The following is a 103522-nucleotide window of genomic DNA, read 5'->3' on the forward strand; positions in this document are numbered from 1 at the left end:
AGCTACACAGCCCCAGCTCCGCAGGGCCTATGCTGCATGCCAGGTACGACGGTGTCACGCCATCTTAGACATGTCTTGTCTCAAAGCGGAGAGTCACACTGGAGCAGCTCTCCTGGCTGCTCTTAAGAAACAGGTGGATGAGTGGCTGACCCCGCACCACCTGGAGATAGGCAACGTGGTGTGCGACAACGGCAGCAATCTGCTTGCCGCTTTGCATATGGGGAAGCTGACACACATACCCTGCATGGCACATGTCATGAATCTAGTTGTTCAAAGATTTGTGGCAAAGTACCCTGGCTTAGCGGATGTCCTGAAGCAGGCCAGGAAGGTCTGTGGGCATTTGAGGCGGTCTTACACAGCCATGGCACGCTTTGCGGAAATTCAGCGGAAAAACAACATGCCGGTGAGACGCCTCATTTGCGATAGCCTGACTCGCTGGAATTCGACCCTGCTCATGTTCTCCCGCCTGCTAGAACAGAAGAAAGCCGTCACCCACTACCTCTACAACTACAGTAGAATGAAACAGTCTGGGAAGATGGGGATGTTCTGGCCCGACAACTGGACACTGATGGAAAATGCATGCAGGCTCATGCGGCCGTTTGAGGAGGTGACCAACCTGGTGAGCCGCAGTGAGGGCACCATCAGCGACTTAATTCCCTACGCTTACTTCTTGGAGCGTGCTGTGCGTAGAGTGGCGGATGAAGCTGCGAATGAGCGTGACCAGGAACCGTTACGGCAGGAACAGGCATGGGACCAATTTTCATCAGACCCAGCTGTTTCCTCAACACCTGCGGCAGCACAGAGGGGGGAGGAGGAGGAAGAAGAGAAGTCGTGTGCAGAAGACGAGTCAGACTCAGAGGATGATGAGCAAGGTGTTTCTTTGGGGGAGGAGGAGGAGGGGACGGCGGCAGGAGAACACATGCAGCAGGCGTCGCAGGGGGCTTGTGCTGTTCAACCTTCCCGTGGTATTGTTTGCGGCTGGGGGGAGGAGGTTGACTTACGTGACGTCACTGAGGAAGAGCAAGAGGAGATGGAGGGTACTGGATCCGATTTTGTGCAGATGTCATCTTATATGCTGTCCTGCCTGTTGAGGGACCCCCGTATAAAAAACCTCAAGGGGAATGAGCTGTACTGGGTGGCCACACTACTAGACCCTCGGTACAGGCACAAAGTGGCGGACCTGTTACCAACTCACCGGAAGGTGGAAAGGATGCAGCACATGCAGAACCAGCTGTCAACTATGCTTTACAATGCCTTTAAGGGTGATGTGACAGCACAACGCCAGCAAGGTACCACTGCCACTAATCCTCCTCCCGTGTCCACGCAGTCAAAGACAGGACGCTCCAGCGATCTCATGGTGATGTCGGACATGCGGACGTTCTTTAGTCCAACGCCTCCGCCGTAGCCCTTCCGGATCCACCCTCCACCAACGTCTGGAACGGCAGGTAGCCGACTACCTGGCCTTAAGTGTGGATGTAGACACTGCTGTGAACAGCGATGAGGAACCCTTGAACTACTGGGTGCGCAGGCTTGACCTGTGGCCAGAGCTGTCCCAATTTGCCATCCAACTTCTCTCCTGCCCTGCCGCAAGCGTCCTGTCAGAAAGGACCTTCAGCGCAGCTGGAGGCATTGTCACTGAGAAGAGAAGTCGCCTAAGTCACAAAAGTGTTAAGTACCTCACCTTTATCAAAATGAATGAGGCATGGATCCCGGAGGGCTGCTGCTCGCCCCAAGACTAAGTCAGTCCCCGCACACACAGCATCTCTGCCTGCACGCCGTGTGACTGGCTGCCTGGGCTGCCCCAAGAAGACTAAGTCGCTCCCAGTCCCTCCACACAGCATGTCTGCCTGCAGGCCGCTTGACTACCTTCTCCGCCACCACCAACAGGGTCCGGGACTCCAGGCGGATTGCTGAATTTTTTAGGCCGCTGCTAGCAGCGGCCGCTGTAATAATTTTTCTGGTGCGTGTACATGCCTGCCTAATTTTTCTGGCTGCACTGCGGGCAGCTGCAACAACAAAAGAAAAGGCATGTACATGTGCCCATTACCCTTCGTGATCATTACCTTGCCGTGGTGAAGGGGCTTGCGTATCACAATGAAGCAATGACCGGCGCCTAGATGAGTGTCTCGGGGGCACACAAAAGATAATAAGGTCGTTGCTTCATTGTGGTCAGACCAAATTTGATCAGCTGGACAGTCACTGTTCTGTCATTTAGCTACATCAGCCAGGCGACCATATTGGCTGTAAAGCCACCAAAACCTGCAATCTCGCCATGGTGCGCACCAGTCCAGCACGGCCGTCACTACACAAACAGCTGTTTGCGGTGCGTTACACGGTGAGTTTGGTGTGTCAGTGTGAAGCAGTACCTTAATTACACTACCTGATTGATGTATACACATGCAAGATGTTTTAAAGCACTTTAGGCCTGTCATTTAGCATTCAATGTGATTTCTGCCCTTAAAACGCTGCTTTGCGTCAAATCCAGATTTTTCCCGGGGACTTTTGGCGTGTATCCCACTCCGCCATGCCCCCCTCCAGGTGTTAGACCCCTTGAAACATCTTTTCCATCACTTTTGTGGCCAGCATAATTATTTTTTTTTTCAAAGTTCGCATCCCCGTTGAAGTCTATTGCAGTTCGCGAACTTTAACGCGAACCGAACCTTTCGCGAAAGTTCGCGAACCCGGTTCGCGAACCTAAAATCGGAGGTTCGGCCCAACTCTAGTGTGGACATCATAAACTTCGCACCCATAGTCACAAAAACACCTGATCTGGAGGATGGACTCCTCTATCGGAGTAAGTGAAGTAGTGGTTGGGGCCCCCTTACAGCTCTGCCCCCCCCCCCCCCTGCGGTCGTAAGGGCTGTTCCCCTGTAGTTATGTCCCTGCAATGATTCCTGTTGGAATACGAGTAGTGCACACACACTGGGACCTCAGCGTTACCTCCAATGACTTTTGAGTAAAACGGCCAATGTATGAGGAACAACGCACTGTAAACATGATTACTGACCACATCACATTTATATTGGGCTTTTCACTGGAAGCACGACTTCAGACATAGCAGAACAGAATATGCTGTGTTTGAAAAACAGTGATGTCACATGGGAAAAAAAGACAGATACCTATAGAGAGGGAAGACTCTGCATCCCATAGAGCCTCCCTGGTCCTCTCCCCGTGCTCCTGGTCCACCGCAGTCCTCCCTGTTGTAATTATTTGACCAGCTGGTTGAACATGGCTTTAGGAGGAGTCCTCGGAAGGCTTTGGAAGCACTCGGCCCCTTTTAGGTATGCTTTGAATTTGCATCAAGCCAGAATTACATAATTTTTGAAAATGGAACAACAGAAACCAGCCAGCTAGGTACTTTTAGTATATAAATCAGTACATTTACAGAAGTGAAATGCATGAGACGTTGTGCATTGCACATATATGCATGTTTAATATCATATGCAGTAAAAACTTGGAAGGCTGAACATTAAAATTACATTTTTTTTCATCTTTTAGAAGTTGTCAGAGGAAAAGTTGTCTCATTGCTCTGCTTCCCTCTCTAGTGTCAACTGACTTGTGTGGAAGGATAACTACAAAAGCAAATTATTTGATAAAAGCTCCAAAAGTCAGGGAATCCGAGTTGAGAGACATATGGAGCCTGAAATTATATATTTATTTCCTCTTAAACAATGCGGATTGTCTGGCTGTCCTCCTGCTCCACCTTTAGCCATAGCATGCAGATCAGGTGCTCTGACTGCAGTCTGACTAAATTAGCCACATGCTTGTTTCAGGTGTGTGATTCACACACTAGTGATGACTGAAAGATCAACAGGACAGCCAGGCAACAAGTATTGTTTAAAAGGAAATAAATGTAACAGCCTCCAAATCCAAGGTGACCCTGAAGTAAATATGGGTAGCATAAACTAAACTACGGCTGTACCTCACTGCCCAATCCAATTACATTTCATGGCGTTTGATGTTCAGTAGCAGTGTCGGACTGGGAGGTCAAAAAACAGGAAATCCACCTGCTGGCCAAGCAGCAGTAGCCCTGTGTTATCACTCCCAATACAAACCTGCAGCAAGTCTTCACTGTGAGCAGCAACACCTGATCACTGCTGCTTGGCCAGACTCCGCGCTGTCTGTGTCAAGCCCACTGAAGGACCCCATGTAGTCGGCCACCATCCGGGTCATGCGCTGGCTGTGACTCTCAGAGAAGGTGGCTGCTTCATGCACCTCCTCTCTCGGCTGCTCTACCGTCATGTAGAACGCCTGCGTCAATGACAGCAGGTCTCCTGGGCGCCTGACGCTGCTGCTGGCCGGAGGCACCGGCGGCTGTGCTGGCTGCTGGACAGGGACAGAGGGGGTGGAAGGCGGGGGGAAGGCTACCTCCAGTTGCCGAACAAGGATCTCCCACCTCCCCCTCAGCCGTGGGTTCAGGATCATGCTGATGCAGGCGTCCTACCTCACTCGCATCCGCTTGGCGGCGGGAGCTGCTGCTTCTCCCCTCACCTCGCGCGGCGGCACCACATAGTGGGCGACTGGTGCCGCTGCAGCGCCCGAGGGTGGACCTACTGCTTCCTCGCTCGGGCTTTCCACCAAACTGACCCAGTGGGCCGTAAAGGACAGATAGCGTTCTGTCCCAAAACGGTTGCTCCATGAATCCATGGTGACGTGGATCCATGCACTCACGGCGTGATCGAGCACGCGGCCCATGTTGGCTATGGCAAAGCGGTGTAGTGCTGGGATCGCCCTGCAGGAGAAGTAGTGGCGGCTGGGGACTTGCCACTCCGGGATCCCAACCTGTAGCAGCGCTCTCATGTCACTCCCCTCCTGCACAAAGGAATATGGCAGGAGCTGGGAGCACATGGCCCGGGCAAGCAACCCGTTCAGCACCCGGATGCGTCTGTGGGCGGGAGGCAGCACCTTGGTCACACTGGGGAATGACTCGCTGAGCAGGGTCTGGCGGCATTTGCCTGCACGGGAGGATGAGGAGGCCAGTTGTGAGTTGTTGCTGCTGCTGTGCTCCTGCTGCTGCTGGATAGACAGGAGGGTCAGATGCTGCTGCTGAAATCTGTGCAGTGGCTCTCTGGTTTTACCACTGCCTGCGCCACTCTCCGTCAGCTTCTCCAACTCACTAAACTCCTCAAAATGTTTGCTCTCTAAGTGGGTCTGCAGGCACGAGGTACCCAACTTGAGCAGATCGCGACCTTTGCTGAGACTGACACCGCAACTGTTGCAAATTGCACGGGTCGCATCCACTGGGCACTTGGTGAAGTACCGCCAGACAGGGGACTTCAACCTGCTGTTTGAGCTTGAGGGCTGGGTTTTTCTGGTGCCCTTGGATGATTGTGCCTTTTTTGTTTTGGTTGGAGGTTTGCTGCGGGTGGTGGTAGCGGCTGAAGCAGCAGGCTGGGGCTCCTGCCTTCCACGCCCTGTGCTGGCTGCCTTGCTGCTGCCACGCCTCTGTGCAAGAGACGCCTCCTCCTCCGATGACCAACTGTGCTGGTGGTACTGGTGGCACATAGGAAGGATCCAGCAAGTCATCATCATCATCATCCACAAACATCTCCTGTGAGCCCGCCTCAACCAAATCCTCTACCCCAACATCCCCTGCATCACGCCCCTCCTCCTCAGCACCAACAACAAACTGCTGCACCTCTAACTCCTCCTCCTCCTTGCATGGCCCCGTCATCTCCACCTCAAAGTGCTCCAAAACATCCCTGTACATGCTCGCAGTCTCTGGGGAGAAGAGCGTGCTCAGTGAGGGCAGGCTGGTCGATGGGGTCACCGTGACCATGGCCTCAAGCAGTGGTGGAGGCCTGCTGTGGACCGGAGTGCTGGTGGTGGCGGCACTGGTCTTGCTGGTGCTGAAGGCCTGGCTGGAAACGGTGGCTTCCTGCTCCGCCATCATTTCCACCACAGCCTGCGTCTGACTCTCCAGACTGGGCCGGGGGCGACGACCCGTCTCAAAGATGGGCGCAACGTGCTGCTGTTGCACCTCGGCTCCCACCTCCACAACTCTGCGGTCAATGGCTGACAGTGGACCAGTCCCAGACCTGCTGCTGCTTGCAGTGGCTCCTGCAATGGCGCTGCCTCTCCTGGTGGTGCCTCGCCCTCTACCTCTGCCAGTCATTGTGCAATTTACAAACACAGTACCAAACAAAATGTAGAAGAGGGCGGGAAAGGGTGTAAACTTTAATAAACTCTGTGTTGGTGGTGACTTGGTGGTGTGACTGCTGGTGGTGGTGACTGATGTTGAGTGACAACAAAAAATGAAAGTTTTTTTAATTTTTATTTAAATAGTAGTATTAAATAGTAGTAGTACTACTACTAACAGCAGTAGTGTAGTCTACTACAGTACTAACTAACTCGTGTGACGGACAGTGACAATTAAAGTCGGACACAATCAGTCAATACGGTCGGGCAGGTGACAGTCACAAGTCACTCACAACGGATGCTGGCATGTGATGTAACTAACTATTATTTATTACACACAGTACAGAAGCTAATAAAATCGCTCACTAACAGTACAAAAAATTAACTGAACGGGTAGTAGTAGTAGTAGTAGTAGTAGTAGTACGCAGGTAACTATTAAATCCCTAGCGTACTACAATAACTAAGTCGTGTGGCAGGCAGTTAGTGACAATTAAAGTCGGTCACACACGGTGAGACACAATCAATCAATAGGGTCGGGCAGGTGACAGTCACAGGTCACTCACAACGGATGCTGGCCTGTGATGTGTGATGATTTGCTCAGCTGCCTGTGCAGGCAGGCAGCTTTTTGACCATTGTGTAGGTTTGCATGCTGCAGGACTCTGGAAAGAAGAGCTTCTGTCAGTTTTGCAGCTTGTGCTTGCTGAGGAATTTGCATACGTTGTCATGCAAATTGCCTGGCCACATTCATTGGAGGCGTGTACTATAAGTACTATAAGTACTATGTGTGTCCCACAATGCTTGGCTGTTCATAAGGATTTCGTCCTATGTAACACTCCTGGTGGGGTGTCAGCCTTACTCTCTGTTTGAAGATCAGCTTAGAGTAATTCCTGAATCTGCGCTAGGCAGGTTTTCCCTAGTGCAGTTAGGATTGTTTATCTGTTTGTTTGTTCTGTTGCCATTGTCCTGTCCCAACGGTGGTCGACAGGAAATGGTTCTGATCTCTGTTCTTGGAGTATAGCTGGTGCAGCGGTTGCTACCAGCTATCTCTTCTGTTCTGTCTCCTGGGATCGCCCTAGCCACTTTTCGCTAGCGCTGTGGATCCTTCTGTTCTGTCTCCTGGGATCGCGCTAGCCACTTTTCGATAGCGCGGTGGATCCTTCTGTTCTGTCTTCCTGGATCACGCTAGCCACTTTCGCTAGTGCTGTGGATCCTATCTCTCGCTTGTCCCTGTTTTCGTGTGTCTGTCTTGTCTGCTACGATCGCTTGCTGGAGGCTCGGTGAGGTAACCGTTAAGCAAGCGCTCGCGTCCTCTGTTTCATGTTTGTCTGTTAATGGTTAGTTAGGCGTGCTTGTCTCTATTGTGCTTATCACGTGGAGACCGCGCATAACCGCGTGCACTGTTGCGAATGAGTGCGGTGTTCGCGCTTAGCTAGCGTTTGTTATTTTCCGTATCTCCTCATTGTATTATTTGCTGTGCCTTTGCTAACCTCGTATTCTGTTCTGATCTGCCTTGTGTCACGTCTGGCGATCGCGATCTGCTGTTGTGTGTGCACTGTCGCGGGGTGGCGACTAGGTTGGCGCACACACATACAACCTGTCCCTTTGCTCATTCTCATTCGCAATCGCCTCTCTTGCGATTGCGTTCTGCGCTTCGTACAAATTCCTGTCTGGCATTTGTGGAGGTACAGAGGATTGGTTCCTCTGCACTCCCCAGCGCCATCTGCCGACAGGAATTTTCCCTCTACGGGTGCGTAGCACCTTTTGCTGGGTGCCTGCAAATATACGCTTGTGGAGGATTTCCGCCGTATCAGCGTTGTGCGCTGATCACGGAGAAAGTTCCACAATCGTTACAGTATGACCAGCCCAACCCAAAACCCCAGTGTAGACGGAATTTCTGATTTGTACGATTTTGTCGAGTTTGGGTCCTGCGTCTTTAAGAGCTTTAAAAGGCTAAATTCAGAGACCAAGGCGGAATTTCTTTCTGAATGTGTGAGGTTTTGCCTGAATCCCACCTTTCAGATTTCTGATCCGTCCACGTCGGCTCTTCTGTTTGCCTATGTGCTCTTAAAAAACGATTTGTTCACCTGGGCATATGATGTGCTAAAAACCAATTCTTGGAATGATAATCTGTATCAGTTTCTTGCAGTGATATTCTCTCACTGGTTTAAACTGCCTGGCTTACCACCTGCTCTGATTGATTGTGTAGCTGCTGATAAGTCAGCTGATCTTTCCCTACCATGCAAAACCTTTCAGTGTGACAATCAGTTCAATGTGTCAGTTGCCACTTCAGGTTTTAAAAAGCAGCCATCCAAAGCCTCTAAGTCTAAGCGTAAAAGATCTAGGAAGGCTTCCCAGCGGAAAGATCCGTTGCCCATAGCAACCACAAATAAAGAGGTTATTTCTGTCAAGTCTGAAATGTGCAAAACCATTCAGTATAACAATGATGTTTTGTCTCCTGGTTTTTTGTCTCAATCCAGAGCTTATGTGGATCCTGCTATAGGTAGGATCGCACACTATATTAAAGCAGTTAAAAAAATCTGTTCTTGTTTCTGAACTCCACCCATATGGAGATTATCTAGATACTGGCCTGTTTGAACCCCCATTTGCTTCCTGGGATGTTGGGGCCTTGCTGGAAGAATTCGATTTTGATTGGAAAGCCTTTCGCGATTTTTACATCGCAAAAAGCGAAAATGTCTTGAATGCTTGTCTCGATTCAATGTACCTTCTGATTGATTCCGATGAATGTGACAAGGATGATGTGAATCTGGTGATTTATGTGTGGCAGACGATTTTGGATGAGTTGCACACACACCAACCAATTGATTCCAATAAAGAGACATCGTTGTCGGATGATTGTTCCTGCCTTTCTGGGGTTAAGCATGAGAGTCTTGACTTTGTGCAATCTGAAATGAATGAGTGTGCCGCTGTGGTTGATTCCTGTGCGAATCCTGAAGGATTCTCTCCTGACAGTGTGCAGTTTGAATCTGTGCGATCTGATGCCTGTTTCTCGGATGTTCCTGCAGATTGTGATCGGCATTAGTCTGCCGGTTTCCTCAAGGATGTGTGGGATCCTTTGTCATTTAGAAACAGATCTTTGAGATCTTCTGTCTGTGACCCTGCTATGGGGAAAATTTCTCGACTATGCAGCGTCAAAAGTAAAATTATTATGCCTAATAAAGTTTATCCTGTTGATGTCGCTAATCGCTATTTCTTCTGCAAATAAGTCTCTGTCTCACCCTGTTTACACCTGTAAGGACCCGTTGCCTGATGACAGTTGCTCCAGTGTTTCGGTCCTAGATGCCTTGCAGTCTGCTCCGCAGATCGCGGAGGTTTGCGCTATGGAAGCATCAGTTTCACAACCTAAAGTGAAATTTGATTTGCAGGTTTTGCGTTTTGATTCCTCGGATTCGACATTGTTAGCCGAATCTAAGAGTGAGACAGCGCTTCAGTTTTGCGAATCTGGTGCTGAACCTTCTTTGCCTTATTCAGAGACGCTTTCTCTGAGCCTGCCCTGTACCATGAATAACAAAATGATGTCCAATCACACTGACATTTGGGAGTCCCTTTCTTGCTTTGAAGAAAGTTCTGACTCTCCACCCTGTACTCTGGATGAGTCAATATTGCCTTGTACAATATCTCCTGCCCTGCCCCTAGAGGCTCGTCTAGGTATTGCTGCTATTTTTACCTGTCTTTCTGCAGTTTTGGAGTTGCAAGCTAGTTTGACTGCTACGCAGAATTCTGGGTGCAGCGAGATTAAAGTTAGGGAGTCAGTGTGTGGTCCAGTGAATATTGCTGTACGTTCCACTCATGATGATGAAATTCAGTCTCAGTTTATGGTGGAACCTTCCCTGGGACATCTGCCCTGTTCACAAAATAAAGTTCCAGTTTTGCCCTGTAACATGGATAGTACAGAATCCTTCTTAGAAAACTTGAAAAATGATGTTCCTGAGGTCTTGTTTGATGTTCTTTCGTGCTTTGTAAAGCTTCCTTACATGCTACATACCATACAAATTTGCAGGGTATGTGCACCTTGGGAGTGGGTACAAGAGGAAAAAAAATATTTGAAAAAGAGCTTAAAGTTTTTGAGAAAATTGATTGTAAAGTTTCAAAGGAAAAACTGTCTTTTAAATGTGGAAAATGTCATGTTTCTTTGCACAGGTAACATGCTTTTTGTCGCCATGCAGTCATAAATGTAATACAGAGAAGAGGTTCCAGGAAAAGGGACCGGTAACGCTAACCCAGTAGCAGCAGCAGCACACGTGATGGAACAGGAGGAGGAGGCGCAGGAGGAGAAGGCCACGCTTTTTGAGACACAACAACCCACGCCTTGCATGAGGACAAGAAGCGTGCGGATAGCATGCTTTTTACCGCCATGCAGTCATAAATGTAATAAAGATGAGAGGTTCCATAAACAGGAACCGGCAACGCTAACCCAGCAGCAGCAGCAGCACACGTGATGGAACAGGAGGAGGCGCAGGAGGAGAAGGCCACGCTTTGAGACACAACAACCCAGGCCTTGCATGAGGACAAGAAGCGTGCGGATAGCATGCTTTTTACCGCCATGCAGTCATAAATGTAATAAAGATAAGAGGTTCAATAAACAGGGACCGGGCGGCAACGCTAACCCAGCAGCAGCAGACGTGATGGAACAGGAGGAGGCGCAGGAGGAGAAGGCCACGCTTTCAGGCGCAACTCAGGCCTTGCATGAGGACAAAAAAATGCGTGCGCAAAGCAATGCAATGAGTAGTTTTCAGGACACAATGGGCTATTCGGAGGAGCTATTCCCACCCCCACAATCTTCTACCTGTGAAAGGTCAATGGAACAGCCACAAATGTTGTGCCCGGATTCACAACCTTTTTCTGTGGAAAATGAACCTCGCACTGAAATGCAAGGTGAGGCCGAGGATGAACATGACGTCAACAACTCAACATGACGCAAAATGGGGGCGGAACAGAAAGCTGCTTTCAATGTTTTGAAGGCCTTAATTGCCTCCGGTGGCCAGTTAGATGCATCATTCATCACACCCAAATCCCAGAGCAATGTGTGCAGGAATTTGAATCGCAGGAGGTGTACCGAGATCATCTGGACAAGTGACCAAGTGACCAAGTGACCAAGTGACAAGTGACCAAGTGACAAGTGACAAAGTGAAAAGTGACAAAGTGACCAGTGACAAAGTGACAAAGTGACTGACAAAGTGACAAAATGACAAAGTGACAAAATGACAAAGTGACAAGTGACCAGTGACAAAGTGACAAGTGACAAAGTGACAAAGTGACCAGTGACAAAGTGACAAGTGAGAGGTTGTTCTGGGGAGCTGTACTCCACTGCACACAGTCACATATGAGGAGAGGTCTCGTCGGGACTGCTGATCCTCCTCAGCTTGCTCAAAGCCTTGAGGGTTCCTGAAGAGCCTCTGCTTGGAGTTCGCCGGGGTTCAGCTTGGTGTCGGGGTCGGCGGCGTCCTCCTCACTCCAACGTGGCAGATCTTCTGTTGAAGGAAAAAAAAAAAAACATTTTTTAACCACTTGAGGACCCACCCTTTACCCCCCCTTAAGGACCAGCGCTGTGTTGAGTGATCTGTGCTGGGTGGGCTCTGCAGCCCCCAGCACAGATCATGTAGCAGGCAGAGAGATCAGATCACCCCCCTTTTTTCCCCACTAGGGGGATGATGTGCTGGGGGGGTCCGATCTCTCCTGCCTGCATGTGGCTGGCAGGGGGGGGGCACCTCAAAGCCCCCCTCCGCGGCGAAATTCCCCCTCCCTCTCCTACCTGCTCCCCCCCGGAGATCAGGGCTGCACAGGACGCTATCCGTCCTGTGCAGCCAGTGACAGGATGTCCCCTGTCACATGGCGGCGATCCCCGGCCGCTGATTGGCCGGGGATCGCCGATCTGCCTTACGGCGCTGCTGCGCAGCAGCGCCGTACAATGTAAACAAAGCGGATTATTTCCGCTTGTGTTTACATTTAGCCTGCGAGCCGCCATCGGCGGCCCGCAGGCTATTCACGGAGCCCCCCGCCGTGAATTGACAGGAAGCAGCCGCTCGCGCGAGCGGCTGCTTCCTGATTAATCAGCCTGCAGCTGGCGACGCAATACTGCGTCGCTGGTCCTGCAGCTGCCACTTTGCCGACGCGCGGTATGAGTGCGCGGTCGGCAAGTGGTTAAAGTCCAGTACCGCTTCTGAAGGACTCACCAAGAGATGCAGGAGCGCTTCAATCTAGCGCACCATCGCTCGCTGGGTGATGTCCCTCCCTACGCGCTGGAATTCTACACTGCACATGCTAGCACGCTTTTGCGCAGTGCCGAGGCGCATTCCAGCAGCTAGCTACCAAGCTTCTGTGGATCTGATTGGGCCACCATGTTGGATCTCTGCCAAGTCCTCCAAAATTTTGAGCAATCCACGTTGCTTGTGACTGAGCAGTGACAACTCTACAGTCAGCATTACAATACCACTGCTGTGTTTACTGAAGAAATCAATGTTGAAGATGGAAACCGCTGGCATGATGCAAGTGGGGGAATCTGAAGATGAAAACGATCAGCGTGATGATACCAACATCAGGCAACCTGCCTCAGGAAACGCTGGTCCCAGCTATGACAAAGAACAGGACGAGGAACAGCTGGAGTTGGAGCAGGAATTGGATGCCCCCACTGCCGAGGGACAGAGCGGTGCACGTTGGACTTCCACAATTTAGCAGGAATGGACAGCAGAAGAGGAAGAAAGTGATGCTGGTGACGAATATGGTGCATCACAACAATCACAACGCTCACAAGAACATGAAGACAGAGGAGTCTGGCAGGATTCTCTGGCACACATGGCTCAATTCATGCTAGACTGCATTGAACGCGGCCCGCGCATTATTCACTATTCATTATTATTCATTATTCTGGACAACACCAATTACTGGGTTTATACCCAGTTTATACAAACACAATGTTAAAAAACTGATTGAAGAAAGTGTCAGACAGGTCAAAAATGGAACAATTCCAGCAGGCCCTTGAGGATGGAGACTTTAGAGAGGAGATTGACATCCTCCTCCTTCTCTAGCCAGTTGTACGCCGACAGACTGACTTCAGCAAACCCAGGAGGACCAGGAGGGCAGCAAAGAACACAAGCTGCTGCTAGTGCCCAAAAGGGAATGGTATTGGCAGTGTCCTTGGAGTGGGAACATTTTCTGACACCCATGCAGCAGCCCACAGAACAGCAATCGGCAGTTCCACGTCCTCCAACACCAATCGCCTGGAGAAGATGGTCAAGGACTACATGTCAGATGGCGTAGCGGTGTTGAACAATCCATCTGCAGACAGACGGTGAGTGTGACAGCACAGAAGGACCATGGCAACTCGCTCATAGTACCACAGTTTAATAGTGCTGCCCAAAAAATGATATGGATCCGTGGACCCGGGCAGTACTGGGAAGTGGGAACGCAGATTTTAGTACCTAAACACACGATACAACATGTTTTCCGGGGTCGGACTCTGAGGCACATACAGATGGTCCCGATCATCATCCTCATCATACAACTCTTCTCCTGAGTCTGACCCACCCACCACCTCTGCCACCCCAACATCCCCAGACACAGACCCCTCATCGTCCTCAACATTAACTTGGGATGCTGGCCTGAGCCCGACCTCCTCCTCCACATCAGGCCCCATCATCTCCTCAATGGCAGCCCTCAATAATCGCTCTGGCGCCGGACCGATGGACACAACGTTCTCCTCCGGGGAGGGCTGCTGCTGACCACTGGCTGCTGGGGTGGATGTTATAGCTTGCGTGGGGCGTTGGCTGTTGCTGTTGTTGGGAGTGCTGCTCACAGCGGAGGTCTCTGAGGAACTCATGGTGAGCTCATATAGTGGTTGACGTTGAGTGGAGTATTACTGATCCCAGCAATATACACACTGACTGGCAGAGTACGCAATGCTATATAGTGGTTGACGGTGAGTGAAGTACTACAGATCCCAGCAATATACACAGTGACTGGCAGTACAATGGTATGGGTGGGTGAGCAGAGTACTACAGATCCCAGCAATGCTATATAGTAATGGGGTGACTGAGTGAGCGGCAGTGTACTACTGTTCCCAGCAGACACAGAGTGGCAGTAAACACAATGCTATATAGTGTGGCTGAGCGAGGTACACAGAGTGGCAGTAAACACAATGCTATATAGTGTGGCTGAGCGAGCGGTGTACTACTTTTCCCAGCAGACACAGAGTGGCAGTAAACAGAATGCTATATAGTGAGGCTGAGCGAGGTACACAGAGTGGCAGTAAACACAATGCTATATAGTGTGGCTGAGCGAGCGGTGTACTACTATTCCAAGCAGACACAGAGTGGCAGTAAACGGAATGCTATATAGTGTGGCTGAGCGAGGTACACAGAGTGGCAGTAAACACAATGCTATATAGTGTGGCTGAGCGAGCGGTGTACTACTATTCCCAGCAGACACAGAGTGGCAGTAAACAGAATGCTATATAGTGTGGCTGAGCGAGCGGTGTAGTACTGTTCCCAGCAGACACAGAGTGGCAGTAAACACAATGCTATATAGTGTGGCTGAGCGAGGTACACAGAGTGGCAGTAAACACAATGCTATATAGTGTGGCTGAGCGAGCAGTGTACTACTATTCCCAGCAGACACAGAGTGGCAGTAAACAGAATGCTATATAGTGTGGCTGAGCGAGGTACACAGAGTGGCAGTAAACACAATGCTATATAGTGTAGCTGAGCGAGCGGTGTACTACTATTCCCAGCAGACACAGAGTGGCAGTAAACAGAATGCTATATAGTGTGGCTGAGCGAGGTACACAGAGTGGCAGTAAACACAATGCTATATAGTGTGGCTGAGCGAGCGGTGTACTACTATTCCCAGCAGACACAAAGTGGCAGTAAACACAATGCTATATAGTGTGGCTGAGCGAGCGGTGTAGTACTGTTCCTAGCAGACACAGAGTGGCAGGAAACACAATGCTATATAGTGTGGCTGAGCGAGGTACACAGAGTGACAGTAAACACAATGCTATATAGTGTGGCTGAGCGAGCGGTGTACTACTATTCCCAGCAGACACAGAGTGGCAGTAAACAGAATGCTATATAGTGTGGCTGAGCGAGGTACACAGAGTGGCAGTAAACACAATGCTATATAGTGTGGCTGAGCGAGCTGTGTACTACTATTCCCAGCAGACACAGAGTGGCAGTAAACAGAATGCTATATAGTGTGGCTGAGCGAGCGGTGTAGTACTGTTCCCAGCAGACACAGAGTGGCAGTAAACACAATGCTATATAGTGTGGCTGAGCGAGGTACACAGTGGCAGTAAACACAATGCTATATAGTGTGGCTGAGCGAGTGGTGTACTTCTATTCCCAGCAGACACAGAGTGGCAGTAAACAGAATGCTATATAGTGTGGCTGAGCGAGCGGTGTAGTACTGTTCCCAGCAGACACAGAGTGGCAGTAAACACAATGCTATATAGTGTGGCTGAGCGAGGTACACAGAGTGGCAGTAAACACAATGCTATATAGTGTGGCTGAGCGAGCGGTGTACTACTATTCCCAGCAGACACAGAGTGGCAGTAAACAGAATGCTATATAGTTTGGCTGAGCGAGGTACACAGAGTGGCAGTAAACACAATGCTATACAGTGTGGCTGAGCGAGCGGTGTACTACTATTCCCAGCAGACACAAAGTGGCAGTAAACACAATGCTATATAGTGTGGCTGAGCGAGCGGTGTAGTACTGTTCCCAGCAGACACAGAGTGGCAGTAAACACAATGCTATATAGTGTGGCTGAGCGAGGTACACAGAGTGGCAGTAAACACAATGCTATATAGTGTGGCTGAGCGAGCGGTGTACTACTATTCCCAGCAGACACAGAGTGGCAGTAAACAGAATGCTATATAGTGTGGCTGAGCGAGGTACACAGAGTGGCAGTAAACACAATGATATATAGTGTGGCTGAGCGAGCGGTGTACTACTATTCCCAGCAGACACAGAGTGGCAGTAAACAGAATGCTATATAGTGTGGCTGAGCGAGCGGTGTAGTACTGTTCCCAGCAGACACAGAGTGGCAGTAAACACAATGCTATATAGTGTGGCTGAGCGAGGTACACAGAGTGGCAGTAAACACAATGCTATATAGTGTGGCTGAGCGAGCGGTGTACTACTATTCCCAGCAGACACAGAGTGGCAGTAAACAGAATGCTATATAGTGTGGCTGAGCGAGGTACACAGAGTGGCAGTAAACACAATGCTATATAGTGTAGCTGAGCGAGCGGTGTACTACTATTCCCAGCAGACACAGAGTGGCAGTAAACAGAATGCTATATAGTGTGGCTGAGCGAGGTACACAGAGTGGCAGTAAACACAATGCTATATAGTGTGGCTGAGCGAGCGGTGTACTACTATTCCCAGCAGACACAAAGTGGCAGTAAACACAATGCTATATAGTGTGGCTGAGCGAGCGGTGTAGTACTGTTCCCAGCAGACACAGAGTGGCAGTAAACACAATGCTATATAGTGTGGCTGAGTGAGGTACACAGAGTGACAGTAAACACAATGCTATATAGTGTGGCTGAGCGAGCGGTGTACTACTATTCCCAGCAGACACAGAGTGGCAGTAAACAGAATGCTATATAGTGTGGCTGAGCGAGGTACACAGAGTGGCAGTAAACACAATGCTATATAGTGTGGCTGAGCGAGCGGTGTACTACTATTCCCAGCAGACACAGAGTGGCAGTAAACAGAATGCTATATAGTGTGGCTGAGCGAGGTACACAGAGTGGAAGTAAACACAATGCTATATAGTGTGGCTGAGCGAGCGGTGTACTACTATTCTCAGCAGCGACACAATGACTGGGGGGACCCTGGCTAGCGTGGCTGGAGCGCGAACTACCCTGCCTGCCTACCCAAAGCTAAACCCACAGACAAATGGCGGAGATATGACGTGGTTCGGGTATTTATTTACCCGAACCATGTGACAGTTGGGCCAATCAGAGCGCGTTCGGGTCTGAACCACGTGACCCGTTCGGCCAATCACAGCGCTAGCTGAACGTTCGGGGAACGTTCGGCCATGCTCTCTTAGTTCGGCCATGTGGCCGAACGGTTTGGCCGAACACCATCAGGTGTTCGGCCGAACTCGAACATCACCCGAACAGGGTGATGTTCTGCAGAACCCGAACAGTGGCGAACACTGTTCGCCCAACACTATGCAGAACTTGTAGCAGATGTCTCCTGCCCCCCAAGTCCTTCTGAGGTGTTGCCCTCTTCCGTAGGCATTGCTGCCTTGCTGGCTACCTTTTCAGCTCTGGTGGAACTTCAGTCATATGTAGTCATTGATGATATTGCAGTCACAGAAATTTCCGAATTTAGATCCGAGTCTTCTTTGAAAGTCCAGTGCTTGAGACCATTGCTCGTGATGATTCTCTGCCCGGTCCTGGTTTTGGTTTCCTCGTGTCGGACTCTGAGGTTGGCAGTTCCCCAACATGTCCTGAGGTTTCTCCTGTGCTGGTGTACCCCAATGTGCTCTGTGACCCAGAAAGCCCAAGTGTGCCTCGGTTACCAGCATACTCAGATGCTTCCTCGGTGGAGACATGTTCTGATTTAGCCTGCCTGCTTGCATGCCCAGAAGTGGTCCCTGAAAGTCTTGATCTTGATGGGTGTCCTCGTAATTCTGAGACTGGAATTGTCATTGGTTTCATAGGGGTTCTTGATAGTTCTCCATGTGAGCCTGGTGATTGTTCTGCCCTCTTGGGATCTCTGTGGTGCTTCAAAAGGTTCTGGGAGATTCCGGGAGAAATTTTGCTTGGTACCCTGGATAAGATCAACGGTGGCTTTTGTGTTGTAAGGGACACTTCGAACAGGTTTTGTGGCAGATTTGGTATTTTCGGACGCTCCTTGGAAGGCGGTGGGTATTGTCTGGAGGTTTTCGGTGGCTTCTTCTCTGGTATCCACAGTCCTGATGGGTGTTACGCTGAGACTTGTATTGCTGATGGGCATGTTTCGGTGGCTTCTGTTTCCGATGAGGTCGGTTTCGGGTGGACTGACTCTGGAATTGGACTTTGTCGGGCTGTCCCGACCTTCATGAGTCTTCAGTTTGAGTCTGTTGCTAATAGCACTTTTGAGGGTAGTCTGGAATTCGACCCTGGAGGGGGGGGGGGGGTACTGTGATGATTTGCTCAGCTGCCTGTGCAGGCAGGCAGCTTTTTGACCATTGTGTAGGTTTGCATGCTGCAGGACTCTGGAAAGAAGAGCTTCTGTCAGTTTTGCAGCTTGTGCTTGCTGAGGAATTTGCATATGTTGTCATGCAAATTGCCTGGCCACATTCATTGGAGGCGTGTACTATAAGTACTATGTGTGTCCCACAATGCTTGGCTGTTCATAAGGATTTCGTCCTATGTAACACTCCTGGTGGGGTGTCAGCCTTACTCTCTGTTTGAAGATCAGCTTAGAGTAATTCCTGAATCTGCGCTAGGCAGGTTTTCCCTAGTGCAGTTAGGATTGTTTATCTGTTTGTTTGTTCTGTTGCCATTGTCCTGTCCCAACGGTGGTCGACAGGAAATGGTTCTGATCTCTGTTCTTGGAGTATAGCTGGTGCAGCGGTTGCTACCAGCTATCTCTTCTGTTCTGTCTCCTGGGATCGCCCTAGCCACTTTTCGCTAGCGCTGTGGATCCTTCTGTTCTGTCTCCTGGGATCGCGCTAGCCACTTTTCGATAGCGCGGTGGATCCTTCTGTTCTGTCTTCCTGGATCACGCTAGCCACTTTCGCTAGTGCTGTGGATCCTATCTCTCGCTTGTCCCTGTTTTCGTGTGTCTGTCTTGTCTGCTACGATCGCTTGCTGGAGGCTCGGTGAGGTAACCGTTAAGCAAGCGCTCGCGTCCTCTGTTTCATGTTTGTCTGTTAATGGTTAGTTAGGCGTGCTTGTCTCTATTGTGCTTATCACGTGGAGACCGCGCATAACCGCGTGCACTGTTGCGAATGAGTGCGGTGTTCGCGCTTAGCTAGCGTTTGTTATTTTCCGTATCTCCTCATTGTATTATTTGCTGTGCCTTTGCTAACCTCGTATTCTGTTCTGATCTGCCTTGTGTCACGTCTGGCGATCGCACCTCTCGCGATCGCGTTCCTGTTTCATATCTGCTGTTGTGTGTGCACTGTCGCTGGGTGGCGACTAGGTTGGCGCACACACATACAACCTGTCCCTTTGCTCATTCTCATTCGCAATCGCCTCTCTTGCGATTGCGTTCTGCGCTTCGTACAAATTCCTGTCTGGCATTTGTGGAGGTACAGAGGATTGGTTCCTTTGCACTCCCCAGCGCCATCTGCCGACAGGAATTTTCCCTCTACGGGTGCGTAGCACCTTTTGCTGGGTGCCTGCAAATATACGCTTGTGGAGGATTTCCATCGTATCAGCGCACACGTTGTGCGCTGATCACGGAGAAAGTTCCACAATCGTTACATGATGTAACTATTATTTATTACACAGTACAGAAGCTAATAAAATCACACACTAACAGTACAAAAAATTAACTGAACGATAAGTAGTAGTAGTAGTAGAAGTAGTAGTAGTAGTAGTAGTAGTAGTAGTAGAAGTAGTAGTAGTAGTACAAAGGTAACTATTACATCCCTAGCGTACTACACTAACTAAGTCGTGCGGCAGACAGTTAGTGACAATTAAAGTCGGTCACAGATGGTCAGACGCAATCAATCAATAGGGTCGGGCAGGTGACAGTCACAGGTCACTCACAACGGATGTTGGCCTTTGATGTAACTATTATTTATTACACAGTACAGAAGCTAATAAAATCACACACTAACAGTACAAAAAATTAACTGAACGGGTAGTAGTAGTAGTAGTAGTAGGAGTAGTAGTAGTAGTACGCAGGTAACTATTAAATCCCTAGCGTACTACAATACCTAAGTTGTGCGGCAGACAGTTAGTGACAATTAAAGTCGGTCACACACGGTCAAACACAATCAATCAATAGGGTCGGGCAGGGGACAGTCACAAGTCACTCACAACGGATGCTGGCCTGTGATGTAACTATTATTTATTACACAGTACAGAAGCTAATAAAATCACATACTAACAGTACAAAAAATTAACTGAACGGGTACTAGTAGTCGTACGCAGGTAACTAATAAATCCCTAGCGTACTTCAAATAACTAAGTTGTGCGACGCAGACAGTTGGTGACAATTAAAGTCGGTCACACACGGTCAGACGCAATCAGTCAATTCAGTCGTGCAGGTGACAGTCACAGGTCACTCACAACAGATGCTGGCCTGTGATGTAACTAACTATTATTTATTACACACAGTACAGAAGCTAATAAAATCACACACTAACAGTACAAAAAAATTAACTGAACGGGTACTAGTAGTACGCAGGTAACTAATAAATCCCTAGCGTCAGGGCCGGTTTAAGCAACAATGGGGCCCCAGGGCAAAATAAACCTGGGGCCCCCCCCCAACATATACCCCGGAACAAAAATCGGCATTAGGGGACCTTTTTTCCAGCTGGTATAGTCAGGGTGTGAAGTCCCAATCGGTCGGAGCTCCACATTCTGGCTATCCCAGCCTGCATGGGGGACAAGGGGTTAAAAAGTTTCAGGAGGGGGGACCCCACATAATTTAAAAAAAAAAAAAATTCACACACTCTAAACATAAAAAAAAAATTGGGAAAATAGAAAAAAATGCCAGGGATCTTCATACAGCCATATTGCGGCTGTATAGCGATCCCTGGCCAAAGCGCTGCGGCTGCGTATAGACCCCCTGGAAACCCCGTCAGGAAATTTATTGCGCTTTTGTTTGATGCATGTAAAATTACACTACTGTGAGGTTTGCTACTAAAAGTGACATTTACCGCATTTAAAAGTATACTTTTTTCCTTCGAAACTTTAAAATCGATTTTCTCAAAAACTATAAGGTCTTTTTTGAAAAAATTGTTTTTTCCTCTTATTCCTAATGATCTCCTTAACATATCCTGCAAATTTAGGGTTTCTAGCATTTAAGGTGGATTTGCTATTAACCATTAAAGTCGGCAGGTTTTTAAATGTGTATTTTTTTTTTCCTTTGAAACTTTAAAATCGATTTTCTCAAAAACTATAAGGCCGATTTGAAAAAAAAATGTTTCCTCTTGTAGCCACTGGGGACCTCGACAAGCTCTGGGGCCCTGGGGCAGCTGCCTCCTTTGCCTTAATGGTAGCGCCGGCCCTGCCTAGCGTACTACAAATAACTAAGTTGTGCGGCGCAGACAGTTGGTGACAATTAAAGTCGGTCACACACGGTCAGACGCAATCAATCAATAGGGTCGGGCTGATGACTGTCACAGATCACAACAGATGTTTGCTGGCCTGTACACAGTCAGTAACTAACTAACACAATACTGAAGCTAATAAACTAACAGACTACAGCAGTACTAAATAATTAACTAAACTAGTACTAGACTAGTAAGCACACAACTAACTAGAATCCCTAACCTACCTAAGCTAGAAGTAGGCTAAGGCTGCCCCTGCCCTAGGCTAGCAGGCCTAGCCTGCACACAGACTAACACTAGTCTAGCACAGTATACACTATACACTAGCTGACTACAAACAATCAAATTACTATCTAACTATATAACAGTACAATCAATGTTTTTAGGAGGTGTTTAGGAAGCAAAACGCTAGGTTTAGCAGGTAAAATGCACTTGATCAGACGCAACACAGCACTGGAGATACTCTCAGTACCAGCAGTCACACAAGTACGTGGCTCCGCAAGATGGCCCCACCTTATATAGAGGAGGGGAGGGCCAGGCTCCCCTCCTCTGATTGGTTGCTAGGGTTACCAGGTCCTCGACTGGAGGACTTCTGATTGGCCCAATGACGTCATCCCCGAATCCCGAAGCCGAACCCCGAACCCACCGCGTCATCTGGCTGAATTCGAGTGCGCACATTCGGGAACCTTCGAATTCGGATTCGGCATGGTTTGTAACATTCGGGTTCGGCTTTGCCTTCGGCAACACTGGAAAAACACCTGAATTTTCGGGTTAAATTTGCATTCGGGTGACCCGAAGAGCAACCCTGACCACATCACGGCAAGGCTGGGACATCAGCAAGAAGGAGTCATGGTCTGGGTCGGAATCATGGGGAGAGAACTGGTCGGCCCCTTTACAGCCTATAAAAGGTTTTAAAACTCTGTTGTGCTTGATAGGTTTTTTTTTATTTTTGAAAAAATCCCGTTTTTATGAGCAGGTTTATTCAGTAACATTTGAATTATTCTCTAAGTTGCTTGATGACTAAAAGATGATGCTGACTGCCACTTGCATCCACTATTTAGGAAAATCAGAGGGAAATATCATTTTTCATAATAATTTTGAACACGGTGTATTAAAAAATAAAATAAAAATAGAAGGGTATGCGAAAAAAGCATTGTTGTGTACTAGAGGTTTAGGTATCTGGTATACTTTTGGTATAGGTGGCCTTTATTTATTCATTTACAGATTTATTTATTCTTTTACTGTTTGCCTAGACTTTGTCTTTTTAAATTTTTTCTAGCAGTAACATATAACACAGTCACCAGAGCTAAAAGAGAGGTGACTTATTTGGATGAAACATTCAGAGCTAGCTGCCGGACTTGTGGATTTCAGTATCTCACTATGATTGAGTTTGGGGAAACCCTGAAGAATATTGGGGAGTTTGGACGATTCCAAAAGCTTTTGACGTTTATGCTGTGCTTTCTTGGATTCATTAATGCCTTCAACATGTTTTCTCAAGTATTCACTGGCATATCTGTGCCTCATCACTGCAATACCAGCTGGATCCTGAAGAAGAACCCAAACCTGACTGAGGAGCATCAGTTGAATTTAACCATCCCTCGCAATACACAGGGCTTCTATGAGAGATGCCTCATGTACACTCCAGTGGACTGGGATATTGAATCCATTGAGAGGTATGGGCTGAACGACACACAGGAGTGCCAGGATGGATGGGTGTATGACACGTCACAGCAAAAGTCAACCCTGGTCACCGAGGTCTGTACGCATGCAACGTGTTTATTCAAACTGACCTCCTCTATTTACCCAAGAAAATTAAAACCACTAAATACTTCCAATAATAATGATTGTAATGTTTATGTGATTCTGTATATAGAGGTTAAATCTGATTGGAAATGTAATCATTAAACTTAAAATGGACCCAGCAGCAGCATTGTAGAAATATATTCTCTTTTACCTTTTGGTGTTACCTTTTGGTGTTATTTTTCTTCGACAAAGATAAATGTAGTTGTTTCTGATTCTGGTCATTTGGCCATCTCTAGAGAGGGCCTTATCTAACCTTATCTTGCATTAGATATCATCAGATCAGATGCCAGTTAATGGATTAAGGAAAATTGGGCCCTAGGCAAGATAGCAGTTTTTTGCCTACCGCTGATGGTCACCTGCCCTTTTTTTAGTAAGATCTGGTCGGGGCTAGCAACCACCAGGCCCCTAGACTCTCTCTGGGTCACTCCAGTTAGGAGGGCCCAATTATTTCAAGAAAAGAATGAAACTTGTTTGAGGTGTAACCAAGGGAGATGTGATGAGGTCCACATGTAAAGGGGGGGGGGGGGGGGGGAGCACATTGTGGTTGCAAAATTTTAGAAACACACAGAAATTCTTCAGCCACTCACTGCTTATAGAGAGATCTTTGGCCTATCTAATGACAATATGGAGGAAATGTCTAAATGGCTGGAAGGATTTGTAAAAACAAAGACCCGTTACTGATGAGAAGGGGGTTAGAGAGAGTGGACAGTTTTTGGGAAGAAACGGATATTGAGATGGATGTGTTAGTTAGAATCTCAAAAGAGCGATGACTTGCCTGTGCTAAAGAATATGTGGTGTGATTTACTGAACGGTAGGGGTACATGCACCCACCCTCCTGCGCACACACACACTACCTCCCTAATGCCTAAACCTAGCCCCCCCCCTCACACACTACATGCCGAATGCCCAAAACAATCCCCCCCCCCCTCTTCACGCATTACCTGCCTAATGCCTAAAAGTAGCCGTCCCTGCACACACTACCTGCCTGATGCCTAAAACAAACCCTCCTGCATACACTACCTGCCTAATGCCTAAACCTACCCCCCCCCCCCCCCCCCACACACACACACACTAACTTCCTAATACCTAAACCCAACCCCCCCCCCCCCCCCCCCCCACACACACACACACTGACTACCTAATGCTGAAACCTAACCCCCCGCACACAAACACACTACTTGCCACGGTGCAATGCAATGATCGCATCTGCGGCAAAAAACCCTGAAAAATCCTGTACGCCGCAAAGTATCGTCATTTGAGTGCCTGCGGTGCCTACCTCCTGCTACTTCCATCTCAAAAATATTTCCAGAATCCGTCCCTTCCTCTCCACAGGGCAGGAGCTACCATATGAAAAAATGGGCAATTGCCCCAGGGTCCCAGAGCCTGTAGGGGCCCCCAAGGTGTCCCTCCCCCCTCTTAACTGTTGCTCCCCAGGGACTCTGCAGAGTCTGTTAAGTTGGGAGGTGATTGGGGGAGGGTCAGCAGCCAGCTCAGGGGCCCAGGAGGGAAATCTGGCTGCAACAAAGAGCCTCTAATGAGGCTTTTTGGTCTGGGATGTCTGTTGGGGGCCCCCAGGCTAATTTTGCCCTAGGGCCCAATTGTTACTTGAACCGACAAATGCTTGTGCATGCACTAATCATTTCCCGTCTTGACTACTGTAACACCCTACTCTGTGGTCTACCAAAAAGCAGACGGGCACCTCTCCAATCCCTACTAAACTCCGCTGCCCAGAGCCGGCCTTTGGGGGTGGCAAGTGGGGCAATCGCCCCAGGCCCCGCGCCTGAGGAGGCCCCGCACCCCTCTGCAGTGCTGGGGAGAGCGGGCAGTAGTTGTTAAAACTCACGTGTCTTCACGGATGCCACAGCCACCATCCTCTCCCAGCATCTGTGTATTGGTAACAGCGCCCCCTGGGATGACGTGACCACATGTCACCACAGGAGGGCACTGTTACCAATACACAGATGCTGGGAGAGGAACTAGATGGTAGCTGTGAGCATTAGCATCGGTGAAGACACGTGAGTTTTAACAAACTATGCCCGCTCTCCCCCAGCACTGCAAGCCCACATTATCTAACCTGTACTGCGGGGCACTTACCCTATCTAATCTATACTGCAGGGCTTCTACCTATATAATCTATACTGCGGGGCACCTACCTATCTAACTTATACTGCAGGCTGGCACCTATATAATCTATACTGCGGGGCACCTACCTATCTAACCTATACTGCAGGCTGGCACCTATCCAGGGCCGGCCTTAGGTTTCACAGCGCCCTGAGCGAAAACTGATTTTTGTGCCCCCCCCCCCCTTCATCCTCTTCCCACGTGCATATACACACGCACTCACACACAGGCACTGAGGCCCATATGCAATTCCCCTTTTCTCCTGAGATGTCTCCTAGAACAGCGGTTCCCAACCTTTTTGACATTGTGACACATCACACATCACATATGTATAAAAGAAAAAATACTATTAATGACCACGAATGGATGGAGGGAGTGCATTATCCTGAATACACTTAAAAATGAAGGCTAGAACCTTTCAGGTGTATTATTAAAAACAATCAGTGGGACAGTTAGCTCCCCCCCCCCCCCCCCCGATTTAGAATTATAGCACAGCACCGACAATTTGCACCACGCGTTATAGCCGCAGTGCAGCTACCCCCCCCAAATGCCCTCAGACTCAGTATAGATAGGTAGCCAGGTATAGGTGACCCCGTATAGGATCTCAAGTGTAGGTGCTCTCAATATAGGTTGCCAAGCATAGGTGCCCCCAGTATAGGAAGTCAGTTGAAGGTCTCCATCCCCCCCCATAGGTAGCCAGGCGTAGGTGCCTCCAGTATAGGTAGCCAGGTGTTGGAGCCCTCAGTAAAGGTAGCCAGCTATAGGCGCCCCCTTGGAAGCTGGCGCCCCTGAGCGACCGCTCCAGTCGCTCATTATCAAAGGCCGGCTATGCACCTATCTAATCTATACTGCAGGCACCTATCTAACCTATGCTGCAGGCTGGCACCTATCTAATAATCTATACTGCATGCACCTATCTAACCTACTGCAGGCTGGCACCTTCCTATCTAATATATACTGCAGGCTGGCACCTATCTAATCTATACTGCAGGCTGGCACCTATCTAATCTATACTGCAGGCTGGCACCTATCTAATCTATACTGCAGGCACCTATCTAATCTATACTGCAGGGCTTCTACCTATATAATCTATACTGCGGGGCACCTACCTATCTAACCTATACTGCAGGCTGGCACCTATCTAATCTATACTGCAGGCACCTATCTAACCTATGCTGCAGGCTGGCACCTATCTAATAATCTATACTGCATGCACCTATCTAACCTACTGCAGGCTGGCACCTTCCTATCTAATCTATACTGCAGGCTGGCACCTATCTAATCTATACTGCAGGCTGGCACCTATCTAATCTATACTGCAGGGCACCCACCCTACCTAATCAATACTGCAGGCTGGCACCTATCTAATTATATACTGTGGGGTACCTACCTATCTAATCTATACTGCAGGCACCTTCCTATCTAATCTGTACTGCAGGGCACCTACCTACCTATCTAATCTGCATTGCAGGGCATCTACCTGTCTAATCTAAACTGCAGGCAACCTATCTAATCTATACTGCAGTGCACCTATCTAATCTGTACTGCAGGGCACCAACCTATCTAATCTATTCTGCAGGCACCTATCTAATATATACTGCGGGCACCTACCTGACTAATCTATACTGCAGGCACCTATCTAATCTATACTGCAGGGTATCTACCTACCTATCTAATCTGTACTGCAGAGCACCTACCTGTCTAATCTATACTGCAGGCACCTATCTAATCTATACTGCAGGGTACCTACCTACCTATCTAATCTGTACTGCAGGGCACCTACCTGTCTAATCTATACTGCAGGGCACCTACCTATCTAATCTATACTGCGGGGCACCTACCTATCTAACCTATACTGGAGGCACCTACCTATCTAACCTATACAGTGTGTGCTTCCACAACGTGTATCCACAGCATAGGCTCTAGGCTCCGCATATGACACTCGCCCCAGGCCCCGCGTACTCTAAGGCCGCCTCTGCCGCTGCCCGTCTCATCCACTTCTCTTCTAGATCCTTTGAGGCAGCCCCTCTCTGCCAATCCCTCCATTGGTTATTAGTTGTCCAAAGGATCCAGTTTAAACTTCTCACGCTTGCATACAAAGCTCTACACAAGCTATCACCTCCATACATTTCCTCTTTAATCTCCAGATACCTTCCCGCCCGGACCCTCCGGACACCAAAACAGCAGAATGAGAACAACAACATCAGAAATCCCATCATGCTTTGCACAGCATTAGGGGAAAAATGCCTGGGCAGTTATCTTCTGTGCAGCTAAAAATTAGGCTTGGATAAGAAAAACAAAGTTCTGATGTTGTGAAACTGTTAAAGAAACACCAAGCTTTTTCAGTGCTGCTGAGTAGATTTTTAGTCTGCAGGTTCACTTTAAGGAACTACAAGTCCCACAATGCATTGCAGGAGTCTTACAGCCACAGTCATGACTCATAAAGGCAAATGCATTGTGGGACTTGTAGTTCCTTAACATCTGGAGGGCAGAGTTCGCCCATGCCTGCTCTAGATTGTAAGCTTGCAAGGGCAGGGACCTCCTCCTAGTGTTTCTCATACTGCTGTAATTTTAACATATGCACATGTACCAACTACACATCAACTATGTATGTATTTTTATTTCTAATATTCAATGTCATGACTGTACAGTGTCTTGTAGTTCTTATTTATATTTGTTTCCCTTTATTTGTTTGTACTATGTACAGCGCTACGGAAGATGTTGGCGCTATATGAATAAAAAAAAAATAATAATATATAGTGGGCGCTGTATCAGCTCCCGACATTTACCGGGTACCCAAATTTCCACTCCAGCACCCTAATACCGCTATTTTCTTTTGGCACCTATGGTGGCGCCCAATTACTCCACTTGCCGCATGCGCCCTTTTTTACTGCTTCTGGGGTGCATAGGAGTGTAGGAGGAGTATAAGATTTAAGAAAAGGGCAGTATGATGTTTGACTGATTTAATGATTTAATGAATGTAAGGTGAGTAAGAGAGTAAATACTGTATACTGTACATACTCGTGTATAAGCCTAATTTTTTTGGCATAAAAAATGTGCTGAAAAGTTACCCCTAGGCTTATACGTGAGTCAGTGGAGCAGAACAGATGGTGGTGCAGGTTTAGTTACTGGCAGAGGAGTGTAAGAATGGTGCATGAGTGATCCTATTCCTGCCAGCTGCCTCCCTGCTGTGTCCGTGTCCCCCCTTCCCCTGCAACTGGGGGGCCGCAATCCCCCAGCAATTGCTGTGTCTCATATCTATGACGCCATCTAGTGGCATCTTGAGACACAGCTGTATCATCCTTGGTGCACATCTGGCTATGGGTAGAGGGGATGACTTGTACTGGGGGCAGATATGGCTACTGGGGGAGGGGGCTTATACACGAGTCAATCACCTTTTCCTGGTTTCTGAGGGAAAAGTGGGTACCATGGCTTATATGCGGGTCGGCTTATATGCGAGTATATACGGTAATTGAAGAACTCAAATTATTATTATAATAATAAAGAATAATTGAACATATATATATATATATATATATATATATATATATATATATATATATATATACAGTATATACTAGTTGACCTAAGCCCGTTTAAAAATGGGCTCTAGGTCTGTGACCGCCTCCACCACTGCAAGTCAGCGTGCATGCGCATGCGTCCGCCCGCCCACCAGACTCCCTGGCTCGCCCTCATCCTGTCCAAACGGCTGTCCGTGCGGCTCATGCGCAGTACCGGACAGGAGGACGCATCGAAACAGGGAAATTATAATAGAGGATATCCAGTGGGATGCGAATGTTTGGGCAACCTTAATAATCGTCATGATTTTCCTGTATAAATCGTTGGTTGTTACGATAAAAAATGTCAGTTAAATATTTCATATAGGAGACACTCACAGTGATATTTGAGAAGTGAAATGAAGTTTATTGGATTTACAGAAAGTGTGCAATAATTGTTAAAACCAAATTAGGCAGGTGCATAAATTTGGGCACCACGAAAAAGAAATTAAATCAATATTTAGTAGATCCTCCTTTTGAAGAAATTACAGCCTCTAAACGCTTCCTGTAGGTTGCAATAAGAGTCTGGATTCTGGTTGAAGGTATTTTGGACTATTCCTCTTTACAAAACATCTCTAGTTTATTAAGGTTTGATGGCTTCCGAGCATGAACTGCTCTCTTTAACTCACACCACAGATTTTCAGTTATATTCAGGTCTGGGGACTGAGATTGCCATTCCAGAACATTGTACTTGTTCCTCTGCATGAATGCATTGGTGGATTTTGAGTAGTGTTTAGGGTTGTTGTCTTGTTGAAAGATCCAGCCCTGACACAGCTTCAGCTTTGTCACTGAATCCTGAACATTGCTCTCAAGAATCTGCTGATACTGAGTGGAATCCATGCGTCCCTCAACTTTGACAAGATTCCCAGTCCCTGCACTGGTCACACAGCCCCACAGCATGATGCAACCACCACCATATTTTACTGTAGGTAGCAGGTGTTTTTCTTGGAATGCTGTGTTATTTTTCCTCAACGCATAACACCCCTTATTATGCCCAAATAACTCAATTTTAGTTTCATCAGTCCACAGCACCTTATTCCAAAATGAACCTGGCTTGTCCAAATGTGCTTTAGCACACCTCAAGCGGCCCTGTTTGTGCTGTAGGCGGAGAAAAGGCTTCCCTGTGTAAAGTGCGCCAAATGGTTGAACGATGCACAGTGACTCCATCTGCAGCAAGATGATGTTGTAGGTCTTTAGTGCTGGTCTGTGGGTTGACTCTGACTGTTCTTACCATTCGTTGCTTCTGTCTATCCAAGATTTTTCTCGTTCTGTCACTTTGAGCCTTAACTTGAACTGAGCCTGTGGTCTTCCATTTCCTCAATATGTTCCTAACTGTGGAAACAGACAGCTGACACCTCTGAGACAGCTTTTTGTATCCTTCCCCTAAACCATGATATGAACAAACTTTGTCTTCAGGTCATTTGAGAGTTGTTTTGAGACCCCCATGTTGCTATTCTTCAGAGAAAATTAAATGAGGAGGGAAACTTACAATTGACCCCCTTAAATACTCTTTCTCATATTTGGATTCACCTGTGTATGTAGGTCAGGGGTCACTGAGCTTGCCAAGCCAATTTGAGTTCCAATAATTATTTCTAAAGGTTTTGCGCACTTTCTGTAAATCCAATAAACGTCATTTCACTTCTCAAATATCACTGTGTGTCTCCTATATGATATATTTAACTGACATTTTTTATTGTAACAACCAATGATTTATACAGGAAAATCATGACAATTAACGAGGATGCCCAAACATATATATATATATATATATATATATATATATATATATATATATATATATATATATATATATATACTCTGTATATATAGATAGACAGATATACATTTTTTTGTCTTTTTTTTCCACCGCATATGGTATTATGAAATGAACACATTTGTCATTAAATCTAGTACAATAAAAAAACAAATCAAAATCAATATATCTTCTCGCTTAGTTTGATCTGGTGTGTCACAGAAAGGAGCAGACAGATATCTCTCATGCTGTTTATATGGCGGGACTGCTGGTAGGAGCCATCACTTTTGGACCACTAGGAGATTGGTAAGAACATGCTGAAATGTGTTATCACTTTTCTAAATATTTAGGTTGTGTTTTTAAAGTCTCCAACCCCCCCCCCCCCCCCCAAAAAAAAAATGACTGTGACTGAGAAAAATACAGGTGACAGGTGGTTCAGTAGTTCAAGGTTTGTCTGTATAGGAGCTGAATAATGTTAAACTGCAGTCATGTATCTTAGTCTTAGACAGTCAAGTGTTTATATGTAGGTTTATAGCCTTTAAATACAAAATAAGACTATGAGATTCCAGGAAAGTCATATTCAAATTGTACCTGAAATTGCTTTGAGGTTATAATATACAATAGGTGCAGTGTTAGACAAGACTGCCTAACACTGCAGGATGGCCCATTGAGCTCACCATTACTGGCTGCAGCTCCCAAGCGCTTTGAGTCCAACAAGCGAAACACGCTATACAAATCAATTATTATTACTACATCCCCACCAACCCTTCTACTCTCACCTCTGTTAAACCTCCAGCCATACCCTAACAACACACCTTCAATCCCACCTTACTATACCCTTAGTCTGCAGAAGCAAATTTTTTTTTTTTGGTCAATTTTTTCTTTTTTAAATCTCAGAAAGTTGGGCATACAGCACATGGGCACAGACGTAAAATCATGAAGTGGAAGAAATTTAAAAGGGCACTGAACACATTAAAGTCCACCTGTGACATTCTCTGCACCAGGGTCCCAACGCAACTGCTTTGGCTTTCATTACGGCCCTGGTTTAATACATGGTACATATTAAGTTACTTGAATGTACACACATCCAATTTTAATGCCTAATGATTATTTTAACACTTCCATATAGCATGAGGGGTAACATTTTGAATAATATGACCAGATTCCATACTAGATGGAAGTAGTGAAATTGGCCAATGATTGGCCCCCAAGTGGTTTCTGCACTATAGCATTGAACAGATTCCATACTAGATGGAAGTGGTGAAATTGGCCAATGATTGGCCCCCAAGTGGTTTCTGCCCTATAGCATTACTGCTAGATTACTGCGACATTCGGCGCTACTCGACACTTGGCAGACGCCGAAAAGACCTGCCTCGTGCTTGCAAGTTTACACGAACCCCACCCACAGAGCCCTTTCTCCCAATAATACAGAGCAGTGTGTAGTGGAAGACACTTACTAGTAGCTGGACAGTGTACTGGTGGCTGGTTAAGGGCGGTGCCTCTGACACAGGAGACCAGGGTTTGAATCTTGGCACTTCCTGGCAAGACTCCCAAACACTGCTACTGCCTACCGAGCATGACCTACTAGATGCGGCTCTGGTGCTTTGAATCCTTCAGGAGAAACATGCAATATTAATGCTATGTGTCTTGACCTACCAGAGCTCTGGGCACATCTCCTCTGCACTTCTTACAGGTGCTGAGTGTTCTACTGCATCCTCAGTTCCACTCCCGATGCATCAGAGCCGGATTAAGGCTAAATGGGGCCCTAAGCAAAGTAACTGATTTGGGCCCCCCATCATATTGCATTGTGCTGAATCGAGCTGCCAACTTTGGAGAAAAGTCGTCCTGTGGCCGTGATTTCGATCGTGAAAATTGCGAAAACTAAAAGGCATAGGGTGGCCGTTTACATATCATTGGAAAGAGGAGAAAGAGAGCTTTAAAATGATATGCATCTTTCCATAGTTACTGCACTGCTCAGAGTCCCTTTAACCATTATACCATAAAGCCACCGCTGACAGGATGGCGAGGGCTGGTTTATGTGCTGATGGGGCCCCTTTGACTCTGAATGGGGGCCCCAAGCGACTGCTTTTGTTGCCTGGTCGATAATCCGGTCCTGCGATGCATGCATGTGACCCGATACAAGTCAGGTGACAAACATCAGAAGTCTACGGAGGAGGCGGCAGAGCAGCCAGCGGCTGTAAGAACACAAGACAACGGCGTTTGTGAAAGAGAGTCACACCCCCATAACCCCCATCCCCGAGTGTCAGTTGGTTGAGACGGCAAGTCCCAATTAACCAGAACTCTGCTGTAGTGTATTTACTTGATTGTCGGTGTAGGGCAGTGTTTCTCAAACCTGTCCTTGTGACTCCCCAAGGTTGCATGTTTTGCAGGCAGCCTCACCTATGCACAGGTGGGATAATTAGCGTCTCAGCTAGGTGGATTCCATGTACATGATACACTAATTACCCCACCTGTGCATAGGTGAGGCTGCCTGCAAAACATGCACCGTTGGGGAATCACGAGGAAAGGTTTGAGAAACACTGATGTTGTGGTGGGAGCTGTTCTATATCAAATGTATTGCTATTATTAAAGGGACTCCGAGCAGTGCAGAAACTATGGAAAGATGCATATCATTTTAAAGCTCTCTTTCTCCTCTTTCCAATGATATATAAACCGCAACCCTACGCCTTTTCGTTTTCGCTATTTTCGCGATTGAAATTGCAGCGGCCGCGATTTCAATCGCGAAAATAGAGAAAACTAAAAGGCGTAGGGAGATGATTTAGGTGTCGCCTGAAAGAGGAGAAAGATAGCTTTAAAATGATATCCATATTTCCATAGTTACATTGTATTACACAGGACGACTTTTTCCTAAAGTCAGCAGCTCCATTCTGCTGAATAGAGCTGCTGACACTGGGGAAAGTGTCGTCCTGTGTAATACAAGTAACTATGGAAAGATGGATATCATTTTAAAGCTCTCTTTCTCCTCTTTCTGGTGACACCTAAATCGTCTCCCTACGCCTTTTAGTTTTCTCTATTTTCGCGATTGAAATCGCGGCCGTGGCAATTTCAATCGCAAAAATAGCGAAAACTAAAAGGCATAGGGCGGCGTTTTATATATCATTGGAAAGAGGAGAAAGAGAGCTTTAAAACGATATGCATCTTTCCATAGTTTCTGCACTGCTCGGAGTCCCTTTAACTAATTTGTCTTAGGCACCCTGTTTTCTTTGTAATTGAAACTACATTTAGAACTTGTTCAGAATATGTAATACTTTGTTTTAAAGGATTGGGAGGCGTCCGATCATCTTAATCTCACTGCTCATGAATAAGTCATTTGGTGTTGGAGCAGCTTTTGCGTCCCATATTTACATCTACGTGGCCTTGCGTTTTCTTGTGGGAGCTTCTGCATCCGGAGTCATAAACAACAGGCTTGTGTTAGGTAAATGCTTTGAGTCTATTTAAAGCTATTTTAGTTACCTTTTAACTGAAATCAGGGCTGAATTTACCATAAGGCACTGTAGGCACGTGCTTACAGGCGTCTGATGATGGAAAGGCGGCTCTTCTCCCCGAGTGCCTTCCTCCCTCCTTCGCTATGCAGATTCCTGGTGAGAATGTAAATGAGTGGTTACTCGCCTAGCTCTCAGCATTCCACTGACCAGATCTCCCCTCAGTCAGAGCCACCTCTAGCTACCTGATACTTGGGGGCAGCCGTAGCTACTTAATATTGAGAGTACTTCTGGCAACCTAATACTAAGGAGCACCTGTAACTATGACAGGCAAGGGAAGTAAGGGAGGAGTGACAGCTGGGCCAGCCAGCACATTTGCAGTGCAGTTCAGCAGGTGTTTATAGGTTCATGGAGGGCAAAGTCTAGGATGCCACGACATCTGTGCCTATAGGCTCCTGTGAAGTAAATCCGGGCCTGACTGAAATCTTTCATATGAAGTAGAGGGGAAGGCTTATGTGAAATAGCCTACAGAAGAGTTAACATTTCTTTCAGACCTGTATTGTTCTTAATGATGCAGAGATGTAACCAGTGTCGTAGCTAAGGAGCTTTGGGCCTCAGTGCAAGTTTTACATTGACCCCCCCCCCCCCAAGCACTCTATACAGAACAAATAATACGGCGCCCCAAAACCTGCCAAGGACAACCACAGTGTCAGAGGTGCAAGAAGGGGATGGGGAACAACTTGTTAATGATGACTATTATTCAAATCATCTAGAAAAGTGATTATTACCAGGAAAAGACCACTAACGTGGTAATACTGCAGTTGAGAAAAAAACCCTCAGGCCCCTCTGGCTCAAGGGCCCCAGTGCGGCCACAACCTCTCCACTCCCTGTTGCTACACCACTGGGTTTAACATACTGCAAAGTAAATTTAAAAATGTTATGACTGTCATTGGAGAAGTTCCCCCATCCATGTTATGCAACCCTTGTTCTACATACCCAAGAGTCCCCTCTCCCATGTGGTGCTGCCCTTCCTCTGTGTATGCAGGGCTTCCCTCTCCCATGTGGTGCTGCCCTTCCTCTGTGTATGCAGGGCTTCCCTCTCCCATGTGGTGCTGCCCTTCTTTTACGTATGCAGCATTCCCCTCTCCCATGTGGTGCTTCCCTTCCTCTACATATGCAGCATGCCCCTCTCCCATGTGGTGCTTCCCTTCCTCTACATATGCAGCATGCCCCTCTCCCATGTGGTGCTTCCCCTCTTTTATGTATGCAGCATGCCCCTCTCCCATGTGGTGCTTCCCTTCCTCTACATATGCAGCATGCGCCTCTCCCATGTGGTGCTTCCCTTCTTTTATGTATGCAGCATGCCCGTCTCCCATGTGGTGCTTCCCTTCTTTTACGTATGCAGCATGCCCCTCTCCCATGTGGTGCTTCCCTTCTTTTATGTATGCAGCATGCCCCTCTCCTATGTGGTGCTTCCCTTCTTTTACATATGCAGCATGCCCCTCTCCCATGTGGTGCTTCCCTTACTCTACATATGCAGCATGCCCCTCTCCCATGTGGTGCTTCCCTTCTTTTATGTATGCAGCATGCCCCTCTCCCATGTGGTGCTTCCCTTCTTTTACGTATGCAGCATGCCCCTCTCCCATGTGGTGCTTCCATTCCTCTACATATGCAGCATGCCCCTCTCCCATGTGGTGCTTCCCTTCTTTTACGTATGCAGCATGCCCCTCTCCCATGTGGTGCTTCCATTCCTCTACATATGCAGCATGCCCCTCTCCCATGTGGTGCTTCCCTTATTTTACGTATGCAGCATGCCCCTCTCCCATGTGGTGCTTCCCTTCTTTTACATATGCAGCATGCCCCTCTCCCACGTGGTGCTTCCCTTCTTTTACATATGCAGCATGCCCCTCTCCCATGTGGTGTTTCCATTCCTCTACGTATGCAGCATGCGCCTCTCCCATGTGGTGCTTCCCTTCTTTTATGTATGCAGCATGCCCCTCTCCCATGTGGTGCTGCCCTTCTTTTATGTATGCAGCATGCGCCTCTCCCATGTGGTGCTTCCATTCCTCTACGTATGCAGCATGCGCCTCTCCCATGTGGTGCTTCCCTTCTTTTATGTATGCAGCATGCCCCTCTCCCATGTGGTGCTGCCCTTCTTTTATGTATGCAGCATGCCCCTCTCCCACGTGGTGCTTCCCTTCTTTTACGTATGCAGCATGCCCCTCTCCCATGTGGTGCTTCCCTTCTTTTATGTATGCAACATGCCCCTTTCCCATATGGTGCTTCCATTCCTCTACATATGCAGCATGCCCCTCTCCCATGTGGTGCTGCCCTTCTTTTATGTATGCAACATGCCCCTTTCCCTTGTGGTGTTGCTCTTCATCTACGTATGCAGCATGTTTTTCTCCCATGTGGTGCTGCCCTTCCTTTTCATATGCAGCATGCCCCTCTCCCATATGGTGCTACCCTTCCTCTGCGTATGCAGGAATTACCTTTCCCATTTGGTGCTGCCCTTCCTCTACATATGAAGGAGTTACCTCTCCCATGTGATGCTGCTCTTCCTCTATGTATGCAGGACTTCACTTTCCCATGTGGTGCTGCTCTACCTCTACATATGCAGCATGCCCCTCTCCCATGTGGTGTTTCCCTTCCTCTATGTATGCAGCATGCCCCTCTCCCATGTGGTGTTTCCCTTCCTCTATGTATGCAGCATGCCCCTCTCCCATGTGGTGTTTCCCTTCCTCTACGTATGCAGCATGCCCCTCTCCCATGTGGTATTTCCCTTCCTCTATGTATGCAGCATGCCCCTCTCCCATGTGGTGCTGCCCTTCTTTTATGTATGCAACATGCCCCTTTCCCTTGTGGTGTTGCTCTTCATCTACGTATGCAGCATGTTTTTCTCCCATGTGGTGCTGCCCTTCCTTTTCGTATGCAGCATGCCCCTCTCCCATATGGTGCTGCCCTTCCTCTGCGTATGCAGGAATTACCTTTCCCATTTGGTGCTGCCCCTCCTCTACATATAAAGGAGTTATCTCTCCCATTTGATGCTTCTCTTCCTCTATGTGTGCAGGACTTCACTTTCCCATGTGGTGCTGCTCTACCTCTACAAATGCAGCATGCCCCTCTCCCATGTGGTGTTGCCCTTCCTCTACGTATGCAGCATGCCCCTCTCCCATGTGGTATTTCCCTTCCTCTATGTATGCAGCATGCCCCTCTCCCATGTGGTGCTTCCCTTCCTCTATGTATGCAGCGTGCCCCTCTGCCATGTGGTGCTTCCCTTCCTCTATGTATGCAGCTTGCACTTCTCCCATGTTGTGCTTCCCTTCTTTTACGTATGCAGCATGTCCCTCTCCCATTTGGTGCTGCCCTTCCTTTTCGTATGCAGGAGTCCCCTGTCCCATGTGGTGCTGCCCTTCCTCTACTTATGCAGCATGCCCCTCTCCCATGTGGTGTTTCCCTTCCTTTACATATGCAGCATGCCCCTCTCCCATGTGGTTCTTCCCTTCCTCTACGTATGCGGCATGCCCCTCTCCCATGTGGTGCTTCCCTTTCTCTACGTATGCAGCATGCCCCTCTCCCATGTGGTGCTTCCCTTCCTCTACGTATGCAGCATGCCCCTCTCCCTAATGGTGTTTCCCTTCCTCTACGTATGCAGCATGCCCCTCTCCCATGTGGTGTTTCCCTTCCTTTACATATGCAGCATGCCCCTCTCCCATGTGGTGCTTCCCTTCCTCTACGTATGCAGCATGCCCCTCTCCCATGTGGTGTTTCCCTTCCTTTCTCCCATGTGGTCCTTCCGTTCCTCTACGTATGCAGCATGACACTCTCCCATGTGGTCCTTCCCTTCCTCTACGTATGCAGCATGCCCCTCTCCAATGTGGTCCTTCCCTTCCTCTACGTATGCATCATGCCCCTCTCCCATGAGGTGCTTCCCTTCCTCTACATATGCAGCATGCCCCTCTCCCATGTGGGGTTTCCCTTCCTCTACATGTGCAGCATGCCCCTCTCCCATGTGGTCCTTCCCTTCCTCTACGTATGCAGCATGTCCCTCTCCCATGTGGTCCTTCCCTTCCTCTACGTATGCAGCATGCCCCTCTCCCATGTGGTCCTTCCCTTCCTCTACGTATGCGGCATGCCCCTCTCCCATGTGGTCCTTCCCTTCCTCTACGCATGCAGCATGCCCCTCTCCCATGTGGTCCTTCCCTTCCTCTACGTATGCGGCATGCCCCTCTCCCATGTGGTCCTTCCCTTCCTCTACGTATGCAGCATGCCCCTCTCCCATGTGGTCCTTCCCTTCCTCTACGTATGCGGCATGTCCCTCTCCCATGTGGTGCTGCCCTTCCTCTACGTGTGCAGCATGCCCCTCTCCCATTTGGTGCTGCCCTTCCTCTACATATGAAAGAGTTACCTCTTTCATGTGATGCTGCTCTTCCTCTTTTTATGCAGGACTTCGCTTTCCTCTACATATGAAGCATTCCCCTCTCCCTAGTGGTGTTTCCCTTCCTCTAAGTATGCGGCATGCCCCTTTCCCATGTTGTGCTTCCCCTCCTTTACATATGCAGCATGCCCCTCTCCCATGTGGGGTTTCCCTTCCTCTACATATGCAGCATGCCCCTCTCCAATGTGGTGATTCCCTTCCTTTACATATGCAGCATGCCCCTCTCCCATGTGGTGCTTACCTTCCTCTATGTATGCAGCATGACCCTCTCCCATATGGTGCTGCCCTTCCTCTGCGTATGTAGGAAATACCTTTCCCATTTGATGCTGCCCTCCCTCTACATATGAAGGAATAACCTCTCCTATGTGATGCTGCTCTTCCTCTATGTATGTAGGACTTCACTTTCCCATGTGGTGATGCTCTTCCGCTACGTATGCAGCATGTCCCTCTCCCATGTGGTGTTTCCCTTCCTCTACGTATGCAGCATGCCCCTCTCCCATGTGGTGTTTCCCTTCCTCTACGTTTGCAGCATACCCCTCTCCCATGTGGTCTTTCCCTTCCTCTACGTATGCAGCATGCCCCTCTCCCATGTGGTCCTTCCCTTCCTCTATGTATGCAGCATGCCCCTCTCCCATGTGGTCCTTCCGTTCCTCTACGTATGCAGCATGACACTCTCCCATGTGGTCCTTCCCTTCCTCTACGTATGCAGCATGCCCCTCTCCAATGTGGTCCTTCCCTTCCTCTACGTATGCATCATGCCCCTCTCCCATGAGGTGCTTCCCTTCCTCTACATATGCAGCATGCCCCTCTCCCATGTGGGGTTTCCCTTCCTCTACATGTGCAGCATGCCCCTCTCCCATGTGGTCCTTCCCTTCCTCTACGTATGCAGCATGTCCCTCTCCCATGTGGTCCTTCCCTTCCTCTACGTATGCAGCATGCCCCTCTCCCATGTGGTCCTTCCCTTCCTCTACGTATGCGGCATGCCCCTCTCCCATGTGGTCCTTCCCTTCCTCTACGCATGCAGCATGCCCCTCTCCCATGTGGTCCTTCCCTTCCTCTACGTATGCGGCATGCCCCTCTCCCATGTGGTCCTTCCCTTCCTCTACGTATGCAGCATGCCCCTCTCCCATGTGGTCCTTCCCTTCCTCTACGTATGCGGCATGTCCCTCTCCCATGTGGTCCTTCCCTTCCTCTACGTATGCAGCATGCCCCTCTCCCATGTGGTCCTTCCCTTCCTCTACGTATGCGGCATGCCCCTCTCCCATGTGGTCCTTCCCTTCCTCTACGTATGCAGCATGCCCCTCTCCCATGAGGTGCTTCCCTTCCTCTACATATGCAGCACGCCCCTCTCCCATGTGCGGTTTCCCTTCCTCTACATGTGCAGCATGCCCCTCTCCCATGTGGTCCTTCCCTTCCTCTACGTATGCAGCTTGCCTCTCTCCCATGTGGTCCTTCCCTTCCTCTACGTATGCAGCATGCCCCTCTCCCATGTGGTCCTTCCCTTCCTCTACGTATGCGGCATGCCCCTCTCCCATGTGGTCCTTCCCTTCCTCTACGCATGCAGCATGCCCCTCTCCCATGTGGGGTTTCCCTTCCTCTACATATGCAGCATGCCCCTCTCCCATGTGGTCCTTCCCTTCCTTTACATATGCAGCATGCCCCTCTCCCATGTGGGGTTTCCCTTCCTCTACATATGCAGCATGCCCCTCTCCCATGTGGTCCTTCCCTTCCTTTACATATGCAGCATGCCCCTCTCCCATGTGGGGTTTCCCTTCCTCTACATATGCAGCATGCCCCTCTCCCATGTTGTCCTTCCCTTCCTTTACATATGCAGCATGCCCCTCTCCCATGTGAGGTTTCCCTTTCTCTACATATGCAGCATGCCCCTCTCCCATGTGGTCCTTCCCTTCCTTTACATATGCAGCATGCCCCTCTCCCATGTGGTTCTGCCCTTCTTTTACGTATGCAGCATGCCCCTCTCCCATGTGGTCCTTCCCTTCCTCTACGTATGCAGCATGACCCTCTCCCATGTGGTCCTTCCCTTCCTCTACGTATGCAGAATGCCCCTCTCCCATGTGGTCCTTCCCTTCCTCTACGTATGCAGCATGCCCCTCTCCCATGTGGTGCTTCCCTTCCTCTATGTATGCAGCATGCCCCTCTCCCATGTGGTGTTGCCCTTCTTTTATGTATGCAGCATGTCCCTCTCCCATGTGGTGTTGCCTTTCTTTTATGTATGCAGCATGCCCCTCTCCCATGTGGTCCTTCCCTTCCTCTACGTATGCAGCATGCCCCTCTACCATGTGGTGCTTCCCTTCCTCTATGTATGCAGCATGCTCCTCTCCCATGTGGTCCTTTCATTCCTCTATGTATGCAGCATGCCCCTCTCCCATGTGGGGTTTCCCTTCCTCTACATATGCAGCATGCCCCTCTCCCATGTGGTGTTTCCCTTCCTCTGTGTATGCAGCATGCCCCTCTCCCATGTGCTCCTTCCCTTCCTTTACATATGCAACATGCCCCTCTCCTATGTGGTGCTTCCCTTCCTCTATGTATGCAGCATGACCCTCTCCCATGTGGTGTTTCCCTTCCTCTACGCATGCAGCATGCCCCTCTCCCATGTGGTGCTTCCCTTACTTTACATATGCAGCATGCCCCTCTCCTATGTGGTCCTTCCCTTGCTCTACGTATGCAGCATGCCCCTCTACCATGCGGTGCTTCCCTTCATCCACGTATGCAGCATGCCCCTCTCCCATGTGGTCCTTCCCTTCCTCTATGTATGCAGCATGCCCCTCTCCCATGTGGTCCTTCCCTTCCTCTATGTATGCAGCATGCCCCTCTCCCATGTGGTGCTTCCCTTCATCTACGTATGCAGCATGCCCCTCTCCCATGTGGTGCTGCCCTTCCTCTATGTATGCATTATGCCCCTCTTCCATGTGGTGCTTCCCTTCCTTTACATATGCAGCATGCCCCTCTCCCATGTGGTGTTTCCCTTCCTCTATGTATGCAGCATGACCCTCTCCCATGTGGTGTTTCCCTTCCTCTACGCATGCAGCATGCCCCTCTCCCATGTGGTGCTTCCCTTACTTTACATATGCAGCATGCCCCTCTCCTATGTGGTCCTTCCCTTGCTCTACGTATGCAGCATGCCCCTCTACCATGTGGTGCTTCCCTTCATCTACGTATGCAGCATGCCCCTCTCCCATGTGGTCCTTCCCTTCCTCTATGTATGCAGCATGCCCCTCTCCCATGTGGTCCTTCCCTTCCTCTATGTATGCAGCATGCCCCTCTCCCATGTGGTGCTTCCCTTCATCTACGTATGCAGCATGCCCCTCTCCCGTGTGGTGCTGCCCTTCCTCTATGTATGCAGTATGCCCCTCTTCCATGTGGTGCTTCCCTTCCTTTACATATGCAGCATGCCCCTCTCCCATGTGGTGCTTCCCTTCCTTTACATATGCAGCATGCCCCTCCACCATGTGGTGCGTCCCTTCCTTTACATATGCAGCATGCCTCTCTCCCATGTGGTTCTGCCCTTCTTTTACGTATGCAGCATGCCCCTCTCCTTCTGTGGTCCTTCCCTTGCTCTACGTATGCAGCATGCCCCTCTCCCATGTGGTGCTTCCCTTCATCTACATATGCAGCATGCCCGTCTCCCATGTGGTGCTGCCCTTCCTCTATGTATGCAGTATGCCCCTCTTCCATGTGGTGCTTCCCTTCCTTTACATATGCAGCATGCTTCTCTCCCATATGGTGCTGCCCTTCCTCTATGTATGCAGCATGCTCCTCTCCCATGTGGTCCTTCCCTTACATATGCAGCATGCCCCTCTCCCATATGGTGCTGCTGTTCCTCTACGTATGCTGGAGTCCTCTCTGCAATTATGTGATTACAGGGGCACTGTTTGCAGTTTGCCTCTCACGCCCCATCCTACCACTGCTATGTGAACTGGGAGCTACAGCTATGGTATACTCAAAATTACAAACAGAGGTGAGCAGTACAGCCAGCATCAGGGTTCAATGCTATACTACAGGCATGCTATACTACAGGGGGCATACCAGGTAGCCCTCCAGTGCTTTCACTGTCAGGGAGACTACCCAGAACTACTACCCAAAAGAAATACATACACAAGAAAAGCCAAATGCTCACTCCTAAACAACACCGTGCTATTTTTAAAAAATCAGCAGATTAAAACCTGTCAGCAAATGTAACCACTTCTTGCAATGTAGACATTTATAAACGTCCTATTTGTGCACGATAAGTGCAAATAGGACATTTAGATAAACACCCTATCCACTGAAATGCAAGTTAAAACAGAGAAACTGAGAGCCCAATATAGTGTAGTATGTATTGGATCAGGGAGAATTAATGTGGAGTAAGTATTATACTTACAAACATGGGTTACCGTTTAGGCAACCACTATATAGGCAGGGGGGGAGATTAGACCTGTCCCCACTCAGGATTAAGATGTCGCTCTCTGAAGAAGGAAAGGAGGGTTTGTCACCCTTCCAACCACCAAGGGTGGATATCTTGACAAGTAGATGTACAGAGGCGCCAAAAGGATAAAATATGCTAAAATGTTTAAAATATTCGGGTGGCAGCGGTGGACCGGCCACTCAGAAATAGACTCGATGCTGTCGCTTAAGATAAAGACAATTTATTCACATACTCCATGAACAGAACCGCAACGCGTTTCACGGGTATGTTTCCGCTTCCTCAGGCAATAAACAGATAGGAGTACACAGTACAGTCTCAAGGTCACGAATAGCGCCTCAGAGGCCGCCGCCGCCACCCGAATATTTTAAACATTTTAGCATATTGTATCCTTTTGGCGCCTCTGTACATCTAACTGAAATGCAAGTGTACACAAGGTGGCTGGAAATAGTGTTGGGCGAACAGTGTTCGCCACTGTTCGGGTTCTGCAGAACATCACCCTGTTCGGGTGATGTTCGGGTTCGGCCGAACACCTGATGGTGTTCGGCCAAACTGTTCGGCCATATGGCCGAACTAAGAGCGCATGGCCGAACGTTCCCCGAACGTTCGGCTAGCGCTGTGATTGGCCGAACGGGTCACGTGTAGTGTTGGGCGAACATCTAGATGTTCGGGTTCGGGCCGAACATGGCCGCGATGTTCGGGTGTTCGACCCGAACTCCGAACATAATGGAAGTCAATGGGGACCCGAACTTTTGTGCTTTGTAAAGCCTCCTTACATGCTACATACCCCAAATTTACAGGGTATGTGCACCTTGGGAGTGGGTACAAGAGGGAAATTTTTTTTTTAGCAAAAAGAGCTTATAGTTTTTGAGAAAATCGATTTTAAAGTTTCAAAGGGAAAACTATCTTTTAAATGCGGGAAATGTCTGTTTTCTTTGCACAGGTAACATGCTTTTTGTCGGCATGCAGTCATAAATGTAATACATATAAGAGGTTCCAGGAAAAGGGACCGGTAACGCTAACCCAGCAGCAGCACACGTGATGGAACAGGAGGAGGGTGGCGCAGGAGGAGAAGGCCACGCTTTGAGACACAACAACCCAGGCCTTGCATGAGGACAAGAAGCGTGCGGATAGCAATTTGCATTTTGTCGCCATGCAGTCATAAATGTAATACAGATGAGAGGTTCAATAAACAGGGACCGGAAACGCTAACCCATCACAGATGTTCATTGTTCATGTTACTTGGTTGGGGTCCGGGAGTGTTGCGTAGTCGTTTCCAATCCAGGATTGATTCATTTTAATTTGAGTCAGACGGTCTGCATTTTCTGTGGAGAGGCGGATACGCCGATCTGTGACGATGCCTCCGGCAGCACTGAAACAGCGTTCCGACATAACGCTGGCTGCCGGGCAAGCCAGCACCTCTATTGCGTACATTGCCAGTTTGTGCCAGGTGTCTAGCTTCGATACCCAATAGTTGAAGGGTGCAGATGGATTGTTCAACACAGCTATGCCATCTGACATGTAGTCCTTGACCATCTTCTCCAGGTGATCGGTGTTGGAGGTGGATCTGCACGCTTGCTGTTCTGTGTGCTGCTGCATGGGTGTCAGAAAATGTTCCCACTCCAAGGACACTGCCGATACCATTCCCTTTTGGGCACTAGCTGCGGCTTGTGTTGTTTGCTGCCCTCCTGGTCGTCCTGGGTTTGCGGAAGTCAGTCTGTCGGCGAACAACTGGCTAGAGGAGGGGGAGGATGTCAATCTCCTCTTTAAAGTCTCCACAAGGGCCTGCTGGTATTCTTCCATTTTGACCTGTCGGACTCTTTCTTCAAGCAGTTTTGGAACATTGTGTTTGTACCGTGGATCCAGAAGGGTATAAACCCAGTAATTGGTGTTGTCCAGAATGCGCACAATGCGTGGGTCGCGTTCAATGCAGTCCTAGGCCGAAGAGGTCATAGCCTAGGGTCACAAAAACCTGTTTATTTGGGCTATTTCAATGGTAGTGATGGTGACGTACATAAATCTCAGCCATGGCCGTTAGCAACGTCTGAATTTCACGAAATTTCTCATGCAGGTAGAAGACATATTGTTAGACTTGGATTCCAAAGATGGGGTCCCTACATCTCTGCAAACCAGAGTTACAGGGGTCCAAAATTGGTAAAATCCCCCATAGGCTTTCATTGGGCCTCCTATTTACAGTTCCAAAATCTCACATCTTTTCAAAGGGCAATTCATCAGCAGTGGCAAATTTTCTAGCATTGTAGGGACCCTTAAGGGGCAACATGACTGGTGAGTTTCGGGCCCCTAGGCCAAAGAGGTCATAGCCTAGGGTCACAAAAACCTGTTTATTTGGGTTATTTCAATGGTAGTGATGGTGACGTACATAAATCTCAGCCATGGCCGTTAGCAACATCTGAATTTCACGAAATGTCTCATGCAGGTAGAAGACATATTGTTAGACTTGGATTCCAAAGATGGGGTCCCTACATCTCTGCAAACCAGAGTTACAGGGGTCCAAAATTGGTAAAATCCCCCATAGACTTTCATTGCCTCCCTATTTCACTTTCCAAAATCTCACATCTTTTCAAAGGGCAATGGCTCAGCAGTACCAAATTTTCTAGCATTGTAGGGACCCTTAGGGGGAACATGACTGGTGAGTTTCGGGCCCCTAGGCCAAAGAGGTCATAGCCTAGGGTCACAAAAACCTGTTTATTTGGGCTATTTCAATGGTAGTGATGGTGACGTACATAAATCTCAGCTATGGCCGTTAGCAACGTCTGAATTTCACGAAATGTCTCATGCAGGTAGAAGACATATTGTTAGACTTGGATTCCAAAGATGGGGTCCCTACATCTCTGCAAACTAGAGTTACAGGGGTCCAAAATTGGTAAAATCCCCAATAGACTTTCATTGCCTCCCTATTTCACTTTCCAAAATCTCACATCTTTTCAAAGGGCAATGGCTCAGCAGTACCAAATTTTCTAGCATTGTAGGGACCCTTAGGGGGAACATGACTGGTGAGTTTCGGGCCCCTAGGCCAAAGAGGTCATAGCCTAGGGTCACAAAAACCTGTTTATTTGGGCTATTTCAATGGTAGTGATGGTGACGTACATAAATCTCAGCTATGGCCGTTAGCAACGTCTGAATTTCACGAAATGTCTCATGCAGGTAGAAGACATATTGTTAGACTTGGATTCCAAAGATGGGGTCCCTACATCTCTGCAAACCAGAGTTACAGGGGTCCAAAATTGGTAAAATCCCCCATAGACTTTCATTGCCTCCCTATTTCACTTTCCAAAATCTCACATCTTTTCAAAGGGCAATGGCTCAACAGTACCAAATTTTCTAGCATTGTAGGGACCCTTAGGGGGAACATGACTGGTGAGTTTCGGGCCCCTAGGCCAAAGAGGTCATAGCCTAGGGTCACAAAAACCTGTTTATTTGGGCTATTTCAATGGTAGTGATGGTGACGTACATAAATCTCAGCTATGGCCGTTAGCAACGTCTGAATTTCACGAAATGTCTCATGCAGGTAGAAGACATATTGTTAGACTTGGATTCCAAAGATGGGGTCCCTACATCTCTGCAAACCAGAGTTACAGGGGTCCAAAATTGGTAAAATCCCCCATAGACTTTCATTGCCTCCCTATTTCACTTTCCAAAATCTCACATCTTTTCAAAGGGCAATGGCTCAGCAGTACCAAATTTTCTAGCATTGTAGGGACCCTTAGGGGGAACATGACTGGTGAGTTTCGGGCCCCTAGGCCAAAGAGGTCATAGCCTAGGGTCACAAAAACCTGTTTATTTGGGCTATTTCAATGGTAGTGATGGTGACGTACATAAATCTCAGCTATGGCCGTTAGCAACGTCTGAATTTCACGAAATGTCTCATGCAGGTAGAAGACATATTGTTAGACTTGGATTCCAAAGATGGGGTCCCTACATCTCTGCAAACTAGAGTTACAGGGGTCCAAAATTGGTAAAATCCCCAATAGACTTTTATTGCCTCCCTATTTCACTTTCCAAAATCTCACATCTTTTCAAAGGGCAATGGCTCAGCAGTACCAAATTTTCTAGCATTGTAGGGACCCTTAGGGGGAACATGACTGGTGAGTTTCGGGCCCCTAGGCCAAAGAGGTCATAGCCTAGGGTCACAAAAACCTGTTTATTTGGGCTATTTCAATGGTAGTGATGGTGACGTACATAAATCTCAGCTATGGCCGTTAGCAACGTCTGAATTTCACGAAATGTCTCATGCAGGTAGAAGACATATTGTTAGACTTGGATTCCAAAGATGGGGTCCCTACATCTCTGCAAACCAGAGTTACAGGGGTCCAAAATTGGTAAAATCCCCCATAGACTTTCATTGCCTCCCTATTTCACTTTCCAAAATCTCACATCTTTTTAAAGGGCAATGGCTCAGCAGTACCAAATTTTCTAGCATTGTAGGGACCCTTAGGGGGAACATGACTGGTGAGTTTCGGGCCCCTAGGCCAAAGAGGTCATAGCCTAGGGTCACAAAAACCTGTTTATTTGGGCTATTTCAATGGTAGTGATGGTGACGTACATAAATCTCAGCTATGGCCGTTAGCAACGTCTGAATTTCACGAAATGTCTCATGCAGGTAGAAGACATATTGTTAGACTTGGATTCCAAAGATGGGGTCCCTACATCTCTGCAAACTAGAGTTACAGGGGTCCAAAATTGGTAAAATCCCCCATAGACTTTCATTGCCTCCCTATTTCACTTTCCAAAATCTCACATCTTTTCAAAGGGCAATGGCTCAGCAGTACCAAATTTTCTAGCATTGTAGGGACCCTTAGGGGGAACATGACTGGTGAGTTTCGGGCCCCTAGGCCAAAGAGGTCATAGCCTAGGGTCACAAAAACCTGTTTATTTGGGCTATTTCAATGGTAGTGATGGTGACGTACATAAATCTCAGCTATGGCCGTTAGCAACGTCTGAATTTCACGAAATGTCTCATGCAGGTAGAAGACATATTGTTAGACTTGGATTCCAAAGATGGGGTCCCTACATCTCTGCAAACCAGAGTTACAGGGGTCCAAAATTGGTAAAATCCCCCATAGGCTTTCATTGGGCCTACTATTTACCGTTCCAAAATCTCACACCATTTCAAAGGGCAATGGCTCAGCAGTGGCAAAACTCACCAGTCAGGATCCCCCTAAGGGACCCTACAATGCTAGAAAATTTGGTACTGCTGAGCCATTGCCCTTTGAAAAGATGTGAGATTTTGAAAAGTGAAATAGGGAGGCAATGAAAGTCTATGGGGGATTTTACCAATTTTGGACCCCTGTAACTCTGGTTTGCAGAGATGTAGGGACCCCATCTTTGGAATCCAAGTCTAACAATATGTCTTCTACCTGCATGAGACATTTCGTGAAATTCAGACGTTGCTAACGGCCATAGCTGAGATTTATGTACGTCACCATCACTACCATTGAAATAGCCTAAATAAACAGGTTTTTGTGACCCTAGGCTATGACCTCTTTGGCCTAGGGGCCCGAAACTCACCAGTCATGTTCCCCCTAAGGGTCCCTACAATGCTAGAAAATTTGGTACTGCTGAGCCATTGCCCTTTGAAAAGATGTGAGATTTTGGAAAGTGAAATAGGGAGGCAATGAAAGTCTATGGGGGATTTTACCAATTTTGGACCCCTGTAACTCTAGTTTGCAGAGATGTAGGGACCCCATCTTTGGAATCCAAGTCTAACAATATGTCTTCTACCTGCATGAGACATTTCGTGAAATTCAGACGTTGCTAACGGCCATAGCTGAGATTTATGTACGTCACTATCACTACCATTGAAATAGCCCAAATAAACAGGTTTTTGTTACCCTAGGCTATGACCTCTTTGGCCTAGGGGCCCGAAACTCACCAGTCATGTTCCCCCTAAGGGTCCCTACAATGCTAGAAAATTTGGTACTGCTGAGCCATTGCCCTTTGAAAAGATGTGAGATTTTGGAAAGTGAAATAGGGAGGCAATGAAAGTCTATGGGGGATTTTACCAATTTTGGACCCCTGTAACTCTGGTTTGCAGAGATGTAGGGACCCCATCTTTGGAATCCAAGTCTAACAATATGTCTTCTACCTGCATGAGACATTTCGTGAAATTCAGACGTTGCTAACGACCATGGCTGAGATTTATGTACGTCACCATCACTACCATTGAAATAGCCCAAATAAACAGGTTTTTGTGACCCTAGGCTATGACCTCTTTGGCCTAGGGGCCCGAAACTCACCAGTCATGTTCCTCCTAAGGGTCCCTACAATGCTAGAAAATTTGGTACTGCTGAGCCATTGCCCTTTGAAAAGATGTGAGATTTTGGAAAGTGAAATAGGGAGGCAATGAAAGTCTATGGGGGATTTTACCAATTTTGGACCCCTGTAACTCTGGCTTGCAGAGATGTAGGGACCCCATCTTTGGAATCCAAGTCTAACAATATGTCTTCTACCTGCATGAGACATTTCGTGAAATTCAGACGTTGCTAACGGCCATGGCTGAGATTTATGTACGTCACCATCACTTCCATTGAAATAGCCCAAATAAACAGGTTTTTGTGACCCTAGGCTATGACCTCTTCGGCCTAGGACTGCATTGAACGCGACCCACGCATTGTGCGCATTCTGGACAACACCAATTACTGGGTTTATACCCTTCTGGATCCACGGTACAAACACAATGTTCCAAAACTGCTTGAAGAAAGAGTCCGACAGGTCAAAATGGAAGAATACCAGCAAGCCCTTGTGGAGACTTTAAAGAGGAGATTGACATCCTCCCCCTCCTCTAGCCAGTTGTACGCCAACAGACTGACTTCCGCAAACCCAGGACGACCAGGAGGGCAGCAAACAACACAAGCCGCAGCTAGTGCCCAAAAGGGAATGGTATCGGCAGTGTCCTTGGAGTGGGAAAATTTTCTGACACCCATGCAGCAGCACACAGAACAGCAAGCGTGCAGATCCACCTCCAACACCGATCGCCTGGAGAAGATGGTCAAGGACTACATGTCAGATGGCATAGCTGTGTTGAACAATCCATCTGCACCCTTCAACTATTGGGTATCGAAGCTAGACACCTGGCACAAACTGGCAATGTACGCAATAGAGGTGCTGGCTTGCCCGGCAGCCAGCGTTATGTCGGAACGCTGTTTTAGTGCTGCCGGAGGCATCGTCACAGATCGGCGTATCCGCCTCTCCACAGAAAATGCAGACCGTCTGACTCAAATTAAAATGAATCAATCCTGGATTGGAAACGACTTCGCAACACTCCCGGACCCCAACCAAGTAACATGAACAATGAACATCTGTGATGGGTTAGCGTTTCCGGTCCCTGTTTATTGAACCTCTCGTCTGTATTAAATTTATGACTGCATGGCGACAAAACGCAAATTGCTATCCGCACGCTTCTTGTCCTCATGCAAGGCCTGGGTTGTTGTGTCTCAAAGCGTGGCCTTCTCCTCCTGCGCCACCCTCCTCCTGTTCCATCACGTGTGCTGCTGCTGGGTTAGCGTTACCGGTCCCTTTTCCTGGAACCTCTTATATGTATTACATTTATGACTGCATGCCGACAAAAAGCATGTTACCTGTGCAAAGAAAACAGACATTTCCCGCATTTAAAAGACAGTTTTCCCTTTGAAACTTTAAAATAGATTTTCTCAAAAACTATAAGCTCTTTTTGCTAAAAAAATTTTTCCTCTTGTACCCACTCCCAAGGTGCACATACCTTGCAAATTTGGGGTATGTAGCATGTAAGGAAGCTTTACAAAGCACGAAAGTTCGGGTCCCCATTGACTTCTATTATGTTCGGAGTTCGGGTCGCGGCGATGTTCGGCGAACGTTCACGAACCCGAACATCTAGGTGTTCGCCCAACACTAGCTGGAAATCGCATGCACATTCCCATGCACCTGCACCTGATGTACCAGATCTAGCAAAGGCAGAAACTATTAAACCATCTCCTCTAACATAGAGAGAGACATTGCTTAAACATAATAATGCAGTAATGGGATAAGTGGGGCATTGTGTGCAGGTTGCCTCTCATGGCCCCCCCTAACCTATGCTATGTGAACTATGGAATGCTCAAAGTTACAGAGGTGAGTAGTACAGGCGGGGTCCTATGCATTGTCATCATCTGGGACCACCTCTTGCGTGATATACCCCAGCGGGCAGAGCAGGTAGCCCCCCCAGTGCCCTCCCCACCAGGGGAGGATGCCCAAAACTACTACCAAGAGAAATCCCTTGTATATGTATTTCTTTTGGGCAGTAGTTGTGGGTTGTCTCCCTGATGATAAGGCCAGCGCTATGGAAGATGTTGGCTCTATATAAATATACAATATTCCAGCTGCCTCTAATTCCAGCTGTATGTCGTATATTGATAGGTTTCACAAGCACTTGTTCATCAGTTCAGCCTCCCACCTGCTGGCCACAAGCATCTTTCGGCTGCAATTTGGCAGTGTTTGTAACCCCAGATTTGCTGTGAATGTCAGCATTTGTAACCCCACGCCTGTTATTGTTTGAAATGTGCGGATGTTACCCCAAAAAAAAAAAAACTACCAATGGAGGCACCTGCTACGCAGACAGGACAGGAGCAGCTAACATGTGGTGAATTCAGTGCCTTCAGCTTCCCATGTGAAAGGGGCCTTATGCTGGTAATTCACAAGTCAATCCGGCGGCTCGATTAGCCGCAGTATCGACTCCCGCCGTGTTCCCGCTCGTCCCCGCCGCCGTCCGGATCGATTCCCGTTCGTCCCCGCGGGCACTTCCTTATCTTCCGCTCGATTCCCTGCTATTGTCCGCCCGCGGGGATCGAGCGTGGAATCGATCCGGCGGGGCATCAGACCTGTCGGAAGTTATCAATCGAGCCACCAGCAGCTCGATTGATAAGGGCGCATCGACCCGTGTATGCCCAGTATTAGTCAATTGCATTTCATGTATTTTATTGGCAGGCACTACATAGAATTGCAATATCATGTAACAATTTACTATGTTTAGCAATAAAAAAAGCAGAGTGATTTTTTTTCATTTATGTATATTTTTATTTCAGTGGCGGAGTGGGTGGGATCATCACAGCGACCCTATGCCACCATTAGTTCCCATGTTTTCTTTTCATTCGGACAGATAGTTTTGGCAGGAATTGGTTATGGCATCAGAAATTGGAGGATCGTGCAGATTGTTTGCTCTGCACCAATTGGCCTATTATTTGTCTACTACTGGTGAGTAAAAGTGTTGATAAAAATGACAAAAAGCAACATCCTGAACTTAGAATTATAAAATGTTATGATATTTCACATTTGATTAAAGTGGATATGAACTCAGAACATCCTTTGTGCTCTAAAAGATACCCAACGGCATGATAACCTTTAAACAAAAAACATTTATTTGTTACACCTGATACAAATCCTAAAATAAATCTGCACTGTTTCTACTACCTGATTCACAGAAGCAGACATATTGTTAACTTCCTGTTCTTTCAAATGGTCTTATCTGCCCTCTCTGCCATAGGCAGTCATGTGACACAGGGGAGGGATCAGATTACAATTTGTGATTAGACACAAATGAGGGGGATTAACTACTTCAAGCGGATCCGAGATGAAAAACTAACTATAACAAGTAACTTGTCTATATATCTTATCTAAAGTTTACACAGCAAATCTAGCTGCAAACAGCTTTGATAGTGTAATGAATAGCGGAAACGCCGCTGAGGCAGTGAGTGGTATGGCGGCGGTTTCCGCGTCACAGGCGGCGGATTCCGCCGCACAGTTACATGCTGGTGTTCTGCCTGGTCCTTCACTAGCTCACAGACTGAGGGCTACGCGCGCGCCAGGCGACAGGCCCTTTATGCGAATAGAAGGGGAGTCAGCTGATCGGCCAGTCAGCTGACTCCAGCAGTGCTGCTGATTGGCTAAGTGACTGGGGCGGCGCTGTGGAGTGCTTCTAGTATATATAGGACATGCCTGTCAGTTGCTCTTTGTCTGCTGTTGCAAATGCTACGTATTAGCACTCAGACCTAGTCAGATCCTAAAGTGTGCTAGAACCGACAGTAGCTGGGGATCCACACTTAGTCAGATCTATTGATAGCTTAAAGTACTAATTGAGTTGTATATTTGTTATGACCTTCTGCTAGCCCTGACTACTCTTCTGCTTACTGAATCTGTACCTCTGCCTATCTGATCCTGTTGCCGACTCAGCCTGACCACTACTCTGATTTGGCCTTCTGTCTTTGTACTGTATCTGTCTGTCTGTTGCCGAACCTGCTAGTCTGACTCTCCTACCCTCACCAGTGAGTTATTCTCTGGTGAGGGATCCTCAGTACAGTTTGATCACCTGCTCCTCAGGTGATCAGAAACTGCAGTATAGTCTTAATCACCTGCTCCTCAGGTGATCAGTAACTGCAGCACAGTCTTAATCACCCGCTCCTCAGGTGATCCCTTGTTAGCTCAGTTATCATCACCTGTTCCTCAGGTGATTAGTTGTTGCAGCGCAGTCTTGGTCACCTGCTCCTCAGGTGGTCACGTCCTGCAAAATCATCTGTATCACCCACTCCACGGGTGGTCAGCATCTGTTCTCTTACAATACATCAACCCGCTTCTCGGGTGAACTCCTTGCTGGTTGCATCTCCAGCGTGCTAGAGAATTTATCCCTCTTAAAATAAGTGCTTCCACTGCCAGCTCCTCTGGTATAGTGGGTATTTCCATCTGTATTACTGTTACACCAAGCACCTATTTGTACATCTGGTGTCCGGTGTCTAGCTATACTCTCATTATTGGTGATTCTGCAGATCACCATATAATCAGGTATAGCATCTGTATTACTGGTGATACTGCAGATCACCAATAATCAGAATTATCTGTCCTTGCTGACACCAATCGTTACAGATAGAATATGATTCTTTCTTCCTGTGATACAATGACAGCAGCCATGTTGTTTGTAAACATTACACAGAGGCAGGCTTATCTGCATCTTGAGCAAAAAAACCTAATCCCCCTCCTCCTCCCTCCTCCCCTCTGCCTCTGAAATCTCTGGCTAGTAATACCTCCCCTCCTCCTGACTGAGCTCCCATGAGCCCTTGCTACTGTCTGAAAGTTCCTTGGCTCTCTGAAAAACTGTGGGGGTGGCTTGTTTAGTTTATGGGGAATTACAGTATTAAAACAAAAACAAAAAAGTATTTGGCTTGAGGAATGCCCTATAAACAATAGGAAAGGAACACAATTATGCAATGAGTAAAAGTTCATCTCGGATCCACTTTAAGGACCACGGTGATTGAAATCTACACCCTGTTTTGGTGGTTACCTGGCTGGCAGGGCATGGATTTCAATCACTGCCGCAGCGCATATCCGCCGTTTTCGTTGCTCCCTGACGATCTCGCTGCTGAATCACAACGTCTCTCACCACAGCTCACTTGCTCTGCCTGTCTCTATGTGAGCCGCTCAGGAGCTGATTTCATTGGCTCCTGGCCGACACAATACAGACGGAAACCCAACGAATTGACGTGCATACTAACCGCAACCGCTGCAAGCCAGGATCCTCCTGACATCCACTCTGCCGTCACTATGACGCTTTCATTAGCTCCTGACCGTGTCTGTCGATGTAAGCCAATGGGAGTGGCTTACATTGATAGACACTATCGATGTAAGCAAATGGGAGTGGCTTACATTGATAGACACTATCAATGTAAGCCACACCCATTGGCTTACATCGATAGACACGGTCAGAAACTAATGAAAGCGTCATAGTGACGGCAGAGTGGATGTCAGGAGGATCCTGGCTTGCAGCGGTTGCGGTGGGTATGCGCGTCAATTCGTTGGGATTCCGTCTGTATTGTACCTGCGGTCTCTGGTCCTTAACCCTCCTGGCGGTAACCCCGAACGTAGTTCGGGGTAAGCCGCGCAGGAGGATTTCTCAGGCCCTGCTGGGCCGATTTTCATAATTGTTTTTTGCTTCACACAGCTAGCACTTTTCTAGCTGCGTGTGCACACCGATCGCCGCCGCTCTGCGCCATTTTGCCGCTACCGCCCCCCCCCCCCAGACCCCAGGCGCTGCCTGGCCAATCAGTGGCAGGCAGCGCTGAGGGGTGGATCGGAACTCCCTTTGACATCACAACGTCGATGACGTCGGTGGCGTCATTCCGCCCATCCCCATGGTGACGGGGGAAGCCCTAATGGAAATCCCGTTCAGAATGGGATTTCCGGGCGGGCTTGATCGCCGGAGGCGATCGAAGAGGGTGGGGGGATGCCGCTGCACAGTGGCTGTCACTAGGATTTAAAGAAAAACAAAAAAAAAACTGCTGTGTTGCCCCCTGGCGGTTTTTAATAGACCGCCAAGAGGGTTAAGGGGGCAGAGACCGCTGGTACTTAAGTGGTTAAACAGGCTAAACTCTCTCAATACATACATGGTGAACTTATCTATGTATTTCTTCAGTCCTGTGCAAGATTTCAGGTCCACTTTTAAAGCAGTAGGATCAGCCATACTATGCCAGGGAAAAAAAACACATATATAAGTAGATAAATACTTGATCTACTTACATAACACATGTATTGTACTGTCCACGTTTTGATTTCAGTGAATGTTATATAGTAAATGACGAGAATTCTGTTCCTGGTGGGGAACATGCCTTTTGCCCACAATTAAGCTAACTCGTGATGTAATTTCTGCCCTTTACTTTTTTTCTTGTCTCCTCCAATCGCTGAGTCGCCTCAGCCTTGCTTGTAAACACAAGTGAGTAGGGGGATCAGGTTTCAGATAAGCAGCTGGCAAGGAAATAAAGGAAAGAGGAGGAATATATTATAGATAAAAAGAACCCCCAGCATGCAATTCTTTGGCACGGACTACTAAAGGGCCAGTGCTCCTATGTATGTGATAACTCCAAATCATAACAGCAGAAAAAGTTTTGAAAGTTTTGAATGCAGGATTAGCATCTTTATCACTTAATACACTCAGACCAGTTGCTGTTGAAATTAGATTTTTATGGTGACGATACCGCTTTAAAAAAATGGCAAATGCATTTATCGGGGCTACATAAATCAGTTTTCAACCAGCTATGCTTGCCTAAAAAATGTCAATAAGTAATAGAATTTGCATACCTCCCAACTTTTTGAGATAAGAAAGAGGGAACATTTAAGACATGCCCTTGCCACGCCTCTATCCATGCCCCACTACACACCTCATTATGCACATCACAAAAAATTCAGAAGCAAAATATGTAGTTTTTTTTTTTTCATTCAAACCACACTGGTTCTTTCTATCATCATTAGTTTTCCTTCATTTTAACATATGAAAATACTGGTATATCAATTTAAATGGTGGAAATAAAGAGTCAATTAAACACATTTAAAAAATACACACATTTGCACAAATCTGTACATCAGTCTTGAAAGAGGGACACATGAAGAAGAAAGAAAGACAGAGAGATTTGGTTCTGAAAGAGGAACTGTCCTAAAAAGAGACAGTTGGGAGCTATGCATTCTTTTCAACCAGTTTCCATGCAGTGTCTAAAGCAGGGTGTCAAAACTTTTTAAGCCAAAGGCCATACTGCCAGTCTTGAGAGTGTTAGGGGGCCAAACTAGCAAAATTAACCACTTATGTGGTTTGCAATGGTATACCTACATCCCACAGGACTTCTTCATTTCCTGCTCAGAAATGTAGATATTCGTCATTGGCTGATGATGGGGTTGCTCCCACGCGGGTACGTGCCGCCGCCCGTTAGTGGGGAGATAAATGAATGGGAACGCAGTTCCCATTCATTAATCTAAGTCCCCGTATCAATGATCGCCGCCATCAATAAGATGCCTGCGTCATTGTATCCTCCGGAGTAACACTTTCTGTTTAGCATACTTAAAGCACGCTAATAGAAAATAATGCGCAAGGACATCTTGTGGCCAAATAGTAAAATTATACCTACATTCATTTTTTTTAAAATAAAAAGTCCCACCATTACATTTAAAATTAACCCCTTACCTTCCAACCTCTCCCATTGTTACCTAAATAATATGCTTATTGAAAAAAAAAATACATAAATAGTTACCGTAGGGACTGAACTTTTTTAATATGTATGTCAAAAGGGTATAAATGTTATTTATGAAATTATGGGCTTGTAATCAGGGATAGACGCAAAATTGAAAAAATGCACCTTTTTTTCTAAATAAAATATTGGCACCATACTTTTCACTAGGAAATATTTAAAACATTTTATTAACCGGGACAAATGGGCAAATAAAATGTGTGGGTTTTTAATTACGGTAGCATGTATTATTTTAAAAATATAATGGCCAAACACTGAGAAATAATGAATTTGTTCCATTTTCTTTTTCCTGTTAAAATCCATTTAGAATAAAATAATAGTTAGCAAAATGTACCACCAAAAGACATTTTTTGTGATAAGTAGTAATAAGTGATAAGTAGTAATAAACTTATAGGCGAATGAATGGAAGGCGTGCTGAAAGGGGAAAATTGCTACAGAAGGGGAAAAACCCCTCCATAGTGAAGTGGTTAAAGGATACCCAAGGTGACATGTGACATGATGAGATAGACATGTGTATGTACAGTGCCTAGCACACAAATAACTATGCTGTGTTCCTTTTTTTCTTTCTTTGCCTGAAAGAGTTAAATATCAGGTATGTAAGTGGCTGACTCAGTCCTGACTCAGACAAGAAGTGACTACAGTGTGACCCTCACTGATAAGAAATTCCAACTATAAAACACTTTCCTAGCAGAAAATGGCTTCTGAGAGCAAGAAAGAGATAAATAGGGGAATTTCTTATCAGTGAGGGTCACACTGTAGTCACTTCCTGTCTGAGTCAGGACTGAGTCAGCCACTTACATACCTGATATTTAACTCCTTCAGCCAGAGAAAGAAAAAAAGGAACACTGCATAGTTATTTGTGTGCTAGGCACTGTACATACACATGTCTATCTCATTATGTAACATTTCAGTTCGGGTATCCTTTAAACACAATTTTAGCTGATTGCCATTAGGTACAATATGTCTGTGACATTTTGTCAAATAAAACATTTCCACAGGAAATAATCAATGTACCATGCGCAGTTAGCATGTTCCTTTCAGTATGCAGGCATAGTGCTGCTGGCATAGTGAAAGCTGCTAATCAGTGGCTGTTACTGCTGCTGGCATAGTGGCAGTGGCTTATCAGTGTCTGCTACTGCTACAGTGGTGGCTGATAACCTACAGACGAGCTAAGGGGAAGTCAGAGCGACAATACAAGGTGGCTCCTGCATGCAGCACCACGAACAATGGCCTACGGGCAGAGCCGGGACAAGGTCCTCCAGCACCCAAGGCTGAGACACCAAAGTGCGCCCCTCCATCCCTCCCACTACAGCCGTCACACACTGATTGCTATTAGACTAAGAGGGCCACAGGGCCCACAACCTCCCCAACACCTTAATATTTAGTTATCTGGCTTGCAGTCACTGCTATGTATCCCCTTTTCTTATTTCTTTCTGCTTCATACACAGTTAGAAATGACAATTGAATGAATTGTGCGCCCCCTCCTACACTGCGCCCTGAGGCTGGAGCCTCTCTAGCCTATGCCTCGGCCCGGCCTTACCTACGGGCCCCATAGAATTAATAGTTGTAGAGAGCTTTGGAAGCCACCACAAAAGACTTGATAGGCTGCATTTGGCCCCGGGCCAGACTTTGGGCATGCCTGGTCTAAACTATGACCCAGACAGCAATGCCTCAGTCATTTCTTCTTCTTGCACGAGCAAGGTGCTGCATGGAGTAGTAAACATTACAACCCAAATACAAATGTATGCAGCTTGAAAATGGACCAAATTCCACCTCAATAAAGCTGCTAACTGGAGGCGCCCAAAATACTATAAAATAATAAAAAAAAAAAAAAGTAGGTAGACTTACCTTCAATAAATGTTTCACAGTTTATTGAAAAATGTATTAAACAACTGTCATCTAGGAAGGTAAGCCAACACATCTTCTTTTCAAAAGTTTTTAAAATGATTTTATTGTCTTTTTGGCGTCTCCAGCTTTTTGTTGTGTGTTTACCCCAGTTGGGGAGGACTGAAATTTTAACTTTGATTTTAAAATTGATATTTTGAAGTGGCCACCACACCTACAAGGTGAAGTTGGGACTGCACTTCATCACACATGGTTATACTGTTTCAGTGGCGTACCTAGGGCATTTGACACCCGGTGCTGGGTATTATAAGACACCCCCCCCCCCCAAAAAAAAAAAGGTGAAGGGGCAAAAAATGGGTGGCGCTATAACATGGCGTGGCCATGATCGGATGAGGGCGGAGCTAACTGTAATTTGACGTGAACCCGGGTGAAAATACACGTAATGTGTGCAGATTTGCCCAGAGAATACGTTCAATCATGTCTGCAGATTTGCCCAGAGAATACGTTCAATCATGTCTGCAGATTTGCCCAGAGAATACGTTCAATCATGTCGGCAGATTTGCCCAGAAAATACATGCAATCATGTCGGCAGATTTGCCCAGAAAATACATGCAATCATGTCAGCAGATTTGCCCAGAAAATACATGCAATCATGTCGGCAGATTTGCCCAGAAAATGCATGCAATCATGTCGGCAGATTTGCCCAGAGAATACGTTCAATCATGTCGGCAGATTTGCCCAGAGAATACGTTCAATCATGTCGGCAGATTTGCCCAGAGAATACGTTCAATCATGTCGGCAGATTTGCCCAGAGAATACGTTCAATCATGTCTGCAGATTTGCCCAGAGAATGCGTTCAATCATGTCTGCAGATTTGCCCAGAGAATACGTTCAATCATGTCTGCAGATTTGCCCAGAGAATACGTTCAATCATGTCGGCAGATTTGCCCAGAAAATACATGCAATCGTGTGGCAGACCTGTTCAGAAAACACTTCAATCGTGTAGCAGACCTGGCCAGAACATAAATACTACCCCCTGGCTGCTAATATAAATTAAAAAGAAAAAAAAAACATTTACTCACCTGCAGCAGAGCTCCTGTTCCGGCCTCCGTCCAGTGCGCAGCTCCCACGATCCTCTGCAGCCAGCAACTCCCAAAGTCTCCAGAGCAGGGCTTCGGACATTTTACTATAGCCCTGCTCTGCCGCTGCGGTGAACTGATACGGCGTCTATTAGATGCCGAAAGTCAGTTCACGCTGGGGGGTGCTTCAGCACCCAAAGCACACCCCCCCCGTGCCGCCACTGCCCCCAGTATAGGTAGCTAGCAGTTGCCCCCAGTATAGGTAGCTAGTTGCCCCCAGTGAAGGTAGTATAGTTGCCCCAATATAGCTAGTATAGTTGCCCCCAGGATAGGCAGCATAGCTGCTGCCCCCAATGTAGGTAGTGTTGCTGCCCCCAGTGTAGTTTGTATAGTGGCCCCCGTAGAGCTGCCCTCCAGTATAGCTAGTATAGTGGCCCCCATAGTTGCCCCAGTATAGCTAGTATAGTGGCCCACAGTTTAGATAGTATAGTTGCCTCCATTGTAGCTGGTATGGTGCCCCCCCCAGTATAGGTAATATAGTGGCCCCCATAGATGCCCCCAGTGTAGCTAGTATAGTGCCCTGTGCCCCCCCCCCCGTTTAGCTGCCTCCAGTATAGTGGCCCCCAGCTGCCAGCTAGTATAGTGGCCCCCAGTTTAGGTAGTATAGTCCCCCCCCCTCCGTGTAGCTAGAAGGAGGGGTGACAGCAGGGATAGCGGCGGGGAGGGGGAAATATCCCCCCCTCCCTCACCTGGGTCCCCTCCTTCTGCCTCTCTTCTCCCCCAAAAATGCGGGCAGCGGGCCGGTGGCAGTGGGCAGCGAGCAGGCGAGCGCGGAGTATACTCACGTTACTTCCGCGTATCAGCCTTGAACGCTGCGTCGCCGTCACGTGCCTCTACTGCGCCTCCAATGATTGGAGGCGCAGAAGAGGCACGTGACGGTGACGCAGCGTTCCAGGCTGATACGCGGAAGTAACGTGAGTATACTCCGCGCTCGCCTGCTCGCTGCCCACTGCCACCGGCCCGCTGCCCGCATTTTTGGGGGGAGAAGAGAGGCAGAAGGAGGGGACCCAGGTGAGGGAGGGGGGATATTTCCCCCTCCCCGACGCTATCCCTGCTGTCACCCCTCCTTCTAGCGCTGCTCTACCCCTCCTTAGTCAGGTGTAGGGGGGTCGTGGCGACACCCCCCTGGCTGACTGGTACCTGGTGCACCCCGCCCCCCTGCCCCCTTAGGTAGGAACGCCACTGTACTGTTTACATATTGGGCAACCACCGAGTGAGCATCCAGTTTTTTGCTTACTGACACTTTATTGTTTTAATAAAATGCTAAACCTGATTGGGCTCCCGATATCCCTTTGTTCTCTTTTTTATCTCCTCATAACCAAATTCCAGCACAGTGGGAAGCGATTGATCCTTTTTGAAGCTGCATACATTTACATACAAAATGTACAAATATTATCGTAAGAGAACAGAGGCGCCAGCAGGATAAAAGGTAATAAAAATTTAAAAATTTGCTGGGAGGCAGTGGTGGACTTACCTCTGGAAAGCAGATTCAAAATACTGTCTGAATTAAACAAATAGGAGGAAAAAGAGGAAAAATCCGCAACACAAGCATATAAGTGATCAGGGCCAAAATTTGAGTAAGGAGGAACAGCAAGCCATCAAGGATTTGTCTTACAATGACTCTTTTTTAATTAAGGAGGCGGACAAGGGCGGCAACGTGGTTTTGTGGCCGAAAGAGATGTATTTACGTGAAGCATACAAGTTATTGAAAAATACCAACAATTATGTGCCTCTACCTGGAAACCCTACATACTATTACAAAGCATTGCTGGACGATATTCTGACACAAGCTTATAATACAGGTATTATTTCTAAGAAAGAACTGGCTTACCTTCCTAGATGACAAACAGTAGCTCGTCAGTAGCACAATTAGCACCTTAACAGAGGCGCTAATTGTGCTACTGACGCGCTACTGTTTGTCCCCTATCTTATTGCCTGATGAAGCGCGCTGTGCCTGCGAAACGCGTTGCATCTTTTGGGGTACCAATAATAAATGTATTTGTTTAATTCAGACAGTATTTTGAGTCTGCTTTCCGGAGGTAAGTCCACCACTGCCTCCCAGCAAATTTTAACATTTTTATTACCTTTTATCCTGCTGGCGCCTCTGTTCTCTTACGATAATACTGTGTCCACCCCTGGTAGAGGGGTGACCTACCCCTACTTTTCTGATCTACAGAGAGCGACATCCTAATCCTGAGTGAGGACAGGTCTAATCTCCTCACCTGCATCTACAGTGGTTACCCAAGAGGTAACCCATGTTTGTGAGTATATTCATCTCACACTTACATTTATCCACGTTTTCCAATACATACTACACTATATTGGGCTCTCGGTGTTTCTTATTTAATTACAATGTACAAATGTTCATTGATCATCCTTTTTTACCAGTCTTTTTTTAGTAAATTTTGATCGTGAGAGTGCTGTATTATTATTGACCTCTGTCTGGGCTGCCCAATACCAGTTCCTATGTTTGCTCCTTTGGTTTTAGCTTACATGACCAGATCTATGGCTGATTTCATGGCTAGATGATTGTTCCAAGCAATTTTCCATGTGAAGAAAAAAAGAAGGGAACACCGAGAGCCCAATATAGTGTAGTATGTACAATAATGGGTAATGAGAGGTATATAAATGAATATACTCACAAGTCAGGGTTACCGTATAGGTAACCACTGTATAGGCAGGTGAGGAGATTAGACCTGTCCTCACTCAGGATTAAGGTGTAGCTCTCTGCAGATAGGGAAAAGAAAACGGGGATTCAACCCCTCCACCAGGGGTGGATGCTGATATTGTAAGGAGAACAGAGGCGCCAAAAGAATAAAATTTATTATAAGCTTTAAAATTCCTCGGGAGGCAGTGGTGGACTCATCTCCCCGAAGTAGACATAATACCGTCAATTTTAATACAAACAAGTTTATTTATATACTCCAATAAACAGTGCAATGCGTTTCGCAGGTATATTCCCGCTTCTTCAGGCAATAACAAATAGTAGTACACACAGTAGTCTCAAGGTCACGATAAGCGCCTCTGTGACCTTGAAACTGAGGCGCTTATCGTGACCTTGAGACTGTACTGTGTGTACTCCTATTTTTTATTGCCTGAAGAAGCGGGAATATACCTGCGAAACTGACAGTATTATGTCTATTTCGGGGGGATGAGTCCACCACTGCCGCCCCGAGGAATTTTAAAGCTTTTAATACATTTTATTCTTTTGGCGCCTCTGTTCTCCTTACAATTTTCCATGTGGTACTTGATCGGACAGGACGGCCAGATCAATATACACATGTGTAAATTAGCTCTGTCACTGAATCTTGCATTCCCAAAGAAACCTTAATGCTCTTGTCTCATAATGTTGACTCCCAAAGCTTCAAACCCCAGTGTGCAAGTGTAATTTTATACTAAAATGTATTGTGCAGGGTACTCCCCGAATCAGCCAGGTGGCTTTTGACAAAAGGGAAAAATGAAAAAGCCAAAGAACTCCTCCAAAAAGCAGCAAGAATGAACAAGAAGGAGTTTTCAGAGAAACTACTGACACAGGTGATGACAAGGGAATTTACAATAATTAAATGCTGGCAGCTCTAAAGTATAACTTTTGCAACAGCTTTAATTTTTGGAATAGGCAATTGGCCATGTTTCATGTTGTTTGTTTCCAAGTTGATCTAATATTACAAATGAAAGTACAGTTAAAAAACTAACCATTGGTTAAAATTGTTATCTCACTAAAGCAAGTCAAAGAGTAAATCAGCAAATAAAAATAAATAAGGGTTGGTTGGTTGGTAAGCAGGGCTGGTTCAAGTAACAATTGGGCCCTAGGGCAAAATTAGCCTGGGGGCCCCCCAACAGACACCCCCCCAAACCAAAAAGTGTCATTAGAGGCCCTTTGTTGCAGCCAAATTTCCCTCCTGAGCTGGCTGCTGACCCTCCTATAATCACCTCCCAACTTAACCGACTCTGCAGAGTCCCTGGGGAGCAACAGTTAAGATAGGAGAGCGACAAATTGGGGGCCCCTACAGGCTCTGGGGCCCTGGGGCAATTGCCTATTTTTTCCTATGGTAGCTCCGGCCCTGTTGGTAAGTTGAGAGGTTTGGGTTTTTGGGGCATGGTCTGTTGTTACGATCTATCCAGTTATTGCTCATGGCCCTGAGGAATTTTGGCATTAAGTCTAGTTTTTGAGGCAAGTCTCGGAGATGGATTTAACCATTACTTATACTAAAGTATAAAGTGTTTAAACATCTTTAAATGGGGGTCTGGTCTATAACGCAGTTTGCTTGTATTTTTGATTGACCTCATTCTAAAGAGAACCTGTATGGAGAAAAACAGTAAATGTTTGATTCTTACCTCAGTAGAAGGTGGAGTCTGTCTAGTCCTGAGGCTTCCCTCATCACCCTTGACCGTTACTTATACTAAAGTATAAAGTGTTTAAACATCTTTAAATGGGGGTCTGGTCTATAACGCAGTTTGCTTGTATTTTTGATTGACCTCATTCTAAAGAGAACCTGTATGGAGAAAAACAGTAAATGTTTGATTCTTACCTCAGTAGAAGGTGGAGTCTGTCTAGTCCTGAGGCTTCTCTCATCACCCTTGACCCCACTGATCCAACGATGGGACCCTCTAAGCAAATCCGACAAGGGCTTGTTAGATATGCGCTCATGCTACTGTTTGCGTTCAAGTGCAACCAAAGTAGCACAAAGCCGTTTGTGTATGGCCTTTTCCTCCATGCACAAGCTAATGTGCACGTGCATATTGTATTTGTGCAGTACAGCTGTGCCCATACATGGTAGCCACAAAGAGGCAGAGGGTCCCGACTCCCGGCCAGCAGAAGTTGGGTTGAAGAGGACATGGGAATCCTCTGGACTTATCATAACATACATATTTTAAGACAGTTGACCAATTCTTGAGTCCATGTATACTATAATATTCTGTCTTCAAGCTACAAAATGAAAAACATAAGAAATCTGGAAACATGATAGACCTCTTCCGGATCCCAGCTTTAAGAAAAGTTACATTTGTTATGAGTACTTTGTGGTAAGTCCTGTTTTGTAAGGGCAGTATAAATGCAATGTAAATGTCTACAGGCAAGAAAATATCCTTATTTATCCTGACAGATGCCCTAATTTACTTCAACATATTTCAGTTGTAATAGATCATACACACAATGAACAATTATTGATGTGGTCACTTGATACTGCTTGATGCTACCTAGGAGGAGGGGCTGTCTGTGCAGCCAGCCAATAGGCAGACTCTGCATCTGCCACATAGCTGAAAATGAAGCTGAGATTTTCAGGGTGCTATCTACTGTCAATCCCAATGCTGGTCTCAGGGTTGTGTTGCTGAGCACCCTCTGCTCATCATATGCTCAGCTTCCATCGTGCTTTGTAATGTGACAACAGCAAGTCAACAATAGTAAAATGAGCAGATGTTAACTCTTTCAGGGCAGGGCCAGGCCGAGTCAGAGGCAAGAGAGGCTCCAGCCTGCCTCAGGGTGCAGTGCACAACTCACTCAGCTATCATTCCCCTATGTGTTTGAAGCAGAGAGACATAAGAAAAGGGAATACATAGCAGTGACTGCAAGCCAGATAACTAAAGATTAAGGTGCTGGGGGGGGGGGCACCTTTTAGTCTAATAGTAATCAGTGAATGACGGCTGGGGTAGGAGGGATTGAGGGACGTATTTGATTGTCTCAGACTTGGGTGCAAGAGGACCTTGTCCCAGCTCTGCCTTTGGGACCCAAAAACTTTCATTCCAGCGCAGGAGACTTGGGCGCAGCAGGGAGTAACTTCAGCGCCGTCAGAAGACGGAGCTGAAGTTACTTATAAAACACTACAATTCGGCCTCCAGCAATTTCTGGAAGCCGAATTATTTCATTCCCCACCATCCATGGCGGCTTGGTGGGGGAATAGTAGTTAAAATCAATGGGAATTTGTGCAGGAGCAGGATAAGCCATATAGGCTGTATCCTGCTCCCAAGTCTCCTGCGCTGATTCCTCTCGTACGCTTGGGACCACCCGTAGTAAAACCCTGCAGAACTTGTGCCTGCTTAAGCTTGATGCGGTCTAGACCTGCTCCGTCATACTGGACATGGATCAGTGCCAGCACTAAACTCAGCTTTCTAATTAGAGCTCTGTACCACCATCATCAAAAAATTGCAAAAAAAATGCAGAAATATGTGCAACAATATTAAAAAAATGTGCAAAAAAGCACAAACGTATTGCAGGGCAAGGGCCAATTACAGAAAAAGTGCTACGGAGCAAAAGTGCTGTTAATTGGTGCAACTTTTTTCTGTAATTGGCCCTTGCCCTGCAATTACAGTTTACCATATTTGTGGACACTAGGCAGCCAAGTAACATTGTTATCAGAAACCAATCTGTGGCAAATGTAGTACACATTTCAGGAATGTTTATCCTTGACTGTAAAAGCGCCGTTTCCAACTGGGGGTGATTGGGGGATGATTGTTCTGCACAGTGGTGATCAGCAAAGAGCTGGTGCAGTGCCCCCTATAGGCTGTTTCACCCTGCAGTGTTGCAATTTGCAAAAGCTCGGCATCCAGCATTATGGGAGAGATCTCACTGTGATTCTTATTCCCAGAACAAGAATCGCAATTGGCAAAAAATCGGCAAGCAAAATTGCAATTGCTTGCGCTTGGCAATTGCCTTTTTCAGAGTGAAACAGCCCTAAATGTTTTAGCTTTGTATAATGAGTATCTATACTTCAGTGTTTAATGGGCTAATTTTTCTTCACAAGTACACTTTTTAAAATTTTCTTTAAGGATCACTCCACTTTGAAACAGATGTATCAGTTTTTACGTGCAAGTTGACAGGAAAAAAACATTGGTTTTATTCAATAGCTTCTGTCTTTGTACATTTTCTTTATGTCTACAAAAGACTCCCACTTATCCCCCATTCCTAGTCTTTGGCTCTTTTGCTTTACTTTGCTTCTTATTTTCCTTATTATTTGTATTGCTTTGCTCTGGTTTCAGGTGCGTGAATAGCCTTGTTTATTATGGATTAAGTCTGAATGTTGGCAGCTTTGGTCTGGACATATACTTCACCCAACTTATATTTGGACTTGTAGAAGTTCCAGCTGGTCTTAGCTCCATGTTTGTCGTGCAGCTCCTGGGACGGAAGCCCAGCCAATCACTGTATCTTCTAGTTGGTGGAACGGTTTGTCTTGTTATAACTGCAATACCAAAATGTAAGCATCTATATCATTATTTTTGCAAATATCTGGATTACCTCAGATGAGGGAAAATACAATGACAAAGGGAACACCAAGAGCCTCTAAGTGTAGCATGTGGCTCAAATTGGAAGTCTGGTATAAATTCTCTAGATATACTCACTCACAAACCACCCTATGGGGCAACCACTTAAAGTGAAACTTTACCAAAAGATGATAGCAGGGAAAAAAATCATACATAGCAAATGAAGACATTAAAAAATAGAAGATAGATCAAGAAATGATTGATACCAGTGGTGCTCGGATACCCTTTTTTAAAATCCGGATCCAGGTCGGATATCTGGATTTGTCCATTTTGGTATCCGACCCGGATCGGATATCTGACCCCACTATCCGGGATATCCGGGCAAATTCGGATATCTGGATAGAAAACCTGGAAGTGCCCTTTAAATTGCTTTAAAAACGTTTTTTTAGGGTCAATGAGGCATGTAGCATCATTATTTTTTAAAGGGGAACAGTAATTGATGATGTGGGGACTTAAAATCCCCCCCCCCCCAAAAAAAGGCTGTCAATTCACATCAGGCCTAGGTTCCAGACAGCGGTCGTGCAGCCCACATTGTGTTCAAAGTCCAAAGTGCAAAGTGCCACGTGCAAAGTGCAAAGTCACGTACAAAGGGCAAAGTACAAAGTGGCACGTGCAAAGCGCAAAGTACAAAGTGCCACGTGCAAAGTGCAAAGTGCCACGTGCAAAGTGCACGTGTTTGCACGTGGCACTTTGCACGTGTTTGCAAGTGGCACTTTGCACTCTGCACGTGGCACTTTGCACTTTGGACTTTGAACACAATGTGGGTTGCATGACCGCTGTCTGGAACCTAGGCCTGATGTTAAGTGCAAAGTGCCACGTGCAAACATGTGCAAAGTGCAAAGTGCCACGTTCAAAGTGCCATGTGCAAAGTGCCAAGTGCAAAGTGTCATGTGCAAAGTGCCAAGTGCCACGTGCAAACACGTGCAAAGTGCCACGTGCAAAGTGCCACGTGGTACTTTGCACGTGACACTTTCCACGTGGCACTTTGCACTTGGCACTTTGCACGTGGCACGTGGCACTTTGCACTTTGCACGTGGCACTTTGCACGTGTTTGCACATGGCACTTCGCACGTTCCACTTTGCACTTTGCACGTGTTTGCACGTGGCACTTTGCATGTATTTGCACATGGCACTTGGCACTTTGCACGTGTTTGCACGTGCACTTTGCACTTGGCACTTTGCACGTGGCACTTTGCACCTTGCACGTGTTTGCACGGGGCACTTTGCACTTCGCACTTTGCGCTTGGCACTTTGCACGTGGCACTTTGCATGTGTTTGCACGTGGCTCTTTGCACTTTGCGCTTGGCACTTTGCACGTGGCACTTTGCACTTTGCACGTGTTTGCACATGGCACTTTGCACTTGGCACTTTGCACATGGCACTTTGCTCTTTGTGCTTGGCACTTTGCACGTGGCACTTTGTGCTTGCCACTTCGCACGTGGCACTTTGCACGTGTTTGCACGTGGCACTTTGCACGTGGCACTATGCACTTTGCACGTGTTTGCATGTGGCACTTTGCACGTGTTCCTATTCCCTAATCCCTAACCTAACCTAAACTGTAACCAGCTAAGGCTAATAGCTGGCCAGCAGGCAGCAGCTGGCCTTGTCTGTGCACAGCACACACACAGACACATAGCAGCTGCCTGCAGCACTGGAGCACAGCACACACTCTGACTGTCTGTCAGTGAGCATTCACAAGCAAGGGACGATATGTCTCATCATGGCAGCCCTCATTATTATACAGAGGGGCTGGCCAGTGTTCCTTTCTGTGATTGGGTGCCAGGGTTTAGGCTGGGAGCCCTCTGATTGGCTTAATGAGATCAGGTGGGGCTGTCCAGGCTTCCCTCTGTGATTGGTTGCAGGGGCTTCTGCTGGGAGCCCTCTGATTGGCTCCCAGGATGTCCTGAACCTTTTACAGTATTTTAATGGTCAGATATCCGTGGATATCCGCATAGCCCAGCCAACTATCCACAGATAGCTATCCGGATTTGCCCAGGTATCCGGGATCCGGATCAGAAGTCAGATAGCTGCAAAAAGGTTGGATATCCGGGTTACCCGAATATCCGGAATCCTGATGAGCAGCACTGATTGATACCCCATCTGTAATTCATTCATGTTGTTTGATCCACCTCGAGCCTGCTGGTCAGTATCTTTACTTCTAGAAGGCATGAAAAAAAAAACAAGCACCAACTGCCCTTCTCTATGAATATACACCCACTAACAATGTTGGCAACATCCATTATTTCCCAGAATACACTGAGATTAACAGACAGGACACTCTTGGGGAAGGATTTCATCACAATATCAGGCATACAGATGTCGCTGATGATCTATTTGAGAAAAGGTAAAGACTTCTCATGGGAAAAGAGGTATCAGCAGGGCCAGATTTACCATAAGGCACTGTAGGCACGTTCCTACAGGCATCTGATGATGAAAAGGTGTCTCACTCTACTCCCCAAGTGCCTCCCTCCCTCCTTCCCTATGCAGAGTCCCCAGCGGAGTGTAAAATGAGAGGTTAGGGTTAGGGCTAAGGGTAGGGTTAGGCGCCACCAGGGGGGATGGTTAAGGGTTAGGGGACACCAGGACGGTTCTATTTTAGGCATCAGTAGTGAGAGGGTTCTGTGTTGTGCATCAGTAGTGAGAGGGTTCTGTGTTAAGCATTGGCTGAGGGAGGGTTCTGTGTTGGGCATCAGTAGTGAGAGGGTTCCGTGTTAGGCATCGGATGAGGAAGGGCTCTGTGCTAGGCATCATCAGTGGGAGGGTTCCGTGTTTGACATTGGTTGAGGGAGGGTTCTGTGTTGGGCATCAGTAGTGAGAGGGCTCTGTGTTAGGCATCAGTAGTGAGAGGGCTCTGTGTTAGGCATTGGTTGAGGGAGGGTTCTGTGTTGGGCATCAGCAGTGAGAAGGCTCCGTGTTAGGCATTGGTTGAGGGAGGGTTCTGTGTTGGGCATCAGTAGTGAGAGAGTTCTGTGTTGGGCATCAGTAGTGGGAGGGTTCTGTGTTGGGCATCAGTAGTGAGAGGGTTCTGTGTTGGGCATCAGTAGTGAGAGGGCTCTGCGCTAGGCATCAGTAGTGAGAGGATTCCGTGTTAGGCATTGGTTGAGGGAGGGTTCTGTGTTGGGCATCAGTAGTGAGAGGGTTCTGTGTTGGGCATCAGTAGTGAGAGGGCTCTGTGCTAGGCATCAGTAGTGAGAGGGTTCTGTGTTGGGCATCAGTAGTGAGAGGGTTCTGTGTTGGGCATCAGTAGTGAGAGGGTTCTGTGTTAGGCATCAGTAGTGAGAGGGCTCTGTGATAGGCATCAGTAGTGGGAGGGTTCTGTGTTGGGCATCAGTAGTGAGAGGGCTCTGTGTTAGGCATCAGTAGTGAGAAGGCTCTGCGCTAGGCATCAGTAGTGGGATGGTTCCATGTTAGGCATTGGTTGAGGGAGGGTTCTGTGTTGGGCATCAGTAGTGAGAGGGTTCTGGGTTAGGCATCAGTAGTGAGAGGGCTCTGCATTAGGCATCAGTAGTGGGAGGGTTCTGTGTTAGGCATCAGTAGTGGGAGGGTTCTGTGTTAGGCATCAGTAGTGGGAGGGTTCTGTGTTAGGCATCAGTAGTGAGAGGGCTCTGTGTTAGGCATCAGTAGTGGGAGGGTTGAAGGAGGGTTCTGTATTCGGCTTCAGTAGTTGGAGGGTTCTGTGTTATGAATCGGCAGAAATGTGTGAGAGTAGGTTTAGTCATAGTAAAATATCAGTAAAGATAACCAGTATCGCAAACGGTATCGATATTCTGCTAGTGGCCATCTTCTACGTCCAATTTTTCCAAGGCGCCTATTTCTCATTTACGCATGTAACCATGCTGCTGGTTCGATCTGTATGGAGCTGGACACTGGGGAATACTACACTATACCAGTGAGGATCAGGCAACACCGATAGTACATTCAGTGGGCTACACAGAGCTGGGTTTAGTTTATTTACACTTTTCTCACTACAGGTTCCCGTAAAATGTATTTTGTGTTGTCAGTGCATGGTATACATGTATTTTTCAAAACTGAAATTTGTAATTTAATGTGCTTGTGCAATTTTATAAGTTACCGTCATCTCTATGAAACTGGCTTTTATAATCCATTTTTGTTCCTTTTCTAGCATTGCCTGTTGTAACCACAGTGCTGGCAGTGATTGGGAAATTTGCAATTGCAGGTTCATTTTCAATCTGTCATATGTATACTACAGAGTTATTTCCTACTGTCATCAGGTGAGACATTAACAAACAGCCATACCAGTCTCCTCTGCTTTCTCTTGAAACAGGTCAATAAATTGTTTATTCTTATGTTAAAAATTCATGATATTTGTTACCATGTATTGCAGGCAATCAGGGCATGGTAGCCAGATGATCTCTAGATAATAATTTAAGCAGGCAAATCCATCTAGACAGGCCCGGATTTACATCCCAGGAGCCTACAGGCACCCTATACTTCACCCTCCATGAACCTACAAACCTCAGCTGAACCACACCGCAAGTGTGCTGGCTGGCCCAGCTGTCACTTCTCCCTTACATAAGTAGCTGCAGGTGTCCCTTAGCATTAGTTAGCCTCAGATATATGAGCCCCCCAGTTAGCAGTGTTTGGTAGCCAGATGAACCCTCAGATAGTATTCAGATTCAGTAGCTAGATACACCCCTCAGAAGTTTCATCATTATGGTCCTGGCCAAAAGTTTTGAGACTGTCAAAAATATAGGAAATTAGAAAAGTTGGTGCTTAAGTTTTTATAATAGCAATATGCATATACTGCAGAATGTTATGAAGAGTGTTCAGATGAATTGCAAAGTCCTTCTTTGCCATGCAAATTAACTGAATCCAGGGGCGTTGCTAGGATCCTGGGAGATCCAGGGCACCCATGGGCACTAGGGAGAAACAGCCTGCGGCACGCTTTGGGCGTGGTCATGCATTTAGTGGGCGTGGGAGTGGGTAAGACCAAATTGACAGCGGTGTAACATGAGAGAGGGGGGGAGAGAGAGAGGTCACACAGAGAGAGAGAGGGAGTGAGAGAGAGGACACAAAAAGGGCAGAGAGAGGGGAGGGAGAGGAGAGAGACATAGAGAGGCACAAAACACACACGCACATACAGAATCGGGCACAGTGTGGGGCACTGCCAGAGGCACTGAGAGAGGAGATGGTAGAGAGAGTGTGGGGAGAGAGACAGGGGATGGAGAGAGAGAGGGGGAGGCAGAGAGAGAGGGGACAGAGAAAGACAGAACAGATAGAGGGGAGTGATAGGGGGCAGAGACGGAGAGAGGGGGGGGGGGGCAGAGAGAGGAAGAGAGAGGGGGGAACAGATAGAGAAAGAGGGAGGGAAGAGAGAGGAGAGAAGGGATCTCCCCAGAGACAGATAGAAAGAGGTGGCAGAGAGGAGAGAGAGGGGAGGAAGAGAGTAGACAGAGAGAGAGGAGGAGAGAGTTGTCTAGTGTTTAGCTTTGTTTGAGGTTGCAGAGAGTTCACCACAAGTTGCCCTACACTCTCGGCAACTTCAAAGAAAGATAAATAATAGACTGTCAAAAGCCAGGGGCGTAGCAATAGGGGTTGCAGAGGTTGTGACCGCATCGGGGCCCTTGGGCCAGAGGGGCCCCGAAGGGCCCTCCCTCAACTACAGTATTATCTCTCTATTGGTCCTGTGTTCATAATAATTGGTCCTGTCTTCATAATAATCGCGATTTTCGGTTCGCAAACCCGGTTCACGAACCTCCGCGAAAGTTCGGTTCGCACGAGCTTTCACGAACCCACAATAGACTTCAATGGGGAGGCGAACTTTGAAAACTAGAAAAATATATGCTGGCCACAAAAGTGATGGAAAAGATGTTTCAAGGAGTCTAACACCTGGAGGGGGGCATGGCGGAGTGGGATACATGCCAAAAGTCCCGGGGGAAAAACTGGATTGGACGCAAAGCAGCGTTTTAAGGGCAGAAATCACATTGAATGCTAAATTGCAGGCTTAAAGTGCTTTAAAACATCTTGCATGTGTATACATCAATCAGGGAGTGTAATTAGAGTACTGCTGAACACTGACACACCAAAATCACTGTGTAACGCACCGCAAACAGCTGTTTGTGTAGTGACGGCCGTGCTGGACTGGTGTGCACCATGATGAGAGTGCAGGTGATGGCAGCTTTCCAGCCCATATGGTCGCCGGACTGTGGTAGCTCAATGATAGAACAACAGTGACTGTCCAGCTGATCAAATTTGGTCTGTCCACAATGAAGCAACAACCTTATTATCTTGGGTGTGCCCCCCCAAAACACTCATATAGCCGTCAGTCATTGCTTCATTGTGATACGCAAGCCCCTTTACCGAGGCAAGGTAATGATCACGAAGGGGAATTGGCACATGTACATGCCTTTTGTTTTGTTGTTGCAGCTGCAGTGCAGCCAGAAAAATTAGGCAGGCATGTACACGCACCAGAACAATTATTATAGCGGCTGCTGCTAGCAGCGTCCTTAAAAATTCAGGAATCCACCTGGAGTCCTGGACCCTGTTGGTGGTGGCGGACAAGGCAGTCAAGCAGCCTGCGGGCAGAGATGCTGTGTGTGGGGACTGACTTAGTCTTCGGGCAGGCCTGAGCGTGCTTTGCAGACCAGGCATCCGTGGTGAGATGGACCGTTGACCCAACACTGTGTGCCAGAGATGTCACCACTTGCCTTTCAACATCATGGTACAGTTTAGGTATCGCCTTTTTTGAGAAAAAATTGCGGCCTGGTATCTTCCACTGTGGTGTGTGGCTTTACTTTTGTGTGCTGCTTTTCCTCAGGTGGTCATCCCATTGTAGTTTGTGCTTTGTAATCATGTGCCTTCGTAAGGTAGTTGTCCCCGCGTGGGTCTTGGTCTTTTCACGGCTCAATTTTTGGTGGCAGAGAGTACAGATGGCATTGCTCTCATCTGAGGCAGACATACAAAAAAATGTCCACACCGCTGAGCCCTGGTGTGATGGCACTTTGGTGGTGGCGGCCGACTGAGTGTTAAGTGGGGTGCCAGAATCAGAGCAAGAGGAGGAAGATATGTCACGCTTCCGTGTGGAAGCTGAGAAAGATGAGGTGTTCTGTGTTAAATAGTCAACTACGTCCTGACAATATTGGGGGTTGATGGCACGTGCCTTCATCTGAACACTGTACTTTGGTCGAGGGCCGCGCAAAATCACGACAGCGCGACCTTGAACAGACCTGCCAGGTGGCCTGCCTCTGGTTTGTTTTGTCCATATTGAGGGGGATGAAGTGAAAGGTATGCACTGACTTGACTAATACAATGTGCAGTCACACAGGTGCAGTTAACAGATATGCATGGAGTGGTATATCACACTGCATGCACTCACGTAGGTGGGTGGGTGCACTGTGAACAACAGGTAGGTATATGCAGTGATGGCTATTACAATGTGCACCTGTCACACACAGACAGGTACCGGACAGGCACAGTGACACAGTGGGTATTACAATGTGCACCTGGCACACACACAGGTAGTCACTGAATGTGCTGGGCCTGGCAGTGGCACACACAGTAGGAATTACCAGGGCTGTCTATGCAACACAAGTGTCAATGGGACACACAAACACACACACACACACACACACACAAAAATATATAGATCACAAAAAAAAAAGATTAACTCTCAAAAGAGCTGTTAAGGGGTGCTTTTTTAGCAATAAGAATCAGCAAGGAGCAAGCTAACAAGCCTACAAGAGCCTAACTAAGCTTTCTCTATGAGAGTCTGCAGCAGCTTTCCCTTCCCTAATTAATACAGGCACACGAGTGAGTCCAATGCCTGATGCTGCCTGCCTTTTTATAAGGGGGGTGGGGCTCCAGGAGGGAGTGTAGCCTAATGCACTATGGGGGCGAACTGAACTTTCGGAACCACCGAAGTTCGCCAGGAACCGTTCGCCGACGAACCGTTCGGGTCATCTCTAATAATAATCACTCTATAGACACTTTGAATAATCATTAACAAACTATTCCCCATCCACTTCTTGCACCTCTGACACTGTAGTTGCCATTGGCAGGTTTTGGTGCACCATATCAATTGCTATCTATAGAGTGCTTGGGGGGGCTCCATTGTAAAACTTGCATCGGGGCCCACAGCTCCTTAGCTACGCCACTGTCAACAGGGAAATGCTACATAGTCCGGACTTCATTCATATGCTAATCATCCTTCTGCAGCAATGCCCCGGGACAGGAGCTGTGATCTTTCTGACAGGCAGGCGCATAATCACAGCTGCATTTTGATATCACTGCCCTTTCTCAATCAGTACTTCAGGCATGATTGTGAAAGTGCAGTGATGCCAGCCCAGTATGCAAGCCTAAATGTGTGCCTGCCTGTCAAAGAACACAGCACCCGAGCATTTCTGCAGAGAGAAGATTAGACATAACAAGCAGGAATCTAAATACATGAAGATTTCCCCTTACATTTTCATGCTGGATCTCGGTGAGAGGTTGAAAACAAGGTCCAGCAGCAGCAGCAGCGGTGGTAGGCTAGAACGGAGTGCAGCCAGGAGTCATATGCCTGCATCATGTGGGCCCCGCACAAGAATGCAGCACAGGCGGAAAATAGGGGAAAAGGCTCCACCAAAATGGCGGCGGTATATACTATATTATACCGCCGCCGGTATTTGCAGTCGGGTACTTTGGGGAGTAGGAGATTCGGGGCGCCACGGCAACAGGTCAAAGTGAGTGCCCCGGTTCTACCCCCTAGCGACACCGCTGACTGAATCCCAAAAAAACCTTTCCACTGCATTTCATTGCTGTCATTAAAGGACCTGCTGAGATCATTTCAGTAATCGTCTTGTTAACTCAAGTGAGAATGTTGACGAGCACAAGGCTGGAGATCATTATGTCAGGCTGATTGGGTTAGAATGGCAGACTTGACATGTTAAAAGGAGGGTGATGCTTGAAATTATTGATCTTCCATTGTTAACCATGGTGACCAGCAAAGAAACACATGCAGCCATCATTGCGTTGCATAAAAATGGCTTCATAGGCAAGGATATTGTGGCTACTAAGATTGCACCTAAATCAACAATTTATAGGATCATGAAGAACTTCAAGGAAAGAGGTTCAATTCTTGTTAAGAAGGCTTCAGGGTGTCCAAGAAAGTCCAATAAGTGCCAAGATCGTCTCCAAAAGAGGATTCGGCTGCGGGATCGGAGTGCAACCAGTGCAGAGGTTGCTGAGGAATGGCAGCAGGCAGGTGTGAGCGCATCTGCATGCACAGTGAGGTGAAGACTTTTGGAAGATGGCCTGGTGTCAAGAAGGGCAGCAAAGAAGCCACTTCTCTCTCAAAAAACCATCAGGGACAGATTGATCTTCTGCAGAAAGTATGGTGAATGGACTGCTGAGGACTGGTGCAAAGTCATATTCTCTGATGAAGCCCCTTTCCGATTGTTTGGGGCATCTGGAAAAAGGCTTTTCAGGAGAAGAAAAGGTGAGTGCTACCATCAGTCCTGTATCATGCCAACAGTAAAGCATCCTGAGACCATTCATATGTGGTGTTGCTTCTCATCCAAGGAAGTGGGCTCACTCACAATTTTGCCAAAAAACACAGCCATGAATAAAGAATGGTACCAAAACACCCTCCAACAGCAACTTCTTCCAACAATCCAACAACAGTTTGGTGAAGAACAATGCATTTTCCAGCACGATGGAGCACAAGGCAAAAGTGATAACTAAGTGGCTCGGGGACCAAAAGGTTGACATTTTGGGTCCATGGCCTGGAAACTCCCCAGATCTTAATCCCATTGCTTTGCAGTCATTCCTCAAGAGGCGGGTGGACAAACAAAAAACAACTAATTCTGAGAAACTCAAAGAAGTGATTATGAAAGAATGGGTTGTTATCAGTCAGGATTTGGCCCAGAAGTTGATTGAGAGCATTGTCCAGTCGAATTGCAGAGGTCCTGAAAAATAAGAGCGAACATTGCAAATACCGACTCAGAACAAGCGTAGCCACAAAAACACCTGATCTGAAATATAGTCCCCTTTATCAGAGGAAGGGAAGGTCAGTAGTTGGGACCTCCCATAGCTCTGGGCCACCTGTGGCTGCAGGGGCTGCTCCCCTCTAGTTATGCCCTTGGCTGACATAATAACTTTGTGGACCAGTAGAAGATAAACACAAATGATCTGTTCTTATTCATTTTTGAACCATTAATAGTGAGTTGTGTTTCTTGCAGGCAAAATGGATTGGGCATCTGCTCTATGACAGCCCGAATAGCTGGAATAACTGCCCCTTATTAGTCTCCTGGTCAAATATCACCCAGCCATCCCTATGGCCATATATGGCAGTGGGCCCATCATTGGAGGTCTCCTTTGCTTCCTCCTACCGGAGACACGGAATAGAGACCTGCAGGACCATACACAAGAGGCCAATGGCCTTCCAAGGTAAGGGTATAGTGTGAATATTACTAGCATCTCATTGACCACCACCAATATTTTGTTATGCGCACTTTGGGACTATTAATAACTAACCAAGATTCAACAGCTGATTAAAATATTTCTCCCTCTCTCTGTGAATACAAAACTGTGCATGTGCAAAGCATTCCTGATACAAAGTCACACAGTAACTCCGAGTTATTATTATTTAGCATTTATATAGAGCTGACATCTTCCGAAGTGCTTTACAGAATACATAGTTTTGACATTAACTGTCTCTAAAAGTGGTTATACATTGGTTGATATGGCCAATAGATAGATCCCTCTCTGATCATTATCTGATCAGAGGGATCTATCTGGTCGAATCCCTGCACACACTCCACACAGATCAATCAATTTTAGCATTCAATCTAATGTAAACTTGTGTGTGACTGCCAGGTTTCCCAGTGTCCCCTGGGCGGTGTAGGGGTGGCTCTCACCTGTCCATGGCGCGGTACCGGTGTCTTCTCCTCTGGTTGCTTCTTCCTCTCCTATCTACACTCCTGAGTCCTGCGGCACTTGTGAGATGTAACTATACAGGTCTAACTCTAGGGGCAGTGTGGCACATACCTTATGTTACCACTAGACGCCTCCAGTATTTGGACTCTTAGTTATGTCACACAGGCGCCTGGAGACTTAAAGAGAACCTTAACCTTAAGTCCTCTCTGGTCTAAAATATACGAAACAGCATAATAACCAAGTGTAACTGTCGGGCATAAAATCAAAAATCTATTCTTTATTTGTATCTGGTAAACAAGTAATAAGGATGCTAACAAGGCAATCCAAAAGTTAAAATCTCTATTACTTTTCTTGTTTATAAATGATCATTCCCCAGTTTACCTGACTCTTATTTGGTACGTTGCCGCACAAAGGAAGTTGCAGGGCATGCTGAGTTGTCTTTTTTTGCTTCTTTATTTCCCCTCAGACTTAACTAATGTACAGAAGCTAAAAAGGACAACCCAGCATGCCCTACAGCTTCTTTTTTGTGGCGACGTACCAAATAAGAGTCAGGTAAACTGAAGAATGATCGTTTATAAACAAGAAAAGTAGTAGAGATTTTAACTTTTGGATTGCCTGATTAGCATCCTTATTACTTGTTTACCAGATACAAATAAATAATTTATTTTTGATTTTATGCCTGACAGTTACACTTTAAACAAAAAACATTTCTTTGTTACAGCTGATACAAATCTTAAAATAAATGTGCACGGTTTCTACTTCCTGATTCTTGGGAGCAGACCTATTGTTAACAACCTGTGGTTTCAAATGAGCTTATCTGTCATCTCTGCCATGGGCAGTCGTTTGACACAGGGAAGAGATCGGATTACAACTTGTAATTAGACACAAATGAGGGGGAATTAGACAGGCTAAACTCTCTAGATACATACAGGGTGCATTTCTCTGTTTTCCTTCTGTCCTGTGCAATAGTTCACGTCCACATTAACCATTTAAGCCTTTTGGACGTAGAAGCTACATCCAGATGGGCCATGTGCACTCCCGCGATCGATTGCGCGCATGCACGCATGCTCCCGGCCTCGGATCGTTAGCCCAGGAATCAATTAATCGGGACACGGTGCCTGATGGTTGATTCCTCTCCCCGTTAGAAAAAGTGAATGCTTCTCTCGGAAGCCTTGCTTTTTCTGCCTCTTACGTCCCCCTACGTCCCTCTAAGCGTACATGTTATGTGACGTCATGTAAACAAACTCAAGGATGCCATCTGGTGGACAAAAAGTAAAACTACATCTACAGGTAAAAAAATAAAAAATAAACACATATTTAAATAAAAAATTACTATTTACCCAAATAAAATGTTTAATAAAAAACAAAAAACATTACAATAAAAAAACATGTAAATATTTACCTAAGGGTCTAAACTTTTTAAATATCAATGTAAAGATGAAATATTTCTATTTTATTTTTTAAACTATAAGGTTGTAAATAGCGATGCATGCAAAACGGAAAAAATGCACTTTTATTTCCAAATAAAATATTGTCGCCATACATTGTGATAGGGACATAATTTAAACGGTGTAATACCCATGACTATTAGACAAATACAATACGTAGGTTTTTATTTATGGAGGCATGTATTATTTTAAAACTATAATGGTCGAAATCTGAGAAATAATGAACTTTTTCAGTTTTTTTTCTTATTCTTCCTGTTAAAATGCATTTACAGTAAAGTAGCTCTTAGCAAATTGCACCCCCTCAAAGAAAGCCTAATTGGTGGCGGAAAAAACAAGATATAGATCAGTTCATTGTGATAAGTAGTGGTAAAGTTGTAGGCTAATGAATGGGAGGTGAGCATTTCTCGAATGCATTAAGTGAAAACGACTGAAGGCTGAAGTGGTTAATAGAGATGGCCCAAGCCTCCAATTTTCGGTTCGCAAACCGCAAATGCGAACTTCCGCAAAAGTTTGGTTCACGTGAACTTATGCAAACCACAATAGACTTCAATGGGGAGTTGAACTTTGAAAACTATAGTATTTTTCAAATCATATCACAGTATGCAGAAATGACAGAAACTAGTGAAATTAAATGAGATTTCTGTAGTCCTATTTGTCAGAGATCTCTTTTTTCTCTTCTGGTTTAACTATTTTCATCTCGAATATTTTAAAGTACTCCAGCATGGCTTGGGCATCTTTAACGTCTACACTGTATTCTGTTGCGACTTTCTCTGAGGTCCATGTGTGCGGAGATATTTTGTGTTTGTTCAGAGCAGTCAAAACCTCAATGATAGAGATTTTTCCCTTTGGAATATTGTCCACATTGATATTCAGAAAACTATTGTGTATTGTATGCTTCGGAGATCTGAATTCTTCTGTCTTTGGTGACAAACCATCTTGATTTACCTCAGATGACGGGTCTGTAGAGTCTACATAAACCTCTTTCACCCGTGATAAATGTTCATCATCCTTCTTGTAAATGTTTTTCTTGATTTCAGGATGACTGGATATGAGCTCCTCCACTTGCTCCTTAGTCCGCGGGGGCAGCGGCGCGGCGCGGCGGCCAGCTAATGAACTTTGAAAACTAGAAACACTTATGCTGCCCACAAAAGTGATGGAAAATATGTTTCAAGGGCTCTAACATCTGAGTTCTTGCATGGATGAGTGAAATTGACGCCAAAAGTCCCTGGGAAAAATCTGGCTTTGACGCAAAGCAGCATTTTAAGGATAGAAATCACATTGATGCTAAATTGCAGGCCTAAAGTGCTTTAAAACATCTTGCATGTGTATACATCAATCAGGGAGTGTAATTAGATCACGGTAATGATCACGAAGGTGAATTGGCACATGTACATGCCTTTTGTTTTGTTGTTGCAGCTGCTGTGCAGCCAGAAAAATTAGGCAGGCATGTACACGCACCAGAAAAAGTAGTATAGCGGCCGCTGCTAGCAGCGGAGAAGGCAGTCAAGCGGCCTGCGGGTAGAGGTGCTGTGTGGGGAGCGACTTAGTCTTGGGGAAGGCAGTCACACGGCGTGCAGGCAGAGATGCTGTGTGTGGGGACTGACTTAGTCTTCGGGGCGGGCAGTAGCCCTCCGGGATCCATGCCTCATTCATTTTGATAGAGGTGAGGTACTGAACACTTTTGTGACTTAGGCGACAGTGCAGGGCCGTATCTATTAAGAGGCACCCGTGGGCCGGTGCCATGGGCGGGTCCTCGGGGGGGGGGGGGCGGCCACCTATAGTAAATTTAGTAAATTTATTTTTCTTTTTTTTTTTCTTTTTTTAAATTCTTTTACATTTTTTATAATTTTTTTTTTTGCGGGGGGGGCGAGAGCTTGGGGTGCGGCGAAGAGCACACACACACACGGAGGGTCCCCCCGCCCTACAGCAGAGTGGCAGCGGCCAGCAGGGACGTCATCCTGATCTCTGCATGCCGCTGGTGTGGTCTAGTTAGTGACGTCACTAGACCACGCGGCGGCGCCGGCATGCAGAGTTTCCCTCTTAATGTATTTCTAGTTAAGTCTGCTGACATGATTATTACTCTTATTTCTGGACAAATCTGCTGTCATTATTGCTCTTATTTCTGGACAAATCTGCTGTCATTATTGCTCTTATTTCTGGACAAATCTGCTGTCATTATTGCTCTTATTTCTGGACAAATCTGCTGTCATTATTGCTCTTATTTCTGGACAAATCTGCTGTCATTATTGCTCTTATTTCTGGACAAATCTGCTGTCATTATTGCTCTTATTTCTGGACAAATCTGCTGTCATTATTGCTCTTATTTCTGGACAAATCTGCTGTCATTATTGCTCTTATTTCTGGACAAATCTGCTGTCATTATTGCTCTTATTTCTGGACAAATCTGCTGTCATTATTGCTCGTATTTGTGGTCAAATCTGCTGTCATTATTGCTCGTATTTGTGGTCAAATCTGCTGACATGATTGCTCGTATTTGTGGTCAAATCTGCTGACATGATTGCTCGTATTTGTGGTCAAATCTGCTGACATGATTGCTCGTATTTGTGGTCAAATCTGCTGACATGATTGCTCGTATTTGTGGTCAAATCTGCTGTCATTATTGCTCGTATTTGTGGTCAAATCTGCTGTCATTATTGCTCGTATTTGTGGTCAAATCTGCTGACATTATTGCACGTATTTCTGATCAAATCTGCTGACATTATTGCTCGTATTTGTGGTCAAATCTGCTGACATTTATTGCACGTATTTCTGATCAAATCTGCTGACATTATGGCTCGTATTTCTGATCAAATCTGCTGACATTATTGCTCGTATTTGTGGTCAAATCTGCTGACATTATTGCTCGTATTTATGATCAAATCTGCTGACATTATTGCACGTATTTATGATCAAATCTGCTGACATTATTGCTCGTATTTGTGGTCAAATCTGCTGACATTATTGCTCGTATTTCTTATCAAATCTGCTGACATTATGGCTCGTATTTCTGATCAAATCTGCTGACATTATTGCACGTATTTCTGATCAAATCTGCTGACATTATTGCACGTATTTCTGATCAAATCTGCTGACATTATGGCTCGTATTTCTGATCAAATCTGCTGACATTATTGCACGTATTTCTGATCAAATCTGCTGACATTATTGCTCGTATTTCTGATCAAATCTGTTCACATCACGTGTATTTTCTTGAGAAAACCTGCACAATTATGTGAATTTTCTGGGGAAAGGGTGACCAAAACTTGGGCCCACTGTCTTTGCGTTGCACTTTTAAAGGGAACCCGAGGTGAGAGTAATATTTTAAGCAATACCAGTTGCCTGGCTGCCGTGCTGGTCCTCTGCCTCTAATTCTTTCAACCACAGACCCTGAACAAGCATGCAGCAGGTCGGGGGTTTCTGACAATATTGTCAGAACTGACAAGATTAGCTGCGTGCTTGTTTCTGGCGTAATTCAGTTCACTACTGCAGCCAAATAGATCAGCAGGGCTGCCAGGCAACTAGTATTGTTTAAAGGGTCACTTAAGCCAAATAAAAAAAATGAGTTTTACTCACCTGGAGCTTCTACCAGCCCCATGAAGCTGTCCGGTGCCCATGTAGACTCGCTCTGATGCTCCTGGCCCTGCCGGCAGCCACTTAAGGTTTCGGCGACAGGAGCCGACAGGCCGGGAACGCGAGTGATTCTTCGCATTCCTGGACGTAATAGCGCCTTCTATGCTGTTATATGATATATGCTATATGCTATAACAGCATAGAGGGTGCTATTATGGCCAGGATCGCGAAGAATCACTCGCGTTCCCGGCCTGTCGGCTCCTGTCGCCAAAACCGGTAGTGGCTGCCGGCAGGGCCAGGAGCATCGGAGCGAGTCTGTGTAGGCACCGGACATCTTCAGAGGGCTGGTAGAAGCCCCAGGTAAGTAAAACTATTTTTTTTATTTGGCTTAAGTGTCCCTTTAAAAGGAAATAAATATGGCAGCCTCCATATCACTCTCACCTCGGGTTCACTTTAAATTACAGTTAGCTCCGCCCTCATCTGGTCATGGCTATGCCCATTTTTTTCACGCGCTGCAGGTTATAGCCACAAAAACTGGTCCAGCTAGAGATGAGCCGAAATTTTCGAAATTTCGAACTGCTTTTATTACGAATGCGAAATTTAACATTACGACCCAAATTCGTAATTTCGTAATTAATTTTCAAATCGTAATTTACAATTTCGTAATCGAAATTTCACTCCCATAATTACGAATTTCGTGTCTCCAACCGAAATTTTACTTTTTCAGGTTTGTAAGGGTTTCTATCCCTCTAGATGCCTAAAATGAATAGCATAGCTAGCCAGCCAGCCTCCTCCTCCTCCTCCTCCTCCTCCTCCTCCTCCTCCTCCTCCTCCTCCTCCTCCTCCTCCTCCTCCTCCTCCTCCTCCTCCTCCTCCTCCTCCTCCTCTCTCTCTCTCTCTCTCTCTCTCTCTCTCTCTCTCTCTCCTTCTCTCTCTCTCTCTCTCTCTCTCTCTCTCTCTCTCTCTCCAGAGATTTGTAGTATTTCAAAACCATACTCACATTCATGACATGTCCAGGGATCAAACCCAGGCAACCACATGGAAGACAGCTATGCTCACCACCATACCACCAAACGCACACTAAATAGACTGCTAACCTAAATCTTACTTGTAGACAGGTCATATGAGACACATGCTGGGTGCAGGGCTTTGTGATTGGACCATGGACCATGCGATAGAGTGAGGTGCAAAAATGAAATCATGCCTAGCAGAGGATGGTTTCACAATGCTAAATGCTAGGCTGGCTGTGGTGCAATTGGTTAGTGCGTCTGGCTGGTAACAGCAAGGTTACAGGTTCGATTCCATCCAGGCATGTCTTTTCCTTTTGCGTTCAACAGTTGTCCAAACAGAGCCAACAGAGCCCCAGATAGCTAGGTCACAGCTAGCCTGGCTGTGGTGCAATTGGTTAGTGTGTCTGGCTGGTAACAGCAAGGTTACAGGTTCAATTCCATCCAGGCATGTCTTTTCCTTTTGCGTTCAACAGTTGTCCAAACAGAGCCAACAGAGCCCCAGATAGCTAGGTCACAGCTAGCCTGGCTGTGGTGCAATTGGTTAGTGTGTCTGGCTGGTAACAGCAAGGTTACAGGTTCGATTCCATCCAGGCATGTCTTTTCCTTTTGCGTTCAACAGTTGTCCAAACAGAGCCAACAGAGCCCCAGATAGCTAGGTCACAGCTAGCTTGGCTGTGGTGCAATTGGTTAGTGTGTCTGGCTGGTAACAGCAAGGTTACAGGTTCGATTCCATCCAGCCAGGCATGTCTTTTCCTTTTGCGTTCAACAGTTGTCCAAACAGAGCCAACAGAGCCCCAGATAGCCATGTAGAGTTAGGTCACAGCTAGCCTGGCTGTGGTGCAATTGGTTAGTGTGTCTGGCTGGTAACAGCAAGGTTACAGGTTTGATTCCATCCAGGCATGTCTTTTCCTTTTGCGTGCGCGCGCTGCGCCATTGAACCCCATGGGGTATTTTGCGTGCGTAAAACTTTACGCATGCAAAACTTTGTGCTCGGTGTTTGGACAACTGTTGAACTCAAAAGGAAAAGACATGCCTGGATGGAATTGAACCTGTAACCTTGCTGTTACCAGCCAGACACACTAACCAATTGCACCACAGCCAGGCTAGCTGTGACCTAGCTATCTGGGGCTCTGTTGGCTCTGTTTGGACAACTGTTGAACGCAAAAGGAAAAGACATGCCTGGATGGAATTGAACCTGTAACCTTGCTGTTACCAGCCAGACGCACTAACCAATTGCACCACAGCCAGCCTAGCATTTAGCATTGTGAAACCATCCTCTGCTAGCATGATTTCATTTTTGCACCTCACTCTATCGCATGGTCCATGGTCCAATCACAAAGCCCTGCACCCAGCATGTGTCTCATATGACTGTCTACAAGTAAGATTTAGGTTAGCAGTCTATTTAGTGTGCGTTTGGTGGTATGGTGGTGAGCATAGCTGTCTTCCATGTGGTTGGCCTGGTTTGATCCCTGGACATGTCATGAATGTGAGTATGGTTTTGAAATACTACAAATCTCTAGAGAGAGAGAGAGAGAGAGAGAGAGAGAGAGAGAGAGAGAGAGAGAGAGAGAGAGAGAGAGAGAGAGAGAGAGAGAGAGAGAGAGAGAGAGAGAGAGAGAGAGAGAGAGAGAGAGAGAGAGAGAGAGAGAGAGAGAGAGAGAGAGAGAAGGAGGAGGAGGAGGAGGAGGAGGAGGAGGAGGAGGAGGAGGAGGAGGAGGAGGAGGAGGGCTGGCTGTGCTATTCATTTTAGGCATCTAGAGGGATACAACTTTAAAATACTAAATTTCGTAATCGTAATTACGAAAATTTGCGTAATTTGCAAAAATTACGAAATTTCGATTACTGCTAAAATCGTAATTGTAGTAATTTCGCGAAATTTCGGAAATTCGTAATTAGGTCATTACGCTCATCCCTAGGTCCAGCCCTGCATAGCACCCCCCAAAAAACCCTGGAGCCGCCACTGACTGTACTTATACTAGTTATTTATATAGCGCCAACATATTACGCAGCGCTGTACAGAGTATATATTGTCTTGTCACGAACTGTCCTACAGTGGTGCTCACAATCTAATCCCTACCATAGTCATATGTGTATGTAAGTATCGTAGTCTAGGGCCAATTTTTAGGGGAAGCCAATTAACTTATCTGTATTGTATGTTGTTGGATGTGGGAGGAAACCAGAGTGTCTTAAGGAAACCCACACACAGGGAGAACATACAAACTCCTTGCAGATGTTCACCTGGCTGGGATTTGAACCGGGGACCCAGTGCTGCAAGGCGAGAGCACTAACCACTACGCCACCGTGCTGCCATACTACTGTACTATATTGTACTGCCATCTTCAGCAGTACTTCAGAGTATGTAGTCATGCCACTGACTATCCTTTGAGGAGCTTACAATCTAATCCTACCATAGTCTAATGTCCTACCATATTCTTATGTATTTATATAGCACTGGCATCTTCTGCAGCACTTTGAAGAGAACGTAGTCATGTTACTGACTTTTCTCAGGGGATCTCACAATCTAATACCTACCACTATTTGTGCGAGAGAACACTGGCTAATGTGTGTGTGGGGGGGGGGGCGGGTTTGGGGGGGGGACATTTCCTACTTGCTTTTTTAGGGTCACTTTACTCATACCTGGGGAGAAAACATGGCCCCACCGACTTTGGGCTGCACTCTTACTAGGAAATTTTAATTGACCACACCCACTGTGTTATGGACACGCCCACTGCATTCTGTGGCCACGCCCAATTTTCGCCGGCCTCCTCCTGGGGGGGGGGGGGGGGGGCGTCATAGGTTTGGGGATCCTAGGGGAGCCCAAACCCTAAATACAGCCCTGCGACAGTGACAATGCCTCCAGCTGCGCTGAAGGTCCTTTCTGACAGGACGCTTGAGGTAGGGCAAGACAGAAGTTGGATGGCAAATTGGGACAGCTCAGGCCACAGATCAAGCCTGCGCACCCAGTAGTCCAAGGGTTCATCGCTGCTCACAGCGTCTACATCCACACTTAAGGCCAGGTAGTCTGCTACCTGCCGGTCCAGCCGTTGGTGGAGAGTGGATCCAGAAGGGCTAAGGCGAGGCGTTGGACTAAAGAATGTCCGCATGTCCGACATCACCATGAGATCGCTGGAGCGTCCTGTCCTTGCCTGCGTGGACATGGGAGAAGGATTGCTGGCAGTGGTACCTTTATTGCGTTGTGCTGTGACATCACCCTTAAATGCATTGTAAAGCTTAGTTGTCAGCTTTGTTCTGCAAGTGGTGCATCCTTTCTGCCTTCTTGTGATTTGGAAACATCTCCGCCACTTTGCACCTATACCTATACCGAGGGTCTAGTAGCATGGCCACCCAGTACAGCTCAGTTTTTTTATACGGGGATCTCTCAACAGGCTGGACAGCATGAAAGACGCCATCTGCAAAAAGATGGGTCCAGACGTACTATCCTTCGCCTCTTGCTCTTCCTCAGTGACGTCAGGTAAGTCCTCCTCCTCCCCCCAGCCACGAACAATACCACGGGAACATTGAGCAGCACAAACCCCCTGCGACGCCTGCTGCGGTTGTTCTTCTGCCGCCGCCTCCTCCTCCAAAGAAACACATTCCTCATCATCTGAGTCTGACTCCTCTCCCCCACATGACTCTTCTTCCTCCTCCTCCTCCTCCCCTCTCTGTGCTGCCGCAGGTGTTGAGGAAACATCTGGTTCTAATGAGAATTGATCCCACAACGCTTCCTCCTGTGACTGTTCCTGTTCACATTCCTCCACAGCTTGATCCACCACCACTCTACGCACGGCACGCTCCAGGAAGTAAGTGTACGGGATCAAGTCGCTGATGGTGCCTTCACTGCAACTCACCAGGTTGGTCACCTCCTCAAACGGCCGCATGAGCCTGCATGCATTTCGCATGAGTGTCCAGTTGTTGGGCCAGAACATCCCCATCTCCCCAGAGTGTGTCCTTCTACTGTAGGTGTAGAGGTACTGGGTGATGGTTTTCTCCAGTTCTAGCAGGCGAGAGAACATAAGGAGGGTCGAATTTCAGTGAGTCGGGCTATCAGGCGTCTCACCGGCAACTTGTTTGTCCGCTGAATATCAGCAAAGTGTGCAATGGCCGTGTAAGACCGCCTGGAATGCCCACACACATTCCTGGCCTGCTTCAGGACGTCCTCTAAGCCTGAGTACTTTGACACAAATTTCTGAATGACTAGATTCAGCATATGTGCCATGCAGGGTACATGTGTCAGCTTTCCTAAATTCAAAGCGGAAATGAGATTGCTGCCGTTGTCACACACCACGTTGCCGATCTCCAGCTGGTGCTGGGTCAGACACTGATCCACCTGTTTGTTAAGAGCAGCCAGGAGAGCTGCTGCAGTGTGACTCTCCGCTTTGAGGCAAGACATGTCTAAGATGGCGTGACACCGTCGTACCTGGCATGCAGCATAGGCCCTGGGGAGCTGGGGCTGTTTAGCTGGAGAGGAGATCGAAGCACCAGTAGAGTTGAACTGCCTCTCAGCCAAGGAGGAGGAGGATGACTACAGCGAAGAGAATGTAGTAGGAGGAGAGGACGTGGCAGGAGGCCTGCCTGCAAGCCGTGGAGGTGTCACAAGTTGGTCCGCTGCACAGCCACGTACTCCCTGCTTGTCAGCGGTCACCAGGTTGACCCAATGGGCTGTGTAAGTAATGTACCTGCCCTGACCGTGCTTGGCAGACCAGGCATCCGTGGTCAGGTGGACCCTTGACCCAACGCTGTGTGCCAGAGATGAGACCACTTGCCTCTCAACTTCATGGTACAGTTTGGGTATCGCCTTTTTAGAGAAATAATTGCGGCCTGGCATCTTCCAATGCTGTGTCCCAATGGCCACAAATTTACGGAAGGCCTCAGAGTCCACCAGCTGGTATGGTAACAGCTGGCAAGCTAACAGTTTCGCTAAGCCAGCTGTCAGACGCCGGGCAATGGGGTGACTGGCAGAAATTGGCTTCTTCCGCTCAAAGATTTCCTTCACAGACACCTGGCTGCTGTGGGCAGAGGAGCAGGAACCGCTTAAGGTCAGAAGCGGAGTGGAGGAGGGTGGCTGTGAAGGTGCAAGGGAGAAAGTGGCTGAAGATGCTGCACCTGAAGGAGGAAGAGAAGGAGGGTGGCTTTTCTTTTGTGTGCTGCTTTTGCTCAGGTGCTCTTCCCATTGCAGTTTGTGCCTTTTCTGCATGTGCCTTCGTAAGGCAGTTGTCTCTACGTGGATGTTGGCCTTTCCATGGCTTAATTTTTGGAGGCAGAGAGAACAGATGGCATTGCTCTGATCTGAGGCAGACACATTAAAAAATTTCCAAACCGCTGAGCCCCCCTGGGGTGATGGCAGTATGGTGGCATCAGCAGCTGACGTTGAAGGGCATGTTGGCTGGCTGTCCATAGGTGGCGATACATGGTGCTGGACACTGCCACCAGCTGTTTCTGACCACGAGCTCCCCCTGCTTCTTTGAGGAACTCGTCTCCTCCTACTCCTCTGTGACTCGCCCTCTGAACTGTCCCCCTGTTCATCTCCTCTATTGGGAACCCACGTGGCATCCGTATCATCGTCATCATCATAATCATCCTGCCCAGCTTCGCTTGCCTTAGACACCTCATAAACTGCACCAAAAGCAGGTACTTCATCATCTTCCTCCTCACATGTTACATCCCTAGTGTCGCCTAACTCAGACATATGAGGTGGTGTAACTTGCTTAGCGCCTTCATCTTGTTGTAACAATAATGGCTGTGCATCATTGATTTCCCCACCAAATAACTCCTGCGAAGTGTCAAATGCAGCGGATGGGGTGCTTGTAGTAGCGCTGGTGGCTGCGAAAGATGAGGTGTTCTGTGTTAAATAGTCAACCACGTCCTGACAATCTTGGGAGTTGATGGCACGTGCCTTCTTATGAGCACTGTACTTTGGTCCAGGGTCGCACAAAATCACATCAGCACGACCTCGCACAGACCTGCCGGGTGGCCTTCCTCTGGGTTTAGCTCTACCTCTGCCTCTACCTGTTTTGTCCGTTTTGTCCATATCGGGGTTGATGAAGTGAAAGGTATGCACTGACGTGACTAATACAATGTGCAGTCACACAGGTGCAGTTAACAGGTATGCACGGAGTGGTATATCACACTGCGTGCACTCACGTAGGTAGGTGGGTGCACTGAACACGACAGGTAGGTATATGCAGTGATGGGTATTACAAATGTGCACCTGTCACACACACGTACCGTGAAAAGGTACAGTGACTGGTAGTATTAAATATCACAATGCATGTGCTCATGTAGGTAGGTGGGTGCACTGAACACAACAGGTAGGTATATGCAGTGATGGGTATTACAAATGTGCACCTGTCACATACACGTACCGTGAACAGGTACAGTGACTGGTAGTATTAAATATCACACTGCAAGCGCTCATGTAGGTAGGTGGGTGCACTGAACACAACAGGTAGGTATATTCAGTGATGGGTATTACAAATGTGCACCTGTCTCACACACACGTACCATGAACAGGTACAGTGACTGGTGGTATTAAATATCACACTGCATGCGCTCACGTAGGTAGGTGGGTGCACTGAACAGAGCAGGTAGGTATATACAGGGATGGGTATTACAAATGTGCATCTGTCCCACACACGTACCGTGAAAAGGTACAGTGACTGGTAGTATTAAATATCACAATGCGTGTGCTCACGTAGGTAGGTGGGTGCACTGAACACAACAGGTAGGTATATGCAGTGATGGGTATTACAAATGTGCACCTGTCACATACACGTACCGTGAACAGGTACAGTGACTGGTAGTATTAAATATCACACTGCGAGCGCTCATGTAGGTAGGTGGGTGCACTGAACACAACAGGTAGGTATATGCAGTGATGGGTATTACAAATGTGCACCTGTCTCACACACACGTACCATGAACAGGTACAATGACTGGTGGTATTAAATATCACACTACGTGCGCTCACGTAGGTAGGTGGGTGCACTGAACACAACAGGTAGGTATATGCAGTGATGGGTATTACAAATGTGCACCTGTCTCACACACACATACCGTGAACAGGTACAGTGACTGGTGTTATTAAATATCACACTGCGTGCGCTCATGTAGGTAGGTGGGTTCACCGAATGCTACAGGTAGGTATATGCAGTGATGGGTATTACAAATGTGCATCTGTCACACACACGTACCGTGAACAGGTACAGTGACTGGTGGTATTAAATATCACACTGCGTGCGCTCATGTAGGTTGGTGGGTGCACTGAACACAACAGGTAGGTATATGCAGTGATGGGTATTACAAATGTGCACCTGTCTCACACACACACACACACACAGGTACCGCCGTGAACAGGTGCAATGACTGGTGGTATTAACAATGCGTGCGCTCACGTAGGTAGGTAGGTAGGTGCACTGAACAGTGAACAGATGCAGTGATTGGGATGCGATTACAAATCTGTAGCTGCCTGTCACACACACAGGTAGTCACTGAATGTGCTGGGCCTGGCAGTGGCATAATAGGAATTAAGGTGCCAAAGGCCAGCTGCGACTGACTGACAGGGCTGTATATAATGCAAGTGGGCCACACACAAAAAAGCGGTGCTTTTTTTAGCAATAAGAATCAGCAAGGAGCAAGCTAACAAGCCTACAAGAGCCTAACTAAGCTTTCCCTATGAGAGTCTGCAGCAGCTCTCCCTTCTCTAATTACTGCAGGCACCCGAGTAAGTGAAAAGCCTGACGCTGCTGCCTTTTATAAGGGGGGGGGGGGGGGGGGCTCCAGGAGGGAGTGTAGCCTGATTGGGTACAATGTGCCTGCTGACTGTGATGTAGAAGGTCAAAGTTGACCCTAATCATGCACTATGGGGGTGAATCGAATTTCTGAAAAAGTTTGCGGTTCTCCGCAAATGTGAACCATGAAATTTCGCGGGGAACCGTTCGCCGGCGAACCGTTAGGGCCATCTCTAGTGGTTAAGAGTGAACATAGAGAAAGTAGCCAGCAGGGAGAGAAGACATCAGAACTGCGCCACGGACAGGTAAAAATAGCTCCTGCTGCTGCTGTTGCCCGTCACAAAATAGAACACCGCTAATGACAATCTGCTGCTGATTGACCAAAATGTTTGTGTCCTCCTCCGTTCTGCCACATGGACCATGTCACTGCAGCGGCTGTGTCACTGCAGTGCTATGGGTTATAATCACTGAGGCATGTGGAGGAGGAACTTCACAAGCAACTGTGTATCTATGTTGAAGTACAGTGCATAGCAAGACCCGCAGCCCATAAACAGAGTCAGGATGAATGTCACACTTCGTCCTGACGGCCAATTCATACTACCGTATGTGATCAGAAGCCTCTGATTGAGGGTGAAGTGGTTGTCAGGCTGGAGGGTGCCACTCACCTTCAGGGCCAGCCCCCCCATGATTCCAGGTGATGCCACATTCGACCCATCACCTCAATCCCCCTCCCACCCTCCCCGGCCGACGCTTACCTTCTTGAAACAAGCGGCGGCCAACTCCTGCAGCAGGACAGGCTCATGGGTCCCCGTCACCTGTCCTGCTTCTAGTAGACCTCAGATCACGGAACCTGCAGCGGCTCCCATAGCTGCTCGTATACCTGAAGTAATTAATTCCTTTCGGTATACACGCGGCTATGGGAGCTGCGGCAGGTCACGCAGATCTGAGGTCTACAAGCAGGACAGGTGAGGGGACCCGTGAGCCTGTCCTGCTGCAAGAGGTGGCCGCCGTTTGCTTCAAGAAGGTAAGCGGTGGATGGGGAGGGAGGGGGGCCAGGGGAACAACCTCGCTAACCTATACAGACCGGCACGGCCGTATCTATTACGAGGCACTCGTGGGCACCGGCCCCTAGCGGGCCTAGCGGCTCTTTGAAGGGGGTGGCGGCGGCTGCTTGACTGCACTGCATTTTTTTTTAATCACCTTCATTGGGCAGGGACAAGCCCCAAGAGGGGTAAGTGGTTTGGGGGGGGGGGGGGGGGTTGGTGGCGTCCCTCATGATGTGTCCCCAATCCAGCGGCGAATTTTGCTACTCTCCTCCGCTGCCTGGGAGTCACCATGGTAACTGGACGCTAGGCGGGGAGAGTCACTTAGCGTCCGGTTGCCATGGTGACTGTTCCAGGCAGCGTGAAGTGAGCAGCCCGAGATTTACCCCTGGGCTGGCTAGGGGACATTAACTGAGAAAGAGGCTGTGGCTCAAAGAGCAGCCGGAGTTCTGAGGCTTTGGCCGCCCCCCTTTTTCCTCCTCCCCTCCAGCTTCCTGATGCTGAGAGAGACGTCAGGGGTACTCACGCGGGCCTGACGTCTCTGCATCTGGCACCATGTGTGGCACCTGGCGGGAAATACAAGAGCTGGACAGAGACGAGGAGACAGCGAGTGAATGATTGAGCAGCCAGCCATGACAGCAGAGAGAGGAGCTGCAGCCCGAGTCTGCCAGTGACAGCCTCCAGCCTGCCTCACAGACACCCAGAGGGACATAGCTGCCATAGCCAGCCCAGCCCAGCCATAGCTACCATAGCCAGCCCAGCAGAGTGCACAGAGCCTGCCAGACACATGACAGAGGGAGAGGAGGTAATGTACAATGCTCTGCACACTGTAAGATTATTTTCTGCTGAAATGTGGCACTCATTGCGATTATTCTCTGGTGAAATGTTGCACTCATTGCGATTATTCTCTGGTGAAATGTGGCACTCATTGCGATTATTCTCTGGTGAAATGTTGCACTCATTGTGATTATTCTCTGGTGAAATGTGGCACTCATTGCGATTATTCTCTGGTGAAATGTTGCACTCATTGCGATTATTCTCTGGTGAAATGTTGCACTCATTGCGATTATTCTCTGGTGAAATGTGGCACTCATTGTGATTATTCTCTGGTGAAATGTTGCACTCATTGCGATTATTCTCTGGTGAAATGTTGCACTCATTGTGAATATTCTCTGGTGAAATGTGGCACTCATTGCGATTATTCTCTGGTGAAATGTGGCACTCATTGCGATTATTCTCTGGTGAAATGTTGCACTCATTGTGATTATTCTCTGGTGAAATGTGGCACTCATTGCGATTATTCTCTGGTGAAATGTTGCACTCATTGCGATTATTCTCTGGTAAAATGTTGCACTCATTGCGATTATTCTCTGGTGAAATGTGGCACTCATTGCGATTATTCTCTGGTGAAATGTTGCACTCATTGCGATTATTCTCTGGTGAAATGTTGCACTCATTGCGATTATTCTCGGGTGAAATGTGGCACTCATTGCGATTATTCTCTGGTGAAATGTTGCACTCATTGCGATTATTCTCAGGTGAGATGTTGCACTCATTGCGATTATTCTCTGGTGAAATGAGGCACTCATTGCGATTATTCTCTGGTGAAATGCGGCACTCATTGCGATTATTCTCTGGTGAAATGTTCCACTCATTGCGATTATTCTCTGGTGAAATGTTGCACTCATTGCGATTATTATCTGGTGAAATGTGGCACTCATTGCGATTATTCTCTGCTAAAATGCTGCACTCATTGCGATTATTCTCTGGTGAAATGCTGCACACATTGCGATTATTTTCTGGTGAAATGCTGCCCACATTGCGATTATTTTCTGGTGAAACATTGCTGCATTACAATTATTTTATGGTGAAACGCTGCCCCATTACAATTATTTTACAGTGAAACAATGCTCCATTACGATTATTTGGCACCTATGGGGGGGACCCCATCCACATTTTCGCAGGGGGGCTCAGTGATTTCTAGTTATGCCCCTGACTACTACCTAAAACTGGGGATACCAATAGACCTGGCTATCTATACTGGGGACACCTATAGTATGTCTATACTGGGGACACCTACAGACCTGGCTATTTATACTTATACTGTTTATTTATATTACGCCAACATATTACGCAGCGCTGTACAGAGTATGTATTGTCTTCTCCCTAACTGTCCCTCAGAGGGGCTAACAATCTAATCCCTACCATAGTCATATGTGTATGTATGCATAGTAGTCTAGAGCTAATTTTTAGGGAGAAGCCAATTAACTTATCTGTATCGTATGTTATTGGGATGTGGGAGGAGACCGGAGTGCCTGGAGGAAACCCACACAGACACGAGGAGAACATACAAACTCCTTGCAGATGTTGACCTGGCTGAGTTTCCAACCAGGAACCCAGCACTGTAAGGCGAGAGCGCTAACCATTACACCACCGTACTGCCACACTACTGTACTATATTGTACTACCATCTTCAGCAGTACTTCACAGAGTACATAGTCATGCCACTGACTGTCCTCAGAGAAGCTTACAATCTAATCCTGCCATAGTCATAGTCTAATGTCCTACCATATTATTATGTATTTATATAGCACTGGCATCTTCTGCAGCACTTTGCAGAGAACATAGTCATGTTACTGACTTTTCTCAGAGGAGCTCACAATCTAATACCTACCACTATTTTGTGCAAGATAACACTGGTTAATGTTTGGGTTTTTTTTTGGGGGGGGGGGGGGGGGCATTTCCTACTTGCTGTTTTATGGTCACTTTACTCATATCAGGGGAGATTACACGGCACCACCGACTTTGGGATGCACTCTTACTAGGAAATTTTAATTGGTCACACCCACTGTTATGGACACGCCCACTGCAGTCTGTGGCCACACCCATTTTCCAGCACGGCGCTCTTCTGCGGGGGGGGGGGAGGGGCATCATAGGTTTGGGGTGCCTAGGGGAACCCTAACTATACTAGCTACCTATACTGGGGCAACAATAATACCTATACTGGAGGCAACTATACCAGCTACCTAACTATACCTGTAATAACCACAAATAAAACAGCTAGTTTTGTTTCACCCCACAATAATGCGTAATATATGCCAAAGTCCACTTAAGAATACACAGGGTTTTATAGTAACAATATCACTTTTATTCTTCAATCACAAATCTTCTGGGTTGTGGTTATAGCATGTAGACATGAATTCTATGGTTTCTTAAGTGGACTTTGGCAACTATACCTGGCTACCCTATACAGGGGCCAACTATATCTGGCTACCTACCTACCTATGCTGAGGGTGAAAATTTCCAGGTGCTGTGCGATTATTCCAAATCGGTGGGGCATCCTCACAAGTTTGCCTCAAGCACCAAAAAGTCCAGAGGCGGCCCTGCTTTTAGATCTGTTTTTAGACCTGGTCTAGTCACAACATGATAACGTTTGATCTGGTGACTGATAGGCCACGGGGCAGCGGGACCACTAAAAATATGAATTTTAGAAAAGCAAAGTTCAATCAAATTAGGCAGGCACTAAGTTTGGTGAACTGGGATAATGTACTACAAGGGGACGACACTGAAGGGAAATGGCAAGCTTTTAAACGTATTCTCAATCAATATTGTAGTATGTATATCCCATATGGAAACAAAATGTCTAGGAATAAAAAAAGGCCTCTATGGATAAATAGAAAGGTTAGGGATAAAATGAAGAGGAAAAAGAATGCCTATAAGGTCCTAAAACAGGAGGGGGCTGAGGCTGCACTAAGCAATTATAAGGAGTGCAATAAAAATTGTAAAAAAGAAATTAGGCTGGCAAAGATCGAAGCTGAAAATCAAATCGCTAGGGATATCAAATCTAACCCAAAAAAGTTTTACAAGTACATCAACTCTAAAAAAAGAAAGGTTGACTGTATAGGAATCCTAAAGGATGAGGGTGGGAACTCAATGGTGGACGACCAAGGTAAGGCAGAGTTATTAAATGCTTTCTTTGCTTCTGTCTTCACAAAGGAAACAGCACTGTTGAAAATTACAGAGGCAGAAGAGTCTCAATCTTCTAACTGTAATATTAAATACTTAACGCAGGAAGAAGTAAAGGCAAGACTAAATAAATTAAAAATAGACAAGGCACCTGGCCCGGATGGCATGCATCCTCGGGTCCTAAGAGAATTAAGTTCAGTTATAGCTAAGCCCCTTTATCTTATCTTTTGTGACTCTCTTGCAACTAGCAGAGTCCCAGTGGATTGGCGTACAGCCCACGTTTTCCCATTATTTAAGAAGGGCAAAAAATCTGATCCAGGAAATTATAGACCTGTAAGCTTAACATCAGTTGTATGCAAACTATTTGAGGGGTTACTAAGAGATACTATACATGACTTCATAGTAGAAAATTTTCTCAGCATCAACATGGGTTTACTAAAGACAGGTCCTGTTTGACTAACATGCTCAGCTTTTATGAGGTAGTGAATGCTAATATGGATATTGGGAATGCTGTAGATGTGATATACTTGGACTTTGCAAAGGCCTTCGACACTGTTCCCCACAGAAGTCTGGTGCAAAAGTTGAGGATGCAAGGACTGGGGAAGAGTTTGTGTGCATGGATAGGGAACTGGCTAATGGACAGAAAACAAAGAGTTGTGGTCAGTGGATCGTACTCAAAATGGGAGACTGTTAGCAGTGGGGTCCCACAGGGGTCTGTACTGGGTCCAGTGCTCTTCAATTTATTTATTAATGACCTAGTAGATGCAGTAGTGAGCAATGTTGCTATTTTTGCAGATGATACAAAATTGTGCAGAACCATCAACTCTCAGGAAGATAGTGTCATATTGCAACAGGATCTGGATAGGATGGCTATATGGGCACATACATGGCAGATGAAATTCAATGTTGACAAATGTAAAGTCATGCATTTTGGTCGTACCAATGGTCTAGCACCATACAAAATAAATGGGATACAGTTGGGAACATCAAACTTGGAGAAGGACTTAGGAGTACTCATCGACAACAAGTTAAATAATCGTACTCAATGCCAAGCCGCTGCAGCTAAAGCGAACAAAATTTTGGGATGCATTAACAGGGAAATAAAAACTCGAGATGCTAGCATAATATTGCCCCTGTTTAACTCTCTAGTAAGGCCACATCTGGAATATGGAATTCAGTTCTGGGCACCACATTACAAAAAAGATATTGCAGTTTTAGAGCAGGTGCAGAGACGAGCTACAAAATGGATACGTGGGATGGAAGGTCTCGCTTACCAAGAAAGGTTAGATAAACTGGGTTTATTTAGTCTAGAGAAAAGACGCCTTAGAGGGGATCTAATTAACATGTATAAATACATCAGAGGGCAATATAATAGCTTGGCGGATGAGCTTTTTGTCCCTAGGCCTTCTCAAAGGACTAGAGGACATGAGCTGCGCATGGAGGAAAAACGTTTTAGCCATTTATTTAGGAAAGGGTTCTTTACAGTAAGAGTGGTTAAGATGTGGAATGCATTGCCACAGGAAGTCGTTATGGCAAACTCTATACCTGCATTTAAAGGGGGCTTAGATGCTTTATTTGCGTTGAAAGACATCCATGGCTACAATTACTAGGTTATGCCTAATGATGTTGATCCAGGGATTTTATCTGATTGCCATCTGGAGTCAGGAAGGAATTTTTCCCATTTGGGGCTAATTGGACCATGCCTGGTGGGGTTTTTTTCGCCTTCCTCTGGATCAACAGGGGTAATGTGGGGGACGGGCTGGAGTTGTACTTTGTACTGGTTGAACTCGATGGACGTATGTCTTTTTTCAGCCAAAATAACTATGTAACTATGTAACTATGTCTAAAACATTCAGTAATTAGGTCGGTAAAGCAGGGGAAATGTTCAAAAGATGCAATTCACAAAGGCAAACAAGGAGTAACCACGCCCACTTTTTCTGACAGAGATTAGAACAGCTGTTTTTGTCGGTAAAGTAATTCTGTGAGGTATTTTAGATGTGAGGATGGAACCTTTTGAATTAATTATGCAGGAGTTTCATTGTATCTAGAGGAGAGCTCATCAGAGGAGAAGGATGTTAGTCAAAGCTACTCGTTTCTTTTGATCATTTCCCCTGCTTTACCGACCTAATTACCAAATGTAGGTCTAAAACAATCGGTAATAGTGAATTCCCCTTTGATGCAATTGACCAAACCATCAGTAGACTAAAAACCATCAGTAGACTAGTCTAAACTGTTAGTGAATTGAGGCCATTGTGTGTACATTGTGTGGATATTTTATCACCTTGATTCTTGGCAGTAGGGATGGTCGGTCGAAATGCCGACCTGCCAATTTCAGATTCCGACAGAATTCTGCTTTCTGAGAAGTGTCTTTCCGATTTCCGTGGAATGTTATTTTTTTTTATTTTTGTCAATACATTTAGTTAATTGTAAAAAAGAAAACCTTTTTTTGCAGAATACGCTATTTTCTGCAGATGTGCTTTATGCTTAATCTGCATTTCTGACCGGCAATCGCGGTACAATTCTGCATTATCTGATTAGCATAATACGTCTGATACTTGTGATTGGCCTATCAATTCCACGGTTTTTCAGTTTCCATGGCAAAATACTGATTCTCTGATTGGTCCAATGCTAGCCCAGTCTTGTGCTTAGCCTAAAATGTTCAATTCTTGGTAATGCACTATTCGGCAGAATACCGATTTTAGTGTACCGACTTCCACATATTGATTTCTGCCGCGGAAAGCCAATTTCCAATAGTAAACTAGGAAATTGGCATTCAGAAGCTCATCCCTACCTGGCAGATGTATCTATGGAATTTTTTTTACAAACCGACATTAACATGACGCAATTATTATTCTGTTTGTAAAACATGGCAAATATTTTTTTTTCTATTATACCATTTTATGAAAATAGTTTTCAGTTGTCTTGATAGCTTGCAATTGTGACCTATTCAGTTAGCCAAAACCCTAAAAAATTCCTGCTTATACCAATCACAAACACTGCACACCACACTACTTTTGTTATACTTTTTTTCTGTTATCTGTGTAGATCCCAACATTGGATTGTTCCTACAGAACATTCATATTGTACAGTGAGGCAATGCATTGCCTCACTGGCAGCCATGTAAGTATTGCTTTTGATAATGAACTGATATTACTATTATTATTTACTGGACCATTTTGTGTTTCCTTAGATCTAATGGTATTACGGATAAACATTTAATTCATTAAAACCATCAAGAAGAAGACGTCGATACAGAACAAGAGGAAAAGGGAACATGCTTGTAGCCATCTTATTTATTATCAATACCCAGCTTGATAAAAAGATAGTCTAGCAAAGTGATGTCGTGTGTGTACTATGTACAGCGCTATGGAGGATGTTGGTGCTATATAAATAAAACATAATATGGAGGATGGAGGATGTTGGTGCTATTTAAATAAAACATAATAATAAAATATGTAATCCTTTAGTTGTTTTTTTATCTCTTCTGCTTCTTTACTCTTCTCTCTGAACAATTATATAAAAAAGACTACTGACATGTTTGCCAGTGTAATGGTTAATAAAAGCTTAATTACAGTAGAAAAAAATTAACTCTGGCAAAAAAGACACTGTAGTGACATAAAGTAGAATGCAGTAAAGTAATCTGAATGCCTACTTTTATGGTAATTTTCTTGGTTTCAGCATCAAGGTAATGGAGAGTCAGAGATAAGAGTCTCTGCTGTACTGGGCAATCTGGTGAATATCCAAACCTTGGATCAGCTGCAACCAAACTCTATTAGAAACTAGTGTACAAACAAGGTAGCGCTCAGTGGGTGAATGGATGTGACCAGGGCCGGATTTGTACTTCTTACCGCCCAAGGCCGACTATTACCAGCCGCCCCAACTGAAACCGTATCCTACCACCTCTCTCCACACACACACCCACCCAAACATTTTTGGGCCGCTGGTGTCCTCTATTGCGGCTAGTGCCGAGGTCTCCATGGCAATATGAAGTGAATCAATCATGTCACACGGGGAACTGGTCAATCAAGCGATCTACAGGTGATGGGTGTGGTGGGAGCCATCCACTACACACACATTGTCAAAAGTGGCTCACAATTAGACATTGGGTGGGGTCAGCAACACGTAAAAGTGAGTCCTGTACCCACTGCTGTTTTCAGGGTAACAGCGCTGGCCAATCAATAATTAAGAAATGGGTACTGTGAGAGGCTGCCTTCTGTATTCTGTACTATTTGCTGGTGCTGCCCCTGGTCCTTTCATCCCCCACGCCAAGTGCGTGAGACCCGACCTTCTGTAACTGCCAGCAGCTGCTACTATGTCATTAGACAAGGCCTGGCTTTTTGCTAGTCACACACTGTTCACAAACGTTTAGTTAACGGACTGCAGCTGCCTGTAGCACAGCACAGGCAGATGCCAGCTGGTACTAATAGTGCAGTTATCCTGACCCCTTTCATTTGTTTGGACACTTGCAAATAATGCCCTGCAAATAATGCCCACTGTCTGCAGGCCGCTCCTTGTTTATCTGGTGCCTTAGGCCATGGCCTATGTGGCCTTGCCAGGAATCCGGCCATGGATGTGACCATGGACAAGTGGAGTAGCCTCCGCTGTTAGAGCAGATAGCCTTAGGTGCCTGTGTCCAGCTTACCGCTTGTAAGCCAGGGAAACTGCGTCTCGTAAACTGATCCTCTGCAAGTCAGTCCTGGCAGCAGTGGAGATGGATGGCTTCCTGGATGCTGCCTATCTGGTACGGGTTGCTGCTGAAATGTGAGGAATGTAGACAACGATTGGCAACAGGGTTACTAAAGCCAGACCTGTAATCCTCAACATTATTTATTATTAAAACATTTAGAAGCTCAAAACTTCTTCAGGTATTGCAGGTCACTTTATAAATAAAAGAATGCCCTGGTTGGTTCATAGATAAAAGGGATGCTGGGTTATGCAAATTAGTTTAAATTAACCAGAAGGCACTGCGTTGGCTCATTCTGCTAAAAAGACATTGCATTAAACAACAGTATATACATCAAAATTATATGCATCTTATAATAAAGTTAAGTGTAAATATATATATATATATATAAAAAGTCATAAAATGAGAGTGAAATTAGGAATATAAATACAAAAAGTAAAACATGATAAAAATCTTCCTGAGCCATGTCTGAAAAAATGCATTTAAACCATTTGGGGGCCAGTGTGCCCAATTTTAAGATCCAATAAGACTCCCTTCTGCACCGAAGCCCGAAGTGTTCATGTGCATTGCCTCTAGACTCTCCTTGTAGAGCATAACAAGAGATTGTTAAAGGGGAACTAAAGTAAGAGGTATACGGAGGCTGCCATATTTATTTCCTTTTAATCAATACCAGTTGCCTGGCAGCCCTGCTGGTCTATTTCTCTGCAGTAGTATCTGAATAACACTAGAAACAAGCATGCAGCTAGTCTTGTCAGATCTGACTTTAAAGTCTGAAACACCTGATCTGCTGCATGCTTGTTCAGGGGCTATGGCTAATAGTATTAGAGGCAGAGGATCAGCAGGGCTGCCAGGCAACTGGTATTGCTTAAAAGGAAATAAACGTGGCAGCCTCCATATACCTCTCTCTTCAGTTCCCCTTTAAGTAATGTATCCAGTATCCCCTTTGTGAACATCTGATAGGGGCACCTGGTAAAATGGGTGTGAGGTAATGCCGACAGAATATAGATAAATTTACCGATATTATACCTTCCCCAATTCCTAATATTGGCAGTTACAAAGGATGCATGAAAAAGGGGAGAAAGAAAAATTGGCGGCCCAATTTCAGCTTGTAAAATATCAGTAAAAGTGTAAATTACCGTAGTAAAATATCACTAAATAAAATTGATATTTTACTACAACTTAACCGAACACTATTCTCACACAGAACCCTTCCTTATCAATGCCTAACAAGACAAGACACAGAACATTTATATTATGCTTTTCTTCTGACGGACTCAAAGCGCCAGAGCTGCAGCCACTAGGATGCCCTCTATAGGCAGTAGCAGTGTTAGGGAGTCTTGCCCAAGGCCTCCTACTGAATAGGTGCTGGCTTGCTGAACAGGAAGAGCCAAGATTCGAACCCTGGTCTCCTGTGTCAGAAGCCCCCTTAACCAGTACACTGTCCAACCCAACTGCCTGCACCCCCCCCCCCCCCAAAAAAAAAACCTTTCCACAACTAACCTTAACCCCTTCCATGCCTAACCCTTGAAAACACTCCCAAAGCTTAACCTTAAAGAGAACCTGTACTGAGTCAAAATATTTAAAATAAACACACGAGGTAACTTCAAATGAACATTACATAGTTACCTTGCCATCAGTTCCTATCTGCGGATAGTTGGAAGGCAATCCGGATATCCGCGGATATCTGCAGATATCCACAAAAATCCGACTACTGAGATACTGTAACTAAGGAGCCAATCAGAGGGCTCCCAGGGGCTCCCAGCAGAAGCCCTAGCAACCAATCACAGAAAGGAACCCTGTCCAGCCCCACCTGAGCTCATTGAGCCAATCAGAGGGCTCTTAGCTAAGCCCTGGCACCCAATCACAGAAAGGAACCCTGGCCAGGCCCCCCCTGTATAATAAGGAGGGCTGCCATGATGAGAAATCTTACCCTTGCTTGTGAATGCTCACTGAGAGACATGCTCCAGTGCTGCTGGCCTAGCAAGTGCTGTATACAGTGATAAACCTAAAGTTGT

At 46.7% G+C, this 103522-nt stretch overlaps 1 pseudogene; it reads left to right on the plus strand.

The window, feature by feature from the left end:
* Positions 1-22758: 22758 nt before the first annotated feature.
* Positions 22759-100193, plus strand: LOC137519658 (solute carrier family 22 member 13-like; annotated as a pseudogene).
* Positions 100194-103522: the final 3329 nt, after the last annotated feature.

Source organism: Hyperolius riggenbachi, chromosome 5 (assembly GCF_040937935.1).
Source record: "Hyperolius riggenbachi isolate aHypRig1 chromosome 5, aHypRig1.pri, whole genome shotgun sequence".
NCBI lineage: Eukaryota > Metazoa > Chordata > Amphibia > Anura > Hyperoliidae > Hyperolius > Hyperolius riggenbachi.